This window comes from Solanum lycopersicum, chromosome 3, assembly GCF_036512215.1.
Source record: "Solanum lycopersicum chromosome 3, SLM_r2.1".
In the NCBI taxonomy this organism is placed as follows: Eukaryota; Viridiplantae; Streptophyta; class Magnoliopsida; order Solanales; family Solanaceae; genus Solanum; species Solanum lycopersicum.
This window is the reverse complement of record NC_090802.1, coordinates 65056001-65198507: the sequence shown is the minus strand read 5'-3', so window position 1 is coordinate 65198507 and position 142507 is coordinate 65056001. Positions and strand designations below refer to the sequence as shown.

At 33.8% G+C, this 142507-nt stretch overlaps 13 protein-coding genes, 2 long non-coding RNA genes and 2 other non-coding genes across 44 annotated transcripts in view; 9 read left to right on the top strand and 8 right to left on the bottom strand.

Moving 5' to 3' along the window:
* LOC101259036 (transcription initiation factor TFIID subunit 2) overlaps window positions 1-2953 on the top strand; it is a 15240-nt gene extending 12287 nt beyond the window's left edge. For all 4 annotated transcript variants that reach the window (XM_004235688.5, XM_010320286.4, XM_010320285.4 and 1 more), the window contains exons 21-25: window positions 1-57; window positions 162-252; window positions 328-493; window positions 639-822; window positions 1232-2953. The exon at window positions 1-57 is cut by the window's left edge and continues 2 nt beyond it. In XM_004235688.5, coding sequence (XP_004235736.1) covers window positions 1-57; window positions 162-252; window positions 328-493; window positions 639-822; window positions 1232-2807 — 2074 coding nt within the window. In that variant the 3' untranslated portion in view covers window positions 2808-2953. The remainder of the gene's footprint in view (window positions 58-161; window positions 253-327; window positions 494-638; window positions 823-1231) is intronic.
* Window positions 2954-16168: 13215 nt separating this feature from the next.
* On the bottom strand, window positions 16169-17463 carry BRC1a (TCP transcription factor BRC1a). Its single transcript, NM_001246873.2, has 2 exons — window positions 16463-17463; window positions 16169-16374 (listed from the first exon to the last, which is right to left on the bottom strand). Exons 1-2 carry the CDS (start codon window positions 17453-17455, stop codon window positions 16327-16329), a joined length of 1041 nt encoding a protein of 346 aa, NP_001233802.2. The 5' UTR covers window positions 17456-17463; the 3' UTR covers window positions 16169-16326.
* A 9840-nt stretch (window positions 17464-27303) lies between these two features.
* On the top strand, window positions 27304-41977 carry LOC101259324 (uncharacterized). Of its 2 annotated transcripts, none has more exons than XM_010320288.4 (14): window positions 27304-27783; window positions 28437-28527; window positions 28660-28744; window positions 28909-28993; window positions 29544-29613; window positions 31133-31202; window positions 32788-32830; window positions 32920-33166; window positions 33259-33464; window positions 33655-33729; window positions 40351-40420; window positions 40634-40714; window positions 41498-41577; window positions 41653-41977. In XM_010320288.4, the coding sequence occupies exons 1-14, from the start codon at window positions 27668-27670 to the stop codon at window positions 41729-41731; spliced, it is 1398 nt and encodes a 465-aa protein (XP_010318590.1). In that variant the 5' UTR covers window positions 27304-27667; the 3' UTR covers window positions 41732-41977. The 2 variants fall into 2 exon arrangements, with proteins under 2 accessions (XP_010318590.1, XP_004235737.1); XM_004235689.5 differs by having other exon boundaries at window positions 27315-27783; window positions 32785-32830.
* Window positions 41978-42613: 636 nt separating this feature from the next.
* LOC101259624 (uncharacterized) lies at window positions 42614-49076 on the top strand. Of its 13 annotated transcripts, none has more exons than XR_011220244.1 (6): window positions 42614-43330; window positions 43723-45460; window positions 45610-45802; window positions 46409-46620; window positions 47629-47937; window positions 48020-48254. XR_011220244.1 is itself a non-coding variant. In XM_069295642.1 (4 exons), the coding sequence occupies exons 2-4, from the start codon at window positions 43845-43847 to the stop codon at window positions 47794-47796; spliced, it is 1977 nt and encodes a 658-aa protein (XP_069151743.1). In that variant the 5' UTR covers window positions 42614-43330; window positions 43723-43844; the 3' UTR covers window positions 47797-48254. The 13 variants fall into 13 exon arrangements, 2 of the variants coding, with proteins under 2 accessions (XP_069151743.1, XP_025885979.1); XR_011220243.1 differs by having other exon boundaries at window positions 47626-47937; XR_011220248.1 differs by having other exon boundaries at window positions 42833-43330; window positions 43723-45470; window positions 47626-47937.
* A 1609-nt stretch (window positions 49077-50685) lies between these two features.
* Window positions 50686-52030, bottom strand: LOC138347374 (uncharacterized). The gene is made up of 2 exons (XR_011220249.1): window positions 51890-52030; window positions 50686-50890 (listed from the first exon to the last, which is right to left on the bottom strand). It is a non-coding gene; the product is annotated as an uncharacterized lncRNA (long non-coding RNA).
* On the top strand, window positions 50966-53156 carry LOC101260117 (transcription factor MYBS1). Its single transcript, XM_004235692.5, has 2 exons — window positions 50966-52313; window positions 52390-53156. Exons 1-2 carry the CDS (start codon window positions 51883-51885, stop codon window positions 52856-52858), a joined length of 900 nt encoding a protein of 299 aa, XP_004235740.1. The 5' UTR covers window positions 50966-51882; the 3' UTR covers window positions 52859-53156.
* A 1143-nt stretch (window positions 53157-54299) lies between these two features.
* LOC101260413 (histone deacetylase 15) lies at window positions 54300-67906 on the bottom strand. 4 transcript variants are annotated; one of them, XM_004235693.5, is made up of 18 exons: window positions 67617-67906; window positions 62515-62819; window positions 62244-62420; window positions 61983-62097; window positions 60985-61058; window positions 60710-60785; window positions 60454-60518; window positions 60009-60064; window positions 59715-59838; window positions 59507-59632; window positions 59323-59373; window positions 57875-57943; window positions 57592-57700; window positions 56507-56586; window positions 56322-56404; window positions 56179-56224; window positions 55201-55372; window positions 54300-54598 (listed from the first exon to the last, which is right to left on the bottom strand). In XM_004235693.5, the coding sequence occupies exons 2-18, from the start codon at window positions 62794-62796 to the stop codon at window positions 54471-54473; spliced, it is 1833 nt and encodes a 610-aa protein (XP_004235741.1). In that variant the 5' UTR covers window positions 62797-62819; window positions 67617-67906; the 3' UTR covers window positions 54300-54470. The 4 variants fall into 4 exon arrangements, with proteins under 4 accessions (XP_004235741.1, XP_010318595.1, XP_069151744.1 ...); XM_010320293.4 differs by having other exon boundaries at window positions 62515-62744; window positions 67617-67847; XM_069295643.1 differs by having other exon boundaries at window positions 62515-66778; window positions 67617-67842.
* On the top strand, window positions 54595-55075 carry LOC138347375 (uncharacterized). Its single transcript, XR_011220250.1, has 2 exons — window positions 54595-54811; window positions 54931-55075. It is a non-coding gene; the product is annotated as an uncharacterized lncRNA (long non-coding RNA).
* An 8252-nt stretch (window positions 67907-76158) lies between the features above and the next one.
* Window positions 76159-82954, bottom strand: LOC101261308 (triacylglycerol lipase 2). Its single transcript, XM_004235694.5, has 9 exons — window positions 82601-82954; window positions 81462-81635; window positions 80952-81357; window positions 79580-79860; window positions 78397-78465; window positions 78243-78299; window positions 77826-77878; window positions 77645-77720; window positions 76159-77492 (listed from the first exon to the last, which is right to left on the bottom strand). The coding sequence occupies exons 1-9, from the start codon at window positions 82639-82641 to the stop codon at window positions 76547-76549; spliced, it is 2103 nt and encodes a 700-aa protein (XP_004235742.1). The 5' UTR covers window positions 82642-82954; the 3' UTR covers window positions 76159-76546.
* A 1156-nt stretch (window positions 82955-84110) lies between these two features.
* On the bottom strand, window positions 84111-94422 carry LOC101261600 (carbon catabolite repressor protein 4 homolog 3). 2 transcript variants are annotated; one of them, XM_004235695.5, is made up of 13 exons: window positions 94043-94422; window positions 93804-93970; window positions 93640-93705; window positions 93468-93520; window positions 93303-93384; window positions 92675-92761; window positions 87394-87486; window positions 87260-87292; window positions 87023-87135; window positions 85883-85994; window positions 85711-85796; window positions 85534-85618; window positions 84111-84580 (listed from the first exon to the last, which is right to left on the bottom strand). In XM_004235695.5, the coding sequence occupies exons 1-13, from the start codon at window positions 94293-94295 to the stop codon at window positions 84479-84481; spliced, it is 1332 nt and encodes a 443-aa protein (XP_004235743.1). In that variant the 5' UTR covers window positions 94296-94422; the 3' UTR covers window positions 84111-84478. The 2 variants fall into 2 exon arrangements, with proteins under 2 accessions (XP_004235743.1, XP_010318600.1); XM_010320298.4 differs by having other exon boundaries at window positions 87023-87138; window positions 94043-94415.
* Window positions 94423-95513: 1091 nt separating this feature from the next.
* On the top strand, window positions 95514-99921 carry LOC101260326 (ATP-dependent Clp protease adapter protein CLPS1, chloroplastic). Its single transcript, XM_004235778.5, has 3 exons — window positions 95514-95753; window positions 97486-97633; window positions 99345-99921. Exons 1-3 carry the CDS (start codon window positions 95684-95686, stop codon window positions 99604-99606), a joined length of 480 nt encoding a protein of 159 aa, XP_004235826.1. The 5' UTR covers window positions 95514-95683; the 3' UTR covers window positions 99607-99921.
* Window positions 99922-103698: 3777 nt separating this feature from the next.
* LOC101249341 (protein ASPARTIC PROTEASE IN GUARD CELL 1) lies at window positions 103699-105813 on the top strand. Its single transcript, XM_004235740.5, has one exon. It carries the CDS (start codon window positions 103875-103877, stop codon window positions 105477-105479), a length of 1605 nt encoding a protein of 534 aa, XP_004235788.3. The 5' UTR covers window positions 103699-103874; the 3' UTR covers window positions 105480-105813.
* A 2819-nt stretch (window positions 105814-108632) lies between these two features.
* LOC101262097 (protein CASP-like) lies at window positions 108633-116102 on the bottom strand. 5 transcript variants are annotated; one of them, XM_069295640.1, is made up of 7 exons: window positions 115922-116102; window positions 114564-114704; window positions 114424-114482; window positions 113872-113950; window positions 110424-110511; window positions 110175-110273; window positions 108633-108763 (listed from the first exon to the last, which is right to left on the bottom strand). In XM_069295640.1, the coding sequence occupies exons 1-4, from the start codon at window positions 115994-115996 to the stop codon at window positions 113923-113925; spliced, it is 303 nt and encodes a 100-aa protein (XP_069151741.1). In that variant the 5' UTR covers window positions 115997-116102; the 3' UTR covers window positions 108633-108763; window positions 110175-110273; window positions 110424-110511; window positions 113872-113922. The 5 variants fall into 5 exon arrangements, 3 of the variants coding, with proteins under 3 accessions (XP_069151741.1, XP_069151740.1, XP_069151742.1); XR_740654.3 differs by lacking the exon at window positions 108633-108763 and having other exon boundaries at window positions 109951-110273; window positions 114381-114482; window positions 114564-114696; window positions 115922-116059; XM_069295639.1 differs by lacking the exon at window positions 108633-108763 and having other exon boundaries at window positions 109951-110273.
* TRNAD-GUC (transfer RNA aspartic acid (anticodon GUC)) lies at window positions 109240-109311 on the bottom strand. Its single transcript has one exon. It is a non-coding gene; the product is annotated as a tRNA-Asp (tRNA).
* Window positions 116103-118149: 2047 nt separating the features above from the next.
* On the top strand, window positions 118150-120156 carry LOC101265423 (uncharacterized). Its single transcript, XM_004236369.5, has 4 exons — window positions 118150-119221; window positions 119310-119381; window positions 119539-119751; window positions 119894-120156. Exons 1-4 carry the CDS (start codon window positions 118348-118350, stop codon window positions 119977-119979), a joined length of 1245 nt encoding a protein of 414 aa, XP_004236417.1. The 5' UTR covers window positions 118150-118347; the 3' UTR covers window positions 119980-120156.
* Window positions 120157-120977: 821 nt separating this feature from the next.
* Window positions 120978-140460, bottom strand: LOC101262196 (DENN domain and WD repeat-containing protein SCD1). Of its 4 annotated transcripts, none has more exons than XM_010320301.4 (31): window positions 140038-140460; window positions 139862-139955; window positions 139329-139530; window positions 138524-138665; window positions 138326-138426; window positions 137907-137970; window positions 137553-137666; window positions 136120-136340; window positions 135941-135995; window positions 135774-135857; window positions 134961-135156; window positions 134719-134848; window positions 134563-134626; window positions 134435-134479; window positions 134058-134133; window positions 133869-133942; window positions 133732-133782; window positions 133121-133278; window positions 132285-132332; window positions 129838-129895; window positions 129649-129732; window positions 128678-128939; window positions 128397-128596; window positions 127740-127804; window positions 127446-127569; window positions 125485-125666; window positions 124670-124741; window positions 124426-124586; window positions 124250-124291; window positions 122317-122525; window positions 120978-121263 (listed from the first exon to the last, which is right to left on the bottom strand). In XM_010320301.4, exons 1-31 carry the CDS (start codon window positions 140209-140211, stop codon window positions 121168-121170), a joined length of 3648 nt encoding a protein of 1215 aa, XP_010318603.1. In that variant the 5' UTR covers window positions 140212-140460; the 3' UTR covers window positions 120978-121167. The 4 variants fall into 4 exon arrangements, with proteins under 4 accessions (XP_010318603.1, XP_010318604.1, XP_025885978.1 ...); XM_010320302.4 differs by having other exon boundaries at window positions 128687-128939; XM_026030193.2 differs by having other exon boundaries at window positions 138524-138682; window positions 140038-140396.
* LOC112941241 (small nucleolar RNA snoR137) lies at window positions 131336-131444 on the top strand. The gene has a single exon (XR_003246338.1). It is a non-coding gene; the product is annotated as a small nucleolar RNA snoR137 (small nucleolar RNA).
* Window positions 140461-142507: the final 2047 nt, after the last annotated feature.

The window sequence follows — 142507 nt, the reverse complement described above, 5'->3', positions numbered from 1 at the left end:
CATTGTGTATTTATCATCCCTTCTCAAGCGAGTTGATCGGCTCTTGCAATTTGACAGGTGCATTATTTTCTGAATTATCATCCCTAAGTCAAGTAGCTTTTTTCACTGACTAAAGAAAAAGTAAATTAGCGTTTATTAATGATTTGAGAATGATGTTACAGGTTGATGCCAAGTTACAATGGTATTTTGACAATTAGCTGCATCCGGTCTTTGACCCAAATTGCTCTAAAGCTGTCAGAGTTTGTTCCTCTTGTAAGTAATTTCCCTTTCATCTGGTATCCCCTCTAGAAACTGGCATATGTAGATTATTATTATTGGTGGTTACAGGATCGTGTCATTGAGCTCATTAATCCATTCCGAACTTCGAAGACACTCTGGAAAGTTCGGGTTGAAGCAAGCAGATCACTTCTTGATCTTGAATTCCAGCGCAATGGGATTGATGCTGCATTGGCATTGTTTATTAGATATTTGGATGAAGAGCCAACTTTAAGAGGTTCTGCGCAGTTAATAATTTTGTCGGCCAGATCATTTATTTCTGTTGATGAAAAACAGCCTAGTAGTTCAGATTTACCACGTTGATTTCTGTTTATTTATTGGATAGAGGTGCGGCAAGTAAATAGTTTCTGTTTTGATCACAGGTCAAGTGAAGTTAGGTGTGCATGCCATGCGTTTATGCCAGATTAGAAATGAATCTGATTTTGACAGTGATGTGAAGGGTGAAACTCTTGTTGCTTTATTGCGCCTGCTTGAGAGCCCAATCTCGTTTAACAATGTTATTCTTCGTCATTACTTGTTCTGCATCTTACAAGTCCTCGCTCGAAGGTGCTTATTCTTGCATTACCTGTTAAATTTGATGGATTTCTGGTACTTCAATCTGTTCTGCTATCTGCTGGAAATGGCAAGGAAACACATTTACTTGCTCCCTTTGGTTTTATAGAATTCTAATTGAAGTGTCTTTATGTTCCTTCGGAAAATTGCTTAGTGTATGAAATCATTTTGCCAGTGTGATTTACCTTTTGCAAGGTAAGATTTACATATTACGACACATTTATCACACACACATTTTGCCAGTGTGATTTACAAACACATTAGAGCATTGTTGTGTTTACTTTTTCAGACCTATTGCACTTTGAAGTTTTTCCATCAGTCTGTTCTATTGGAACAGTAACTTTTCTGGTATGCAGTTGGGTAAGATTTTTATGGTTTAAAATTTTTACTTATCTTCTTTCAGAGCGCCGACACTGTATGGAGTGCCAAAAGATGAAACTTTGAGGATGGGGCATGCCGCATTTTGCAGCAATCTTAAGAATATTTTCGCTGATCTTGTCAAACAATCTAAGCCTCCTGAATTTCCTCTGGAGAACCTTGAAGATATTCTTGATGATTCAGCCATTGCAGATGCTCTTCCTGGCAATGAAAATGCAAAAGGTGCTACTATCTCAGTACCTGATAGTTTATTTGTATCAGAGGTCCAGAAAAACACGGAGGATGCTCTATTGAGTAATGAAATTATAAACACTGCTACTGGTTCTATACCTGATAGTTTGGTTGTTACAGAGGTCCAGAATGAGACAGATTTGCTGAATTATAGGCATGGAGTAATGCATCTGGTGGGTGACTTCCCACTGGCTAGCTCTGCAGATCCTTTTAGAGAAGAACCTGTCTTACCTGACAATGAGCAAACAAAGCCAATGGTGAGCCTGTTACATGAGACTGGAGGTATGTCCATGGGCCCCCCAACAACCGATAACCTTGGCAGCCGTGATCAAGGGCAGCCAGCAATCAATCTTGGACAAGATAATCCAGGAATTTCTGAACCTATCAGAGAACCTGATGCTGTTTCTGCAAGTCTTGAAAGAAAGAAGCCTGTTTTCAAGATTAAAGTGAGAAAAACTGTCACATCTTCTCGAGCTGAGGATAATGAAAATGTAACCGTGGACAAATCTCAAGATGGTTTTCGTGATGTTGACCGTGGGGCAAGTAGCTCAGTTTCTGTTGATGCACCTCAAAGAAATGTTGTTGAATTGTTGAGCAGTGGCGGTAACCAGTTCCCTGAGGATGTTAACTCTTGTCATGATGTTGGATCTCATGTTACTGCCAGCATTGGAAGTGCCAAAGTTGCAGTTGAAGTTGAAGAGCTAACAAAGGAGTTGCAGTGCACTGCTGAGTCGAGCAAAGTTTCTTTGGTGCCACAACTTGATGGTCACTTATTAGCGGATATCACAAGAGTTGATGATCCTGAGGCTGAACCACATAAATATGCAAGTTTGCATTCGCTGACTATGCCTAACCTTCCAGTTCACGGCAAAACGAAGGAAAAGAAGAAAGACAAAGGAAAGAAACGAAAGCTGGAGGGGCGCAAAGATGACCCAGAGTACTTGGAGCGGAAAAGGTTAAAGAAGGAGAAGAAACGGAAGGAGAAGGAGTTAGCAAAGATTTTGAAAGACGAGGCAAAGGCTTCCACATCCTTGGAGAGTCGGAGGAAGAATGAGCAGCGAGGCACCAAAGCAGAGACAATCAGGAATGATCATAAGCTAAGTTTAGTAGAGCAAGAAGATGGTAGAAAAGATGAAGCTGAACCCAGACAAGTGGTGAATGGTGCAGAGGCGAAGGCAACATCTTCAGGCTTGTCTGGTAGAAACGAGGATATCGGGGCTAAAGGAGCAAGCTTGCAATTGAAACCCGGGGGCTCTAGTGGGGTGATGTTAAATGTAGATAGAGGCGATACGAGTCTAAATGCTGCGCCACCTACTTCTTCACATAAGTTCAAAATCAGGATTAAAAACCGAACGCTTGGTAAATCATGATTTGTGTAGTAAATAAATTTCCTTGTCGAAATAGGTAATTTGTTTTCTATATGTACTATTCATGTGTAGATTTTGTATCATGCAAGAAATTTAGTCTTTAATTTGATTACATGTACTAATAAAAAGGTTTGCATTTTTTTCTCTAATGTCAAAGCTGTTGGGGTTGTGTATTTTGCATTATCATTTTTTTTTTAAGTGATTACTGATTGGGATCAGTAGGAGGGATAAAATAAATAATTAGAACCTGTGATTGTACAATTCAACTTTTTAACTATGATCAATTTTATATATTTGAATAAAAAACAGTAATGTTATGGTCAAGATCTGAGCATTTACAGTACAGATTAAAGCAGCCTACAATTTCATAAAGAGGATTGATTGCTGGGACTTGGGAGTATTAACTGAATCTACTTTTTCTCTTTTTCTTTTCTTACCAATAAGAGATGAAACGTATGGACGGTCAAATGATGAGGATTTCTTTCTCTTGTTGGCACGCCATTTTAATTTTGTACTTGTGTGCCGACTTAGCTCATAACAAGTAACAACATCAAGGTTTTCTATTTTAAGGTTTGGTTGATCGGTCGGATATGATTTGAAGAAATTTTATGTTTGATTGGATGTGTAATTTGATTTTTTTTTTAAATTCTATTTATTTATGTTAAAGAAAGACAAAAGTTTGACATCGATGGTTAATGAGATGGGTGGACTCTTTATAATGCTTGGACAATTCTCCTTCCTTTGAGCTAGCTTTGAGGTATGAGTTAGGCCTAAGACCTAAATTAATATGGTAAGCCCGTTTCACCCGATGTTGGGTCTCCATAATAAAAAAAAAAATTGCCCACGCACCATATGCTAAGCACCGGGCGATGTAAGTTAGGCCTAACACCTAATTTAACATTTATGTATAAACATAACGCCCACAATTTGTGAACTATCAAAACATTCAAAATTTAGTACAATCTTATCAAATGATCAAATTACAGTTTATTTATTCAATGTATTGCGTTAAATGTTACTAGTAATCATATGTCTGCATAATCCTTTTTATATATAAATGTTATTTGAACCATAATTTAGAATTTGAGATCCTTTTTTTAAAAAAAATAATATATTGGAATTTGAAAATTCCAAAAAGAAAAACTTGATACTGCGCTCTTAACTTCTATAGTCAAATGCCTATTTAAATTCAATAGCTTATCTCAGAGCGTCGTGTTGCATAACACATTATGATTTTGGAACATGGTCAGCCATGCGCAAAAGCTTACTCTACCGTCACTCCGTCAGTTTCGAATTATCGACCGTTTGATCGATGGAATAAGAATAACAAAATAGTCAACGTAAAAATAATATGATTTTATAAAACATGACAACTGATTTTTGAAAATAATTAGTTTTGAAATCATTTTATCCTACTATACATTAAAAATGATGCGATTAGTTATATCATGTATACATAAAACATAAAACATGATAACAAAATATAATATCCTTATCTGTCTAATCTCGCATATCGAAAACGTTTTCTTATTTTTTGTTATAAAGCTGTAGTATTAATACTGTATATCAATCTTATCCCCTAGAGGTACAACCTAAAAATAAATAGTAGTGATCATGATGTTATATAGGGTGATTGATTTATGCAATCTTTCTTTTAGGGATTTGTTGGAAATATTGTCCCGTCATATTGCGTGCCGCTATCGATTTTCATTGATGCTACAGTATACACTTTATTTATTTTTGAGTTTTGAGCCTTTATAAGAAGTTTCTTACTTTAGCTGTATTTCATTGGTACCACCAAAACGATAGGTACTTAATATACATTTCTTTTAATGGTCCTCTAGGACCATAATAGATACGTGTCGATTTTTCTACTCTTTAAAATCGGTCCTGATTTAAAGGTGTCATTCCTTTGTGTATCTGTTTCTAATAGAAGAATGAGTGATTTGTTCAATCTCTAAGGTATTATGGCCTCACTACTCGATTTTCGAGGGCTAACGGCTTAAGCAAAACTATAAGGTAGAGGTTTTTGAATTTGAAAATTGAAAGAAGAATATGGAATTTCATGATGCTAAACTAAATGTTTTCATTTTTTTTTCTTCTCAAAAATCATCATAATATGTAATAAGTGGTACGTAGCTTGTTGATGACATTTTGTTTTTATTTATCAGCTTGAAAATTTGTACAAGTTATGAAAGAAATGAAGATGGAACATTATTAGGGCAATATTTCAGGTCAGTTTCAATCACTTCTCATTCTTCTTCTAGAACTCTTTCTTTTAGCTAAAACTAGCATTTTTTTTTAATATTAAAACAAAGTTGTGCCTTGGGTGTTTTTGTATTATGAAGTGAAAATAACAAAAATAGTTGATATGAGATAAAATAATTCTTGTTTTTGTTTTTATGTTATTTAAAATAAAGTTAATATAATGGTTAGGTTTTTATATCTACAAAATGAGTTAAAAAAAAAGTGTAGAAATTACAAGGATTTTAGTTCTTTTTTTTTTATATATATAATAAAAAGGAGTGGAAATAACTAGGTTAGAATTTCTAGTTTTTTTTATTTATTTACAAGAGATCTTTGAATTTATAAACAATGAAAGACTTAGATAAAGAGGTGCAATTCAAAACATGTCTTTTTTTCTCATTTATTTGCACCTTCAAATTCCCAATATATATTACTATCTACTACTACTAAAAAAAAATTTTTTTTTTAAAGCATATTATAATGACTAGGCACCTGTGTGGGTCAACCGATCGATACTCATGTTAAAAAGATATGTAATTAGTTATAGAATAGTATATTTTTTGAATTAGGAATTAAATGAAAAAATAAAAAGATGCAATGATTAGGACATTTCTTAAATTGTTTTGTCGTTTTAGGATATTAAAAAGAGGAGTTCTTGCCTTTTTGGAACTCCAGGATTCATTCTCTGAAATAAAAACGAAACACAGAAAATTTTTTGTCTTCTTCACTTTAGATTTATACAGTGTAGTTTGTCTTTATATGTTATTATATAATTTGACGAGTGAAACAAATTTCATATATTATAGGAAATAGTTTCTTATTGAAATAGTGAAAATATTTTTAACAATACTATTTTATCTTTTTTTATTAATTCAGTCAAAATATCTATAATAAATTTCCTTTCTACTCGTTTATATGACTCACTTTTCTTTTTAGTCCATTTTAAAATATACATTTTTGTACTTTGTAATAGTTTTAAAATGTTTATTTTTACATTTCATAAAATAATGTATAGTCTGAGCAACATCTATGACATTTTTTAGATCACAAATTTGAAAAATCATTCTTTATTTTTTAAATTCTATGCTGCAAGCAGTGACGGAGTTTAAGATTTTTAATAAGTGAGTTCAAAATCTGAAGAACTAAACACATGAACAACTAATCGAAGTGGGTTCAACATCTACTGTATATACAAAAAAATATTTTTAACCTTATATAAATAGTACTCCCTCTGTCCCAATTTTTATGTGGCCTACATTCATTTTCAGTCAATCTAAAAAAGAATGACATATTTCTATATGAAGTAACAATTTGACGGTAAAATGTTTATTTTTTCCTTGATTGAATAATTTACAATCACAAAAATTCTATCGTTCATTTGGACCACAGGTTTTAACAGTTTTCCTTTTTTCTCTTAAATTTCTTGTCAAGTCAAACTACCTCACATAAAATGAGACGGAGGAAGTAATATTTTTCGCCGGGGATGAATTTGGTCGCAAGTCAAACTAATTGATATAAATTGAGACATAAAAAATACGAAATCTGTTAGAAGTGAAAATCGTGTGTTTTATTCAATTCTTCACTTTCTATCAAGCAAAAAAAAAAGTTTGTTGTTGCTACTAGAGGGAAAAGTGATGATGATAATGTAGATTGGTTAATCATTCTATAGAAGTTAGATCAGGCCAATATTTGGGCTTTTAAGAAGTTTGCTAAATGAAGTAAAAATATGTCCTTAAGCCTAATAGTCCAACTCAGAACAACAGGCCCCTGGCCCATTTATATTGTTCACTCCAGCTTTTTGGGGATATTCTCGTACTCCAAGCTAAATAAAATATTATTTGACCTTTGAACAATATTTTGTTGAATTTCAAAAAAAAAAAAAAAAAGAAAGAAAGACGATAGAAGTTCATGTTTTAAAAGAGTTAAAATTATTTTGTAGTTTAAGTTGGAAAAAAAATGATACGTGTATCTCACATAAATACGGATCAAATTAGGTGTAATTTATTTCATATACATTATATCTAAGTGTGATTTGCATGTATCTGAGATACACTGACTCTCTCGTTAGTCTTTCTCCTCATGTATGTGTATGTAAAAAAAATTTTGATATCAAAGTTACATGTATTGAGGGAGAAATATGAAGGAGTTGCGAGTTGAATCTGGTACAAAGTTATTAATTAGTGAGTCATCAAACTATAAAGTAGATTAGATATAAAGATTACGTTATGCGAAATGTAATCTTTATATCAAATTCAACCTGAACAATCCATCCAAAAATCGCTTTTAAGTTTTGATAAAATCAAATGTTAATTTATCTTAATTTATTTTGATCCGTTCAAATTTAATCCAAATCGCTCCAATCGCGACCAGAATAGCCCAAAGTGAAATGACCATGGAGGCATAGAGCAGTTAAGCAGTATCCAGCCCACAGTGACCCTTAAGGCCCATCAGTACGGTGATATCTCATGGGTAGATATGGCTTCTAAAGAATATCAATTCTAATGATTCTCACTCAACTCCTGTGCTACCTACTTTATACACATTTTAATATTCTTTATATGATTATTTGACGTCTAGGATTAAATAAAAATACTTTTGGTATATGATATTTGTGCATAATCAACATAGAAAAAAAGATTTTCGAAACAATACGAACATACAATGCACATGATTTTTTTTTTTTTTGCTTTTTGGAAAAAATTACTATATACTTTTGGGTTGGGCAAGGAAGAAGAGCAAGTGCTTGAGTTTGCTCCAAGTGAGGGTGCCATTTAGATGTTTCAAATATTTTTACGTGTTTATGAAACAATCTAATATCTAAGTAGTTCAATTGATTTGCTATTAGTTCGATTTTTTTAAAAAAAGGAAAATGTTGACAAAAATTACTTAACAATATTATTTCTTGCCAATTTCCAAGTATGTAGGAGATCAACTAATTCTTAAAAGCATGAAATTTGATACTCTCTATAGTATAGGAGTACTGTTTTGATGTAGAACAATGCAAGTGATTAAAACAATTAATAAACCGATAAATATGATATTTACAACTAATTAAATCAATAATTGCGAGACATATTTTGTATTCTCACATTTGGGTTTTAACAATGATTAAGTGATGTATATTTTCATAACACTGAAAAGAGGTGATTAGGCATGACATGACATACTTGTAACTTACTAAGTATATGACCCTAGATAGGAATATGTAGGTCGAGGATTATCATAGAAGGTTACTAAGTAGTTTAACGTTGTCTAAATTTCTTTGTCAGTAGTGTTAGTATTACTCTTCTATATATAATCTTACTTGTTGATTTTTATTATTATATGTTGTTCTTTTTGTCTTAAGTTATCTTTTTATTTACTATTGTTACTATTCTTTTCACCATTATTTTTATCATTACTTCTTCACTATTACTATTCCCTTTTAATACATGTTTTGAAATTCTTTACTTGAGTTAGAAATCCGTCATAAACAACTTTTTATCTTTATAAGATAGGTGTAAAATCTAAATACAAACTATCCTCTTCAAAGCGTTTATATTGTTGTTATATTCTCACAATAATTATCAGCTAAACAAAGTAACAATAGTTTCCTCTCTAATAGCTATACTATTAGAACAATAATGAGAAACAGATTATCATAAGATACCAATAATTAGTGATGGTACTTAGAACAATACTTAATTTTAGCATATATCAATGTTACTAAGAATTAAGTTAAAGCTGCCGATTGACAGGCTATATATGTTGTGGGCTAAAAGATGCCAACCGAATATTGACATCAATGTCTGCAATAGTACTAGAGTAATAAGTAGTAAAACAAAATGACACTTGAAAAACATGATAATCGTACGTACTCAAAATTTTAAAATTATGAGTTCTGAATTATTGAAAGATAAGTTTACTTTGTTCTGAATCAATTTGTACATATTAAGTGAATCTCTTTAAGATATGTAAGATGATTTTATCGAATTTGTATCTAAAACTCTAGTTTTATACGTCTTTGCTTGAAACAAAGAGATAATGAACAAGTGATGAAGACATCATCAACGTTAGGTATCTATAGTAACACATAAAAATATCTTGTATTGTTAATTTTTGCTTTTGAGAATGTTGACATCTCTATTGAAGGGGTATAAGGGGGTCCTTTAGAGGATTAGACAACATTTGACACAAGCTTTTTGTTCAATTATTTTGCTTGGCCCTATATAATGTGCGTTACACTAAAACCACATGAAGGGGAAGTAGAAAAAAAAGAGAATGTACTTGACATCTCTATTGAGAATAAAAGTCATGAAGTGATTGATCATTTAATTTGACCCATGCGTGACCTTTAGCCTTCTTATTATTGGTGGTGTGCATATAATTTGACCCTTGACAAGCTTCTACAATTTCCTTTGGTTTTATCTCAATTAGGTCAAGTGTGTGTTTGGTACAATAAAAACTTATTCTATTAAACGTATATTAAAGACTTGTAGCGTGAAAACTATTTTTCGAAATCAAGGCATGTTATAAACTAACTGGAATCAATAATCAAAAGGATAAATAAAAAAGCGCTTTAATTTGTCAGAATATTTTATTTACACATTTAAGCTAAACTTTACTTCAGTAAAACACACTAAACTAGAGCACTCAAATCTTGTTCGACTAAAGGCTTTAGATTTTTTTATACAGAGAGTGACCGATTAATTAAGAAGCACAACATGATAAATGAATGAATTTTTTCAATTTTAATTAAATATTTTAAATTCGAACCAATAAATTTCGATTTTGAATTTTATTAGATGAATTTTTTTCTTTTTAAGGGAACGCTTCACTTTTACTAGTCTTAGCCTATTAGGCGGTGGCCAAAGAATTCTAGCCACGTAATGATGTAAAAAAGGCATGACTAGCTGTTTGGTTTTGCAGCCGAGCCGGCCATTTTTATAGGTAGCCCTCCCCCCAGGCGCGGCGCTCTATCAGGTTAGGGTTCTTCAGGCGGCTTCAAATTAGCAGAACCAAAAAATGATAATTAATTAGATAAACTTATCTATCATCTGTTAAGCATCTGATACTTTCTTGTTTTTTTTTTTTCTTATCACATCAAGAAAAATACACCCAAATAAAAATTCTATAAGGCATATAATTTAGGTTCTTTTTTCCCCAATTACAGTTTCAGATGCTCTTCCTTTACCTTTTACACCAGTGTCCAATATCTGTATTGGAACGGGACAGGTTCAATTTTGAATTTTGAATCTCAATTATTCCATCACAACTCGGATCTAAAATGCTTTAGGCATTTATTCCATTTTCACCTTTCACCGTCGAATCTGAGCCCTAATTTTATCTTTGTTCTAGGGTTAGAAGAAAAAAATATCAGAGGAGTTCATGGTACAAAGAGGGTGCAGGTAGAGCACGTGTATATACAGAAACCCTAGTGGGGAAGAAGACACAGAAGCAATATGATAGGTCAAAAAACCCTAAATTTGTGCTGTAGGTGCCTGCAGCTAAGCTAATTCCACCTTATAGGATGGGGGACCAAATATGGTGTGCCCGGGCCACCATAAGGTTCAAAATTTTGTGGCCGTGGGTCGAATAGTACACTGAGAAACATATACTCCTCTTCTTTCCCACAATTCATTAATTTTGACTGCTCTGTAGTCTCTGTACTATCCACTCCGGTCTCGAAGAGGCGGATTTAGAATTTAGATATAGCTAAAAGTATATGAACGTTAGTTGAAGATGCCTGTTTTATTAAATACCCATTTAACTGATGTATACCATCATAAAAATGTAAATAGAATGGCATAATGGGATGAAGCTTACTTAGTGGACGCGTGGTTTGAACATTACTTTGCGTACGTTAGGTTGTCTGTTTGAAATCTATTAACACAACTCGGGTTGCACGCCCTTTAAGGGATGCTTTTTGTTGAAGTTAATTGGTGCATGTGTTTTCAGGTGAACTTATCTTTAAATGCGATACTATCATACTTCTTAATTTTAGGATTTTTTTTTCTAAATTAAAAATTAAACTTAACAATATATAAGTTAAAAAAAAAATTCTAAAGTATTAAGAAATTGCAATCTTCACTAAACTCTTTTAAAGTTTGGTGAATTATATTGGATTTTTATTTTTTTTAAAAATTGATAGTAATTTCCAACTCCAGCTAATTAAACCAAGTAATTGAATTCTCGAATTCACATCATGTCTGTAAAGTTCTTCCAAGTCAAATATTACTGCTATTACTAGTATTTACTCTAACCATATTTGGGTTGCTAGAAAGTAGAAATGCATTCAAAATTCAGAATAATGTGAAATTAGAATATCAAAATAAAAATACGTTTAAAATTAAACTTATTACATTTAATGTAACTTAAAATTTCCTACGGAAAGAGCAAGACGAAATGCATAAGCAGAGAAGGGCCTGCAATAGTAACATATATCATTATTTATAAAAATAAGTTTTACACGTGATATTTCACATCGATAATATTAATTAATGAACGGTTGTGTCTGAGACTCAGTTTTTTGGTCACTTGGACTCAGCCTGGAATATTCTTTCCAAGTTTCATGTGTGGATTGTAGAACACTCATCATATGTTTGGATTGGTGGAAATTATATAATGTATACAAAAACATGTCTCTTTCTATTTTTCTTTCTTTCCATTCTATTTTTTTAATTAAAAAAATTTACTTAATTTGACAACTTTTAAATAATGATGATGGACATAAATCACTTGGTTTATATATATGCGATCATTTAAGTAAATTGATACTCATGCTGTCTTAAAATAAGCGTTTGTTTAAAAAATAATTTTGTTCCGAAATAAGTTTTATCAAATTAGTTGTATCTTTTTTCAACTATTTAAAATTTCATATCCTTAAAATGTTCAACTTTCAAAACAAATATTTATTAAATATGATGAATAGTTTTATAAACTACACATTACAGTTTTTAAATTTTTAATGAACATGAGCACTCCTCAAGATCCAAATGCTAATTAATGCTTTATATATTTGTTGTACATGCTTTATATAGATTAATTATTATGTATATAGAGAGATGTATATAGTATAATTGTAATTAGGTTAGATCAAGCATTTTCTTATATATAATTAAAATCAAACCTGAGTTGTAGTTTATGTAGTGTCTAGTAACTTTTTTTTTCTTTTTCATTCCGTTTTTAATAATCGATACTTATATGGAAACTCAACTTCGTATAGGATTGATTCGGAAATTGCATTTTTTATCCGGAATTTTTTCATATCTAAGGCTTAAAACTGAAACCTTTATTTAATAAAAGAGTAATTAATCTTATCCGCCGCATCACACTCCTAATTGGGTGATATGTCTATTGTACTTGCATTAGTAAGCCAAAACCTTGCAAGTTTAACAAAGATGCAAGAAAGATGTGACAAATTAAGATCCTAATTAATTCTCTTCAGGTCTAATAATTAATTATATGCATATATTTGAGGAGAAATTTAGGAATTAAAAATGTTGGTCACAAAAAACAAAAGATAAATCATTTGGGAATGTCACCTATGAGGATATGTTTCATTTCTTGTTCCCCACTTTTTGCTTCTCCTTTTTTTGGTTCATTTAACCTATCCATTACCTTTCTCCTTTTATTTCGTAGTAACTCTCTTCATTTAACCTTTTATTCTCATTAAGCAATCATTTTCAGTACTATATATATGTCACTACCTATATTTCTTGGTCCTCAAGACCACCCATATAGTTATCCTCATCTACTAATAACCTTTTGTGAGTGCTATATTAGCCGGATGTGGTGTGGGGTTTGACATGACCCCTATGGATCTATTCGAAAGTCCATGCACGAAGGAGGAGGACATAAACCTTAGCCTCAAAGGATATTCATGTAAATCGATTTAAATTATCATATTAAATAAATTGGTCCAATTTGATGCCTTTAATAACCTTATGTGAGTGCTATGCACGGAGGAGGACATAAACCTTAGCCTCCAGGGCTACATGTCCAATATTTCATGTTAGTCGATTTAAACTATGATATTAAGAAAATTGGAGAAATTACACCAATAGTATACATCATATATCAATGAACGCAAGAATAAAATGGGTTTTTAGCGATAATTAACTAGACATTAACAAAGTAATATCAATTAATTGTCCCAATGTCACAATACTGTCTCAAGAAACATTGACAAAAAGTGTTAATTGCCTCTGAAAAAACATATTTGACGACAATTAAGCTATTACCTTTAATTAATTATGGCTCGTATTCATTCTAATGCATGGGAGATCAATAACCTTCATTCATCTAATGAACCAAAAACTAATTAATGTCATCCACTAGCTAGGTCGTGAAGATTTGATTTTGAGAAAATCTTTCTTGAAAGTAAATCATAATTATTGAAGTAGTCGGCATATCTTAATAATTTGTCTTGTACCTGATATTTAAATTACGTTTTGAAATAGTGGAAAAGTTACTATTACGACATTAATTGGTGTGTGACTGATCAGATCAGATGTGACTTATTATTAGTAAAGATCAAATACTATGAATGTAACCTAGTAAATTCATCCCTCAATATTACAACATTATCCTCTTCTCTGACTTTTGTGACTAAACCTTAATTTTGCAGAAATGAAAAGTTTTGTCAATCAGAGGTTGTTTGGTGGGAAAGGATATAAATAAATAGTCTTAAAAGATTTTTAAAAAATATTTCAGGGATAAAATTTTGATGCGTTGTTTGGTTGCCATGTTTGAGATATAACTTATCCCACCATTTATATCATAGTGTGACGGTATAAGTTATCACATATACATGGTGGATAAGTTATCCCATGATGATAAATCCTGGATAACTTGTTCCCAACCAACCAAAAGATCTTTGAAAGTATTGAAGGCTGTTTCACATCGGATGAAAAAGGGACTCTCTTGGGCAACCGAGGTTGAGTTAGTCATAGTATTAAAGCAGGACCCATCTCAGTTCTTATTTGGGAAGTGGAGTGTTGAAGAGTCACATGCATGTGATCGGATGAAAATGGGATGGGTGCAGGGTCTCTTTATACTGTCTCGGACAATCTCCCTCTAATAACGAGCTAACTTTTAGGGTTGAAATAGGTCGGAGATTGATTTCTTTTATCAAAGAACACAGAATTAATGCACAAGTTAAACAAGAGAATCTCTTGGCACAACTAGGATCATAGTAATGATTCTGGAAATGATACCATTATATTTATGACCATTCATCTCAAACTACTTTGATAGACCTAATAAATTTGTCTTTTCATCCACTTAGGTTAATGGAATGATATAATCAATTAGTAGAGAAACTAATTAATAAGTGCTATAATAGTTAGCAGTATCATTTTATTCCTTTTGATTTGCCATACAAAGGCAAGAAACAAAGAATAACTAATGAAGGATTATAAGGTCACTGGTGATGACTGATGATTTAAAATTCCTTCACTAACATACATCAGAGGTTAATATAGAGAATTATTTGATTGATTTCATGAAAGCAACATCTTTAAGGCCTCTATTTTCTACGCCAATTACGTAAATATAAACTATAGACTTCGTTAAATCTGTATGGTTATTCTCAGTACATCAAACAATAACGTGGTATGACTCAGTTCCAAATAAGTTGAGATAGACCATATGAACCCTTACTATATATGTGTGTCTGCTTCATTTAAGCTCCTGATCTGATCAATTCAATGTTATAAAACCTAGTTTACTGGCGGTAGAAGTTTTCTTCACTCTTACTAACATATACATATCTAACAAGTCTAGTAGACTCAAATTCAAGTACACTAACATGACTATAACTTAATTCCTAACTATTTGGTATCGCCTATATATAGCGATCTATCTCTCCTCTTATCTTTCTTTCACTTCCATGGATTCAAAGAGATTGTAGGTCGTTCAATACTAGTACCTTCAATATGATTTTAGTTCTACCTCGTCCCCTTTAACACTCACACTTTCAGGCTCATCTCAAGCGATCTTCTCATTTTATCTTATGTGTACTAGCTAGCTACTTGCACCTTCTATCACTTTTTAATTTTGTCTAATCTTCTATGACAATACATCCATCATAGAACTCATATTGATCTATGATGCTAATTTTATGGATATGTTTGACTTTAGAGGCCAATCATTAACTCCTATATATAAAATTTTGTTGATTTTTAATGCTATTGTATGTAGAGCTTGACTTTCATCACTTTGGTAAGATACCACTTCTATCACATAACACACCAATAGCAATTCTCTTGTTTTGTTTCAATCATCCTAACTATTTTGATTTTATGTGTCATATTTTTATCTATTAAATCATTCTCCTTGAACATTATGCCTGGTTATCTGAATCATTCGTAGTTCAATATTACCATTGTCACTGTTAGGTTGAGTAGTTTCTTGGTCCTAAGTTGATATACTTCTAGCAACTATATTCCATCTAATCTCACCTCAAGCTTATTTTTCCCTATGTTTCCGCTAATTAATACATGCGTTTTTCTCAATCATATTAAGATTTAATGAAGAAGTTAAAATTTTGGATTGTACAATATTACTATAAGATTTTCGAATCTTAATTTTTACTACTAATTTGTTCTATATATGTGTGGCATCTATCTTATCATGCAAATAATAGTTTTGGAATCCTTTTGAAACTTCATCAGAATATATATATGAGTGGACAGTTACCCAAACATTATCTACAGAAGAATTTTGACTTTAAGATATTAAGTTAATTATACGTATAATATATATGAGATGTATAGAGCCAATAACATATAAAAAAAACATTAACAATATCTTTGTTTTTTTTTTCTTAGTTAGGCATATATATTTTGGTATTGTATTTCATAAAAAGTATAGGTTATACGAGGGGATCGAACCTCACCTCCAACAAATTAAAGATAATTGTGTGATCTAGGACTTTTGTAAGAAGTCTTTTCACTTTATGATGATAATATTTTATTTTGATATAAAGTCAATTTTATGACTAAATGGTAAACTGTCAAAGAATAGAACTTCTTATCAATTAGTGATTAATGTTCCCGTCTTTAATGATTAATTATTAATGGACATACTAGTTATTTTTAGGTGTTTTTTCTTTTTCTTTTTATTGAGAATGACTTGAAAGATAAAGATGAGCTTATTTATAAGAAAAATACAAGTTGTTTTTTCATGGAATACACACAATAATAAAATAGACAAATTCATTTTACATTACCAACATGACCAAATAGCCTTCTTGTGAAGTTGCACTAAATCAACAAGAACTTCTTTGCCCTAATTAAGCTTCCCATAACTTCCCAGAATACTGGAAGTTCGCAAATTGATGCTGCAACACAAAAATATAAATAAATACTTGGCGATCGGGTTAATAATAATAATAGAAAAAATAATTTATTAATTAAATTAGTACATACCTCTTGAGAAATTTCAGTATTGATTTGGTGATAGTTGAACATAAATGGGCTCCAATTGCTAGTATCCACCAAATTAAAGTTATCAACAACATTCATATTATTATTATTATTATAGCCTTGAATACCTGATTGATGATCTTCAAATGTAGTATTCCAAGATCTTAATGATCTTGTTAAATCCTCATCAGCCATAGATTGATCACCATTATTATTATTATTCGTGTTATCATTTAGGCTTTTCTTTATTATTGTTCTTTCCCTTGCCCTTGCTCTTGCTTCTTTCCTTGATTCCTTTGCAACAACTGGATGAATTATTGCCCTACGAATCGACTTAACTTTTTTCTTCTGTTGCTTCTGAGTTTCTGCTGTATTAGTTGCAGCTGATTCGTCGATAACTTCACATGATTCGGCGGAAGGAGATGATACAGTAGCAATATTAGGATTTTCACTACCGCTGCATTTGTCTTTGTTAATTTTCTGAACCAGATCGTTCACCGCTGATTTTGACTTTGTGAGTAGCCATTCTACAGTTTTGCTGGCTTTATCGAACCCAAGCAAGTCTTGCAAATTGAAGAATTTGCGAGCAATTTCAAGTGATAGTCTCATTCTTCGGTCTCTTGGGCCATGTGCCGTGTTGATTTTGCTGTGTCTATCTTTCTTCGAAGGTCCTACACCAGCACTACCACTCGTAGTTCTCTTGTTGTTTTTTCTACGAATAGTACTAGTACTGCTACTACTCTTCTCATCCTTCTTGTTATTATTGCAGCTTTTTATGATTGATTGATCTTCTTCTATTTTATCTAGTTTGTCCGAATCAGCAGCTTCTTCTGCAGGAATATTGGTATTCTGATCGTAACTAGGTTGGATGAATTGAAAATCATGGAAATATTGGATGAATTCGGGTTCATATTGCATAGAAGGAGATGGAATATTAATGTGAAAGAAAGATGAAGAGCTGGAAATATTGGGGCTGTAATTGCTCGAAGGGTACATCTTTAAAAAAAAAAAAAAGAAACTGGTTGATAAGGACAACCTAGCACACTTGTATTGAAGTTGAAATAACCACAAACATCAGCTTCTTCAGTTTGACACTTTTAATAATCTAGCTACCTAGCTGCATCAACAAAAAGTAGGAAAAAAGAAAAGGTTATAAATTAATTAAAACTTTTTTTGAGAGAGACTCTTCATAATTCTCTTGGATATATAAATTTTGAATACAAAGATAGCACATAGAGAAAGTGGGAAAGGATATGTGGTTATTTTTAATTTTTTTTCAATATAATGATGATAATATAGCTTTTTGGTTGAGAAAGACAGGTGATTAAAAATATGTGGCTTTACATGTATGTTGCTTGGTGTGTGCTTAATTATGATAATAATAATAATAGCTAGGTATAGGTGTATATTAGTGGCTATTTTTGTGTTCGTGCAAGTATTAGCACTATATATTTAAGCTAGTTAGCTGGAATATATTAGCTAATGGGAGAGACATTCATGGTGGTGTATGTTCTTGTTGACAAAGAAAGAAAGATGAAGATAAAGAAAAGTCATGTTATGTTATTACCTGCAAAGGGACAAAGAGAGGTGTAATTGTACTTCCATCTTTTCAAAGGACCCCTATCTGCTATAAAGATAAAGAAGGCTTCGCTTGCACCAAAGGGTTGGTGTGAGTCGATGGTTACTGAAGTGGATAATTAGGAATCATGAGGTTTCACGTTTAAATTTTATTAGAAAAAAATTAAAAGAAGTACTACTGTATTTAGTAATTTCTATTCATTTATGAATATGACACATGTTATTAATAAGAGATGATAAATATTCTATGAAATTAGTCAAAATATGTTTAAATTGATGTAAACACCACGAATCTTTAAAAAAAAAAAAGACTTCTCTAGCTAGCTCATGTGGGAGTTTAAAGTATGAAAGGGAATTTGAGAAAAAAAGAGTGGAGGGGACACTATAGTACTTGTTGTATAGTTACACTGATTTTATATTGGCATAATTATATATATATATTTCATTGAACTTCGATTTAGCTTGATATTTATATCTCTTAATTTTGAATTTGCATAAATAAATATTTAAATTTATATAAAATTAAACAAGTAACACATATATATCATACCAGATATAATATATGTAGGACACAACATTGTTAGATAGACTTTTTAAATTTTATATAAATTTAAATATCTATTTCTGCATAATCAAATTTAAAAGATATATTAAAGCTAAGTTAAAAAAGGGCATGTTTATGTTGTGATTTTTTTTTATAGAAATGAATGTATATTATAGCTAAAGTCTTCTCTAATGGTGCCCCTTAGTTTCAAGTTCACGTGATAGCAACTGACACATACTTTGACAAAAAAAATACCCTTCAATCTCCTCTTTCCTAGCTCCATCATCCACCATCTCTTTCACCTTCATCTTCTCCAAAAAAAAAAAAAAAGGAGAAAAAGAAAGGCCCTTAAGTGATCCCTAACAACTTGAAGTAAATATTGGGGTTGAGTGATAGTTAATTTGTAATTTTGTTAATATGTATTATTTGAGTCGAGGTTTTTTTTAGATACAATCTTTATTTTTACGAGGCAGGATAAATTCTACGTACATTTTACTTTTCTTAGACGCATTATAAAAATTTTTACTGAATATGTTATTAAAGTTTTGGTGAATTCTTCCTGCTTCCCACAGTTGAGGTGAAAGGGGTTCAGACTATCAATAGAGTAACATCCCTTTCTGCTTTACCCTTTCTCCCTTCTCCTCTAATGTGGAAAAAAAAACCAAAACTAAAATATACAAGAGAGTAATTATTTGCTTGTTAGCTTTTGCCTTTAGTCTCAACTCAAAAGAAGAAAAATTATTGTCCTTTTAATTTCTCTTTTTTTTTGTTTGGGGAGAGTTTAATTTCCCTCTTTTAAGCTTTTAAGCTTGGAATTTATAGAGTGTGTTCGATAGGAAAAAAAATAATTTATTTTTTAAAATATATTTTCCAATTATTCCATTTTTAGTGACTCCATATTTTCTCACTTTCTTTTATAAATGAAAAAAATCACTTCTTTACTAAAAAAAAAAAAAGAAACAAGTTAGAAAAGTAACGTTGTAAGTTTATTATTTCTTTCCAACACTACCACCCCCGAACCATCACTTCTCCCTCGTCTCGTCCACATAGCAAACACTAAAAAATAAAAATAAGTAAAAAATTCACTTATTGTCCAATAAAACTCACCCTATATCTCACACCGAAGGACTATTTTCTTGTATTTAGGTGTTTGCTCGATTCACAAAGCATCTCTTTTAAAAAAATTGCGTTAATTATACTATATACATTTGGCCAATTCTAAAGTCGACAAGTAAAAGTAATTCAAACTAACAAAGCATATTACTACCTCAGATTTTTGAGGTAATATATTACAACAGTAAGAGTTTGCGTTGTGTGAGCAGAAGCTACGATGGCCTCTTCCTCACGAGTAGTCAGTCAGTCTATAGAAAATGTTTTTAAGGCAAAAGCAACTTTTGACCAGAATGCTCAGAACTACATGTCACTTTCACTAAAAAGAAAAACCTATCTCTTCCATAATTAAAAAAAAAAAACCACCATAACCCCTCTTTCTAATTACCCCACTTTTTTTTTTCCCCATCAGAATGACTTTGTACCAAGTTATAGATAGTGATATTTTGGTGTTGAATAATTAGAGCCAAATATCATATTAGTATTAGTGTAGCACACACTCATTAGAAAAAAGAAAAAAATTCTACTTGTACTTCCTGCTCATGATGTTTACAATAGACTTCCCTTATAAACCCTACCCATTCAGCCATTATTGTCCATCTACTTTTAGTTTTTATTTTATTTTCTATAAATATTTTGAATGCAAATTTGATTAATTTGGATGTCTTATTAATTAAAGAGTAAGTAAAGCATTAATTCTAATTAACTATACTAGGTGTACTGGAGTAATTCCCAATCATCATACTGTATACCTTGGTGGTAATTATGCTTTGTACTTGTTATCGATGTTCGCAAGACCTCTTCTAAATGCTTAAATCGCACATCGCTAATTAATGAAATAAGTTGAATCCTTATATAACTGGTTTGAGTTAGATTTGAGATTTAATTTTACATGTAATTAGAATAGAACTCATTTCACTTTATTTATTAAAAAATGACAAAAGTCGTACATAAATCTTGTGCTATCACTTTTTACAATTTTATGAAGCAAGTTCAATAAAACATTTTCTATCAGACAATTTTCATTCACGAAATTCAAACTCGATCAGGTATATATAATCACTTTTATCATATTCTTTTAATAGTAATTCTCTTCTTAAGCAAGTTCAATAAAACATTTTCTATCAAACAATTTTCATTCACAAAATTCGAACTCGATCAGGTATATATTAATCACTTTTATCATATTCTTTTTATAGTAATTCTCTTCTCTTTTTTTTTTGCTTATGATGTTTACTAGACCTCCCTTAAAACCCTAGCCATTAATTGAGTCCACTAGTCCATCTTCTTTCCTTTTTCACTTCATTTTTAGCCATCTAACTTCCTTCTTCAATGTTAAGTAAAGCCACTAATAACTTAACTTTTCCTTTCCATATATACATGCCGCCGCCTTTGCAAATACTTGCACATTATATTGCATATATCCTTCAATTTCAAGTCCTAAAAAGTATAGTGGTGGTGGGGAATATTAATTATTAATATATATATGTGGGTTGACCTATTTAAGAATTTTAGACTCTCTGGCATTATTATTATTTGGAGAACCACAATAAATGGTCTACCTGAAGGGGTTGTCCTGGAAGTTGCTTTCACAAGTCTAGATAACTATGAACATAAAAGGGATGATGTATAATGTACCATTTATGGTTGGGTGACAATGAGAGCTTATATTGCCCTATAATTCAAGTGCTTTCATTATTTGCTTTGATAAACTAGGAAAAGGAGTGGGGAGAAGGTCTTATTCTTTCATCTAACTACTAGGCGGATCCACATGGAGTCCGCCAGGTCTCCAGCATCTATTACCTTCATCTCGGAATATATATATATCTATAAAAAAATCTAAAGGTATTTGTACTTTCAGAGCACCCTTAAAATACTAGTTACTACTATATATCACTCCTTTTTGTAGCATATGATACTTAAATTAATTTAAATTTGCATTACGTTAGATCTATTCAAGGGAGAAACGCTTGTATATAAACATTAGCTTTTACACATACTTTGCACAAATATTAAAAAATCCATCAAAGTACTTATAGATATTTGATTGTAAGTTCAATTATTATGATATATTAACTGATTGAGGATGCCATAAGAAGTTATAAACTTCAAATCGAGGTCCCCCCCCCCCCCCTCCAACTCCTACCAGAGGTTCTCATGGCTCAACCCGGAGATCTTTTAGAGGGAATTGAATGAATTTTATCCATCCCCAACTCAAGGGAGGAGCTAGAAGGTCTCTATTAAGAAATAAAGATTTTTCGCTATGCAAATCAATGAAAATTTTATGTAATCATCAGCTCACTGAAAAAATATATGGCGAGAGACGTATTCTCGTTGAAATACCTAACAGTTCCATATGAAAATATTACTATTTTTTCTCACCAATTCAATCAAAATATCTATAAAAATAATCAATACACATTTTTAAATAAGAAACTTGAATGGTAAAATAATGACTTTATAGTAGTGGGTCATCTACGAGTTTGACCGAAGAGTGCAACCTCTGTATTTGTATTACTATTCACTAAAACATGCACAAAACTTAAATCAATATGTTATTACTTGATATTCCAATCATAAAACTTCAAATTCTGATTCGTTATACTAGCCCTTAGATTTTATTAGTACCATAATTGAAAATTCTTTTACCTACTGTTCCTTAATTTGTCTTACCTCTTACAGGCTGGATACAGTGCACCTTTGCACTGTGAAATTATAGCAGATGAACCATTTGCTATTCCTAGTAAAAAATCTGTAACGGGATAGGTTTTCAGGACAATGATTTCTTACTTTGTCTCCTCATATAAATAGTCACTTCTTTTTTTTTTTCCTTCAAAGCTAATATTGGTACCTCATTTTCACAAAAATTAAGTTTCTTTATTTATATGTATATGTTTTTGTACTTGTTTTACAGTGCAACTACCCAGTGTCCATGATACTTTCCACGCGCATGCTAATGCTATCTTGTCGTCTTGACTTCAATTTCAATCGCAAATAACGACCAAAAAGTTTGTCTGAGGGTTTATTGAACGTAATTTACCTCTAAAAAAAATAAACTTATTTATCCATTATTTATACCTTATTGACGGAATAACTTATCCCAAAATAATTTTGAAATAACTTTTTCCTAGTCAAACGACGAGCTCTAATTAGCCACATTAGTTTTCTTACTATTAGGAGCAATTTCTCCTCGCTGCTTTTAAGGTTTTGAGTTTTTCATTAATATTACCTCTATTCCTTTTTACTTGTTCACTTTTTTCTTTTATAATTGTCTTTAATTATTTGTTCATTTTGATAAATCGAGAAAGAACAATTTTTTTTATCCATTATATTCTCAATTAAGTGACTAATTACTTTGAAAAATATAAAACTTTTCATCCACTTCATAATTAATATGGATAAAATGGTAAACTCACTACATCATTAATTATTTTCTTAATATGTTTGTCAATTCAAAAGTGGACAAGTAAAAAGAGACTGAGGGAGTAATATATATCGTAGCCCTTTGTTATGACAAAAAAGATCTTTTTGACCAGAATGATATTTTACCTTTTTGAATGTTTTTAATTTTAATATTGTTTAATTAATAAATGAAAAAAATCAAATATATTTTAAAATAAAAAAATAATTATCAATTTTTTAATTTTTTAATCAAATTCTTACTAAATTTTCTGATCATCTAGTCTCATTTCCTCCCTTACCCAGCCGCCTCTCTCTCTTCACTATTTAATGTTCCACTTCTATAACATAACATATCCAAGTGTCCTTTTCAATGGCTAAGGAAAAAATGTCAATCAAACTTATCGTTAAGTTGGATTTACTGAAACGATTAATTCACGAGAATATCAACTAACATGAATATCAATATATTTATCATTGATAATTGGTTGTTAAAAAATATTTTTCCTCACCAAATTAAATCAGTAGTAACATTTTTCTTTTGTTTTGTTGTGCTATGGTACGATTGAACTGAAGAAAAAGGACCACTTTGCACAAAAAGATTACAAATACAGCTATGGTAGTGATAATTTTGCAGCATAATGGACAAACTCAAGTATAATCATTGTTACCTTAGCTTTTCCCTTTATAATTTTTTTCCCTTTCTTCTTCTTTTGCTTTTGTTTGGACGTCTAAATTGCAACGATATGTTTTGACCAAAAAGATGTTCTGATGACTTGAAAGCTTTTAAAACGACATTAACTATTGGGGGATAACTTTTACTTTCAAAAAATGGTTAATATCTATATACAATTTATATAAATTGATTTGTCTTGTGCCCTTAATTTTTTTTTTAATCTAATTTTGCAAGACATGTAAGTTTAGACAAGTCTTTCCTTGTCTAGCACAAATCTGGTAAGAATTACATTATCTAACCTAAATTTTGTTATATTAGGTATATAAGGCATACCTTAGTGATTTTTGAACTTCATTTATGTCTTTGCTGGTACAAGAGTCGGTTTAGATTGATTTAAAAAAAATTAAAGTCAATAACAAAAAATAAAAAGTAGGGGAGAGATCTACTTTTAGTTATAACTTTTTTTAAGTCATTTTAAACTATTTTAAATCTTGTCAAACACTTTCAAACATTAAAAATACGATTAATCACGGAAATTCCACCTTTTAGTTTACTTGTTACCATTATCCCCTATAAGTTTTACAAATTTTCAAAAATTCTCATTTTCACGCATCACATTAGTGTATCTCACGCATCACATAAGTGTATCATGTATAAAATGTACCTCGCGCATTAGATTAGTGTATCTCGCGCATCAAATTAGTATATAATGTATAAAATATACATCAAATTAATGTATCATGTATAAAATATAATGTATCTTACTAATGATTATGTATCTCGCGCATTAGATTAATGAATCATCGCTTATATTACTGTATCCGTTTTGAGGAATTTTTATAATTATAATCTTTTAAGGAATAAATTGAAATTTTTCCTTAGTATGTAAATTCTTCGTAGGAATAGGTGGCCCAACTTATTATGCCACAAGGAAAATGAAAGTAATTATTTCACATATTTCCATCAATTCTCTTTTGGGCCTATCTATTGGCCCATTACACTCAACATGGGCCGTATTAATAGACTGGACTAACATTGCAGACCTGGCACTAATTGCTATTGTTAGACATGGAGGTGTCATTTGCAATGGTTAATTTTTGTTAAAGTAAGTAAATAGACTACAAAATTTTCAATATTCTTTAAAAAGTGTTATTCGACAGAAAACATTTGTGTTACACCAAACATATCCACCTCAATCACTTTTCACCTGATAATAATATCTAATTAGCATTATCTGCGAGATATTAGTCTTCTTTTTATTATTTTTATCTATAATTTTTTTATGAATTTCTTTTCTAAAGAATAAACGTGTCACTATAGTATTTAATATTTTTCAAAGGATTGAGATATTTAGGCTCAAATCAAGTAGAACATTTCTCTAAATTCCTCCCACAAAAAAAAAATCTAGATTTTAAATTCTTGATGGAGACAGAAAAAATATTATATCTGAGGTGGATATATTTTTGTATACACACTTGGAAATAGGATATAGACATCCTACTACATGCCCAGCAATATATTGTAGCATTTAGTTGGGATCCCCACCATCACTTCTCAGCCACTAGGAATTTTTAAAAATAAATAAATTGCATTTTATTTCATATTATATATTATATATTAAATCAATAAAGACTAATACAAACCAAAGTTATTGTAGGTATAAAAATAAAGTAATTTTGATGCATAAGATATACCATGTTCATTATATATTTGAAGGAGTGTGATAAAAATAACCTTCTATAGTATATGTATTGGTGATTATTTTAATGATCCAAAATATGTAATTTATAGGTTACGGATAAGTGTGGGCATGATATTGTATAAATCGATTGTCATATTAAAATTTAAATTTTTTATATTGTATCTTGGTATGGATATTATGTATTTGGTATGACTTTTAGTTATTTATTTTTTATATTAGATATGATATTTGGTATTTATAAATTAAATATCAAAATATTGTATACCATACTAAGATGTAGGCACTAACGTTACATAGTGATATATAGTTAGAGCCTACATGGTAGTTAATGATTTTTGTGGTGTAAAATTAGATAGAGCTATGCATAATTTTAGATAATGTTATTTAAATTTGCATTTATGACTACTCGATTGTGTCACTAAAATGTTCTTTTTGTGAAATTATTTAACAAAAGTAGTTGTTGATCTAAAATGATTGAGGGCCTGTTTAGATTGACTTTTGGCTTATGAAAAGTCATAAGTTATGATTTCTAATTTATGTCTTTTGACTTATTTTTGTTATTCTGACTTTAAAATAAGTGCTTATAAACACTTTTTAGCTTCACCCAAATACTTTAAAATTGTTTAATAACTACAGTTGGCTTATAAGCACCCAAATTAAGTCAATCCAAATAGACATTGAGACTTTTGCTTTTGATCAATTGCTCATATTTATGTTGATCATCGTATTGATCTTCACGGAATACTTGGTAAAGGACAATTATTTGTTAAATAAATTGTATTGAGAGTCATAAATATATACAAGTTGAAATAAAATAAATTATGATTGCCGAATATCATATCGTAAAATATTGAAATTAAAATTAAATATATCAAATCATACCGAGTTAACTTGATATGATAATGACATAAGTATTACTTTTAGTATAAAATATCGAAATCACAAAATCAATTTTTTTAAATACCGTATTATACTCGCCCCTAGTTACAAAAACAATCTTACTGTTGTTATATGAGACTCATTATGATATGGTGTTTTAAGTGATTTGGATTGTTCAGTAAGTTCTAAATTTCAATACTACCAAAAACGGTTGCTAGAACAGTGCCCAAATACGTCACCTTGCTGGAATTGTTAATAAAAAGGATTCCTTTTTGTCTTATTTTATTTTATTATTTTATTTAAAAAAAATTATATTTCTTATTCGACATACGAAGAAAAAAAATAAAATAAAAATAACGAAGCCTACTAATTAATTACCCGCACAAGGAATAAATGCATCCTCTAACATTTGGTCTTACAAGTAGTCAAATTTAATCAAAATTTTACTTATTATGAAAAAAAGTATTTTGATTCAAATAATTTTTTAAGGAGTAATTTTGGAAAACAAAAGCAAATGTTTGACAAATATAGTATTTTACAGAATTACTTATTGATATTAAAGAAATATGTGTGTTTGGTCAATATTCACTTTGCAATTAGTATTATTTAAAAGGAAAATGTTCAAATTTGACCATAGGCTATTGAAGGCACTGTTGAGAATAATAATAATAAAATTATTTGTTATAAAAAAACAAAAAATAAAACCAATTGTATTTTCTTTTTGTGATAATCACATATTTTTTTTTCTTCCCAACAATAAAATAATATCCCCAACTATTCTTCCTTTTTCACATGCAAATAAATAAGAAAATAATTTTACTTATTTACCTATTAATATAAAATAATTATTTTTAATTACATGATCAATTACTACAAGTAAATATTTCCCTCCAAACTTGATCAAACTTTATTTAAAGAAGAAATTATTATAAAAGAAAATAATTGATTGATGGACTGAATTACCAGTAAGGATAAGGTTTTGTCTTGTACTGAATTCTTTGAAATATAAATTAATTTTTTTTTTTTTGATTCGACTGACGAGATTATCAATGCTATGACGTTATTTTAATGGCGTCCGACAAATAATTCTTCGCCTTTCCATTTGTCTTCCTCTTCCCGCAACTGCCATTTCTCTCTCTCACTTCTAATACTTCTCAATTCCACCTCTTCCTTCGAAAACCTAATTATATTCTCTTCAGATTCACTCAAAATCCTTCAATTCCCAAGTTTCAAGTTCATATACAGCTTGATTTTTACTCGAAGTGGTTTCAATTTCAGAGCAGTAGCTGTTATCAGTAGTGTGAGGACGGAAAAACAACAATGAGCTGGAGGAGTGTCGGAAAGTCTTTTCAGGCGCTTTCAGCGCACCTTTTGCTTTTGTGTTTCACCGTTTTGCTTGTTGTCAAGCTCGATCACTATTCTGATTTCTCCTGGTGGTGAGTTTTTTGTTTCCCCCAATTTTTTTTTTTGAGTTTAATTGATGAATTCTGAATAATGAATATGTTTGTTTTTTGTTGAATGTTAGCATTAGTAGTTTATTTCCTTGGATGCTGATGTTGATAGTTTAAACTATGAGTAATCTTGTCTAGGAAACTTATTTATTCATGGGTCGGTTAGGGGTGACAAAACTAGGAATGACAAGGGTCTGTATATGGTAGTAAATAAGCTTGAGTTTGGTTTATATGAGTGGTCAATATGAACACCCTTCTCATTGTTTGTTGGTTGATTTTAACCTGATTAACCCCAAGGTTCATTGTTCCTTGAAATCGGGTTATGCAATCTATGGTGTAGGGGCAGTGAATTTTGCTAAGAGTGTTTGTGGTTTAATAAATATGTATAAAAAGTAATATTTAACCAACATACACATTATAATTTTTGAGCAAAGGGTGTGTAACTGATCACGCGTGAGCTTATGTAGCTAAACTACTGAGTAGGGGACAAAGATAACTGATGCCTGTTTATAACCCTCCATTAGAGACAGAAAGATCTGTTTTTATAGACAAAGGAACTACTAGTATAGTGCCCTTCTGTCCTTTCACCATGTTTAGATTTAGAAGTTTTTCACCATGACTTTGACTTGGATATGCAGGGTTGTATTCTCCCCTGTGTGGGTGTTTCATGCAGTTGTTGCCCGAGGAAGATTCTCTCTGCCTGCTCCATCGATTCCCTATGATCGCCATGTATGACTTTATGCATTAACTTCTTTAAAATTTTGATAAGAAAAAGAAAGTCTGTCCAAACAAAATTACTGATCAAATTTCACTTCTGCTTTTATATTCCATCTATTGTGGGTGTTGCCTCCATGTGGATAGTGGGCTCCATGTCATGCTGTTGTTGCGACACCTTTGCTTGTTGCATTTGAACTACTTCTCTGTATATATCTTGAGAGCATATATGGTAAGAAAGAAAAACTCCACAGTCCTTTTTTATATGATTCCTCAAGTTTTCTGTTTCTCGGTTTTATGTTACTAAGTACTAATTCATGGTGCGTCTTGGTTCCTATTAATTTGTTAACCAGAATTGTCCTTTACTTACTCTTCTTTTCTTGTGTTTTTCTGCAGTCTACCATTCAGCGGCTGTGAATTTGAAATTTGTCTTTCTTCCCTTGTTAGCATTTGAAATAACTATTCTCGTTGACAATTTCAGGTACTGCTGACATGTTTTTTGTGATTTTGACTAATTTGTTTGATTGCTTTACAATGAGAAAACAATCTAGTGGTTCTTGTAGTGCTAGAATTCTTAAAAGAATCTCCAAAATGCCGTTCCTCTTAGGACCTAGTTTTGTTTATAGCTTTTCATTGATATATTTGTGTGTACAGATAAGCATTCATTTCTAAAGGTATTTTAGAAAATCATACCATAAAGGCTTCAAAAGTGAACTATTTGCCCTCTGATAGGGTTAGTGTTAACATTGCTTGGGCCTCCAAGTAGAACTATGTCATTTGTTCAACATATTGGTCACTTCGAATATTTCTTGCCTTTTAGTCCCTTTCTGCAATATTAGCTGTTAAATTTTTGTGCATGACCTGCTGTATGGGAAGTAATGAAAATAAGGATAACTAATAATGGAATGGAAATTGTAATACACTCGCTTATATTTACTTATAAAACAATCATGGGATTTGGATTATACATTCACCTTTCGTCTATATCCGTGTCTTACTGATGGATAAATAACTTTTAACATTTGGGGCAGAATGTGTAAGGCATTATTACCTGGAGATGAAGAAAGCTCGAATGATGAGTTATTATGGGAAACACTTCCGGTAAGTTCATTTATTTGTCCTTGGTGATATAGTAATAGTATAGTTTAGGTTCTCATTGCGGAATTCGTACTTATCTGATTTTCAATTTCTTGATTTTGTGAATTTATCTTATAATTTGATTTGTTCTAGTGTAGGATATGTATCCTGGTCGACCTATAGTTGAAATCATTTGAGATGTGTCTGTACTCTTAGGCATAGTAATCCAACCTATGTTTTAATACCTTTAGTATCAATTTTGAAGCATATAGAACTAAGATCTCTATAACGTGAAGTCTCGTGAGATTAGAAGTGTTTTTCTGTGAAAAACTTATCTAGCTAAGATCTAACAAATTGGATAACTGACCTGTAACTGCATTGTTATTTTCCCTGCTTGTTGACGCCTAAAAGTGTTAGGGGTTTCTATCAACTATGAGAGTGCACTATTCATCACTTAGTTACAAGGATCAGAAATGAAGAAACTAAGATAGTGGAGTTTTAATTTAATAAATACCGGAATAACTTACCTTTGATCTGTTTCTCTGATCCAATAATGATCATATAACTTATAGAAGTTAAATAAGAAGGCGGTTAATAGTTATGCCTTCTATGAAATCTATTATCTTATAAAAAATAAGGCGTTCAATAGTTATCGACACTTAATAAGCGATCGGAAGATTTGTATACCTTAGTTTGTTAATTCTTCACAAAAAGTGGCGTACTATCCTCTTCTGTTCATTGCAAAAAAGACTTGACTTCTTTCTTTTGAAGCAGAATATTCCCTCCTGTAGTTCAAACTATAAACTAATTCTGTTCTTTTTTTCTTGGTTGAACTGGAATTAATACTTTTCTACATTGTTTCAAAGTTTATTCATTAGCTACTCTACTTTTTCATATATCAAACTTTCCCTTCTACAGTCTACCCCAATGATTACATGAGAAGACTTAGATGTGAGTTGTTTAGAAAATGTCCAGGAACATGGGGGACCATTTCTTAAATCTTCCGTCTTTATTTTTCTTGATCCAAAAAAATAAAAAAATAAGAACAATCGTATTCTCATAAAAAAAGTATCTTTCGAAGATAAAAAAAAAGTACAGTATTAATCCTTTTGACCATTTAACCATATTTAAATATGCAATTTTTAGAAAAGTGGGTTCCATTTTGGAATAATAAAAAAGAAAGTCACTATAGTACTCTTTTCTTGAGACCGAGAGTGTTTGTTCTCCAATTTAATACAATGATTTGTTCAAAGAGCTTACCTGTGAGCTAGTTAAACTTGGTCATGCCTTCTGAGTTGGAGGACTGTTATCAATGACTGCATATTGTAATTGATCAGGGTGTGATTGAATGATTTTATGGTGTGTCATTGCAAAGTTTTATGGTTTGAAACAAGTAACTTAGTATTAATTATCAAAAAGAAAAATAAAAAGATACGTATTGGAAAATAATTTGGTTATGGCTATTAAACCGCTGTTCTTGTTTTTTAATAATGTGGAGAATATAGAAGATGGCTTTACTAAATGACGATCTTATGCTTGCTAGCATTTTTGGGTTGCAATCTCCATGGTCTTCTTTGTTGCTGCCACATTGTTCACCCTTCTCAAGTTCTGTGGTATGTACCTCTGACTCTCTGTGGATTTTATTTATTCATTTTTGTTGGTTTGAAGGGTACAGCCCAAAGTATTTCCACTTCATGTTCTTTCCTTGACCTAGAGATCATCTATTCTTTGTACGATGGGATTCCTGCAAGTTTTATGCATTCATTTTGACAAAGAGTGGATGAATTATGTGTGTGTACCTTGAGTTATAGGATTACATTTTAACATGTCCTTAGTTATGTTTAGAGGGAAAGTAGTCATGTTTAGAGGGAAAGCAGGGGCTTGCAAAATAAACAAGTTGTATTTTTTATGGTTTATTGCCAGTTTTTCTAGAAGCCCATGTCAATTCCTCATTTACTCTGTTTAATTATAAAGTAAATGTCATCAGAAAAATAGAGTAAATGAAGAAACTGAAAGAAACCCAAATACAGGCCAAGGTCACTCTGAAAGTGACGTTACAAAAGAAACTGAATGAAGCACCCATAATTTTTTAGCAGAATGGTACAAAGTCTTCTCAATGTTTAGTTGCTGAATTATCAAGACATCTTAAACACTTCTTTTAAGGAGAAGCCTGAAGTAAGGTAAATATTTGAGGTCCACTTTTAATCATTAGGGAGACATTATAATTTTCAGAGTTGTTACTATTGAACCCAATGTTCTTTCCATAAATGATATTTGCGCTGACAGACCAATTATCAAGATGCGTCAATCATTCTTGCTCCATTGCCTAGGCCTTCACGGGTTTAGATTTCCGAGAAGCATAACTGGAGTACCTACTTTTTAAGTGTATGACATAATTAAGGATGCCAGGGAATCTTAAGTTGTCCAAGAGTTCTGTTGGATACAACAAATCTTCATCATCAGTGTCACGATTGCTTTACATACATTGCCTGAGATAAAATATGTTCTTCCTTCATCTGGTATTGTTTTCATAATTGTATCATTCAACTCATGCACCATTTCATTTTATGGCATTAGTATTGCTCTTTCTTTCAAATATGCTGGGTCATTGTATGGATAAACTGCCTCGACAAATGATCCGATTGGATCGTTGAATGATTTGATGCATATATCAGTAGGCAATTTAACAAACTTCCTGTAACATTAAGCGAAGTGAAATCCTTTGTTACATATTGCTGATTTAGATGCTCGTTTTAGTTCATGATATTCATTTAATTATGGCCAGTTATGGTCTTGAATCCACCAGATATTTCCTGCATCATTTAAAAATTAGAACATATACCTTACTGATATCTGGATACTGAATAGAAGAAACATCCTCTAGGAAAAGCAAAACATTAATAATGATCAGCATTTTAGAACGGCATGTTTTTTATGCGATAACTTTTAGGTCTGACAGGATGTGCCCTAAAGAGGTCTCTGTATATTCGCCGTCTATGACCATTTCATTGGTCGATGAAATATTAAAATGGAATAGAGAACTGGAAGACCCTATTATTCGTGTTCCTTCAAGGGCAGTTTTATATTAAGCCTAAATGTTATCCAACATTTTGACTGTTTTGTTTATAGTATGCAAGTCTTTTGCTACCTGTCCCTGTCTCTAATACCTATGCTAACACTATTTCTTTTTTTTAGTAGATTTCAACGCTCTGGGCTGGTGGGATTTGTTTGTAAATTTTGGGTAACTCCTGTTTGTGATGCTCTTAGTCATCCTCCTTCTGATTGGTGGCTTCAGCTAGAACTAACAAAGATCAACATCTGTTTTGGCAGTGTTGCTGAGTGCTTTGCATTTCTTGTTTGTACTAAGTGGTCAAACCCAGCAATTCATAGAAGTTCTGATGCACTTGGGGCTAGTTCTTCATCTGCTACTATCAGACGTCTTAACTGGAATAGTGGCTTAGTGGTTTCCTCAGAGGAAGAACCCCAGAGTAGAATATGTGGGCTGCAAGACCTCGGTGGTCACATAATGAAAATTCCAATTATACTTTTCCAAGTCCTCCTCTGCATGCGCCTGGAGGTAAGTTACTCTATGATATAATTATGGCCCTGCTACTGGACAGAGGAGATGCTTCCGATGTGTTTCTAACAATTCATGCTTCTGAATTTTAGGGAACACCTGCTGCTGCAAAACACATTTCTCTTCCAGTTATATTCTTACCCATATTCCTATTGCAAGGAGCTGGCATCTTGTTTGCGACATTAAGATTTGTTGAGAAAACTGTTCTTTTATTGCGAAGTGGAGCTGCTGTAGGACAATACCATGTGATTTCTTCAAGAGTACGTGACTGCTTTGCATTTATGCATCATGGCTCCAGGTAAAATCACAAGGAACTAACAAGAGATACATAAATTATTAAAGGTTTTGTTTCGGTAAAACATGATATACAAAATGAAGGACCATAAAATTGTGCGATAACTCGATGACTCTTAACTGTTACATAAATAGTGATTCTTGAAACTGCAATTAAGTAATGGTTGGTATGTGTTGGTGTTTTCAATAAGCAGGCTACTTGGTTGGTGGTCCATTGATGAATCAAGTCGAGAGGAACAAGCTCGACTATACCATGATGGATTTCCTGGGTAAGAATGGTTTTTTCTTCTCCTCTGTCTGAGTTCTTTGCATTGTATTTCATTCCTATGAAGAAAGGATAATGTAAATTTAAATGTAAATGCACCAACCTCGCTGGAGATGGAAACATGAAAAGAACATTGATGAGTGCATAATGGTTTTCTTTGATCCATTACTTTCACATTGTTCACTAATTCAATAAAAGGTTTCAATTGATTTATCAATCTAGACAACACAAAGCATCATTAAAGACTAAATATGAAGCAACAGAAAAAGTTGACTTAAGAATACAAAAACTCCACAGCCTTCTTTTTTATGGTCTAAAACTTCTGATAAATGGATGACAACTGCAGACTGTGGAGTAGCAACAATTAACTTAATAACAAAAATAATAAGTGACCATATTAAAGGACTCGATAGCTGGTAAAATTTCTTCCCCAACACAATTCCAAATTCAAGAATTAATTCTGTTCCTCACCTCCCTGATAATTATGAGCTCAAGAACTCTTCTCCTCTTCCGGCTCTGGGAAACATTTAAGATAAAACTTGAGTAGCTCGGCCTAAACAATATTTCTAGTATCTTTGTCCAATTGTAGCTTGATTGCCAGCTACTACTCCAAGTCTCCAACCAGTGTTTATCTAACGGTATTTCTGAGTTGGGGTGCATTCTCTTATAAATTAATATTCTTTGTTTCTCTCTTTTATCCAATGCTTGTGATTCTTTACGGAGATCTTCAAATGCCTCAAAGACATTTGATTTGCCCACATCGGCATGATCGCGCTGGCAATCCTTTAGTTTCAATTCAAGGAATTTATCAATTAGTTTTTCTGTATGTGTGGTGTGGAGCCATAGGACCACAATTTCCACTTTGTGAAAAGAGTATAACACAACTTCTGCTCAAGTAGGAGTTGAAATCTCATTCGCTTTCTTGAACAAGTTTTTTTCCTTCTCGCGGAAGTAATAGTGTGTGCATCCTTTGACTCAAATAAACTTCATTTCAATCTTTTGCCTACCCCTCCTAATAATCCTCTTTTCCATCACTAAATCATATAATTAAGGAAGAAAATAAGATGTTTTAGCTGATTAAGTTGAGCAATTTTGAGAGGAACTTCTGTGGAGTTTATAGTAGATGCCGCAAGTCTATTTGTCATGTGTATTGTCATGCTAAATTGATGTTTTCATATGTGAGTCTATTTGCCCCCAGTATTGTCACGTTTATTTTATTTTTCATATTATGTGAATCTAGTAGGAGATTGCCATGAATCCCAACAAAATTGTCTTATTATTTATTTCGCTGCAATTGCGAAGTAATAAAGGCAAATTGAATCTAAGGGCTCATTTGGACATGCCATATGAACTCATTATTTGAAATTAAATCATTTAGAATTAAAGTTTTGTTTGGACATGCAATTTGAATTTTTTTAATTGTATTTTTCTTTTAAACATGAAAACCTCACAAGCTGTGAAACTATCAATATTTTTCCGATTCTTGTACAATCTTACCAAATGAGCAAATCATAGCTCATAAACAAGATGCCGAAATATATGCTAAGGCGCCGCATTGATAAATCACTTATTTTCATGATCTTTTTATAAATAATTGTTTGTGATTACAAGGTTCCAAACACACACAATCTTACAAATATCCATTAGTCAACAATAGTAGTATCATTCTTTAATATAATCTTTTCATATGGCATGTACAATTTCTGATAGGTCATATATTTACAAAATCTGAACTTATGAGTCAAGTTTGACATTTAAAATTTTTTAAAATCATGATTTGGAGTCCCAACTCACTTTTTCGGAGAATTTGGGATTTGATCCCAAATTGCATGTCCAATTGTTGATGTGAAATCATGATTTCATATCGCATGTCCAAACGCAAGCTAAAGCAAATGAAAAATAACAATGATTTTAATTTATTACATATGTAAAATATTAATAGGAAAGGGGATCCTTGGAGCTCCAATAAAGTTGTTTCAATGTGACTTATATGTCTCGGGTTTGAGCCATAAAAGCATCCATTAATGCTTGCATTAGGGTAGGTTGTCTACATCACACCCCTTGTGATGAGTTTATTTGTCACGGATATTATCATGTTTATTTTTATTGTTTCCATATTATGTATACAAAATTACCAATGAGTCCCGACAAAAATTATCTTCATATTTATTCCATTGCTATTGCAAAAGTCGAACTGAATTCAAATACAAATTAAAATAACAATGCTCTTATTGCTTATTAATATAATGTTAATCCGGAAGAGGAATTTTGAAGCACTGATTAAGCTGTCTTTGTGTGACTTATAAGTCTCATGTTTGAGTTGTGGAAACAACCACTAATGCTTGTTATTAGGGTAGGTTATCTAAGTTACACCCCTTGTTGGTTTGACCCTTCCCCGAACCCTGCTAATACGGGATGCTTGTGCAACATACCATTAATTCTATGCTATGGATGAAAAGAGAACATGCCAAAGAGCTAGCGTTATTTTTCATTTACATGTCCCAATGCGATTCAAGAAAAATGTCTCTACATTACCATCTCAATAGAACCTTATAAGATGATTTTTGTCTAATTAGTTACAGTTATGTTTACTTTTTAACCTTTATGTTCTTAATCGAAGTTGTTGAACGAATTACTTCCCTTTTGTGGCGTCATCTTCATCACTTTCAATGTTATTTTCAAGTTTTTCTTCAAGTCATATTGACTATTGTATACCGAGTAACGTTTAATTCACTAGTGCATACGTTACAACTCACATAATATTGTGCTTCCTAAAATACACTTTAGACCTATAATTAAATTATTCCATAAAAATATACATATGCCTTTTATATATTCCATCTGAAATACACAAGGTATGATTTCATACTTGAGTCATTTCAATTCTAATTCTTAGATTACCCTTCGGGTGGCCCTGTGGTTTTAGGCTTGGGACTTCCATGTTGGAGGTCTCAAGTTTGAAATCCCTTGCCAGCGAAAGCAAGAGGCTATCCTTCTGGGTCGAGCTCGTCGCATCGGGCTTGCCTTATGTGGGTTACCTCTCCCATGTGGTTTGCGAGCTATTGCATAGGAGCGGGGGTTTTACCCTTTGCGCACCCAAAGGGTAGCGGTTGCGGGTTTCTTTGTCATAAAAAAAATTACAAAAAATTCTTATATTGGAAACGCCTGATGGCTTAACTAATTTTTAGTTCTTATTCTCTAATCTTTGATAAACACTGATAAGATCAGTCCTAACTTTCAATTGCATCATTAAGGATTACTGCGATGATTTTAAAATTATCAAAACTTGAGCCAAGGGTCTATCAGCTACGTCCTCTCTATCTTTACAACGTAGGGGTAAGATTGCATACACATCTCCCTCCCTGGATCCCACTTCTGGAATTACACCGTGCATATTGTTGTTGTTAAAGAAAGGGTAAATTTGTTTTTTTACTATAACAACCTATTAATGTAGCGAACAATTTCTATACATGTGGTAAACAAAACTGTAAAACATATACAAGAAATATGGTTCTCGATAAAATAATAACATATCATTTATGCTGATGAGAAACTCATGGTGCTCTAAAATCCTTCAAAGTTGTCTTGTCCTTTCCTTCCAAAGTCGCCAATAAAAGCGAAATAACTACCTCATAAGTGCTGCATGTTCCTTTTCTTCCCAGCTGAACATTACATCATTTGCGTAGGTGGTTTTGACCACTTACCAATAAATTTAGTGTTATCTCCTCCATACTTACTATGCAACAAGTTCCAACTAATCTAGATGTTTCTTCTGAGAGTTTGTCTCACGACCCATTCTCTAAACAAAGCCTTGACCGGCATTCGGTGCCTTACTTCACCGAGCGGACTGGCTTGACTTTTCTAGCCTGTACCTTCATACCACATACCCTACATGTATAAAAACAAATGACTCAAGTCTTTGTTAGAAACTTCAATACAAAAAATTCCTAAAATCATAGAAATAACGTTTGAAATCTATAAATAGTGAAATGTAGTTGAAGTAATCCCAAGTAACATGATCAACGATAATCCAACTAAAAACACCTCTACTGGAGTACTAAGAGGAATGCACAGGACACAGATTTCCTGGCTAATCCCCAAAACAAATGTTAGAGAAATGAATGAAATGTCCAACTGAAAGAAAAGAAATCCAAGGTCAAGGACGGAGCTCACCAAATCCACTTTTGGATTAAAGCAACCTAGCTCGTAGTCTGCTCATCTATGAAACTTACGTCTATATTGACATAGGTCAATGTAGGTTCCACAAAGAGAACGTCAGTACACCAGTAGCGGTACTCAATGAGTCTCAACATTCCCCTCACTAAAGTCAGCGAGACCTTGAATAAAAACATATGGTAAGGTTTTTAAGGAACTTCTTCCTAATCAATCAAAATTCAATTAAGGAAATACAAAAGATGGGGTAGTGATTTGTACATAACTTTGTATGACTTTGCTCTTCTATTTTGTATTTCCTTCCTTTCCTTTTCTATTTATTTATCATTGCTTCCCTTGAATTCCGTGTTCTATAATGACGAAACCTCCTATTTTATTGATCTTCGAAATATTAAGATTCGGGCATTTCAGGCGGTTCTCCGTTTATCAGTGGAACTCTATTAAAGCTAAAAAAGAAATCAAGTTTGCTTATCCCTTCATTGTTTCCTTCTTCACTCTTGTGAAAGATACTATATGATGAATTATGGTTTGCTTCCTCTATCCCTTCATTTTAATTTTTTTCCTTCTAAATAAACCGTCTTCTTTGAGTTGAAATTTGAAAGAATAAACCAGCTTCATGGATTAGCTAAATAGGGTTCCAGGATGGGTGTTTAAATAGGGATCCAGGATGGGTGTTCAATTGGTTTCTATATGAAATGTTGGCCAATGGTAAAAGAGATTTATGGAGGCCACAATTATTTCCATTCTACTTTCTGGGGTTTTTGAAGAAGCTTCAATGCTACCATATTTTGCATTAACACGAAAAAAGGGAAAAAGTGGAACTATGAGTTAAAGAATTCTGGCTTTCAACTAGTTAGATTGCTAAGCTGTTATAACAGAAAAATCGAGAACGGTGATAGACAAATTGGCAGCAGACTAACGAATGGCCTTTATAAACAACAGTGTAATCCTACATGTGGAGTCTGGGGAGGGCAAGATATATGCGCACCTTACCTCTAACCTTTGTGGGGGTAGAGAGGCTATTTCCAATAAACCCTCTGCTCAAAAAGAGAAGTTATTCGGAGAAAGGTAGCAAGAGAAAAGATAATAATAACATTCCCAGTATAGTAATAAGGAGGAGAGGATATGAGGTTAGTCCCTGCCTCTCCCACTGAACAGGTGGTTACACTCGTTTATCCACTAACCTTGTACCCTAATCTTTGTCCTCCATAGCTTTCTATCTAGGGTTCTGTCTACAGTAAGCTGAAGAAGTGTCATTTCCTGTCTAATCACCTTAATCACCTCCCCCGGTTCTTTTTTGGTATACCTCAACCTCTCCTAACTCCTGCTGCAATCAACCTCTCACATCTTCTAACTGCCGTGTACCTCCTGTTCACATGCCCAAACCATCTGAACCTCACTTTTCTCATCTTGTCTGCCACAGATGCCGCACCGAGCCAGTTAAAAAGCACACACTTCTGCGCTTTTAGTGAGAAGAGTCGCGACACAGCCCTTGCACTTTTCTACCCTTAAGTGAGGCATGAGTGAAGAAGGACACACTTTTGCGATTGAAGCGAGAAGTGAGACAGCCAGAAAAGCAAGCTTTATTCATCTGCTCAAGCAAAATTAAATTGCTGCGACTAGTTTTTTCCTTTAAAAAAATACTTCCGCTACTTTTCCTTTCTTTTAGTTCATCTCCTGCAAGCCTGCAAATTCTCTTCCTATGTTTTTTCTGTTGCTACTCAACTAAACTGCTGGGGTTGGACTACTCTGTTTTCTCTTCTTCTTATCTATGTTCTTCTCATGTTTGTATTCTCTGTTATGCCTGTTTTTTCTCTGATTTGTAATTTTTTTCTTTGTTATTCTCTGTTTTGCTTGATTCTCACTCCCACATCCATCTCATACGTCACGTCACTGAACTTGCACGCTAGGTACTATGTTTTAGTCCTGCTACAACTGACCTATATAAGGAGGAAGAAAAAATATGAATCCAGTGATGATTGCAAATGGATGCCTTGTCGCAGGAAGAGAAAAATAAAATGCGTTAATCGTTTAGTTCGGTTTTGTTTCAGTATTTTTTTCCTTTAAATACCATAACCAAACCAAATATTGTTTGTTTCTCAAATTTAAGACCACATCAACCAAAAATATAAAACACTGCCTATTTATTCGTGGTGAATCTGTTTTTCGTTCTGTCTGATTTTTAATTTTTTTTTTATTGAACACTCTTAATCATTGAATTGCTGTTCATTCAGTTTTTGTAGTTCAGCAATGTTATCCAGAGCTTACGGTAGTAGTAACAACCCTTGCTTTATTTTTTCATGAGCAATTGCTAGATTGTGTATCTCATCCTTTCATCATCACCAACCTATTCTTGAAAATTTGGGGGTGAACGTGGCCAAATGAAGACTGCTATTACTTCTGTGGATTATGAGATTTTATTTCATTATTGTAACTACTTATTGTTTTGCAGGTATAGTACTTTTTGTGGTTATCCACCTGAAATAGTCAAGAAATTGCCCAAGAAGGATCTTGCTGAGGAGGTAAGCTTATCGTACATTTTTACCATAGTGCTTTTCATTATACATGCCACAAAAAATTATTATCGTATTCATACCGTTATTGGTTGATAAGTTGCTTTCTAATCATGTAATGCATTAAGCTCTTGACATTAACTTTTTTGCCACAGTTTTGTGGATCTATATATCTCTTTCTGCTCATTTTGTATATCTTTAATTATGTCTTTTGATTGATAGGTTTGGAGACTTCAAGCAGCTCTGGGTGAGCAAGCAGAAATCACTAAACTGAGCCAGCAGGAATATGAAAGACTTCAAAATGTAAACTTCTTAATTTCACTTAGGCTTTCTCAGCTCTGTGATGCAGGAGATAAGATCTTTTATCTGTTTCCAGTATATTGCATGACTGTTGCATGGACTACTCTTTTTCGAAAAGATACTTACGCTGTCTAGTTAATTATTACTATTACCCACTTGTGGGATTACACAGGGTATGTAGTTGTTGTCGTTGGCTGTGATATCTACTTGTGGTAGGGTTAAGGTATGCATACACCCAGCACTCCCCAAGCACGACTTGCGGGAATATACTGGCATGTTGTTATACTGTCTGTTTCATTTTTTTCTGCCCTTTGCATGAAATGCTACTTGTTAGCAGGCATATCGAAATCCTTAAGTTGTGAGCAGCTACCACACTCAGTCCCGAGCTAGTTGGTGTGATGCATAAGTTTTACTTGAAAAAGAACCATAATCCTTGAGCTCTGTACGTCATCAACATTTTTCAATTCATCTTTGACAGTTCATTTCCAGGAGCTCGTGTCTGATCGAAAGATCTCAGAGAAAATATTACATTCATGTCTGCTAATCTAAATGAATATATATAAATTGATGTAATACCATGATTTAGTTAACTGGTCTAGTTTGAGATACGATTGTGCTTGTGTGATTTCATACCATCTAATTTTTTTGATAACTCGAACTCTTTCACTGGATTTGTCGTTGTTGAACTGTGTCAGTTTCTTCTGTAAAAATTGTTACATTTGTTTGTGTGAGGAGATTCTTGTATAGTTCATGACATTAACTGAAATCAATTTTGATGCTGTTCAGGAAAAAGTTCTATGCAGGATTTGCTTTGAAAGAGAGATTAGTACAGTGCTACTCCCTTGCAGGCATCGCGTCCTTTGCAGGTATTTTGCTCTACCATTATGGGACCTAGCACATTAACTACTTGCCAATGTTCATTCTTATCTCATGTGGTGTAGTTCCTGCTGTGAGAAATGCGACAATTGCCCCATCTGCCGTGTCTGTATCAACGAGCGCTTGCCTGTATATGATGTCTAAGTTAAATCCATCAAGCTCTTCTGCCTTGTTAAATGTCAAATATGATACTCGGAAATGTAGTTTACCAAATTTTGGGGACTTAGACTGCACTAACGTAATTAGGTAGGACAAATTTTCAGATTGCAGTTGCTCTTCCAGTAACTGTCATCTTTTATAAATATGTGTCCTTTCTACTGAAGTAAGTTGTATATTACTATATATATATATATGTATATCTATCTACTTTTCTCGTTTTCTTTTAAAGAATAGTTCTCTAGTACTTTATTTTCCAGACGTTTTTGTGTTATCAGAAAATGTGGAGTAAAGTGAGATTCAATTTTGAAGTTGTGATGAAAACTGAAAACTATGTCAAAGACTAGTTACTTTAGGAAGGAACTTTTTCCAAATCTGACTACTAAAAATCGACTTATTATAGAAATGAATGATAACAATCAAGCTTTTGCCAAAATTAGAGGCTCAATAGGATAAGAAGCAGTAACAAAAAGATGCCCAAAAGATACTTCAGAAGTTTTAGATAATTTGTGTGCAACCCATGTATGCATATAAACTTCTTGCTGGAAACAGACATTCTAGCACATTTCACCGTACTCTTCAAAAATATTTATACATGTGTGTCATATTCTTTAAACATAATGTATTTTTTTGAAAAATTCTATCAACATACAAAAGTAAAGAATCGCGCAACTTAGAACATAAATATGTAAAACAACAGAAATGCGCAAATCTTTATTACATGTGCGAGGGGAAACGAAGAAGGAAATGCTACGATGATCAAATTTTAATTGTGTGGATAAAAAGTTTACCAAGTAAACTAGTCCTCAATTATTGAAAAAATAACTAGTCCTCAATAGTTTATAGTGCTCCAATTAAGTCAAAGTTAGTTCTTTTTTTTTTTTTTCTAAAAAATATGTTAATGGTCACCAAAATAATATTAATAATAAATCTCAAAATGTTTCGAAATATTCTAAAATTGAAAAGATTTGTCATATAAATTCAAGTAAGAAAGTAAAATATTACACTTTTTTTGGCCAAAACAAATGTACAGTTTTTGTAGTAATAACATGCAAATTTGATTTGCACGAAACTTTTTTTGTGAAGGTTATCAGAAAATTTTAAGAAAAAAACTAGGGTTCCAAAAATAAACAATTCTGTATGAATTCTATCTCGTTTTTATATTCACAAGTCTTTCTATTTTCTCCCTAATAATAAAGCAGGTAAAAAGGTGTTCTTTTTTGGGTCGGGAAAATCCAAACATGATTAAACATCCTATTCCTTCATCTCCATTTTCTGCTTAGGTCGATTTGATAGAGAACTCTGTCCTCTAATATATAACCCAATTCGAAAATTTACATTATTTGTGCAAAAAGACTTGTCTTTTTCCCAGCTGTGAACCCTCTTGTTCTTCACCTAATTGGTTGCCTTGTTGTATCATTCGACCCAATTGTTCTTTTTTTTTTTTCGTTTTGCCCTTTTGGTGATATATACCAAACACATTGGATCGAGACCCACCTTTTTTTTTAAAAAAAAAAATTACTAAAGATTTCATTTTTTCGATCCATCAACAGTGTTCGCGGGCAGATGTATCTTTGTTGAATTCAGGTGACTGTCTGATGCATATTATATAATCCTTTTTTTTTTGCGATTGACTCTTTAATTTGAGACGCTTATGGGTATGTTGTTCTGTTTTGATTCCATGCTTATTGGATTGAAATATTGTAATTAGATTCTTGGTTTTTCTACCTCTTTTTTAAACCCAATTAACCCAAGCTTTTGTAAATTGGAGTACTTGTTTGCTGAACTTCTACGTGAGTGAAAATCTTCGTTGTCTTGATACTTATGGTCCTAGTAGTCCTGCTTCTGTTGTTACATTTCCGACTTTTTGTGTCAAGTACATATTCCCTGGTGTTGTTTATTTAGTTTTGCTCCATTTATCCAACTGAACACTCTACAGTTTCCTGTCTTACTTATGAGTTAATTCTTTCATTTCACAGGTTCAATTAGTTGTACAAGTTGCTGTATTTCCTCTTGGATGAACGAAAAGCCAAATGTTTGTGTGTGTATGTTGGAAATAGGAGTTCTTTGAGTGATGTTGTAGTTTTTGCAGTAACCGGAAATGAGCAGATCTGCATCATTTTTGGTGAGATCAGAAGCTGATTTAAATGTAGATGAAAAATCTCTACAGCAATGGGTTGTTGGCTTCTGTATTATTAGGTTTGATCTTGAGCAGGGACAGCTTATTGAAGAATGTTATCCAGCGGGCTGTCTAACTCATAATGAGGAGCTTGAAGTTGCCTTTAGCTCATTTCCGGATTCGGTTTCTCAGAATCATAACCGCTCAAGCATCCATGACTGTATCTTTTTCTTCCGTGTCCGAAGGCAGGGGAATCCTCAAGTGGCACATCTGCCTTCATCCGAGATAGTGGAAGTAAATAATACACAAGCATCCCAAATGACAGCCAGTGATAAGGTGCTTAAACAAAGGAGTAAAATTCAAACAGGGGTGAACTCAAGATATTTGTACGGGTTTGTGTTTAATAGACAGAGACACGATGAAAGGCTAAAACGGGGTGGTGAGCAAAAATCCGTGGTAATTCTTTCTCACAACCCATTCTCTAGTGTTTTTCGACCTTTGCTGCAGATCATGGGCCCATTGTACTTTGACATTGGGAAGAAAGCCCTCAATTTCATTGCTTCTTATGTATCAATGTGGCCTGTTCCTGTACCTGGTCAGTTAATGGAGCTTCCAATTGGAAATGCTACTCTTAAAGTGAACTTGCCACCTGCCCATTGTATGCCTTTGGATTGTGGAGTACTTTTTGAGGAGTTGGCTTCTCCAATAGCCCCATTTCTTCCTTCCAGTCAATCAGTTCCACAAGGTCTTTTCCATGATGCAGATCTTTTTGGGACATTTAGGGGGCTTTTAATGCAGCTTTGGAAGTTATGGGAATTGTTACTTATTGGAGAACCCATTCTTATCATAGCGCCAACACCACCTCAGTGCTGTGAAGCTGTTGCTGGTCTGGTTAGTCTGGTCGCTCCGCTTCTGTGTAGCATTGATTTCAGGCCTTATTTTACTATTCATGATCCCGATTTTGCTCATTTAAACTCCCTTCAAGAAGGTGCTGCTTTTCCTCCAATGATTTTGGGTGTGACAAACCTCTTTTTCTTGAAATCCCTTCGAAGAATTCCACACGTCTTATCAGTTGGAAATCCTGTCATGAATGCAGCTCGACTTCCATTTTCTGCTAGAGCTTCAACCGGTAGAATTCCGGCTGGACCTGAAGGACTTAGTCTTCCCAGTCTTTCCTTGAATAGGTTTACACCATCAAATTTTTTGAATGCTATGAAGTTGAGGAGAGATGGTCCACTCTGCCTGATGACTGAGCACAAAGAAGCCTTTTGGAGCAGTTATGCTCCAATTACAAAACCAGACACTTCAATCTTGAATAGGCTAATTGATGCAGGTATGTCACCCAGGGTAGAGGAATCAATGTCAGTTGTTAATAACGACATACTTCGTCGGCACTTCTTAGAGCTGACAACCAACTTCTTGGCCCCATTCGGCCCGTATTATAGACCAACAACACCTTCTGAAGGATCTTCCCCGTATGTTGATCCTCCTCCGCTACCCACATTTAATGCCGAGGACTTCCTCACTAGCTTGTCAGCAAGGGGTCCTGGGAAGTTTCTGTTGAAGAGGATGAAATCCAACTGGCTGGACCTTTACAGGTAAAGAATGGTCAGTTTTTTTTCTTGTGTACTCTTCTTTGAATTTTTTATATGTTCTCTCTTCCATGTTTACCAGCAAACTTTTTTATACATGTAATTAACGGATTATTGCCTGACTAAAAATGAAATGATAACTTGTACTTGTACAGACGGTTTCTGAAAGGGCACAACTTTTTGCCGTGGTTTCAACGAAAGCGTGCTGTTGCTGAACAAGAACAGTATAGGCTGTGGAGGCAAGCTAGAATGAGGGCTGACATACAACATTTTATATCTAAAATGTCTGAGTTGGAGATAGTTGATACTTTCAATGCAATTGAAAGGCATCTTCTTGGAGAGTTACAGGCATGTGCTTTCCTAAACTTTTAGTGACAATTCCATTTTCTTCTCTTTGTGTATTCTGACTTTTGAGTAGTTCTTCACCTATGAGGAATGTACACAAAAATATTGAAATGCTCATACTGAATTAGAAAATGAAACTAAGAAATTTGCTCATGAGTTAATAAATGTGATTGTGAGATAGTATTTGATCATTCTATCTTAAGTGACTGAAATATGTACTTATCATCCCTCCCAGAAAAAGAAAAAAATATAATGAATATATCTAATTTCTATGGAGAGGCAGAGATTCTTTATTTATCGGAGGCGGTAGAAAAAAGCGACTCATGTAATCTTGCTTTCACTTGTGTTGAAATTTTTGTGTATGAACAGTTGACAAGACATCTAGCTGGGACTGAAGGCTTTGCTACCACTGTTCTCTGACTTGTTTTTTTGCTGAATGATATTAGGCTGAATTATCAGTTTCTGTACGAGTAAATTTAGAGATTTTATTCATGTTAAGATTTAATCATATGCATCTGTGAGAGCTTTCAGTTGTAAATAGTAGGCGGAGAAATAAGGGTTTTATCTATGATGGACGTAGTTGAGATTGCCTTTATTTGATTTATGCAGATGAAACTCATTTACATGGCAAAGAGCAACATGTCGATAGAAAATCCCATAATGAAACCGGTCACTGAACTAGGAGGAGAAACAACTCAGCTGTAAATACCAGCGTGTGACCTTGCCATTTCTTAAGGCTACTATATTATTTGATTGCCGGTGCAGAATATATTCAAACATGACTTAAATCCCGTCATAGCATCTTTCCATTATCTCATCTTGTAAGTGTGCATTTGGTTGATTAGTCTAAGGAAACAAATTTCGAAGCATTCAGACAGGGAAGGCCACATAACTCCAGTGAACAATTTATCATGGTAGGCAACCCTATGTTGCTTGATGAAATAAGGAGGGGTTTGACAAGGTGGAGTAGTAAGGTTGTTTCCTTTTATTCAGTAGGAGAGAAAAGAGGAGGAAAACTAAATGTGAAGGGGTTGGATACCTTTTCATGACACCATTTCAACTCCTCCAAAATGTGATCTAAAGGAGGAAGTACCTCAGTTCCTTGCAACCACACCAACAACCAGAAAAGCCTTCAATACTTTCCTTGTGAAATTAAACCATGCTTTACATCTGTGCTGTATTTCCTTGCCACGTTCCTTTTTTTCTTTGGCAGATCTCCAATGATAGATTCACAATTACCATCTTTTGCATATCCTCGACAAGTATCAATTCTATTGAGAGAGAAATGATGTCTTTTTGTAACATTATCTCATAAATGTATCAACCCTGTTGAGCAGAGAATGGTATTGTCGATTATAGTCGTAACATGTTAAGAACTTTGGAAAATACTCACATGTTATCCATCGTTTTTGGATTCATAGTAGCTCTTCTTAAATGAAGAGAAGGGTGACTATCATCCATTGTTCATACTCACATGTTCCCCATTATTTTTGGATTCATATTCGCTGAAGATGGCTTTTGTCCAGTTCAATTTTTGCAACTTGAACTGCAAACTACATTTTTTATTGGCTTTGATCTATTTTAATGGGTTAGCAATGTGGCAGAGTTAATTATACTAAAAAATGCAACTGAATAATCTATAGGTTAAGGACTTGATCAATATTATATAGATTTTGAGCATGGGATCTTTTTACTGTTTTTCAAATTTGAAGTGATCTAGTTTTCTGCTCCACATATCCTTCACGGGGCTAGTTATTATCACTCTCTTCTATGTTACTTAGTAACTGTGAATGACTATTGTTCTTGGTGGCAATGTTCTGCTGCAGCAGTCCACCACTCTTGAAGAAGGTTCTGATGTCACTAGCAGCAAACTAAGGGAGGATCTTCAGGCAGTGTTTCATGTCCTCCCAAAGGACATGCAACAGCTTATGCTAATGAATCCTGAGAGGGCAGCACTTGTACGAGATGATGAGCTTCCCTCTATATCAACCAGATGACAAGAGCTTATGAGCCTAAGATTTAATCAGACAGCTGAGTTGAGAGTTCTATCGTGTCACCAGAAGATGTAGAATCAGTCATGTCCTCTTCTTCGCTGTAAATTCTTGCAGGAGCTGAACTTCTCAATGATCTGCTGCAAGGTCAGTTAAATCTTGCCTCAGATTTCCATTTTGCATTCATGAGATAAGTTGATTGCAAACATGATACTAATCTTTCCTCCAGATTACTTTGGCAAAGAACTATTATCTGTTGAAGCTGTTCCGGTGTACTGAGATCACATTCTTCTTCTGAATTGGTATTTGAATTTTTCCAGAGATTCTTATATGGTGTTTCGGAATGGATAGATGTCTGTTTAACTTACTATTGAAAGGGAAAACAATTTCCAGATATAAGAGAAACAAGTTATGAGCCTTTGTGTTGTAAAACTCCAGCTTTTTTCTATTTTATTCTTTCTCAATGATGGTGTCCCTCTTTGGTTTCTGTTTCCTCTCAAGGACATCAATGTCATATGACGCATGATTAGACAAGTCATGCTGTAAATGGAATATCAGTGTTTGCATTTCGTTAAAACACGGGATGTAGAACCCGTATAAAACATGTCAAAGGATGCTTTTACTTGGCTAAATTTGCTGCACATCTCCCTCCCCTTATCCTTTCATTTGGTTTCCTTTAAAATTGCAGCTTAGTTGATTTTCCTGTTAAAGCTCAACCATCTTTCTGCAGTTTCAAAGCTGCAATTTGCGGATTGTTATATTCTGTAGCTTTGGACAATCCAAAATTAGTCGCTCCCATGTCAGATCCTTAAAAGAAGTACTACTTTTGGAGGATCCACTGCGCATCTATTGGCATTTTTTTGAAGAGTTTAACTAACTTGGATTATATACTGGTTCTAAGGGTCGCTGATTCAGTTTTACTATTGACCTTGTGCTCAGTTAGGGATTAGCAGTCACAGTTATCTTGGCCAGTACAAATATGGCATGTCAGATATGAAAAAAAACATAAGACATCACTGTTGCTGTGAACCTTTTAGGATTCAAAGGGTTCAAGAAGATCAAGATTTTTCTAAACCTTATCCATTAAAAAATAATTGGTGGATGATAGTTATTGAATGAATATATGATACGTCAATCCTTTTAATATCCATGTAAGTGTGAAATCAAGAGTTCCATGTGATTTCATGTGTAAAAAGACTGCTGGTAATGCCGTCCTTGTGACTTGTTTATAAATATCAAGGAGACAACTTAAATTATCAAAGAAAGTGAAATTATGGCTTGACAAAGACCCTTTGTTGTTCCAATAACACTAATGACTATAAGTAGATTTTATCCCTATTTTAAAGGGTTAAATAGATGTTTTTTAATTCATTATAGACAGGCAATGAAAATTCGAAAAAGATTATACTACAATACAACGATCGACTTGCTACCGGATATGTCTTGAAGAGACGCTAAAATGGACTTTGTCATCTATCTATCATTTTTCATTTATTCTTTTATATAAGAATTTAACATCTTTTCTAACTAATTTACCTTTATCATTCTGGCCCTGTATCCTTGAGATAAATATAAAATATGACAGTTTCTAATTTAATATTTTATGCCATAATTTAATGGATGATAAGATGGATGGACAGTTATATAAACATTAGATAAGATTTTTTTAAAAAAAGTTACATCAGTTATGAGGGGCTTGCAGCAAATATATTAAGAACGAAATGAGAAAAAGATTTAATTTGATCATATGTTGTGCAACTTCAATATATATATATATCTGTTCATATAGTACGTAACTATTTCGAGAAGTGTTACAAAAATAAGAGATGAGATAGATGTAAAATTGTGAATAACAATATCTTAAACTAAATACGCACCAAAAGCAAAGAATTTTTTATCCGTTAATTATAAGTTTTGAATCTGGTTAGTGCGTTGATGTTGAACACATTGTTAGTACTTTGGTCTTATTTTAATATATTATTATAATTAACATATGAATCTATAATCAACTGATACAAAAGTGATGCGTAACTGTAATAACTATTATTATTATTATAAGTTTACAAGATAACAACCAGACATATTTTCCGTATGAAAATGATGGAAGTGTGACATAGACTTGAGGCTAATATATACAATCATTCAAGACTCCATTGCATATTGAAATATCATAGTTCAAATTATTTCCTTTTATGAAAATGAAACTCTGCATATTTATTTTGTAATATCCAAATTCCAGACATAAAATTTTCTTTTTCTTATCATAGAAAGAGAAAAAAGACATAAACTAGACAACTCATTGGCGCAACTCCTTTTTTATTTTATTTAATTCAAACTTTTTTTGATTGTTTATGTTTGTTTACTCACATCTTCTTATTGACAAGATGGACATAGTTTTACATGAATTAGAGAAGGAGAAAAAGCCACGTAGGTACATGAATAAGAGGTTGAAAGACAAAAAGTGACAAATTCTGGGAAAAATCATTACTCAAAATTCTTTCCCCACACCCTTGTGCTACTGTCTGAGCAACACTTTCTCAAACAGAATTACTAATCCAGGTCTTTTTATAAATTATTGTTTGATTAATGAAATAAGAAATAATAATTCTTAAAATTAAATACAAATTATTATTTTAATTTACATTCAATCCATCCTTCTTTCTGGTGGAATACATAAATCAATAGAGTTCAAACGTTAGAACCTTTAACTATGGACATAATTAAAGTATCATATGAATTTTCTTTTTGTCATCGCAAATTTAAATTTTATTATATTGAAAGTCTTATATTATTAATAAAAAAATTATCACTCATGTTTTGAATTGTGGATCAACTACTCTTGAAGATGATTTAATATTAGAATAATGACTATATATAAAAAATTAATTTCTATACGATCGTTGATTTCGGAGAAAGAACACAAGAATTGGATCTGTTTAACCAAAAGTTAAAGCAAATTGGCACGTGATTATCATTTTATCATACATTCTTGATCAGTACATAATTAGATCTTTGATTACTTGCAAAGTTGCAATTAATGTTTTAAATAATTTGACTCCAATCCTGCTTCTTCCCACCCACCATTATTAACCTAATATTACTGAAACAATAGGTCAAAAGATTACAAAATAAAGAATTAAATAATATTAAAGTCAATAACAATATTATTATCTCTAGTATATCCTAATCCTATACTCATTTCATTAAGAACGAGTTCTATTATAATTAATTATTTCCGAATCATTATTTTCTTCTCAATGTACTAAAACTTTTAAACAACTACTTCTTAAATAAATTATTTTACAATTTTATCTTAATCAAATATTGAATAAATTCATTCTAAAATTAATCACGATTTGCCCCTTCTAAGTCCTTAGTACTATTCCTAGAATCACGAGGGCAAACAGTGCGTGGCCCAAATTTGCTACAAGATTTTGTATGGAACCTCTTATTGCCATTCACCCATTCAATCATTGCTACTAATAAGATGCCACTTTTTTTTTTTTTTTTTCATTTTAATGATGAAATAGATACCCTTTTTTTAAACTTTTATGTTTCTTTATTTTTATTATTCCACCCTTTTAATCATTGTATATTCCATAGTTTCCATTCTATTAACTAGTAAAGATTTTACCGCTGGATTAAAAGTTGGTAAATTTTCTACACTACCTTCCCATATTTTCCTCTTTCCCCTTTTCTGTTTGTTCTTTTGCCCACCTTTTTGTCAGCTTTATACGTATAGAGTCTTTGTAAACTTTGATCAATATTTTATCATAAGAATTTTAATTTTAATAATAGAATCTCTACGGACTCTTTTAAGTAAGTGAAAAATAATTATTTGTAGAAATAGAATTGGGTTTTCACTTTTTGTAATTTAGTTTGCATGACTTTGTATGAAGGTGACAAATCAGCCCATCACTTCAACCTCAAAGTGGTCCTTCACCATTAATACATTTGATACCCCTCCCCACTTTCTTTTTCTTCCCTACTAGAGTTATTATTATTTTCTTGCTTTCTTTCTTTCAAACTGAAGATTAGATGCAATTTTCCCCAAATTGAACTAAAAAATTGAAACAAGAAAGAGATTTAGAAATGTCACCTTCAGATTCATCATCATCTTCAGTAGTGTGGAGCAGAGAAGAAGAAAAAGCTTTTGAGAATGCCATTGCACAGCACTGGGTTGAAGATTCTGAACAGCAATGGGAGCAGTTTGCTTCTATGGTCCCCACAAAGACCATTGATGAGCTTAAGGAACATTACCAGCTACTTTTGGAAGATGTTGCAGCCATTGAAGCAGGACAAGTTCCAATACCCAATTACAAAGGAGAAGAAGCTTCGTCCTCTTCAACGAAAGAAGTAAATCTAGGATATCCTGGGTCAGTGGATGGGCGGCGGTCCAATTGTGGTTATGCAAATGGATTTTCAGGTACGAACCATGACCCGATTGGGCATGGTGGAAAAGGAAATTCTAGGTCTGAACAAGAGAGACGAAAAGGAATACCGTGGACTGAAGAAGAACATAGGTAAAAATTTTAAGGCGAAAACAGTTTAAAATCTAATGGTAATGAAACCTAATTTTGACTAATTTTGAATTTACAGGTTGTTTTTGCTAGGTTTAGACAAATTTGGGAAAGGAGATTGGAGAAGTATTTCAAGGAATTTTGTGATATCTCGAACACCAACACAAGTAGCTAGTCATGCCCAGAAATACTTTATTCGTTTGAATTCCATGAATAGAGATAGAAGAAGGTCAAGTATTCACGACATTACAAGTATCAATAATGGAGGAGACGTTTCAACTCATCAAGCTCCAATCACAGGCCAACAGGTGAATCCTAATCCATCGAATCCAGCTGCACTTGGACCCTCAGTCAAGCACAGAACCCAACCCAATATGCATAGTATGGGCATGTACGGTGCTCCGATGGGTCACCCCGTCGCTGCACCGCCAAGCCACCTCGCCTCAGCCGTCGGAACACCGGTTATGCTTCCTCATGGACACCATCCTCCTTATGTACTTCCACTTGCATATCCTATACCACCGCCGCCACCCCCCATGCACCAGTAAATGAATGGTGCACATATAACTGCATTTTCTTCTTTCTAAATTTCAATAGAGTTAGTATATCATAAATGCTTTTGAGCTTTCTCTTGGAAACTGAATTTTCAAAGGCTCATGGCTTGTTTTTAAGTATCAAAATTCTCTCAATTAATTTCTTTCTTATTGAGAAATTTGTAAATATTAGAGTTTAGTATGTTTGGATGTTTTAAGGGATGCTCAATTGCTCATCAATTCTTTTACATAAGTAAGATAATAAACTTAGGTGTTGAAAATTCCATAAATGCAATTATACTATTTTGTAAAAGGGTGATGATAAATGATTACTTCTTATTTTTTTATATTATTAAAAAAGTTATATTTTAAATAGATTATAAAAATATCAAGAACATAACAGTTAGAAAAGTGCTTAGAAGCCTTAAAAATTATAGTTATGCTTGAATATTTTATTGATTTATAAATCAAACTATTTATGAGTTAGTTTAACTAGCTTATAAAAAGTTAGCCTAAAGCCAAAGGGATTTTTTTGGTTTATCTTTCCAGTTTCAAGAACCGGGAAGAATAGAGAGAGTGTCCTAAACGCAAAATCCACCAATAGGGAACAGTGGCACATGATTGTGGGGAAAAAAACAAATGAATGTTATGTGGAAAAAAAGAAGAGAGAGGAACCTTCTCTTGAAAATATATAATACATTTTATTTTTTTGGATTGTTATAATACTGCAAATCAATTTTTAAGTGTTACTTTTTTTTAAAAAAAAAATCCCAGATACTATTTGTTAAAATTTAGATTTTATTTCCCTAAAACTATAAAATTTTTAAGTATTACTGAACCTAAATCCAAAACTCTAAACCCGCTCAAAGGAGGCTGAGTCTTACGAGCCTTGTAAGACTCGTGAGTATTTGAGCCTTATTCCAGAAAACCTAATTTTAAACCGCTAGAAAAAGTTACCCCTTTGACATCATAATTAATTGAGTTGTTTTTTTGAAATTTTCAAAAAAATTGTTGCCTTTTTAATTTTGGACTCCAGTTTATAACCTATTGAACGGCGACGTTTAGCATGCGAGGGTTGCCTTTTAGATCAGGGAAAGGGGTAATGGTCTTGAAGATATTTGTCACCTTTAGTTCAACTATAAAACTCGACATTCTATTTTATTTCTACATTTCAATTCCACCAACAGCAATGGCAACGACTCTAATTGTTGACAGTTACATGAATGGACACAAGAAGGCAAGTTCTTTCATTCTATACCACTAAATGCTGCCTCAGTTTTGTATTTTGCTATTTCACTGTCTTATTTTCTTACAATTCCATTACTTTTATTTCAAACAGCGGGTATACTATCACTCTCAGATACAGATACAGTATTTGTTCATCCTACCATTACCTTACCCACTTATGAGATTGTTGTTATTTTTATTAAACCATAATAACTCGTACGCACGTTGATGGATTAGAAATAGAACACTGCAAGATAACTACCATCCGAGAACGTCCAGGGAGAGATTTAGTTAGAGGTACAATGACTAAACAAAACAAGAAAAAAAGGAACAGTAGGGCAGGCTTACAAAACAACAACAGTCTAGACCTAATGCCTTTAGCTTACAACAAGGATCAACATCAACAAGAAAAATTACAAGAGGACTTTGCACGCAGCTGCTTGGACAGTACGCGATACAACAGCCTCTTTCGTCCCAATCTCCACCATATTGGTAAACCAGTCCTGCGTCTTTTTTTACTCTGTTCTCCTGCATTACCAGCAAGGATATAGTTCAATACACTAGAAGTCCAATCCTCCACAGCACCAATGCAGAATTTTGTGTCTAAAGGATTTCTTTATAAAAAGTTGACTGTCCTCGAATTCATTATTGTCCGAGCATCAAAAATTCATCAGCTAACATGCATAAAGCAAGAGAGCTGAAGCTGGTCTACTGGACCATATTTTTACTGCCCAAGTGCAGGTAACTCAATATGGTGTTGAATTTGATCTTTTATCATCATCAAAGTTCAAAATATTTTTGATGTTACATGGTCAGTCAGCTTCATAGTTTGATGAAATTTTACCTCACTTTGCTTGCAGGGTGACAATAGTGTACAAGATGTCAGCTTCATTTCAGCTAGTATATCACTTTTTTACTTAAGGTCTTAGAATCATTGTATATTTCTCAAAAGTCGGCTGAAACTTTTGACTAGTTGCACACTTGCATAGTTAAATAGTTAACACGGATTGACAGGACCAATTTGAGAAAATCCATAAGGTTAAAAGAGAGAACTAACCATATCATCAAAACTAGAGGCAGAAAGATAAAATAGGGACTATTACTCCCCAAAGAAAATTCAAGAAACTCACTTGTGTCCTGAAAAGCATAGGATCCCCACTGCGAATGCAATTTAGTGAAGTTTGCCTCCAGTGTAGGCCAGAAGTTCATCTGAATCTTTAGAACATCCAAAACACTTCGCAGTCCAGCTTTGGAAGGTACAGCTTTGTCTATGTCAATCACTGGACTTTCACCAAGCAAGACCTAAAAAGAAAGGACAACATCATACATTATTAGAGAAAACAATCAAACTTCTGCATACCCCGGCAGTTTGAAGGATAAAACTGTGGAACAAAAAATGTTCAGGAGTTTCCACTTCACCACGATTGAAATAGTTCTAGTCATTATAATAACTTTACAGGTTATCTGCTACCGAAACGAACTGAAAAAGATACTAAGTGGATCGTCCCCCTGGTAGAGAAGAGTAAAACTTTTATCTTTGACAAATGCTTGAAAATTCATCAATTGCTCCAAGAAGGTGTGAATATGCACAGCAAAGACTTTGAGAACTAAAAAAAGTTTGCCCTACATTACTCGGCCAGGATTTCAAATATGCTTTTTGATGCAGAGAGCAATTTATTAGGAAAAACAAAACAAGAAAAAGGTCAAAGCAACTCAAAAAGATGACCATTAATATCAAGACACTAGTGCTGACCAAGAACCTATACCCATTGCAATAGGCATGCATCAGTGGCAGCAGTTGAAAGATTCATCACACTGGACTTAGTAGTGATAGTTATGATAGAAGCGAGGTAGGTCTAGGGGAACAACATCTGGCTTGGTTGTTTTACTTAAATCTGTAATCCCTCATGTACTTGAAACTGGAGGTTTACATACTGATAAAAACACTCTCCTGATACTGCCAGTTCTTTTGCCTTGTTTCCAACTCTAAGTTTTGAAGGGACGCACTGAAAGTTCTTTTTTTTCTTCCAACATTAAGTATTTTACATGCCCTTTTCATCAGTATATCCTAGTCCACCATCCACTGCCTCTGCATAAACTAGAGTTACCTTAATCACTGCTGTAGCTGATGATGAAATTGAGCGAAGATTGTAGCTGCAAAACATAGTCATTCAAACACAAGCAAACATATAAACCACCAGTTCCCTTTGATTTAAGAGCCAAGACAAAAGAGCAAAGAGAAGATACAGACCCGCCTTCCAAAATAACAAGCAATTTTCCACCTGACAATGCACTCAACATCTGAGTCATTGATGCATAACCAGCAGGAGTTACCTGCAAAGACGATCCAAAAGGTAACACAAAATAGCATAGGCAACATATAAGAGGAAGAAATGAGTACATTATTAAACTAGTCGACACTAGAAAAATCCTTACGTCACAGCAGCCAAGGGGGTCACCCCTAGCAGCATCAAATCCTGCTGAAATGATAGTAAAGTCTGGATTGAAATCCAAAGCTGCAACAACATGGAAAGAGAGAAGTTAATGAAGTCACTCTCTTGTTTTTTCCTATTTTCTAAAGAGAACTAGATAAGTTCATAAGAACAATAAATCAAGGAGACGTAAGAATAACCAACCACTAAGAAACAAGCTTTACCTGCATAATGCAAATAGTGTTGTTGAACAATATAAGAAAAGAATTTGATGAACAAACAGAAGGTCAAGAATTTGATAAATAATTTTACTGCTCACCGAGATGGCATTTAATAGGAAGGTTGCATACAACACGTATATTGCTAAGCGACCAACAATCTAACCACCAATGCAGCATAGTATCTACTCTCTTACACCAAAAGTACAATAATAAAAGTGAGGTTTGCATCACATGATTGGGTCTTTCCAGACCTTCAAAAGTTCTTATTTTATCTGAGAAAATGCATAGTGTTGCCATTTTCATGTAATATTCCTCACAAATCTAGTTTATTCATCCTCCTGCCTAAGTGAGCTTAATCACATTTCTGGTCTCAAACCCAAGCAAGGGAGAGTATTTCAGTTCGTTGACAACCAAACTAAACCTAGTAAATTAGCAATGCTCCTCACACCATAAATACACTGATAAAATCTCACCAAGGCACATATTACATTCATATCCAATTGTGATGAAAATGTGCATGGGTTCCATTAATCAATAAGTTCCAATATTTTATTTTGAAACAAGGTAAGGTAAAGGCATTCTGCACAAGTTCATTTGTCTTTGTTGGTGTCCATTTTCTCCAAGGACTTAGCTTTTGGCATCCCAGTCATAAACTGTTGAAAAAGGAGCAGAACATGCCTAATTGCTCTGCAATCAGGGAGATTTTACTTTGGCATATGCAAGAGATATATATAATCACAGCTAAGATCTCCACTTAATCACTGCTTCCAAGTATCTTCACTTTATTTTTGGGCAAGTTTATTCATTGTTTCATTTTAGTAAAGCTCTGTTTCTTTTAAATTTCTTCATAGAGAAATAGAATACCTACCTATGGGAAGCACGACTTGCTCAAATGCAAAAATGTAGTCATTGTCACTCACTCCCCCACGGCTCCAAGGAATATTCACACAGTATCCTTCTGCACCCATAGAACCAACCTGTGGAAAAGGAAAATAAACTATGGCATCCAAATGCATCTCAAATGAATGTACTTAAAAGCAAAACTCCTAAAAATCGTGATTTTGTGGATGCCCTTTTCATAAAGAGACAAAAATGAATTAAATCTGAGTCTAACCAAACCACCAGAGAAGGTGAGTATAATGAATAAGTACCTCATCTGCAGCTCCTGTACCAGGGTAGAATCTTCCACCCTCATGTCTATGCAATGATATATACAAAACCTGCTCAGTAATAGAACCACAACATTTAGTTTTAAAGAACTTCTCCCAACCAAACAACAAAAATGCTGTGTTCGAGAAATTTGTTATAACACACTCCGTGGTACACATATCAACGTAATGTGATAAACAATCTCATTTTAGGATGTGTCAAAATGTTTGGAAATACAATTCTTCAGAGTAAATTCACATTAACTTTTATAATTCAAATACAAACCATGATATAGATTGTTTCACTAATCATTAAACGTTGCAGGATTTTCAATACTTCAATTAACCCTTTCCCTAAAAAAAATGCGACAACAATGTACCCAATAAAATCCCACAGGTGGGCACTGGGGAGGATAGAGCGTACACGGACCTTATCTCTACCTCGTGGAAGTAGAGAATTTGTTTCTGAAAGACCCTTGGGAATACTGCTAATCTTGCATGAAACGAGTAACAGGTACAATGTGTAAAATTTCATCCATGTGTAAAATTTCACCCAAGCCTATCTAGCAAGCAAGACAACACTCCACTTCCACCTAATCGTCAATTCTAATCCGCAACCTCCAAATCTTCCTAGCTGTACTGCTCCACCAGTCAGACTCACATGGTGAATGACTTCTGTAATAGACCGCCCAGGCATGAGTCCGAACTGGTTCTTAGAAATAAACACACTCCTACCCTCATCTCCACCACTTCCACCCAAACTCTCATAGTGTGGCTTAACAGTATGAACCCGCTCGGCCTGTTCACTTCCAAAATTCCATCGGGATCTCGTCTTGACCCAGTCTCTCCTAGCCTACTCATCCTATAAATAGCACCTTTAACCTCCTCAACCTTTATGCATCAACAATACTCATACTACCACCGAATCTCCGAGTGCTTTAAGCACCTAGCACAATGTCTCTGTCCCCGTCTTCATTCAAAAGTTTATGGATCTGTCAACCAATACATTGTCTTCCTAGTCTTAGACGCACTTCATTTGGGCTAGGTCTCGAGCACTCATCTCTCCCACCTTAGGTAGTCTATACAAATTCTTATCCCCGCCTTTGTCGTCGTCTTTTGCTTTTGTTAAGAATATAAAGATAAATTTATTAGCCTATTTTTCTAATCAAAATATGTACATAACTAGGACAAAGACGGTATCAAAGGAAAGTAAGGGGATATCCCGTAGAGTTTGTTTAACTCCATAGCTATATACTGCAACATAAACATATACTAAATCAGCAATAAACATGACATGGTACAAAAGGCAAGACCAGGAGTTCCCCTTTCTCTTTTTTTTCTTTTCTTTCATAATTATGAGACCAGGATTTCCCTTATAATATGAAGATCCATCTCAGTGTTCTGCAGAAAGATTGATCATAACACAACACTTAGTTTAGCAATTCATTTACCGATTTGCTTCTCTCAAATATTTCTTGTGTGCCATTCCCATGATGCACATCCTACAAGGCGTGAGAAAAGAAATCATAAATTAGGTCACAACTTTTGCATTTCACGTGTATCGCATGTGTTAAATATCCCAGGATAACAGAAATATCAAGCAATCGAGGATAAACATAGAGCGCCGGTAAATACCCAATCAACTATTAACACCTTCTTTGCACCAGCCGCCTGAGCTGCTGATGCAGCAATTGCTGCATTGTTGTGGAGACAGAAGCCCATGGCCTGTTTCACACCAGCATGGTGGCCAGGAGGACGAACCTAACTCACCATTTACAAAGAAAATATCAGGGTGGTTTTTCCTTCTTATATGGAGAATGCATAATCAAATGTGAATTCTTACCAGAGCAAAACCATTTTTGACGCATCCAGAGTAAATTGCTGAAGCAAGGTCAGCACATAAACCTGCTGCAAGCCTGGCAGCACATGCTGAATATTCATTTGCATAGGTATCAGGTGTGAAATAACTGCCATTTTAAAAAGCTCTTGATCAAGATAAATACTGAAGGTTTTTCTATTACAGGTGGGTAGTCCCAGTTCAATAATGTCCTTAAACAAAAACAAAAACCAATAAGAATGAAAAGCAAATGATGCCTGATTGAAAAAAATGGAAAGTAAATAATCAATATTCTCAAACCTGGCATGCATACGCTTGGTGTTATCAACGGCTTCAATATTTTCCTCTGAGTGTATCTAAAGGTCCAAATATATAAGAATTAATACATAAGAAACTAAAAAAAAATAAAAATCTAGAAGTAAAGAATATCACCTCCTCTGTCTTTTTGTATATAATACTAGTAAAAATACTATTTTTTGTCGGTTAGAGGTAGATAGGGTGCACTTAACCAACCTTTATAATTGAAAAAAAAAAAGAAAGAAGAGAAGATAAACAGCTAGTCACCTCTGAATAGCAGTATCTAGAAAATTTGAGAAAATATGCGTGCAAAAGTCTAGCATCTTCTCTGATTGCATTACCAAGGGGTCTCAGAGAAGACACTAGCACAGAATTTCAAGTAATGTTGTATACAGCACATAGCAGACCCAATTATCCACAACACAACTGAAACTTGACAGCAACTCACCATCTGGAGTTCTTCCCTAGTAATCTCTCTTGCAGGAATGGGATGGCACTTCCCTGGGAATATACCTTATCATGTCAAAGAAAAGCGAAAGATTAGACAATCATTTTTCAACGAACTGGACATCATAGATTTTAGGCATTATAAACCACTTGAATCTTCTAAAACTTCACACGAAGTGTGGATGCCCCATATGACAATACTAGGCTACCACTGCAATGTTCTCTAAGGCCCGGAGATAAGGAGAATTGAAGAAAACCTGCTGTTGCAAGGCTAGCTGCAATGGTTCGAAGACGGTCTGGTCTCTCAGGATGTGGATGAGACTTCAATACGACCTTTTCAATCAAAAGAGAACCCATAAATAATATCTCCATCAATAACAGGAAATTGGTATTCAATAACTAATATCCAAAACAAAATGCAAGAACAATTCAATTCTTTTAAAAAATTTATTCATTGTTACGACTAGACAAGGCACAAGGACAATCAATAAAAGACTAACACACAAGATAATAAATTGAAGAAATACCATACTTCTGTGTGAAGCAACATCCTCTCGTCAAACCCTACAGCAGTGGAGGATGATAAAGAACTTTGCTTGCATGAATCTACAGTAGAAGAAAAATCAATATACTATTTATGCCAAAACAAACGAAAAAGAGAAAGGTCATATACTATATAGCACAACAAACAAATAAACATAGTAAAAACTGGCAATAGACCTGCATCATTGGAAAAGAAGAAAGAATGTGTTTTATGAGTAAGAGTAATTAGAAGTAGTAAGTCTGCTCACATTATTAAGGAGTTTACTTCCAATAAATCACCTACGGCTGTTCATCCACCAAACATTTGTGAGACTCAAAATTATCAGATATAATAAATAAAATGTCATTTGTTTACGTTGTGCTAAGATTTTTACTCCTTACCTTCACATATTCCCCTCAATTGACTATCAACGAACCTTGGCTTTGGCTTCCATGTGACTAGATATTTTTTCAAATTTAGATACATATCTGCTTTGAGTCAACGAATATACATATTACATAGCTTTTGTTTGGTAAATAAGAACTTCTGCCAGTGCAACAGGAGTAATTACTGGGTCATCATTTTTGAAAATACTGTAGTTATACATGGGTGAACCAACTACATTATTCTAGAGGTATTTCGAAACAGTGACTCCTGGCTATGAGATTATGATATAAGCTAACTCATAGATTTTGAACTTCTATTCTACATTTCCAAATATTTGACTTTTTCTTGCAGCCATGGGTAATCTGAAAAGGGGGTAAACCAAATGGAAGCAACAAACAGCGTTACAATATTGGGCAGGATCAATTCACGGTCATTCACAGCTATATTCCCTGTGACTATCCTATGTGCTATGAAAGTTGCAAATTCTTTCGTATGGGCATATTTTGTATATCGGGATAGAACTTCAAATATACACAATACCGTTCATTGCACGAGAAATTCATTTATTAATCAATCAAAAGCGCAAATATAATGTTCTGTAATGTAAAATTACTACCAACCTTCAGAATCTTCAGTTACAGGCAATTCATCTTGGTTGATATCTTCTACAGGCAGATATGGAGATGCAAAAAATCCATGCCTGAGTATCCCAGATTCTCTGTGTTCTCCGCATACCTGCATAGGCAGTATTCTATTAATAAACCATGGAATGTATAATTTCAACAGTAAGTGAAAACTTCTGAATTAATTTAGCTTTAAAAACAGGAGACTGGAAGGCTGAACGACCACAAAGAGAACAGCCAAAAAGATAAACAACTTACTTCACAATTGCCAACATCCTCGACATTGATCATTGAACAATTGACACAGAACCACTTCAGAACTTCTATTTGCTTTTCTGATGGTTCCCAGTCACTGTCATCATCATCCTCGTCAAAATTATACCGAGCATTATACATATCCTCCAAGGTCATATCACTTTCGTGCTTAGCACTTTTCTGAAGTTGACAACAAAGTTCTAATAAGAAATCATCAGATGCACACCTTCAAAATCAGTGAAATATACAAAATGAGCTAATAGCAGCTCCTCACAGTTATAGCAGCTGGATCAGCATTCAAACCAGAGATCCCATCTGAGTCTCTAGTACCAAGTTGTGACACCTCCCCAGATTGTCCATCATTATGACAAGTATAATCACAAACAACCGCGGAGCCAACCCCGTCTAATCTTCCATTTAAATCTTGACATAGAGCAACTCCCGATTGATTTGGAAGATTGGTTTCAGTCTTTCCACCAGTTAAATTGCTCATTTTAGATGATTCTGAGATCTCATTGCCTTCAGAATTAGTAACACATTTTTGCACTAAGATCATTTCTCCACAATGATCACAATCATCTATAACAAATATCAAATACTAATTAGCAGCCATAAAGTTTGGACAAAAACTTCTAATTTTACAAACTGCAAAGGCCAAAGCAGCCCTCTTTTTCTATTACACTTTAGTGTGTCCTTCCCTAAAACACTAATGCGACGCTTCTATAAATACCACTGTTACCTTTCTAAAAAAAGTGTTTAACACGTTTGTTTAATTCCAAAAGCTAGATGTTAGGGATGTGTTGGAAGTCATTAATTTAAGTATTTAATTATTTATTTAGTAGCTTTCTTTATTATTCTCAAATAGGGTTTATATTTCATAGTTTTATAAGGATTAGGTTAAGTCATAGTTATTAGTTTGGAATACGATTTAGGTCTCCTACTTTTATAAGAATTAGATTTCCTGATGTAATAAGACTCCTATTTAAAGGGACTTTTGATGAATAAATCAGGAAGTCATAATTCAACAAAAATCAAGAGATCAGAGTTCTCTCTTCTAATGAATTCTAAGGTTTCAGCGTCCCTTTATTGAGCTGATTTATATATCGCCCTGTGAATCAATCCTTCCATAAAGATTCATAACACTAGATCTATGTATAAGGATTAAAATTGTAATAGGTTCAAAACCATACAAATATCTGAAAGAGAGAGAACTGAGATAAACACTTCTTTTTCTTGATAAGTCATATCCAAAGCAAGTATGTTGCATATGGACTTAGTTAAAGCTGTAGAGATTGAAGTACTGTTTGAATTTTTGGTTACTTATTGATCATTAAGATTGAGTGGATAGACATGTGTCATTGTATGAGTAATAGAGTGCGTAAGATGAATGAAAAAATACCAAAGCCTTTTAAGTTATTTACATATATAATATTAATTCAAATTGGGAGCCTTGAATAAACGGTAAAATTGTCTCTGAGTGACCTATAAGTCACGGGTTCAAGTCATGGAAGCAACCACGAGGGTAGGTTGTCTACAACACACCTCATGGACTAAGACCCTTCCTCGGACCTTGCTAACCCGGGATGTTTTATGAACAAATAGTCCTCTTTTTGTATAATGCTAATTTGTGCCATGAGAGAAAGGGAACATGCAAAATAGCAAGTTCTATTTTAAATTTACACGTACATTCTCTTAATGTGATTCAAGAAAAAATCTCGTTAACTCCAACCAAATAAAACCTCTAATTGGTTACATTAATTGTAAATCTTTAACCTTGGCACAATTGGCAACATTTAAATCAAACTTGAGTAGCTCGATTTAAGAAACACTTATTGTTATTTTTAAAATTCTGTCCAACCAGAACTTATTTGTCAACAACTGCTACAACGTGTGTTTATCTAGCAGTATTTCTGAGTGAGAGTTCGTGATCTTATACCTTAGTATTCACCTTTTTACTTTATTGTCCAATGCTTCTAATTCTTTTAAAGAGGTCTTCAAATGCCTCAAAGACATTGATTTGCCCACGTGACCCTAATCACGTCGACTATCATCTAGTTTAAATTGAAGAAATTATCAGTTATTTTACCTATACTGGTGGAACCATAGTAATATGGTATTCCATTTGGTGAAAAGGGAAAAACGCCAGCATCTGTTTCGGTCGGAGTTAAAGCTCATTTACTTTCTTGAACAAGCTTATTTTCCTTTTCGAGAAAGTACCAATGTGAGTTTCAATCAACTTCATTTCAATTTTTCATCTAACCTACTCATCCTCCTTTCCATCGTAAAAGAATATAAATAAAGAAAAATATGTTATGGCAAAATGCTATATATGTTGTGGCAAAATCTCATAAGCAATTTTGAGATGAACCCATGTGTAATTTATAGTTTATCGCGCTCATTTGATGTTTTTATATTAAGTAAATGAGGTAACCATGAATCCAAACCAAAGTTATCTCATGTTTATTGCATCGCAATTGCAGAGTAATACAATTAAGTGGAATCTAAAAACAAATTAAAATAGTAGTTTGATTATTTGACATATACAATGTTTTCTTTTTACGAAGAAAAATAAGACAAAAATAATGTTTTTGAAATAGGTAACTTTGTATTATGCCACAAAACAATAATGGTTTGTACTGAAACCATGCATACAAAATGTCTTTTTTCACTTTTTTCAGTCTATATTGGAGAATAATTGATTACAGGAAAAACATTGCAGTTTAATTTGACCTTTGAAAACTATTCTCAGTGCTCTCAGAACACCTAAATTCCCTTCTTTCCAAATAGTCCATCGGGGGAAATTCTCCATCTGCATCTGTCATTTGCATTCACCCCTTCTTCTTCCCAACTTTTTAAAGCCTCTAATAATACCTACCTAGGCATGGTCCAGGAGATGCCTTTGAGGTTTAAAAAAATCCTCCATAATTGTAGGGTATACTTGTAGTTTACAAACAAATGTTCATTATCTCCAATGTCTCCCCACAAAGAAAACCATCTAGAGCATAGGGTTATCCCTCTTTTCAACAAGTTGTCTTGAGTGAAAGCGGCTTCTTTGGCCAACAACTATATGAATCAAGCAATTTTTTATAAGTTAACATGCTTCATATTAGTTTTCATGGCCAATTGTGTGTTAGTGGGTTTGTCTAATCAACCTATAGGTTGAGTTAACTTTAAATTCATCTCTACTATGCCCTTCACTGTAAAGTATCTTCCATTGTTTGTAGCCAATAGAAAGCTTCGACAATGTTGAAATTTTTGCCATTCTTATTATTCCCCAGTCATTAAATCGTCTTCTGAAATTAAAGCTCCAACCCTGATTTATCCATAACTCTGCTATGGTATTTTATTGTCCCGGAACTATATTGTGTTGTATATGTCAATAACAATACTTCTAGATTTCCCTTTTCATGCCATTCATTTTTCCAAAATCTTGTCTTGCTTCCATCTATAACACTGATCTTTGTATTACTCTTAACTTCATCACACATGCCTCTTATTGATACAAACAAATCCATAAGGTGTAGTCACTTCTTTAGTCAACCACACATCTTCAATTCTTCACCTTCATATTTTCCACTTATTACCCTTTTCCATAGCATCTGATTAGCATTGGAAAATTCCACATCTACTTCATTCTGAGAGCGTTACTCTACACTTTCATGTACTCTATCCTCATACCACCTGCCTCCTTGCAGGTTATCAATGCTTGTTAATTCACCAAATGGAAGCCTTTTTATTTACATATATAATGTGAATAAAATACTACTAATGAAAAGCAAACAAACCAAATAGTTTGTTTTACTTTCTAGTTATGCACACGCACATTCTCTCCTAATATATTGATAATTGCGTATGTTTTCTCCTAATGTGATTGAAGGGAAAAAAAATATTACACCTCTAATTAGTTACATGTATTGCTACTCTTTAACATGATAGCTTTATTGAAGTTGTTGAACTAATTACTTTCCTTTTTTGACATCTTTTAACATTTTCAGTGTTACGTTCAAATTTCCTTTTAAGTAATATCAGCAATTGAATGCCCAGTAACACTAAATTTACATAATACATACATTAAACTCACATAATATTTGTGCTCCCTAACAACCAAACTATATGGTATTCACATTGGACCTATAGGTAGATCATTCCAACAAAAATAGGAATAATTTCATAAACCACCCTCCAGGTTAGATTTCATAACACCACCCAACCTTATGGTTTACAATATTATGCTCACCTCCTTTTTTGGACAATCACTTTAGACCATGCTAATATATTTAAATTTCTAACGGCAAGTTCTAAGTTCCAAAAAAGACATATTTGTAGTTTACGCTCACCTCCTAAATACTAAAATATGACCAATTTGTCGTTTTCTATATTTTATTAATGAACTAATAACTGAATTTCTATAGAACAAAAAAGAAAACTAATATGAAGCTCATAATTCTTGTTCCGCAACTTTTTTTTTCACAAACTCCAAAAAGCTCTTGTCGTTCAACTTCTCCCTCCTTTGTATAAGATACAACTCCATGTTTTTCCTATATGAATATATCCTTCACTCATAACCCATCAAAATAAGTAGCACAACCAAGAAGTAAAAGAAGACGAACACATAAACAAAAATCAACAACATGAAGCAACTGAGAAAGAATAGATTGGTGCACATAAAAGTCACAACTAATGGAATATTTTAATCAACAATACCATTCAGCAATTGAGACTTTTCTAGTTGTTTCAATTTGCAACAAACATCAGCATTGACTAATGCTAAAGAGTTGAAAGGACATCAATGGATTTCTTTGGTTTCAAACTAGAAAAGATAGAAAGACACTACTAATCACTAATTTTATGTAGTTGAACTTCCCGTTAGAAATTTAAATAACTTAGAATAACTTTCTCTAGTTGACAAGCATAAAATTTAGAATTATGGCACTGACTTCAGCCAAGATGCAAACTGAAGTTGTTCAGAGAAAAAATTTGCATATGAAGGATATGGACAGGCTGGGTATTAGCTCTCTTTATGTTCTATAGTAATTTATTTGTAACTCGACAGAGTGTAAGAAAGGAAAAGTTGGTAATATTGGGAAATTATCCCTAAAAATGCATAGGCCTTCTGTAAATTACATCCAAAATGATTTAACCCCTGTTCCAACTCAATACGAATCTTTAGATACACAACACCAGGCTTAACCAATTTTTGGTTTAATAACAAACAATTCTACGATTTTAGATTTTACTAATTAAGTAGAACCGGAAAATGAAGCATCTCCCAAGTTAGCCACAGTGCAATGTAGTTGCAGCAAGGGGAGAAATACTAACTATAAGGTCAAAATAAATGCACCATTAACGGTAACAGCTACGATGAATATAAAATACCTGTTGTAATCAGACCAAAGGCGTTGGCACGAACTTGGAATGTTTCTGCACAAAACGAAGAAATTTCTTGTGATTTGGAGCTGTAGAACTGCAAGTTTAAGTCTCGTCTCAGCGTTTCTATGACGGAGAACGAGAGAGGGTTTGTTCGGCGAGGAAGATGAACAGTTTACTTATGACGTAATAAATGGGAAGGCTATTTTTCTAGGGCTTTTTCCGTTTTTCTTTTATTTCAAGAAAAGGACACGGTCAGCTCATTGTTTAAATGTGAAAAAAAAAAGTATAGTAAATACACTTCGCCTCGCGAACTTCATAAGAGGTTATATTTTTTTTTATTTTTGATTTATGAAAATACAATTTGTAACACTTTATAAATTATTGTAAATAACTAAACTTTTTTTATTTCAATTTATGTGATATATATATAAAATTTAGAAAGTCAATTAAATCTTTTTTTAATAACATATTTTATATTTAATGGTTCAATATGTGTTACTTCTTTCTATTCCTTTATAGTAAATCTTTTTAATTTTAAAAATTATTTATGTTGTTACTTATAGTTAAATTATATAATATTGCGTTGTAATTTAAAATTTTAGTTATTTGAAATGTCTTGTTATTAATTCAAATTATACACATATCGGTGATGACGTGTGTGCTTCTGGAACTTGTACAATTATATGTATGTATAAGAAATTCAAAAATGTGATAAAATTATTAAGGGAAATGATTAAAAATGTCTTTAAACTATGTGAAAGAAACAAAAATGTCTTCCATTTATAATTTCACATAATTTAAAGACATTTTTTATCCTAATTCCAATTATCAAATTACATATTTAAGCATGCAGGGTGATAGGGGTCTTATCAACTCCTCTATTTTTTTTAGTATGATATATCTTTTTCAATGATTACCTAATATTAAACCATATTACGTGCATAGACACATGTATATTAGACCAAAAAAAGAATTTTCATGTTTTACCCAAATTTTCGTAGTCTCTCAAGTCTAATTGCTAAGTGGTTGGATTTTTTTCACTTCATTATGTATAGCACATATTCTATTCTTTTTACATTGAAATATTATTTGCATCTAATATACACAAGGGCATAGAATATAACTCCTGCACGAGTCATGAAACGAAGAGGACCGATTTGGATCTAAAAGAATCAAATACTTAATAGGTTAAAAAAAAATTCAAGGTGTTAAGATCCTTGCTTGATATAGATGGTAAATAATAAGAAAAAAATAATTTTAGCAAGTAATGAAACACTAGCATAGTTTCAAATATGTAATTGACAATTTCACCATAGGTAGGTTGTGTTTCATTTGTAAAAACACGATATTGAAAAAAAATATCAAACTAAAAAGGTCGCACTTCTCATCTACTATTGAAAATCTATTTATGTATATTCTTGGCGTTACAAAACTAGCTTGAATATGTGTTTCCTCTTTAACCCCATCCATTTTAACTAAAATGACATATCAACTCATCACACCAACTTTTATTCATGAACGATCCAAAGTCACCAAAACCCAATTCCAAGGACTTTTTCGGTTTTCATGGAAAATACTTTCTTCAAAAACAAGTGAATTTCTTACTTAGTTCTCAAGAACGAAGGCACCAATTTGTATCGGTTCCACTTTGAGAATTCAAAAGAACAAGATGCTGAATACCTTTTCTTCAGAGGAAATAAATTAAGCTGTCAATCTCAGGATACTTTTCAGTCTAGATATAGAGGATATAAACTTCTAGAAATGAGGTACATCATGTATGTAAACTAATTAGAAGGGGAGAGTAAGTGGTTTGTAGACGCCCAAACTGCATAATCAAAGCGTCAGTGGTGGAAATCTGCACCATTTATACTTCCATTTCTCGATAAGATGCTTGTCCTCACAGTTTTTATAATAACAAACACATCGGTAGGTACACTTTAACAACCATGTTTTTTTGCTCTCAGATGGCATCACACAACAACAAGGGGAGTCTGCACATAGCACAGAGACAACAGTCATCCATCTATATCAATGAATTGCATTCTAAAGCAAGATCTTCCATAATAATTCATGAATCCAGGCGATTATATAGATTTGTAATTGGCAAGGAAAAACCAAATAGAGCACATCGGAGAATCACATTGTCTTTTGCTACCAATAAGCTTCCCCGTAGACATCTATAGCTACACGATAAAGAGAATTTTGTCTAGTATTTGGTAATATCCGCTCTTAAAATCTGATGAGCTGTGAACAAGATTTGACATCAAATATCCTACTACTAGAGTTCCGATCACCTAAACAAGCTTAGTTTACCCGACAAGTGTAAACACAGTGGGAACTGAACAATCATGTAATATTCAACATCATTCTTAGGTGGATACTACATGTTATTTTCAATTCTTCTGCAAGTATTTTCCCTAAACACTCTTTTAAGTAAATGCCTCTAAAAATATATCTCGAGTTTCGATAATGGTAAAATTTAAAATGAGTTTTTAAAAAGAAATATTTATACACAAGAAAAGAAAGACCCTCGATTTTTTTTTGGAAAAGGTATTAGTTCCATTTCACTAGGCAGTGCCTTTTCCCCCCTACACCATGCCTTTAATTATGCCCCTTTTAAATGGGATAGAAGATTGATAAAGTGAGAGAGTTTCAATGGCAACACAGCAGGGAAAAAAGACTTTTAGTTTAGACAAATAGAGCACAATCATTGAAAGGAAGGAAGAGGAAAGTCTTCTTAAGACTTACTAGAGAGATCTCATTGTAGCTCAAGAAAGAATTAGAATGAACGGCGCAAGGAGAGTAGTTCTTACTTCGAACTTTGGCCTTTTAACACAGAATGTGGTGGTGATGTTAGAAAGCTAACCGACTCTGTAACGACCCATTAGGTTGTTTTGAGTACTAGAGCTTCTTATTTCCTAAATGACTTCCGATATATTCTAAATGGGTATTTTGGACTATTCGTAACTATATTTTAGTTGGTGGTTAAAGAAAATAGCATAGAAATTAGTAGTGGACTGCTTTCACCAATTCTATAATTAATCATGTATAATAATTAGGGTGGTAAATAATCTGTACAAAAGAAAAAGAAAAGAGTGAAAAAGAGAAACTTAGCGACCGGGAGAGGAAAAGATCGAGAATCCAGCAAATCAATATGCCCCTAAATCTTTGTTTTATGTATATGGGTTGGATAATATTAATATATTAGATAGGATAGAAGGGATTGCCAATGTGAATTTAAGTTTGTTTGGTTGACTAAGGGTTGGCCTCAACATTCTCCATCTATAGATTCAGGACTAGAAATAATGATATTAAGTGATAGGGCTGATCACTAGAGTTTAGAACCAAAAAGTTTATATAACACTGATGCAAGTGCAATGGACTCAGCAGCAGAGGAAAAACAATCATAACGAATTGGACAAACAAAGGTATTGAAAATTGCATGAATAAAGTATGTAGTGTAAACTGATGAAAAAATTAAGAAGCAAGGTGCAAGTGTACAATACAAGAAGGAAAACCTTCTCCCTCTAAAATTATTGTTGGATCATAAGTACAGTAGTCTTGTTCTTGCTATTGATTAATCACTTCAGTTCTGAGGAAAGACCTCTTGGCCAAAATTTCAAAATGCAGCAGGACTTTAGCAAATAACTATTGGAACACTGAAATGTGTCTCTAAATAGGAGCTGCGATTTTCTGCAGATTTTGGAGACATTGATATGGAACTGTTGCAAGCAGGGAAGGAGCCAGCTCGCATGAAGGGGAATCCTAATTCCTATTAATAAATAATATATGTATAATTTTTGTGTATACATAGAATGTTTGATTTTCGTGACATAACGGAAGCTTCTAGTGTAGGGATAAGGTGGTTTAAAACCTGTTATCTAGGGAACATGAATAATTACTAATATATAACTTAATCTTACCATTTTTTTTAAAAAAAAATTACTTATGTATAAACTTAAATTAGTTTTAAATTTTCATACACCCAACTTAAATTTTGGGGCAACTAAAGAAGGGTGATAACACTGTGAAAGGATGCAATAAACTGGGATGTTCTGTGAATGGTATGCTTGATCTTGATGAGTGACCCTGGAAACATGTTTGGAAAACTTGAAACCTCATACAGTCAGTTGTTTTACCTGGACTGCTAAAAGGTGTCTGCCTGACCCACGATAATCTCAGAAAGAGACGCATCATTCTTTCCAACAGATGCTATGTATACGAAAAACCAATGAAACTGTGAATCACCTCCTTTTGCACTGCCCATTGACAGCTGATGTTTGGCACTTCTTCTTTTCAATGTTTGTCTCAAATGAGTTATGCCTTTCCCTGATAAAGATGCCTTTGAAAACTTAATATCATGAAGAGTTGACATATCCATGAAAAGAATGAAGAATATGATCCCAGCAGCTATCTTTTGGTGTATTTGAGAAGAATGAAACGACAGATGTTTTGATGGGAACTCAACCCCCAACAGTTCTTTGAAGGCTATTTGCTTAGTTAGCTTATTTAGTTTGCATTACCACTTCCCTGTAAGCAATGTTGATAGCTTTATGGTTTTCGTTAGCTCCTTGATTCTTATATAGAAGAGTTCCAAGACAGCTTTCGTTTGAATATTTCCACAGGTTTTTGCTTATTACTATAGCTTCAGTCTTCACATAGCTATGTTCTGAAGCTACTAAATTTTTTTTTCTCGATTACAACCTTGCCTCTGCTTGATGCCTTTCTAATGGTCAATTTACTCAATGAAGCGAGTGCTTTGCTTTAGGTTTCATGGCTTAAGTGACGCAAGCCTTGTCACTTTGTTCCACTTCGCACTTCCCTGAAAACTCCATTAGGCATTAACCAAACCAACTTGTACAGATTGGACATATCATATTCTATAGGAATTGTCACTCCAAAAGAAAACACAGAGAAATTGTTTACTTGGATAAATATGAGTCTACACCTCATCTCCTGCCTTCTTTGGTCTTTTGCACAGTAGGGTATGGTGGAGGTCACTAGGCGCTTGAGCAACCATTTTTTTTTTTACCCATATACCATATTTTTATGTAGAAAACTAGAAATAATATATTACAATATTGATTAACCTGATCTAAGAAAGTAATTTCAGATTAAAGGCAATTAAGCATCCATGACTCAAAATTCATAATTCATAATTCACAATTGTCTAACTTAACAATATATTACATTTTAGCATGAACAAGTCCTAAATAAGACCCTCGTGTTCTATGACCCCCCAGTCAGATATCTACTAAACCCATTGTACTTCAGAGCATAAACATAAATTATTATCAACAAGACATAAGCTTCACAGAGAACGTCAGCCTGAATTCCTGGACTGCAATTTCATACCGAATTATTCAGTGTTATTGGAGTGTCCAGTCTGGATTCGAATTTTCAAATTATAATCCACAAGATACATAAGAAACTGAACATCTCAAACCTTATCCAATCTATAAACTACAGTAAGTAAAGAGATTAGCAGGTCGGTGTTCAAAAGTACCTATCTCGCAAGATGATCTCCTGACAACTCAGTGGGGGTATGCGTCTCCATACTTTGCTTCATTTTGAGCTCCTCCTCATACTTCTTCAATCTCTCGTTCCACATTTCCTTCAATCACATAACAGTAATTTATACAGATGATCGCTCTTTGGCGTAAGCAATTTAATTTATAATAAGAAAAAGAAGATTCGCAAAACCTTGTACTGAAGTTCAGCGCGATGCATAAGATAGAATCCAAAAATGCCTCCAAAAATAGTTCCTGATATAATTCTAACATATCCCCATCTCGGCGATTTCATTGCTCTCTCTTCCTTCTATTCTCCGTCTCCGGCTCCGATTTTCCCACTTTCTACCCTGAAATCCGAAAACTGAGATTATTGACTCACATGTTGTTCTTCGAAAGTTGGCCAGAACTCACTGCTATGATGGGCTTTTCCAACTGGGCCGAATAGACAAGTTTGTGCAAGGATAATCCATATTTTGAGGGTGGTATTTAAGTTTTGTCCTTTAAATTGATTATTTGTAATTTAATTAAATTTCTTATATTAAAGTATTATTAGTTATGACCTAACTTTGCAAGGTTGAAATTTAGAATTTTTTTACCTCGTTCTTTATGAGTTATGTAGTATTTAATTTGCATTTATTTTATATAAGTTTAGAGTACTTTGTACCTTGTCCAATATAAATTTTGAAAATATTTATCTTATTTGATAAAAGTACACTATGATAAGTTATGCCTCTAAAATATAATTTTATGAGTTATGTAGTATTTAATTTGCATTTATTTTATATAAGTTTAGAGTACTTTGTACCTTGTCCAACATAAATTTTGAAAATATTTATCCTATTTGATAAAAGTACACTATGATAAGTTATGCCTCTAAAATATAATTTTGTGGTTTTGAAACTAAACTTACATATCGATAAATATAATTATGTAAAACTAAGTTATGTCGTAACTTTAGATTTTGATGTGTTAAGGCATAATGTTCTAAAATTGAACTTATGTGTTGCGAATTTTTTTTTGTGATTTTTTTCTTCCTAAGACATAATTCGAGTCTTCTGCTATTTTTTTTAGCTAGCGTTTGGCCATAGATTTCCAAATATTCTTGGCAAATATTATTTGAGTGAAAATTTGGGTGAAATTTCACCATGTGTTTGGCCATAAAATTTGGGAAATATATTTCACTTTTTTTAAAAAATATGATTTATATACACAAGTTTTAAAAACTATCAAAACTAACTAAAAGTTTGTATTACAAGTCAATTGAATGTTAGTTACAACAATAACAAATAATGTCCATGACACTAAAACAATGTGGTAATTTGGAGTGAGTGCAACAAGAATATTCCATACATCGTGAAGTAGATAAAGTACATGATTTTGTTACCTAAAGCCAATTTTTAATAATTTTCATCAACAATCATATCATTATTATTCACTAAATATTTCATCACTATTTTGGTGTTCACGTAAAAAATAATGTAATACAACGCAAGCAACTACTAGAGAGGGTGTTTTTGTAAAAGATAAAAGATTGGGATAAAATTTTAATTTTTAAAATATCCCAAATAATGATATTTGGCCCAAATACTAGAAAAAACTAGTATTTGGAAATTTGGGATATTTGCCAAAAATATTTACCAAATAATGACAAATTGTATGGACAAACATTATTTGCCAAATTTTTCCCAAATATTATTTGGAAAATTTATGGCCAAACGGGCCCTTAATGTCAAGTGTCTTGGACCAATTATTTTTTATTGCTTAATATGTTGAATAATAAAAAAATAAAGATGATTTCATTCAAAAAAATTAAAAAGGGTCACTTTAGCAAATAGCCACTAAAAATAACTTAATTAGGTTTTATAGTTATAGTTTACTAATTACAATTAAGTTACATATGTACAAAAAAATCTGATTTGGCGATTACCCTCACATTCTAGTTGAAGAGGGGGATTCAAGATTTAAACTTCATGATTCAACCTTTAAATCTTACTACTGAACCAATTACACTTCTAGTTGTTGTATATGAATTCACGTTGTGTCGTAAATATTAAACAAAATTCAAACTGTCAAGTTTATGCTTTATCTGTCAATGAATCACACTACTGAACCCATTACACTTCTACTTTATATGGATTCACGTTATGTCGAAATCGTCAAGTTCATGTTTTATATGTCAGTCTGTCTAATCTAGTTATATTGCACGGATTCTACAAAAGTCATGTCTCACTCGTATTGACACGACACTAATGTGGGTGTGGAATCCCCACTGGATTTGGTCAACTTAACATTGGGTACTTTCAGTATGTTCGATAACCAAGAAGTATATATATATTGGATATTTGATTTGATTTTTGGATTTTTGTCATACATATATATAGTAATATATATAGTTGTATAAACTATTCAAGTATGAGAATGTATAATGATAGCCATGCGATTTGGAACTTTACCAAAGCAATGGAAGAAGCAAAAGCAAGTTATTGGATAATGTAGATATCAATGATTTGCAGCATCGCGAGAAAAACCGAGAGGGAGAAAAAAAATCATCATATAGATGAAAAGGATTTTAAAAAACAATGAAGTAGCAAACAAACAGCTATTTTATACAGAATCAACTGTTCGTTAGGAGAAGTCTGATGTAATTTTGCTGCATAGCAAGGGCAATGGAAGGGAAGCATTGACAGCCTACCGCAAGAGCTTGAAGAATGCTACAACGAAAACCACGGTACAGAAGGGGCAACCAAAAGGATCTACTGTAGACTTGAGTCTCTTTTAATAAATTGTGCAACTATTATTGCAGGAGTGTAACTGAACTGCTGAAACAGATTAGACTCCAATCTCTTTTCGGAGACGGAAACCAGATATTAGCTCACTGCTTTGCAGATGGTCTGGAAACACATTTGGCAGGCACTGGGGTTCTAGTGAAACAGAACCATGATGTCCAGCCAAGAGCACTTCATTTATACAAAGGGAAAGCCAGAGAAGGGGGCCTGCCGGAAACCCTTGCCCCAGGTTTATATGACACTAGTCAATAAAAGAACATCAGCAGCTGATATTTTCAAGGCATATCATTTGTATCTTGCATCATGCCCATTCATACAAATTTCATAGTTCTCAAATCCTACAAAGTACTAATTTACACACTAAACACCATGTGTAGTACTCATTCCAAAACAATGGTACACCTTTACAAGTTACAACATACATACAGAATATACACAAAACCACATCCAACACACTAGGACACAACATCCAACCCAATTCTATTTCCTTGAGTAGGCTTTGGTAATGTCAATAAGGGGCCGCATAAGTGTCCTATCCTGATTCAGCATTCACTATATTTTTCTGTATAAGTGACATACATGGATTACAAGAAACACCCAAGATATAGACAGGTACGGCTCTTGTTAGTGCTACACTTTAACGGCTGCTGCTGGTTTGCCCCTCTTTTCTCCTGTTCTTCAATGATTTCTGGCCAGGTTGCTGCTTCATAGAAGCATCTACTAAAATTAATCGAGACATAACATAGGCCAATAGTTCTTCATGGTGGGAAAATGTAAAATCCAAATGAGCATACTCAAACTCATTATATGACACCTCCACACCTGCATCCTTCATCAGCTTATAATGCTTCCTTACCATGGACGGCCTGATGACCTTGTCCTTACGCCCAGCAACAAGATCAACCGGAATATCAATAAGGGAATAGAACTCCCCCAAATCTAAAGGATGAGGGGAACCATAAGCTTTCATGTTCGCAGCTGCACTCCCATAGTCAAACATCATAAACTTCCGAGTGTTCTTGATCTGTGCCAAATGAAGGGCCACACGGAATGAAACAGCTGGCATATCATTCATATTGTAGTGTGGCAACCCTAAGGCTCCAACCCAATTGGAGCTGTCTCCACCAACCAAATAACTTATGAGAGTTTGCACAAGGCCTCCAACTGCTGGTAAGTTATGGAAGTCTCGGGCCAACTTGTTAAACAACATGCGGAAAAACCGAGTGGGAATATAGAAAGCTGACACAAAAGGGGCAAGTAGAGGAGACAATACCAGGAATAAGCATTCCATCATGGTGAATACAGGATTGGAATCATGATGAAACCCAGCCGGTGATAATAAGATTAATCTGGAAAGCCTATGGGGCTTTACCTCAATTCGACGTGTTAGAATGTACATTAAAATAGCAGCTCCACCCAAACTATGACAAATTGCACAAAGTTTGTAAGGCTGATCATTGCCACTCTCTTCCTCCACAACTTTTTGGCTATTTTTCAATTCAGTAACTTTTGTTTGGTGGATCTTCTCTATCATTGCAGGTATATCCTGTGTCCCATGCTCATTTATGGAGTACTTCCAGTACCTGCATGAAGATGCCATACTTGGGAGCTGAAGTAACTTGATAGAAATTCAGCAATCGACAAAAACATAAAATATGAAGATTATTTTCCTTTCGAAAAAGAGGTCAAATGACAATTCAGACACAATAGGAGCTGCATGAAGTGATGCACTAACCGACGTGAGGATATATTCTTGTCAACGTGCTCTCTCGACACCAATCCCCGGAAATTTCCTAGGAAAACATCATACCCTGTAATCAAGAAACAGAAGAATCAATACTACAGAATTATCTCAGGGTAGTTTACAGTATATGCACACCCTATAAATTATAGACCAAAATGTACAGAGAACAAACCTTGATCATAGGCTGCAAATGCTGGGGAACCAACAACTCCGTTTGATACCCACCTGTAAATCATATAATCAAGGAATAAATAATGATGCAGTGGACAACTAGAAACTGATCACCGCAGCAACTCTTAATAACACAATTGAAAATTGGACTGATCTTGACAATATTTAAGCAAAGAAAGGAGAAATAAGAACTAAGAACGGCAGAGAACCAATATTACATACTTCCAGAGTCCTTCTATCTGATCAACTGTCATTTCAACTAGAATATTATAGAAGTATAATAACTCATACGCTTAGAAGATCTCAAAGACAACTTGAGATTTATGCCAAAGACAGTCGGTGTTAACCCAAGTAAGTTGAGTACTATGCATAAGAAGGGAAAATGATTTTGAAGAGTTAGAAGACGTGCGAAGCTCACCCCATGGATGAATCAAAAATCCCATGTTGTAGATAAACAACTTTTCGAGCATCACGTCTGCAAAATCAAGTTAGAAACATCAAGGAACATCTATACGACATCCACCTCAAAACTGTAGACATAAAGATAGTGCGATGATAAAAAGAACCCAAACCTTGGAATTCTCTCCAAAAGGAGAATATATCCATCATCAGTAACCACACGAAGAGCTTCATATGGGTATCTACAATGGAAAAAGACACAAGTTGAGACTGGAATGCAGAACTTTATTTGAAAACTAATGCACACTAGTTATGCATACAAAGAGTTTAATACACACTTCACCCTTATGTATTGGTGAGGTTGCCTGAAAATGAACCAGTTTTACTACGGCTTCTGACCAACCAAGTTTTAACAGTCTATAGAGGATAGTGTGTACCCAAACAACACTGACAAGACTAAAATATAACTGGAACTCCACAATTTTTATAATTCTGTTTACACTTCTAATTTCAAAATATTTCCAAAATAATTCTTGTCAAAAAAGCAGTATGTCCAACCAGTTTAGTCTGATCATAATAACTTACATGTTACTTAGCATTTTCAGGAAATAAACATTCACTAGGTTCACTAGATTAGTGACTAAAGAAACTAATCCAACATTATGTTTATCCTATCCAACACCTAAAAGACCTCTAACGAATTGGAAGTGTATATTTTAAATCTAAACATAAGAAAAATCCACAGATTAATAAGAAAAACTTAACAAATCTTGTTAAAGAGGATTGGAAACATACACTCTAAGTTGTTCGGACTCTTCACTTTTGGTGCCGCACCCATGTCGACACGACATGGGTGTGGGTGTGGATGTGGGATCCGTGTTCGATTTGGTCAAATGGATTTTGGGTACTTTGACCAAAATCGATGGGAAAGTTTGGACAATTTTAATGATTCCTATAATCAATACAAAAGCTAAGGTGAAATTAAAGGAAATGGAATACCTTTTATATAGAAATTTCTATGTCACTCTTTTTCCTTTAATCTCCTTCCAAGATTCTCCTCAAGTTTTCCACATAATATTCATAGACTCATAATCTAGGTTTTATACCTCCTTTTTTAGATATTTTAATTATTCTAAGGCGAATCCTTGCACCCGTATCCATACATAGATCCATATGCCCGAATCTTAAAAGTTAGATCACGAAGGATCTGACCTCTAGATCCCACCCGTATCGGACACCCGTCCCGAGTTTGAGCAACTTAGCGCCCAATCCCTTGCACAGCGTATGCAAGATTTTTTAAAAGAAAACAATGTGTGCAAAATGTTAATTACATAGGATGCAAGCAGAAACCCTTACCCAAGCTCTGTAATGACATCTTGACATGTCCGAGCATCTGTATTTAGGGAATGAAAGCCCGTTTTCTGTTCTCTTGGAGTAGGATCACTCTCTGAAAGGGTGTCCACAGGAACAGAGACACCTGAACCGACAGTGGGAACGTCCACACGACCACTGTAGTCAGAAGAAAACCACTTCACCACTTTCTTCAAGGTGTCTATTGGTGAAAGAAGACAGTGTGCAGCCTTGTGGAAAAATTCAAAAACAGCCTCTATGGTGATCTCAATTGCTAGATGGAGATCCTACATGTAAAAAATTTAGACCAAGTCATTTCCATAAAAAGTTGCAATCAAGGAGAAAACAAACAATAGTATAGCATATAAGGGATAAGGTGATCTCTAAAAGACACCATTTTATATTCCCTTTTCTCCTTTCTATTATTCTTCACTTCGGTATTGTTCTTGAGAAGGTAGTACCAGAGGAGTAGGGTGTTGGTGATAAAGCCCATCAGGAGTTAGTTCAGATGCTTGGTTACTTCTGTTTGACATAAGAACCAACAGAACTACTCAAGTTCAACTTTTTCCAAAGCCGACCAGAGTGCCAGATGGCTCCAGCTAAAGCAGACTCAGGAAAAGATGGGTGTCAACAGCTTTCCCTCCTTAATGAAGAGGCTGCTTCCTTGTTTCAAATCCTAGTCACTCATAGAAACATGGAGCACTTCTCTGTCGCCCCAAGGCTAGCCTTCTCAGGTCCAACATTTTCCATGACATTAAAATGGTAAACAGGAAAACTTCAAAGCTAATTAAAGTTGTAGTTCTTCACACCCTTTCTCCACTCAATTTCATGGATCATTTTCCTTAACCTGCTCCTTGATGTACTACTTAAGGAGAGGAGCCAACCACCTCCGCTATCACAACCCCACTTATCATTGATAAAGTTCTTACCCTTCCATCAAGGACAGAGTCTGGTTGTTTTTTCTTTTCCAATTCAATCTAGATTGGTTCTTTGCTCCCTCGTTACAGTTCTTTCTCCCAAGTATTTTCTCCTTTAATTTTGTAATACAGTAACTGTTTTCAGATACAAAATACATTCCTCTGAATCTAAGGAAACCCAGAAAAGGGGAGGCTAACTATCTTGCTCATTCATAGTGTCTCCTCAGGATTTGCCTAGGAAATTGTAGATGAAACAAAGTGACGCTAGCAGCTAAGCAGAGTCAACATCATATGAATGCTGGGATGTTGGAATATTTTTGAGTCAACATCATATAAAATAAAGTGAAGTCTTCTATCTTTCAATTTGCTTCCATTTCTAAATCAACTGGTTTCGCCTGTCCGTAAATGGAAGAGAAGAAAAAATAAATGGACTAAGATTAACGCTACATGAAAAGTCAAACCTCGACAACGCCACGTCTTCTGTCAGTGGTAGACTGGATAACTTGGTCCCTAAGTGTCTGTAATCTCTTCCTAGCTTGTACATGGGAAGACTGAAAATTCTCAGATGTCCGAGAGGCTCTACGGCCCCTACTCAAAGCATATATAAACAAAGGTAGGCCCAACATAAATTTAATAGGGAATAGGAGCCATGAGATGATGTATCTGAACCAATGTATCCAATGCCTGTTCCGCCTTGAAAGACTGCGGGCTCTAGAAACCCGAGAACTTTGTGACAGTGGAGATGGAGGACAACTGGTTTCATCAGTATATTGTTCTTCTTCTTCTGATGAATAATCTACACTTGAGGAGGAGGAATCAGAATCAAAAGAATGTTCATGGATGAACTGGTTAAAAGATGAGGCGCCACTGTGATCACCAAGAAGGTAAACGTTAATACATTTGCATTATTAAAAAAACATTGATTCAAAAGTCAAAAGAGAGAAACATGAAAAAAAAATTAGAAAGCTCACTTCTCCATCCACTGTGGAAGCCGAGGTCCACGAAAGGTTGGACGAAGTTCCCAGCCATGTATGCCTTCAAGAATAGTAGATTTCCCCGGCAATAGTGTCAATAATAGTGCTGACACTCCATTAATCAATCTCACAACATTATTCAGCGACTCATAGGTCAATGTCTTAACTGACCTGAGTAAATGAAGACGACAAACAGAAACACTGAATGATGCATCAATAACAAAACTTGCTAAAGCTGAGACAAAAATCTACAGCCAGAAAGCAGCGTGAGAGTAACCCTAGGATTTCAAGCTGAATAAATATTACAACGTAGGAATGAGATGATTCAGCTGAGTATGAGCTAGTTTATGACTATAACTTCAGAGCTTATTCCAATCCATCCGCCCAAGTAATAGTGCTGACTTCTAAAGCAGTGGCAGTGGGTTATCTAATATCCTTATGAAAAGTTCCGTCTATTATATTTCCATAAAAATAAAAAAGGACAAAGAAAGGAAGGAAATCATATAGATATTGAGCTTATAATGTTGCCTGCACTCAACCAATGCCCTTTAGGCAATCAGTACAATTAAAAAGGGAACTTCTGCAATATTTCATGTTTATCCTACTGTATGGATAGTGGAGATTATAGCTAAATGTATCCAAAAAAACAATTGTTCTATAAGTTTGACTACCATAAATGGCATCAAGAGTAAAATATAAAGAAGCTTGAGGTTCACAAAATAAGATGTGGTACGTATTGCTCTACTTCTTATTTTCTTAAGCTCTGGCTGATCAACTAAACCCAAGATAGAAACTTACACACAAATTTACATTTTTTTCCCACCAAAACTTAAGCATTTAACAGCTGAGCAAGATGTACACTCATACGTCAATAAATATAACATTTGTGCACCTGAACTACGACAATCATGGCGAATTTCAACCTCTGGAACAACAATTCTCCAAAAAAAACTTAATGCGAGAAAGCAAAAGATCACAATCAGATAAGCCTCAATCAAATATCAATAAATCTTCCACACATTCCGCCTGCCCTCCATTTCATTCCAATCAGAACCACTATACGCCTGAATCGCATACATGCATGTACATTATGTGCATATCATACACATAACAAAGACGAGAAATGAAGAACTTACTCTTTGGTAACAGCAAGGGTATGGTCAACGAGCCGTTGCATCGGTTTGCGACAACGTAGATTAGATTTGGTAACAACAACAACAACAAATAATGGAAACCGATATATCTCCGGGAAGAAAAAATTATTCAATTGAAATAACTGTAAAACAAAATTTCCAAAATTCTCCGGCGAGATAGAGAGAGAAAATGGATCCGTGTCCGGCGAAGTAGGAGTCGGTAAAGATATAACACGCCCGATTCTTGCCGTCCAGAATAAGTGTCTGTAAAAAAGGTTCCCAAATTGCAACTTGGCTTTCTATAATTGGCTATAATTTTATTTTTTTTTGGCTATAATTATTTCAATCCTTGCAAGTGACGTGTCAATGACTACACGTTTGTGTTTATATATCCATTCGACTCTAGAGTCAAGATACGCTTAGATTTAACTATTTCATCATATTGCAAATACAGTCCCTGAATTAGTGCTAAATGACAAGGAAATGTCTAATTTACTCATTTTTTGGGGAGTAACATGAATGCTCAAACTAGCATTGATGATAAAAAGTATTCGATCACTCCGACGAATCTCACTTATTCAGATAGACATAAAAAATATTTGTTGGAAAATATTTATGATATTTTTAATGATGCCCCGAGAAATAAATAGGTATAAAAATTAAAATTATCATAATAAAATTAAATATTCGTGAAATAATGGAGAAACAAAAAATTAAATATGAAGATCTCTCTTATGAATAGGAAAGGTATTTTTCTTCTATTGGTGAAACACAAATTACATGTTTGACAAAAGTTTTGAGAAAATTTTTATCTCATTATTTCAAATCATAAGATGAAATTTCAATTTTTTTTTATAAAAATTGATTATAAAAACTTTATATATGATTTCACATTTTTCAAATACAAAAATTAACCCACATTTTGTAAAAAAAATCCACCATTTTATATCCTCCAACCCTTTATTTAATATGCAAACAAAAGATATTGTTAACATTATTCTCTTATAATGCTTTAAACCATTTTTATTGAATATAACTATTATTCTTACCCACATAAATGTTATTTGTTTACACTAAATATCTCATTTCCATCACATGTCTCTTTGATAATTTTTTTACCAAATGCTATTTTTGTTGGTAGATAAATATTACTCATATTCAATTTTACTTTTTTATTGAACCAAAATTCAATCCATGACTGTTACATAATTTCTTTATCTAGAATTCCTTTGTGACATGTACTATGTGAGTTTTATGAGCAAAATATATTTGGCTTAAAATTTCAACTTTATCTTATATGACTTTCAATTTCATTTCACATGACCAAACGATTTGAGAGGAACAGAATTTTATATGGACAAAGACGTTGGAACTAAATGAAATTTGTTGCCCACCCAGCTAACTAGATGCAAATTGCAAACCCAGGAAGAAGTACTTCTCATCCTGTTAGCCAAGTCTTGATAACATCTCATTAGGAAGAGAAAATTTTGAGATCATAACGTTGCAAACTTGGTTTTGTGAAAATTTTGAGATCATAACGCTGCAAACTTGGTTTTGTGTTGACATTATTACATATATGTTCCTAGTGCAATGCAGAGTTGCAAACAAAAACTTGAGACGATATTAAAGGTACAGATTTGTTCAACGATTACATATTCATATGTCCGAACAATGAGTTCCCATCATCTACGCTACAACAATCATTTGTAGGTAGTATAATTCTAGTCAACAGCGGATAGAACATTGCATTTGCTTAGTAATCACAAACTATACTGTCATGTTTTACTCTCAACTTAATTCATGCAACTCTGTTTGACATATGCAATATCCAGTTTGTTTCCCATGTTGTCTTGAACCTGCATGCCATGATGAGGAGTTTGTTTAACAGATGTCACCTTTAACTGATAGACGGTCTTCAGTTGCTCCAATAACTTCCAAGAATGCAAACTCAGAAACCAAAGCCAAGTGATCACTACCCAATTTCTGCGGTCCAGAAATTCAGATCAAAATTAGCTTTAGAGAAGAACTCAACACACAAAACATCTCAAGGAATATATCAAACGTAATGAGATCTAGGAGTGCTCTTATCCGGCTTACGAAATAAACCTTTACTGGTTCACCACAAAGAAAAGATGTTGTGACAATGGTTCTTGATGGCTGAATCTATCCCAAATGTGCAATCAAGCATTAGGTCATTTACTGAGTTAATATCTCAGATGGTCACTCAACTTCAACTTTCAATAGTTCTTTTAGAAAATCACTCAACTTAGAGTAGTTTACTTGGAAAGTCACTCAACTTTGTGTTATAACTCAAAAATCACTCAATTACAAGTTTTTCATTAAGAAAGTCACTCAACTATGATATTTTACGTAGAAAGTCACTCAACTAATTTAAATGTTTTAAAAATTAAATTTTGCTAAAATACTATTTTTGTTTTAAACTTATTTAAAAATTAATAAGACACTCTTAATTATTTTACTAAATATTTTAAATATATAATCTTTTGAACTATTTTTTTTTAAAAAAAAATAAGATTGCTACAGTTTTTTTTTTTTTGGATTCTTAACTTCTTGATTCCAACCTTTTATAAAAAATAAATAAATAAATAAATAATTAGAGTTGGTCAATAAGATAATTAAAATAGATGTTTTATTTTAATAAAATTTAATGAAAAAAATATTTGAGTCGATTGAGTGACTAAATAAATGAAATATTAATAGTTGAGTGAAATACCAATAGTTAGTGACTTTCTAAGTGAACAATTCTAAGTTGAGTGACTTTCTAAGTGAAGTATCAAAGTTAAGTGACTATATGAGATATATTACCTCCTCATTTACTAGATGTTTTAACAACCTTATTAATGTATTTGCTTCTTTTGCATAATCTAAGACGTTCTTATTAACAACATCAAGTTACTATGTCAGAAGAACAATACCTTGTAGGGAAGACCACCTGTTTTCTTCAAGACATTAATTGGTAAAGTATCTAAAACTTTTGTGGGTGCAAGACCATCAGAATACCTGCATGTGGAAGATTTTACTTTAGTGCTTACTCCCTTCAATCAAGTTAGAAGAAAAATATGAGTAGCAGTTGTAATCAACATCATTAGTACCACAAATAGTCAACAGTTCCCAGAAACTTCGAGTGGAAAGATGTGGCTAATGGTTCACCACTGTTATCCCTTGTTGTTAGAGGTCCCTAAGAAGAAGGAAGAGGTAGCGTCTGCATAAGAGGAATATACAAAGAAATAAACAAAAACTGTAGATAGGAAGGACAAGCCTTACCTTCACCATCGCATAAGAACTATTTAGCTTCAAAGGGTGCATAGCTATGTGGGATTTAAGGGCACCAATCGCAACATTTATCTCCTCATCGCTCCATCGAGAATTAAAAAATCTGAAGTCAATTGCATGCACACAACAGAATTCTTCATCAGAATCATATGATAATACAAATAATTTAGTTTTCTCACAAGTAAACCAATTGATATCAGAAATCTCAAACATAAATGGATCAAGAATCAAACACACATGACAATGTAGGAAGGGCATTAATAGCTGAACCCAAATAAAATCAGCAACAACCAACATAAACAGTTGGAAGAGTTATACGTCTTTTATGATTATTAAATATTTAAGCCTTATGTAAATGGTTAATTTCATATCTCCATTTTTGTTATATTCTATCAATGTGACGAAGTCTTATCCCCATAAACAAACTTGGTGATATAGTGAAGTTGACCAAAACATAGGTAACACGCCCATAATTTTAAGGGTTGGGCTCAAAATAATTTGAATTGGGTTCAATCTCAACCCGTTCAAGCTTAACCCATTTGAAGAGAATTCTCAATTGAGCTCAATTCAATCTCCAATTTCAATCCGTTTTAAAACTTTTTCTTAAGACATGTTCCTATATCGGAGGTATGAATTATTGTCTATTTAACATCTTTTAGGATTTATCTATCCATTTGTTACTTTTTTAAACAAATAATTCTTGAGGGGAAATTCAAATTGTGATTATAAAAGTCAAATATCAATATGTTAAATTATTGAGATCAATCGGGTCAAATTGGGCGGGTCAAGACCCAACCCGTTTTTTTAGCCCATTTGAGCCCAATCCATTTGAGTCCAAAGTAAAATTGGGCTGGTCAAGACCCAGCCCGATTTCTATTCAACCCATTTTAATATTTCCAATTTCAACCAACCCGCCCATTTGACACCCCTACATTATAGAGAAGTTGAAAACTGAGAATGAGGATATAGAGAAGATTGTCATGTTAAAAAACACCACATTGTTTTCTCACAAAAAAAAACTGAAGCAACTTATGACCCCCCTTAGGTTTTATGAACACTCTAGCTATCTGATTTATAGGAGCACATAGACCTTCAAAAGATATAATAAGTACTGGAAGATCCTTGCTTCACCTGTCCATTAAAACAAACAAAATCCCCTTTTCTCTTCTCAGACCAAGAACTTGAGAGGGATGGCATAGTCTCTGACCAGATAACTCTTTTCGGTTATGTAGCATTAGATTGAGCTGCTATATCAAAAACAAAACCTTTGAGAAGCAAACAATTCAACGAAAAAGCATGCTGATCATATTACTTAAGAAGTACTTTAATATTGCATAAAGGATACAAAATTGGGATCTGGCATATTACCTCGGATGATGACAAGAATTTGTAGATTGGACTCTGTCACAAGGGATAAACAAAGAGGCATCGTTTCAGCAAGTAATTTTTAAAAATAGAAGTCAATAACATACTTCGTAAAGATATATTTCAGCTATTCACACCTGGGGAGTACTATTATAATCACCTGCAAGCACAATAGGTACATGGTCCCACTTTTCTGAAAGTATGTGTGCCCTTGATGCAAGAAAACGAATCTGAAAGGAAGAATTTAAGTGATAAGTTACCACATGGTGACAAACTGGAGCAAATAGCAATCCTTGGTACCACACGTCAATCTGCTGACAGTTGGGAATTTAAATAGTTTATGTCTAAAGTTAAGCATGCCATCAGAAGAGGAAAAACACACATTTTGTAGCAAGAACTAGATTTTTCTCACCACAATGTTGCACACTTATTTCACATGGAACATGAACAAAGATTGAGAGATCTCTTTCTATACGGGAGTTTGTTCAGATGTCAAGTGGTATGCTGATGAAACATGATTTGAAGTTCAAGTATAAACAGTTGTCCCTAGTACGACGCATTACTTTCTGCCTCATACACTCCATAAAGGATGTCAAAAACCGTGAAAGAGTTGATGTTTAACAGAAGAAGCAGGAGAAGGAAGATAAAACAAAGTGTTTGAAATGTGTCCCATTTGCATTAATGTCAGGACAGATTAAAGAAAACGATGCAATTGAAAGTAAGGACTAATCTAAACAACAATTGAGCAAGCTGGGAGAAATAAGAACTAAGAATTGGTCGAGCCAACCGGCGTTGCCAATCTAAGGATAAGTATTAAAATAGATCAAGTGTTAAATCATACCTTGTGTATTTCAGATGGAATAGATAAAAGTCATATGTAGTCTTTATGGAATAATTATATTATAGGTCTAAAGTGTATTAGAGAACACAATATTATGTGAGTTGTTACGTATGCACTATGAATTTAATGTTATTGGGCATAAAATTGTCGATATTATTTAAAAAAAATCTTGAAAATAACAATGAAAGAGATAAAGGCTTGCAAGTAATTAGTTCAACAACTTCAATCAAGCTTGAAAAATAACAATACAAGTAACTAATTAGAAATTAGAGGTATAACATCATCTTAGGGGGATTTTTCTCTGAAATCACATTAGGAGAATGCCCTCACCGAAGGGGTGTCAGGTAGCCAGCCTATCCTAATGAAAGCAATAGTGATTGTTTTCAAGGTTCAAACTTGTGGTCTCTAGGTCACACGAGGAAAACTTTACTAGTGATTAAAGGCTCTCCTTCCAAGTTCCAAATTAAAACATTATATATGTAAATAAATTAAACCATTTTTATTTTTCATTGATCTTTAGATTTTTTTTTAATGAGAATTTTTTTAAAAAAAAAATCTAAAGATAAATGAAAAATATCAATGATTTAATTTATTTACATATATTTAACAAAAATATATCTTTAGATTCAATTCAACATTATAACTTTGCAATTGCAGTGGAAAAAACTAAGAGAGCAACTTTTGCTGGGAATCATGGTAATCACGTAATAGATTCACATTAAATGAAAAGACTAAATAAGCATGACAAAACATTTGTCAAATAGACTCATAATATGAAAACAACAAAATAAACATGAAAATACACATGACAAATCGACTCAAAATATGAAAACAATAAATAAAATAGCAAACTATTTTAATTTACATTTAGATTGAATTTACTTTGTGATTGCAGTGGAATAAAAAAGAAAACTTTTTTTGGGAGTCATGGTAATAACGTAATAAATTCACATAATATGAAAACACTTAATAAACGTAGCAATACACGTGACAAATAGTCATAGTATGATAACAACATGTGACAAAACTAGACTTCTAATATGAAAACATTAAATAGACATTACAATACTCGTGACAATTACACTCACCCACCTACTATAAATTACCCAAATGTTCCTCATAACATTGATCAGACTTGTTCAACAAAACATCTTATTTTCTTCTTTGTATTAGTTTCGTTTAGAAATGGAAAATGGGGCCAAAAGAGGTAAGCAAAAGATTGAAATGAAGTTGATTGAATTGAGAACGCACGTGTTGTAAGCTTCTCAAAAAGAAAAATACATTATTCTAGCAAGCAAATAAGCTTGCAACTATGTCCGGAGCGGATGTTGGTGTTCTACTTTTTTCACCAAGTGGAAAACCATGCTCCAATGACTCCACAAGTATTGAAGAAATAATTGATAAATATTTCAAAGTGAAACTAGAGGAAAGCCAACGTGTTTATGCCAAGGGCAAATCAAATGGTTTTGAGGTGTTGGAAGATTTCCATAAAGAATTAGAAGCACTAGAGGAGAAAGAGAAAAAACGTAAAGTAATGTATAAGATTATGCACCCTGGCTTAGAAATACTTCAAGATAAACACATGGTGGAGCAAATGGCAATGAAGTTGCGGATGAAGAAAGTTCTAGAAGAAACAAAAAGTGTTATCCTAACCGAGCATCTCAAGATTGATTTAAATGTTGCTCCTGAGCCAGAAGAGGATGAGCGTTCAGAAACTCGTAATTATCATGAAGTTGGTAGCTGAAGTTCTTGAATTTAGAGCTATGCTTGGAGAAGACTTTACCAGGGATCGAGTCTTCTAAATTTTGACTTTTTTTATTAAGTCACTTGTTGTTTCTCTTAAATCATCTATTTATATGAGATTTTAAACCACAAAATAAAAGTTTATGGAGTTCTTATGTCATTAATTTATTTTTTATAATTGTTTCATTTGTAGTCTTTAATGATGCTTCCTGTTGTCTAGATTGGTAAATCAATTGAAATATTTTATTGAACTAGTGAACAAAGTGAAAGTGATGGATCAAAGAAAAGCCTCATACACTCATTGATTTTCTTTTATGTTCCATATCCAGCAATGTTAGTGCATTTACATTTTACATCAAGGCTTGCTAATGAGATGGTGAAATCTTAATAATATGTGTTTATCAAATACCTATTGACTTTATTAGCTATTTAGGGTTCAAAGAGAAATTGAGTCTGATTTTTCAGCCCAATCCAAGTATTTAAGGGAATAAATTACATTATTACTTTTCTCGGGAGCACAAATAAATGGGTTCCTTTCTTGTATGTTACAAAATAAATTTCACTCAGTTACATTACCCTTAGAGAATACTTCCCAGGTCCACTTATTTCTTTTCTAGCTCCAATTTTGTGCAACCTCAATTACTAAATTAGCAATGTAGGTATTTACTTATTGAAGTCAAAACTATTGCCTCAAAATAATTTATTTGCACTTAATGAAGTATTTAATCTTAATCAATCAAATTTGAGTCATTTAAGTCTGTTTGTTTTCCAGATCTGAATCTTAATCATTCAGGACTTTGTTTTTCTTATTTTACAACCACTTAATGGGTATATGTCTGTATGATTAGGATTTATAACCAAGTCTTAATATCATTAAGACGTCTATTTAAAAATTTCACTGCTACTCTATCTACCTTCACCCACAACCATCATTTTAGCCACAACTACCACAATCATCTATCACCACCACCTACCATCCACAACAACCATCCTTTGCATAACCACAACCACCATTATTGCGAATCACCATTAGGCATTATTTGCAATCACCACTAGCAACCACTATTACATTCATTATTCACTATCAATAATTACCATATTAGTTAACATAAATACTGATAACCACCATCATAATTTATCATCACCATTAGATATTAAGATTATTCACCATCAATTATCAACCACCACCATCGACACCTATAGTTAATCACTATTGCCAACCTATATATTTATTATGACAAGGGAAACTCGTAGCCGCTGTTCTTTGAGTGTGAATAAGATAAAAACCCCACTCCTATACAATAGCTCACAAACCACACATGAGAGGTCACCCGCACTAGCAAGCCTGATGTGACAAGCTTGACCCAGAAGGCAAACCCCTTGCTTTCGTTGGCAAGGTGTTTCGAACTTAAGACCTCTAACAAGAAAGTCCCAAGCATAAACCACTACTACCAACCATTATATCATACCACAATCACAATCATCGGTCAACGCATCCCAAATAAATTCACAGTCATCATCGTTAGTCATCACTACCACTCATATAAATGTTCTAAAATATTTGATTAATATAATATTAGATCAATTAAGTATTTTATTTAAACTCTATATTTATTATTTTAAAGCAAAGACAAATTTTATTCAAATCTTACCACAACCTCTTAATATTCACATGTGTATTCATACTTAGACCTATAAATCTTAATGCACATTTCAATTTTAGATGTGTATTTAGATTTAGAGGTCTTAATCTTAATGAAAACAAATGAGGCCTAAGTGATTATGTATAACACTCTCTAAATTATAAATGACCACATAACAATCTTTAAATTATAACAATCGAGTGCAAATGTATTTTGCATTTACTAAACCATGCATTGGAAACACACAATTTAGGCTTAAAACACAACAACAAATTGTGGTACGAAGATTTGTTGTTAAGAGATGAGCTTTCAAGCATTATCAAGGTTTCTTGTCAAAGTGAGGTGATAATCCAACAAATTAGGGGGAAACGAGGGTGAGATACTTTCTAAAATTTGAGGTTTTAAGAGAGATTTCCAAGATTGGGAAGTGATGGATTTTCAATGATTGTTAGCTTTTCTCCATCAGCATTGTGAGCCAGTTGGAAGATCCGATTCTATGAGATGGAAGTTAGTGAACAAAGGCGTTTTTTCTGTCCTTTTAGTTTTACGAGAAACGTTTGATGAGGGCAGTAATGTTTCCTCTAAAGTCAATTTGGACTCCTAAGGTGCCAAGGAAGGTGTGTTTTTTCTCATGGTTAGCTGTTAGAGGGGTGATTAAGACAGACGATAACCTATGGAAAAGAAAGGTTATTTTTATTCAACTAGCGTTACTAATGCAAGAAGGCGGAAAAAGAGGTAGATGAGCTTTTACTACAGCTGACTGTAAGACTATTGTGGCATATGTTAAGTTGGTTTAGTATGTCTTGGGTGATGCCGAAGTCTTTCAAGGATCTGTTGTTTAGCTGGAAAGCTGGAAAAAGCAGGAGGAAGAAGGGCATGGAAATTATTCCTCTGGCTTTGATGTGGATCACTTGGAGAGAGTGAAATGTGAGGGCTTTTTAAGGTGTAGAATTGAGTTTTGGGCAGTTGAGCAGTAGTCTCTGGTCCCTCATTTACTTTTGTTGCACCCATGTAGTTCCAGGATGTTAAGAGGATCGGGTGTCTTTTGTAGAGAACCATATCTTTTGCAGGTTCTTTACTTTTTGTATCCTACTTCTCTACAGCCAATTCTCGGCCTTTGATTTATGAACTGATATTGTTTACCTGATAGATAATAAAAAATAAAAAACACTCAAGAAAACAGGATCTTACTTGACCAAGCTTAACATCTCCGCGGTTTGGATTATATAACACATGAATGTTCCCAACTACGAGCCTCCTTGACTTGGCTTCACGCATCTGTCTGTACCAGACAAAGTTAGAAATACAAAATTGAATGGGATATGACTAAATAAGAATGTAACTGTGATTGTCTAGACAAATCACCCTGAATATCAGAAGAAACCTTCAGTTCAGAATAAATAGAGACATGCTTTCTGATATCGACTTAATCAAATGCTACCTGCACATGTTTTTATTGGTACAGAACTTGACCTACTAGAAGTGATCTGCATATTTATGCAAGAAGGAAATCATGAATAGAGGTCATTTAAGCCATTGGCCATCATATACGCATGCTCTGAAGAACTTGAAACTTGATGAGCTTTAGATTAATTATTGTGTACTAGTTAAATGCTCATATTTAGGTCGTTGGCCAGTTTCTCTCATGTTTTCCAGTTTAGTTTGGTTCTCTTTTTTTAGCCTCATATCTCCTTTTACATATTTGTACCCACCAGCTTAAAATCCAAATTTCAAGCATTCTTTCATCACTCACTGATCCCATTAGGCTAGATGAGATTACAGAACATAAGAAAAGAAGTTTGCATTTCACAACTACTACCTCAAAAACAGAGAGTTGAGCAACATTATCCCGAAGCCCATGCTGCCTAAATTCAACGCTTTCACCCTCTAACAACTGAAACCTGGCATGAGCAAGTACCCATTTCAGTCCAAACAAGTATCAAGATACTAACTGGAAGGTACAACTTTAACTCCTTGCTCTTACTTATCAGCCTTCCAAAACATAGCACAACCATCAACAGAACCACCAGTGCGCCTCTACATGATTAAGTAACACATTTAAATATTTTTCTAAGAGCAAGAAGTATAATGAATAATAATACTACACTTTTCCCTTTTCTTTTTTTAACTGGTGGGAAGCCATGGTGGTAATAGACCTTATAGGAGCCGAGATATCCAGCTTTCTCCAAAATGTTTAGTAGATCATTGTACTTGTCCACCTCCTACTCATATCACATTAATAAATTTATTCAATTAGTTTCATCGCCAAAGCATAGACATAGATAAAGTACCAGTAACCAAAAGGGAAATTGTTGATTACTTGTAGGCAAATTATATCAGGATTCAATCCAAGGAGTTCTTCACAAATAACTCTTCTACGGTGATCCCAATCTAAGTAAGCTGGGGGAACATTTCTGTATAGATCTCCGTGATTCGAAACATTCCTATCTCCCAAAATGTTGTAAGAAGCAACTGTAAACCTTTCTTCTGCACCAATATTCCATAATCTAATTCAAATTTCAGCGTTACCCCAAAAAAAAAACAAATTGAGGGACTGACCATGATGTTTGCCACCGGGAAGAGCATCCCCTTGCACCCAATGCCGGACGATTTCATGTTCTTGACTGATACCTCCGCGACTTCCCGATTTGTACCACCGCCGGCTGTAGGAAGCCGTCGGCGAAGAGGTGTTGTTACGATGGAAGCTCATATAGCACATGTTGAATATAGGCCGAAAGTTGAGGGTGGCAGCGTTCATAATGAGCCTGGGAGTGGTCAGCCACGAGGAACCGGCTCTACAGCAGCAGCCCATTGCATGAGTAGCAGAGTAAATGTCAGTATGAATCCACCGATATGCGCCACAGTGACGAATGGTCGAAAGGAGACCACGGGATAGACAAAGGAGACTTGTTTTCCTTTCTATAATTAAATAATTTGAAGATCCATTTATAGCTATAAGTTTAAGGTTTAATTAATTTGAAGCTACATATTATAATATGAAATATCAAGATTATTAAGAGTCGCATAGATAAGGAGATTCGTTTTCTTTAGGGGAAATTTATAATACAAAACGTCAAAATTATTATGAGATCACACATAAAATAAAATAATTATTTTTTGATGAAATTTCAAACATTAGTTATAATATACTTAATTAATTTGAAGCTATATTCTATAATAGGGAGCAACACATGAGGAATAGTCGTTACAAAATTACCCATACATTAGGAGGATTGTTTTCTTTTGAAAAAGAAAATCAAAAATCAGCTATACTTTACTTAATTAATTTGAAGCTACATAGTAGAAACAAGAAGAGAGATGACCAGTGGAAGAAACAAGAAAAACATAATTAATTTGTATATTTGAGTAATCACATCAAATAAAGAAAAAATGTAGATGAAAAGTAACAAAAACCATAAAAACTTGACTTCTCCATATGAGTTTTCATTAAAAAAAATATTTTACCATTTTTTACTCAAAACATCCTTTGATTAGAAAAAAAAAACTCACTTATGATAAATTTGAGGAATCAAAACTAATCAAATATATTTTTTTAAGGAATTATTTTAAGCTTACACAAATATAAATTATTTCTGTCAATTATATATCTAAAGCATTAAATTAAAAAGATCAAAATATTTATAACCATATATACTCAATATAATCTCAAAAATGAAATATGATAAATAAAGAGTGTAGACATACATTATCAGAGGCTATAATTATTTTAAAAATATGTTCAATTCAAGTGTATTAAATTAATATAATTATAAAAAATAATAACATAAAAACACATTAAAAAAATACTACAACTAAATAATATAATAGCCAAAATACAATAAACCACACTTTAATAATTATTAAAATAAGAAACAACACTATGTTCAAACGTGAAAATATTCTTAGAGGGCATTGACTTAATTTAATTTAATTAAGATAAAGAAAAAAAAGTAGATTTCACAAAAACTGACACGTGTCTAATTTCCAATTGTGTGAAGGACTTGAATCTTGATCAACAGTTTATAGTACCAACCACTCATTTAATTTTCTCCTATTTAGCAGTTTTAGCACTGCATATAAATTTTCAGGTGAAAAATAAAAGAGAACAAATTTGTGATAGACTATAAAATCAGAGATCAGTGGTAGTAGTAGTTTTGTGCGTGTGTGGAGGTGAGAGAGATATAGAGAGAGAGAGGAGTTATGGTCATGGAGACTGCCATTTGTGGCCGAGTTGCTCTTTCTCCCCATCAAATCTTCCAACCTAAACCTGGTAAACCCATCTTCCTCTCTCTATTCCTCTGTATTATATAAGTTAATTGATTGATTATTGAATCTTTATTGTTGTTTCACCAAGAATTGCTTGTTCTTTTGAGAGGTTGTGGCTATTTAATTGGAATAGTTTGCTTTCTTGAATGTTTCTATTTGAAATTTATGGATAATTCTTGCTTGCCTGAGATGGGGTTAGTTAATTCTTGGGTTTAATTTCTCTTATGTGCATTTAGAGTGAAAAACAGAGAAAAAGTTACAGTCTTTGAACTGGATTTGAAAACCCTGATGTCTAGTGGTTACCCCAAAGAAATAGCGACCAGACACACAATACAGGAAAAAGAGTATCAATTGGGGGCTCTCTGTGTGTGGGGTGGGGTGGGGGGGAGGGGTTGGTGTTGAGATAAGGTTCTTTATGCTATTCTTCTTCCTGAAACACTTGAGGGTCTATCAGAAACAAACTCTCCACCTCCACATTAGCAAGGTAGGGGTAAGGCTGCATAACACCACCCTACCTCTAGACCCTACTTGTGGATTACACTGGATATGTTGTTATTCTTCCTGTAACATTTATATATATAGAGAGAGAGAGGAGTTATGGTCGTGGAGACTGCCATTTGTGGCCGAGTTGCTCTTTCTTCCCATTAAATCTTCCAACCAAAACCTGGTAAACACAGCTTTCTCTCTATTGGATATGTTAATTGTTAATCTTTATTGTTGTTTCATCAAGAAATGCCTGTTCTTTTGAGAGTTTGTGGCTATTTAATTGGAATAGTTTGCTTTCTTGAATGTTTTTATGTGAAATTTATGTGTTCTTCTTGTTTGCCTGAGATGGGGTTTGTGAATTCTTGGCTTTCAATTTCTCTTATGTGCATTTAGAGTGAAAAACAGAGAAAAAGTTACAGTCTTTGAACTGGATTTGGAAACCCTGTTGTCTAGTGATTAACCCAAAGTAATAGCGACCAGACACACAATACACTAAAAAGAGTGTCAATTGGAGGTTGTGTGTGTGTGTTGCGGTGGGTGGGGGGCTGTAGAGACAAGGCTCTTTACGCTATTCTTCTGTTTGAAGCATTCAAGGGTTTGTCGGAAACAACCTCTATACCTTCACAAGATAGGAGTATGGCATCATACATGCCACCCCTACTTAGACTCCACTTGTGGAATTGCACCGCATATGTTGTTGCTGTTCTTGAAACATTCACAATAACTTAAAGTAAAGAGTAAAATTGAACTTTGAACTTTTACTGGGGCTGAAATGGCGATGTTTTCTACACTGAAAGGGACCGAAATTTGTGAGAGAACTATGAGAGTCCAAGTTGAAGAGATCTGCATCTTTGGCTGGTCGACCAAGTCACGTTACCTAGTAATTAGTATTCTTATAAACTGTTGATCATTCTTCCATCGAGAACTAGTTAAGTTCCGAAGTTGATCCAAGAGAGATGTATTGGTTTCGAGATATCATATAACATTAATTGAAACGCGTGTATGTAATTTTGAATCTGAGCCTGTCCATGCACTTAGTAGTAGATAAAAACATCTCTTATATGGTCACTTAGAAGTCGGACGACTCTTCAGTAACCCAGGGTGATTACCCTGTATCTAATGTATATATAACTAGAATATGTGTACATAAGTTGGAGAATTCATGAATTGCCTCTGTATTCTTCATGAATTTTGACTCACATATGTTTATAACTTGATATAAGATTGAATTGTCGGCTTATGTGATACAGGAGACAAGAAACCTCGCCAAAAACAATGGACAAATCGGAATGCTTTAATGGCAATGTCTATAGCAGGAGCTGGCAAAGGTGGTGGGTTGTTGGAGAAGCCTGTCATAGAGAAAACAACTCCTGGGCGTGAATCTGAGTTTGACTTGAGGTATGGATTCCTGAAATGTGAAGTATGTGCTGTTTCAACTAACTCAGGTTCTAAAGGCTTTACTGTTCTTTCACGAGTCTGAAACTTTTTGATTCTGCTCTTGCACGTTTACGTGTCTCCGCCAAGTGACATCTCAACTACTTCCAAAATTAAGAGTACTTTGTCTATTCCTTTCTGTTTCTTATCTGTGAAAAGTAAAGTTGATTGGAATCATCCTCATACATAGACAACGTAATAAATTGGCGGATCATAATAATAACATATTATCTACCTCTGAGGTAGAGATATGGTTTGCATATTATCTACCCTCCCCAAACCCCACTTTGGGGACTACACTGGGTATTTTGTTGTTGACGTTGTTGTTGTCATAAGAATAATATGGAGTTAAGACATAGAATTGAAGTTTAAGTAATACCAAGTCCAATCATGTCAACGTCAGATCATTGCCTTCTCTTTGTGGCCCTTCTCTAAAGAGAAAAGGAAGAGAATTTATTCTTTCTTCTTTATGTGAGGTTGTTAAAAGGAAGCACCCAATATCATATATACGACCACACAGAATTTTTCATTCTTCAGTTGCTATATTTCTTGTTTGGTGGACCTGTTACTGTTCCCTTTCCTGGACTACATTTTCCGTAGTGATAGAAAAGTAGAAACTACCCTGAAATGCTCTCTACTGGTCAGTAGTTATTTGTCAATTGAATGAGGTCATTCCATCCTGTCTTTCCAAATCCAGAATAAGTCTTAATGCTTCATTCTCCTACACTGTACATTGTCATTGCAAACTGGCTTACTGTCAAACTCCAACCACTTGGGCCGTCCAGATTCCAGCCTCATCTCTACTAAACTATTTAATCACTTGTTCTTTTACCTTACAAGAGACAACCCCTAATAAATCCCAAGTCCCAATTTCCACTGGGAGAAAACCACAGGTCAGGTGAAACCAGTCATGACTCCAATCAACAGAATCCTTATGTTTTCAAATGGAGAAATGAATTTCCAACTCCCTCCGCTAAATTCCATGGTGTACCACCTGCTACCTCCCACCAACGTAGGTACCGGATAACGCTGTCCACAAAGGCTTGGACTGATTGTAAGAAATCACCTATTTTTTTCCGTTGCCAGTGCAATTTGATCCTGAGACCTTGTGGTTATCAACTCACTTCATTGGCCACTAGACCACATCCATGAGTACATATTTCTTGATTGTTGTTTAGGTGATGTTTAAGTACTTTGTACGACACTACTAAGGTGGAAAATGAGAAATGACAGAGGAGAACAAAAATTGGCAGTAATTAAAGGGTATAGGTGGATAGCAGGAACAGAGCAAGGGTTTTCAAATAATGTTGATTCCTGTAAAGATTGAGGAAAAGGGCAATCTATCTAGGATCATAAACCTGACGTATTTTCTTTAGGGAGCACCCTAGAATTTTCTTTAGTCGAGATATATCTCACCCTAAACTTAGTCATGCATTAGTTAGGCAATAGTTGAATATTGATCAGGCCCCCAAAGTAGACCAGAAAGTTTCCTTTTGATGATCTGTCTATCAAGAAAACTGCCTGTGGATATCTGCAAATATTCCTTTACCTTCTGGGTTACTGTTGAAAATGATACAAGTTGTGAGGTTGAAATGCATCAATTAATAAACTTTCTATAAAGAACAAATGCAATGACTAATACTCTACTGTCACAACTGGTGTCTTCCTTTTCCAGAAAATCAAGGAAAATGTCCCCACCCTATCGCGTGATGCTGCACAATGACAATTTCAACAAGAGGGAATATGTTGTTCAAGTACTCATGAAGGTTATACCAGGGATGACGGTCGACAATGCTGTTAATATCATGCAAGAGGCACATCACAATGGTCTGGCAGTGGTGATAATCTGTGCTCAAGCTGATGCAGAAGAACATTGCACACAGCTAAGAGGCAATGGTTTGCTGAGCTCCATCGAGCCTGCCAGTGGAGGTTGTTAAAGAGAATGAACCTGATGGGTGAATTCTTCAGAAGCAGCACCCTACCCCCCCCCCCCAACCCCCCCTGCATAGATATTGTACATAAATGTTGAGAATGGCGAAGTACCTCATTACCTCTAGTCTGTTGAGCTCGAAGTCGAACATGTTACAGTAAACAATGTCAGCACCATAGACCGCTGAGTTTGTCATACTAGAAATGTATCAATCAGTCAACTATGCCTCAATTTCCAAGTAGTAGGGTCAATCCCAAATATGAATCGACTATTTCCATTATGTTCTATCCAAGTCAAATAATTTGCCTTTTATGGCAAATGAGAGGTTCTGTGCCATAACTATTGATGGTCCTTATTATCCCTTAGAATTAACAATGTGTTATCTTTGACCCACTGGGAGACACACGCACTACCACAGGGGTCGAAGGTATCACATTGCCAAGTCAAATGGGTAACTAAGACAAGTGATAGTTTAGATATGACTCGATGATCTGAACCAAAGTTTCAGACGGATCAGAAGGAATTATGCCTTTCATTGTTCAAGCAAGTCAAACTTTTTTTTTGCACATGCCTATATTTCTTATTTACCTCGAGATCATATAGATAAATCAACTAATATCTTTAGCTAAATTTATTTACAGAAACCTTCATGTTCACTATATATCGAGTTGTACATGATTCAACATGTTACATGAGTATGCAATCAATCGCTAATGAAAATCTCATGTGTGATAGTACATAATATGTGTTGTTAATCAATTAACAATAGGAGTATTGCTCATTGGAAAGTGATTGGTCGAGTTCTTGGATTTCTTTTAATGAGACTAATGATTTGAGTCCTCAATACTCAAAATTTTCAGCAATTTTTGGCCATAAATATGCAACCATTTTTTTTTGGTAGCTTTGGAAAAGAAATTGGCAAAAAATGCAAAATCTGAAAAAAAATTAAAGAAGAAGAAACAACTTGTTTTGGGCTGAAATATTGTACTCCCTCCGTTTCATATTAATTTAATTGTTGAAATATTTTTTATTTTTTAAATTAATATAATTGTTCAATTTTCAAGACTATTTTAAAATGTTTCCAATTTTACCATTTATTAGTTACTATTGGGATTAGTTATTATTTAATGTTTAGTTATATTAATCATATTTTTTATTATAATTAATAAGGATAAAAATAAAAAGTTAAAGACTAATTTATATCTTAATTTTCTTCTTTTTTTAAAAAAATATGAAACACCTTAACAATTCAATTAATATGAAATTGAGAAAATAATTGTTTAGTTCTTTCAAAATCATAAAAAAAAATTATATTTTATTTAAGAAGCTCATCTATTTAGTATTTATGACTCAAACTAAATCTATCTACCCTTTCCCTCGTTAAACACACTCTTGAAACGGACTATAGGCGTAGTACGTAAATTAATTAATTAACACAGCTTGCAATGATAGGTATTTTCTTGATTTGGATTATAAAATATTTATCTGTTCAATAATAATTGTTCACTACACTAAAAAATAAAAATAGTTATCCATAATACTTGTTTAATTTAAAAAATTAAGAAATAATTTATTTTTTCTCTCTATTTTATCCTTGCAATTAAATACTATTATTCATCATCTAACACATTTTTCAAAGCATTAAAGTTAATAAATTTAGGATTATATAGTAATATTATCCCTATTATTATAATATTACTTTTTCTCTCTATTTTATCCTTGCAATTAAATACTATCATTTATCATCCAACACATTTTTCAAAGCATTAAAGTTAATAAATTTAGGATTATATAGTAATATTATCCCTATTATTTATTGTATCTTAAGGGGTGTATTAAATCAAATAGTAGACAACTATTGTTGGACAGAAGGAGTATATAACTTACTTAGATTCTATATATTTGGAGGCTAATTTTATCCTATTTCAAAAGTTTCCGCAGTTACAAAAGCTTAACTTTTAATAACTCTCGGATGCATTCCTTGATTGTTCGATACATTGCAAATGATACATTACTTAACGAGAGAGATGTATCTAAGAGGGAATAAGAACGTATTCAAGATAAAAAAGAGATTTAGAATTTGTATAATTCTTTTAAATGATAGAAAATTTTTAAAAAATTATAATATCTTAAATTATATATTTATTTAATTTTTCATTAAAAGAGTTGTTGAGTAGGGTGGTTAAATAAATGTCCTTGATGTTGTTACGGTAGAAAAACACTAACCGTAAATATTTATACCCATACGCTGATCGTTTATATTATATGTCTATTTATAAAACTAAAAATAAAATATACTAAACTTGTACACTTGCTCATTAATATTTTGTAAATTAAGCCACCTAAAAATATTAAACTCTAATTATGTCTAAAGTAATGTCGAGCATTAAATATTGGGAAGTTCAAGTATTTATTGCTTGAACTACCCACGGTAACCATGTAGTAATTAATTTTACTACAATTATGGATGGTGTATAGCCTTGTAATTAATTTGACAACTACATTTGCAAGTGGAAAGAAATGAAAAAAATAAATCCAACACCAAACACTCACCTCAAAATTTAATTTGAAGAGGAAACAGGTAAGAAAAACTTTTTTATTGAAGTCAACAAACAGCCTATGTGAGATTTTTAAGATTGAGTTACAAAGAGAGCCCATGTTCCATGTAAAAACTCTAATTTATTTAATATATATATAAGATGTGAGGAATATTATACGTAATATATATTCTTTTTAATTTTTCAATGGTGTTTGATTTATTTTCTTCACGAATATTGATATTTAGAATGGTTGAATTTAAACTTGTTCGAATTAATGAGTGACATCATTTATTCAAGAGGCAAAAAGTTTTATTTTTTTGGATTAGAACATATGTGTGGATGAACTTAGAAATGGGTCATCGTGCATCTTGCACCTACAGAAAATCATTTTCTTTTTACTTATATGATTGTTTTATTAAAGGTTTAACTATAAAATTTATCTTTTGTAACTCTTTTACGTACGATAATATAAGATTATATTAGTTTTGAATCCTTTTTTAATTTGTAAAAGAAGAGAAAATAAAAATGAGATGGAAAGACTTGATTTGAGTCAAAGAATTGTTTTCTCTCAATTACTCTCTTTCGCGTAACTATTTCATTCATATCAATTTATATGACATCTTTGATTCAATACAAAGTTTTCGTCGTTCGAATATATGTCAACGTCATTTCATTTAACACAAACACAAAATTTAAGAAAAAAAACTTATGAAATTATTAATCTAAAATAAATCTTAAACATTTATATGACTACAATTGTCATAAAGAAAAAATTAACTTTATTTTTAACTCTAAAAAAATAATATCCTTTTGAAACAAAATTTTTCAAAAGTATCACATAAATTGATTGATCGAGCCATCAAACAAGTGAGGACAATAGTTGCATGTTCACCTTTATCTTTCAAGTAATCTCCTTGTGCGGATGATTTGGCCGATAATTTGACAGAAAACTACGTATGAAAGTCGACTACAAAATTGATATGTTTGTCAAAATTTCAAAAGATTTTCTTTATGAACACTTATCTTTTAAGTTTCAGAAACTGTTTGATTTGACTATTATTGGACCACAATTAGCAAATAATTGCCAAAGAATAGGAAAAGAGGGAGATAAAGTGTGGTAGTAGTAGAAACTAGAAAGGAAAAGATTATTAAGGACAAAAATGATGCACACTAGAAAGAAGAGAGGAAAAAGCAATAATCAATTAATGGTGACAATATCTTCTCTTATTTTATTGTAGTAGTGATAATAGAACAAATAGAGATATAGCCTACCAACAAGATTGTGGTGACTATAGTTAAAACATTTCTCTATTTCCTTCTAATCAAAGTAATTTGAATTTAGACATAACAAAATTCTTTTTTAAAAAATACGACATGATTTAAAGGATGGTCATCTGCGCGAATAATTCAAAATCAAGCGTTCCTAAATGCAGTTTGAGTCAATCTATCGAATAGAGTTTGTCTAGTATAATTTACATCTCTTGTGTAGTTTACATGTTATTGTATTGTGGGGTTAATGCTCACCGAAAAGGCAAAAGTTATGACAAAAGTTATAGCAACAGTAAGTTATTCTAAAATTTTCATGAACAACATAAAATTAGTCGATACCTTTGTAGTTTAGACTAATACCAAATTACGTGGAGAATTAAATATAAATATCAAACACGAAACGACCGAGTCGAAAATAGAAAAACAGATAGGGAGAGCAGGTATCAAGCTTCTTTCTCTGTTTTAAATGCTTTTGTATGGATTCAACAAGTCTGACGTGAGCCCCCTCCCTTCCTTTTATTTCCCCTCATCTTTAGGCTTTTCCCTTCTCTACATATATTCACTTCTTCACTTTCTTTTCATTCATTCTTCAAATTTTCATTTTAAAAAAATGGCTCAATTTTGCTTATTTCTTCTTTTAATCTCTCTTGTTTCTGTCCCCTGTGTTCTCTCTCGTTCTTTGTCATCTTCTTCACATCCTCACACCCAAATCTTCGATGTTGCAGCATCCATTGAGAAAACTGTTCAAGTTCTTACTCCTGCTACACAAAGTTTTCAACAAGAAGCAATTAAGAGTGCCCATTTTAATTCTTCTTCAATATCTGTATCAATTTATCCTCGTTCAGCTCTTGTTAAGCCCCGCCATAAAGATTATGCAGCTCTCACTCTTTCTCGACTTGAACGTGATTCGGCTCGAGTTTCTTCACTCACCATGAAGCTCCACCTCGCGTTAAACAACTTTAATCACTCGGATCTCAAGCCGGTGGAGACCATGGTGCAGCCTGAGGACCTACAGACTCCTATTACCTCTGGAGCTAGACAGGGGAGCGGTGAGTACTTTACTCGGCTCGGCTTGGGTCAACCGGTTAAGCAGTATTATATGGTGCTTGACACTGGCAGTGACATCACTTGGGTTCAATGTGAGCCGTGCTCTGATTGTTATCAGCAATCGGATCCAATTTTTAGCCCGTCGAGTTCTTCTACATACAGTCGGCTCTCTTGCGACGCAGCTCAGTGCTCGGCTCTTGAGGTTTCGGCTTGTGCTAGTAGTCAGTCGTGTCTCTACCAGGTCTCTTATGGAGACGGCTCGTTCACTGTTGGAGAGTTTGCAACTGAAACGGTGTCGTTTGGTGACTCTGGTTCGTTCTCTGAAGTTGCTATAGGTTGTGGCCATGATAACGAAGGGCTATTCGTCGGTGCCGCTGGCTTGATTGCTTTAGGCGGCGGCTCTTTATCTCTACCAACTCAAATCAAAGCGTCGTCGTTTTCCTACTGTTTCGTAGACCGTGACTCTGCTTCATCCTCAACGCTGGATTTTAATTCAGCCCGACCCGGTGACTCCGTAATCGCACCGTTGCTCCGTAACTCGAGAAGGAGCACTTTCTTCTACGTCGGACTCACCGGAATCAGTGTCGGTGGGCAGATGCTGTCGATTCCGGCGTCGGTGTTTCAGGTGGACAGAAGTGGTAGCGGCGGGATAATTGTGGATTCCGGAACAGCGGTGACTCGGTTAAAGAACACTGCTTACAACACTCTACGTGACTCGTTCAGGAAGTACACTCAGCATTTACCTTCCGCCGGGCAATTCGCACTGTTCGATACTTGCTACGACTTGTCGTCGATGAAAAGAGCGAGTGTTCCAACGCTGTCGTTCCATTTCTCCGGCGGTAAAGCATTGCCATTGCACCCGAAAAATTACCTAATCCCGGTGGATTCGTCGGGAAAATTCTGCTTGGCTTTTGCTCCGACGGATGGGTCGCTGTCAATTATTGGAAACATACAGCAGCAAGGGACACGTGTCAGTTATGACCTGGCCAACAATCTTGTTGGATTTAGCCCCGACAAATGTTGAGTAAGAAATAGTAACACACTCTGCATCTCCATTCTCCAGTAACTGCTTTTACCAATATTAATTATTATTGTAAAAATATTAAAAGCAGTATACTTTGTTGGAAGAGAAAAAAAAAATAAAAGAAGCAAATGAAGGGTAGGTGATGGATAATGAATTTATATTAATTATGGATGGTAGGGTTGTTTTTTTTTAAAATTATGAATGTAATGGGTGTAGTTTTTTAATTACTCACAGGAAATTTGAAAGGCGAGAGATTGAAAAGTAGTTGGAAATTAAATGATTGTACTACTGTAATTATTAATTAATAATACTCCTGTATAAGGTTGGAAAGGAAGATGAGAATGGTTGAATATGAATTTAACTCTAGAAAGTGCTATTGACTGGTGAGCCTCATAAATACCATACCCAACTTCTACTACCAACTTTAAATGGAGTCATCTATTGTTACACATTATGAATAGTAAGTACTATACATTTGAAAGGATTTTTTATTTTAAGATTCGAAATTTTTTATTAAAGGAGAAAGCAATAATTTTTTTGAATATGGACAAGATGAGACCACTTGGGTGAGCATTTTGGAGGCATGTTGGAATAAAATATTTCTTTTTAGATTGTGCATGAAATTCTGGGGAAGTGCATCAGCATTTTACGTCAGAGTCAAATTAAAAACAAGCTAAGTTTTGTGATCAGTCATGAGGTGGTCTCTTCCCAGTTCCCGTTGCAGTCTGTCTGGCTTTTGACTTGTTTTTTTCTGACTAAATGGGGGGAAAGAGTGACGAAACATTGATACAGGCCATGAGCTCTTAGCGTTACACAACAAACCCAATACCAGCCTTTTCAACTATTGTTGGTCCATATGTCACATGATGCTCAAAACTACCTTTTATCCTATAGCTTTGTGCTTGCACGGTAAATCAGTGACAAATTTCGAATTTTAAAGTGTATTAACTTTTTAAAATGTGTTTGTATTACTTTTCTATTTAATAATTATTTATTTGTTTCAAATTTTTCACATATATGCTTAAAATTATAAGATTAAAGAATATTTAAATATATCCTATATATCTTTAATTTAAAGTTATAAATATTCAAAAATATTACACTCTCCGTTTAAAAAAAAAAAGACATTTTTTTCTTTTTAGTCTGTTTCAAAAAGAATGATCTTTTTCTTTTTTTTGATAACATTTTGAAAATCAGCTTTTCACGCGGCATGATTGAGGCCACAAGATCAAACGACAATTTTATTCAGTTAACCCAATTTTAATTTAGGACCACAAAATGCAAAATTCTTCTTTATACTCTTAAATTCCGTGTCACGTCAAACCAAGTAATTCTTTAGCTTTTGAACAGAAACTTGAAACATATGGCCGAAGCTATCATCTATACATAGTATTTGCCCTTTTTGACCACTCGGATACTCTTTCCTACTGTTCGAGTAATATTACAAGCACTGCAAGTTTTGAGTAATTCACTTCAACTACTATATTATGGATAGGTTCACAATTTTAAATTGGTGTATAAATGAAAAAAGAAAAGAAATAATAATAATAACCAAGGCAGATGGTCAGATTCTGTTACCAGCGAGTTTAGTGACTAAGAAATTGTTTTTTTTTAAACACAAGATCACTAATTAAGTCATTAATAAAATGACAAATTGGTCTAATTGAAGTTGAAGGGAGGTGGCTTAAGGGAGTTCACATGCTTGAGATTATTATAAAAAAAATATATATATAGGATAAATACAAAGAAGAATCTCCATTGGAGGAGACAACGTGTGGATATTGTCACTTACGAAGTAGGCCATACATGCCTTTAGTAGTGGGATCAGATACTATAAATGACTTGGACTCGGTCGGTAACCTTTTAATTTTGATGTCTTAATCTGCTTTAGCTTTATATACCCATGTTCAATCACAACTTGACATGTATCTCCAACATTAGTTGGCACAGATTAGGACATGAAAGGGTCTAGTCGAGCGAAGATGATCAGTTAAACGTTTTTCGTTGAAAGGATTAAATTTGATACAGAAAAACATATATAACTGATTAAAAATTACTTTTCATAACTGATTAAATATTTTTAGCAAAATTTCTGACACCTTGCATGGGAATCAATCCTAGGATGATACTTGTAGTTCCCAAAACAAGCCTCAGGGCTCACACAATATATGCATAGGTTTTATGTGTGACAAAATAAAGTTGCTCGTGAGTGGACCGTATATATTAACTCAGTCCACCATAATTTTGCTCAAAGTTTCTTAAAAGATAATTATAAATAACTGTAAGTGAAATTAATCACTAGAAAAAAAAAATGAAGACAACTTAATACACACCATTGAATAAATGATATTTGCATTGTACGTGTATATTAGTTAAAGTGATTTTCGAATTAAGTGCAAAAAGAGGGACATCCTATAAGAATCCACTGCGCTCATGTTCTTTGGCTCACAGAGCTAATAGTCACTTACCATTCTTTGGCTGCTTGTGGTTTATCAGTTAATCATATTAGTTGGTACAATTTCCTTTTCCATTTCTTTATCAAAACGTTCAATTCCCAAATTATTCGTATGGTTAGAAATAGAGTCTTCATAGTTGGATAAATCAGGAGATGATACATCATAATTAAAGTTCAACTGAATCTAGTTCAGTAAAGGTAACATCAGACATGTCATTAGATCGTAAAGGGTAAGACTGGGGATTCATAACAATGATGCAACTCCGGAACAACGAGATGATAAGCATATTAGTGACAAGTCAAGATAAGCGTTAACAACAATAACAGTACATTCTGAAAGAATCTAAAGTTCATCCCAATTAAATCGTGTTGCACAAAAGACGTTACTTGGGATTAGACTCTATATTTATTCCTTTCCCCTTACTTGTGGCACATATGATTTTCATCACACATGCGATAATACGCTCACCCATTCAACCTGTTGGAAGCACCAGATTCCAACAGGTTGCCATTCCCAATTTCCCATCATTCTCTTACTTTGTTTTTTTGAGTAGTCCGAATAATTTAACAATTCAGTGCATGCACCAATTTATATTTATTTGCAATTATTTAAGTACTTTGTGATAAAAATTTAGACACACATATTAAAAGGAAACTACAAAATTAAATAACGAAAATGATGCAAATCAGAATAATGAGGAAGATCAGTACCAGAATCACAAAAAGGAAAATACCTTTTCCGAAGAACACAGTGAAAACGACACTGCTCCATTGACATATCTTTGGCAACATTTTAAAAAGTTCTGCGGAAGTGCTGCTCATCTAACTCCTGCAATATGATGGTACAATTAGGGTTTTAGTAAGGGAGGAGAAGAGGCGAACCAAAGGACCGTGGCTAGAAAATGCTAATACTACAGTCATCGAGCTTTCGATATATGGCCGGAATCGGAATTTAGTATCCGACGGAAGTTTGATATGATGGTGCAATTAGGGTTTTAGTAAGGGAAGAGAAGAGGCGGACCAAAGGACGGTAGCTAAAAAATGCACATACTACAGTCATCGAGCTTTAGATGTGTGGCCGGAATCGGAATTTAGTACCCGACGGAAGTTTGATCTGAATGCAGTTGCGCATTAAAAAAATGAACGCCGCTGCCGGGGATCGAACCCGGGTCACCCTCGTGACAAGCGGGAATACTTACCACTATACTACAACAACTTTATTGTGATGAAAGAGTAAAATATGTTAATTCCCATTTCTGCTTGATGAATCGGGAAAACCAGAGTCGCCGGCAGGGCAAAAACGAACGCCGTTGCCGGGGATCGAACCCGGGTCACCCGCGTGACAGGCGGGAATACTTACCACTATACTACAACGACATTAATACTATTAGAAGCTTAGCATTTTATATATTGAGATAAAGATTCTTCAACATACTTCAAAAAGTTAAGGCTCTATAGCATAGCGAGGTGCAGATGAACGTACTTGTACGGTAGTGCCTCACGATTTTTAGTTTTTTACTGCCTACTTAAGTGCCATAGGTTCCTATGCTGGGGTATAGTTATTTCAGTGGAAACAAAAGATTATCGGTTATTCAATTTAAGGCACATGAACAATAACAATTTCAAAGATAAATTTGAAAATATATGAGCTGCATAATTAAAAGAACATTTATAATGAGCTAGTATATAACTAGTGTGATTAACTGATTGTGATACCTAGTTGAAATATTGAAATCCAAACTTAACATGCAAAAATAAAAATCTCTGGTGAGATTTGCCATAAGACAGTAAAAGAAAATGATAATGAGCTACATAAAACTAATTGATTTTACGTTGTGTTGAGGTATATCGATTCGTTTAATAAATTGACGTTTTATTTTACAATGTGAAATGCAAATCTAAATGACACAAGCCCTTCGTAGAAGAATGCAATTAAACACAAGTCAAGTGACTTCCGCATAGCAAACATATATACTCGATCACTTATTACAATAACATACACAATGTAATGGAGTGTACACAAAAAAGTTGTATCTGATAGATATCTTTGGCTTAAAAATCAAGTATGTGAAGCAAATAAAGTAGCATATATTCCAACAATGAAATCACCAAATTGAAAAGAGACCAGAAATAAAAAAATAACATTATCAAGTCACTTATAAGGTATGTACACTTAATCTCATGTATTTGTAACTTCTTCACACTATCAGTATATCTAACTTGTATCCTTTACTTCATACCAGATTTCATCGCATGGTCCTTCCATTCATTGTCGCGCTGTAACTGGACATGCACAAGAGTACCACGAGGAAAGAGAACGCAGGAAAACAGGAAGACACCTGCAGAACCAGGATCTCATTGAATTTTATGCGAACTGAATTATACAATTAAAGTAACCTTCTTCAACCCATACACATTATATAGAGCTCCTATCTGCTCCCCGGTGATTGCAATGATTGCGGTGGAGCAGTTGATGAAATGAGAAGTACCTCAGGTAGTGTTTCAGTTTTGCTCATGATGCTCAAAGAAGCCAGAAATTGCTGAAGCAGGGTTTAAAGCAGCAACAACTGCTGTAGCCTGTAAATCAAGCATTATGGCTGAGAAAAATTGTGATAGTTTGCAGTTGAAACAAGAAGAGAGGTACTGAGATATTTATCGATAACCAAGCTCCATAGAGTATAGACACATAACAACATCCAGTCTTTCATGGAAGAACTAAACATTTTAATATCAAATTATAATTTTTTAAGGTGAAGTACCGATTAATGGTGAAGTGATATTGGTTTATAGTAAAACAAAAAGTCAAGTGGCTGATATTTTACCATGTAATTTCATGTTAAGATTTGAGCTTCTCAGAGAAAAGCTAGGAGTTGACATCCTAGTCTAGGAGGAGTGTTTATTATGTCTCAGGACCTGATTGTGTGCTAACAATTTCTAGAAGTGCTGAAACTCACTCAACAATTGTGGCTAAAATCGTGAGAGTTAATAACAAAATCGGATAACCGAATATTTGATTTTTAGGGATTTTTTTTATGTTAATTGTGAGTTTGTTTTCTGATTAAGAAAAATAGAGTTTAGACTGCTGTAATTTATATGCCATTTTGTAAGGTTTTAGCTGTATTCTATCAAATAAATTCATATTACAGACATTCCAACATCTCACAGAGCTAGCCTTGATGTAAAATGTAAATGCACCAACCTTGCTGGAGATGGAAAAATAGAAGAATATCAATAAATGTATGATCTACAGAAAAAGTCAATTGATTTACCAATCTAGACAACACAGAGCATCGTTATAGACTAAAGATGAAACAAACGAAAACAAACTGACTTTATAACATAAGAACTCCATAACCTTCTATTTTTATGGTCTAAAACCTCAACACTTTTGATTTACCAATCTAGACAACATAGAGCATCAATATAGACTAAACATGAAACAAACGAAAACAAACTGACTTTATAACATAAGAACTCCATAACCTTCTATTTTTATGGTCTAAAACCTTAATGGATGACTAAAGACTAACAACATGTGACTTAATAAAAAAAAACAATAACTGAATATATCAGAAGACTCGACCGCTGGTAAACTCTTCTCCAAGCATAATTACAATGTCAAGAACTCCAATTACCAACTACATGATAATTATGAGTTCAAGAACTCTCATCTTCTTCTGGCTCAGGGGCAACATTTAAATCAAACTTTAGATGCTCAACCAGAATAGCAGCTTGTGTTTCTTTTTTAATTTTCTCTACCCTCAACTTCAATGCCAACTTCTGCTCCTCCATGTGTTTATCTGGAGGTGCTTCTGAGCCAGAGTGCATAATCTTATACATTAGTTTTCGATTTTTTTCTTTCTCGTTCCATGCTTGTAATTCTTTATGGAGAGCTCCCAATACCTCAAAGCCGTTCATTTTTCCCTCAGCATGATCACGTTGGTGATCCTCTAGTTTCACTTTGAGATATTGATCGATGATTTCTTCTATACTTGTGGAACCATGGGAATATGGTTTTCCACTTGGTGAAAAGAGCATAACACCTACATCTGCTCCGGTCTGAGCAGCAAACTTATCTACATCTTGGAACAAAGTTCTTTTTCTTTTTGAGAAACTCACTGTGCGTGCTTTCTCGGATTCAATCAACTTCATTTCAATCTTTTGCTTACCTTTTTTGGTCTCATTTTCCATTGCAAAAGAAAATGATTGAAGAAGAAGATACAATGTTTTGGCTGAGCAATTTTGTGAGGGAAGCTTGTCTAATTTATAGTAGATTGCCAGGGGTATTGTCACGCTAACTACATGTTCTCATATTATGAGAATATTGTTATCACGTGTGTTGCCATTTTATTTATTGTTTTCACATTGTGACACTATTTGTCACATTTATTCAGTGTTTTCAATTATGCCATTCTATTACGTGATTACTATTATTCTCAACAAAAGATGCCTTTTTATTTGTTCCGCAATTGCAAAGTAACAACATTGAATTGAATTTAAAGATAAATGAAAACCAAATTGTAATTTTTATATAATGTTTTCATATTATGAATCTATTTGTCACGTATATTGCCGTGTTTATTTATAGTATTCATATTATGAGTATATTTCACGTGTTTTGTCACAGTTATTTAGTGTATTCATATTAATACCTTTAAGTTATTTACATTATAATGTTAATTCAAAATGGGAGCCTTGAATCAACGGTAAAATTGTCTTTATGTGACCTATAGGTTACATGTTCGAGTCATAGAAGCAACCACTAATACTTGCATTAGGGTAGATTGTTTACATCACACGCCTTGCCTGCAAGTTGCGACCCTTCTCTGGACCTGATAAAGCGGGATGTTTTGTGCTTTGGACAATCCTTCTGTTGTATAATGCTTATTCTATACTATGAAATAAAAGGAAACATGTGAAATAACTATTTTTACTTTTTATTTTTAAGTACATTTTCTCCTGATGCGATTCAAGAAAAAAACCTCGACAACTCCAGCTCAATGAAACCTTATAAGTTGATTTTACCCCTCTAATTAGTTACATTTATTGTTACTTTTTTATTAATCGTGATTACTTTAACTGAATTTATTGAACTAACTACTTCCCTTATTTGAGATCATCTTTATCACTTTCATTGTAATTTTCAAGATTTTCTTTAAGTAATATCAACATTCTTTAAGCAATATCAACAATTGTGTGCCGGTAACACTAAATTCATAGTGCACACATTACAACTAGGGGTGTCAAATGGGCGGGTTGGGTTGAAATTGGAGATATTAAAATGGGTTAAGATAGAAATCGGGTTGGGTCTTGACCCGCCCAAGTTTACTTTGGGCTAAAATGCGGTTGGATTTAAATGGGCTAAAAAACAGTTTGGGTCTTGATCTACCCAATTTGACCCGATTAATCTCAATAATTTTAACATACTGATATTTAACTTTCATAATCACATTCGAATTTCCGCTCAAGATTTTTTTGAAAAAAGTAATAAATTGATAGATAAATCCTAAAATATGTTAAATAGATAATAATTCATATCTTTACTATAGGAACATATTAATAGATAAATCCTAAAATATGTTTAATTCTATTTGGTTAATTAAGCACATCCCACATTAGAAGATGAGATGAAGGTGCAATCTCCAAGGTGTCAAGATAGAGGTTTAGAGCTTCGAACTAAAATTACTGATACACCTTCCCAATATCATAGCTTTAATGATAAACTCTCTTTGAGTCTAGGTCAGGATTAGAAGTTATAGCCCTTAACTAACACAATTATTATTTGTTTCCCCTACATAAAAGATGTAACCCAGCGTATGTCAAACAAAGGAACAAGAGTTTGCAATCCAATCTTCTGGATATAAGTGAGAGAGTTTAACTTAATGTCATCACTCAACAAACTACTCATAGAATTTTGTCTGAAGAGAGAAGGCTTACTTGTTACCAAGAAGAAAACATCCACTCCTGAAGTAATCTTGTCTCTCAAACCTAGTTCCTTGTATCTTTGGTCCCTTTCCTATTATAGACAAAACAATTTGATAAGATGAGGACCAAGAACCTCCAATAGCATGAGTAAAATGGGTATGAAGCATGTACAGATTGAGAAATGGAAACAAGGGAAATACAGAAAATTGAAGGAAGCTATTGCACTGACTAGACAATGTAAAATTGTAATATGGGGAAATACAAAGCCGAGAACACATAGAAACAATTTAGAAAATGGAATCATAAATGTTTCTGCAATTTTTATGTATGGAACGTTAAAAATAGCACATGCTTTATGCTACTCTTATGAATTTAAATAGTTTGGAAGCTAATTCATAGGCCTCAAAAGAATGGACTTGGCAGATGGAGGCAAGTGGAACAACTAAGTTTTACTAACACCAACCTAACCCTGCCATCATGGAAAAGAAATTCAATTAAGATATGACAGAAAAATTGGGAACCTTCTTCGAGAAAGCTGCAAATGGATTTATATCCTCTTCTTACATCTTCTTGTATTTGGACTCCTCATCTGAGCTGAAACCACTTCCTAGGTCTTCTGCATACTGAGAATGAGAAAACAACATTTCAGAAGAAAAAGAAATTGAAGCAGACTGTGAAATCAACAATAAAATCATACAGGTCACCTTCTTTGATCCTCTTGAAATCACTCTCTCAGAATTATAATCTTGAACATAACAGATCTTTCCATAAAGTTTGATATCTGCTTTTGTTTTCTTAAGGTCTGAGGTCAACGCCCCTATCTTCTCGTTCAGACGTCTAATTTCCTAGAAAGATCAAGGTTTAATAACAACGATTCTGAGGTTTTATAGAAGGTAAGTAGGAAAACAGAAGTAGAGATCATTTCAGAAATAAAGGTAAAAAAGAGTGCAACACTCTTTCAGTCTCCTGCAAGCGAGCCACGAAACGGTCTCTTTAATATACGTCAATTTATTGAAAGCTCATATTCATAATATCGGAATATTATAGCGTTTTAGAACTTCAAATATATGAATCAGAAGCATTGAACTTTTGCAAATCTAATCTTAAACATTAATAGATAACTCGATAACCTTATCCTTATATGATGTTATCTATGATCCCCATCCAGTACTCTTCTCTCTCCACATCCATCCCTTGAACAGATGTCATTCATTTTTATCAATTGATCTTGTGTTTCATATGGTTTTAGATTAGTTTCTCATCACTTGTTCCTCCAACTCACAGAGTCGATCGCCAAGGTCTCTTCAAGACCACTGGAGTTATGCAATCTTTTGGGGTAACCATAAGCGTTGTCCAAAAAGGCAGTCTAACTGTTCGGTGACTAGTTCCTCAAAGGAGTCAGTTAGAGGAACAAGAGATGTAGTAAGTAGTAAGAGTTCACAATTTAAAACTTTTATCAGAACCCATATTGATCAACATCATATTCCATAGTGCTCTGACGTGTGTTACTTGAACCAATGGTCTTTCAAAAACAACCTCTTCACCTCCCGAGGTAGGGATTAGATATGCCTACATCCAACCCTCCCTACACCCGGCTTTGTTGTTGATGATGGTGAATATCATTATACACAAAATAATCATATGAAAAATTTAATTATTGAGCTACAGACAAAAGTATGTAAAGAACTAAGTCACAGAAATCAGAAAGAAGCATACAATGCAAAATGAACATTTTTCTCTATTAAATTCACTTCATCACCAGCAATTCAAATCCAACTAAAACCCGAGCTAATTTCCCTTCTCTCATTCTATCTCTCTGTTCCAACATTTTACAGAAAAATGCGAAGCAACTTGACTAAGCAGTAGCTAAAAACCCGATTATTGCATCACATAAACTGCCGATTATTAGAACAGAAACGCGAAACTGCTTTTGCCTTGTGTTAAAGTGAACTAATCCCAAAATTAACACAAAAAATTTGACAAAATTTAACAGCAAAACCTACCACGGGGCCGGAAATATGCATCATAAAGTGAATAAACAGATAATTGCGGCAACACATACCTCTCCAGTAGCTAGCGACAGCAGCAAGAGGAGTAGAAGAAAAACGAAGTTTTCTCCTTCTTCCTGAAGATCCATTGTTCACCTAAGCCTATCAATAATCAAAATTTGCTAGGTAACAATCCGATGCGATGATATAAAGAAAGTTGAACGATATTATTATTATTTTATATAATAACCTCCCGTCGCAAAAATCTTCGCTACAGTATGAATATGACCCTTGAGTTAGGCCCGTTTGGATTTGACTTAATAAAAGCAGCTTTAAAAAGTATTTTTGAAAGTGCTGAAACTTATTTTTAAAATAAGCAGTTATGCGTTTGGATAAAAGCGTTGAAGTTGTTATGCCAAACGTGAAAAGGGAAAAATAGAAGAAAGAGATGTTAGGGTTATATGGATAATTTGGATATTGTATAAAAATATTAAGGGGAAAAACGTAAAAATATGGTCAACTTAAAACAGCTTATAAGCTAAAAAAAAAAAAATACCCCTACCCCAGCTTTTAACTTTTGGCTTAAAATAAGTTTTTTTTAACTTAAAATAAGTTGTTTTGAGTATTGCCAAACAGTTAAATAAGTCAAAAACCAGCTTTTAAGTCAGTTTAACCAGCTTTTAAGCTGAGCCAAACAGACTCTTAGTGGATAACTATATTCTTAACTTTAAATTTATATAAATTTACATTTAAATTTATATAAATTGAATAAATTAACATATTTATTTTACATGGCATCTTATGAATAATTTATATTTTACGTGGCGTCTTACGTGTATCATGTCATTTAAGATATGTATATTTATTTATTTAATTTTATATAAATTTAAGTATAATTATTTACATCCAAAATTAAAAGTTATAATTATCAGTTTATTTTACATGGCATCTTATGAATAATTTTTACTTTATCCCTATTTAGTTTCTGAAAAGTTTCTTTGGCATAAACACTACTTTAGAATTTATGATTTATTTAATTTATAAGATGATATTTAATTAGATAGACAATTGTTTGTATATTGTACTTGATGAATTGTGCGTTATCTGAATTAATTAACTTATTTTAGTTAGCAAGTATAAATGTGATTTTTAGTCGTAAATGATAAATGTGAATGATAAAATAATATTTTTAAGTTGTTTAGCGTAATTTATTAATCGCCGTTTGTATTTGTAATTCGCAGAAAGCAAAGAAAGTTTGATAGAAAGAAATTGATATGGCTCATCTGCAAGTTGAGAAAAAATCGAAAAAACTAATGAGCATTTTACAAATTACAGAATTTCAGAAATTGCTTATGTATTGTACTTGTTACATTTTTACTTTATCCCTATTGTGTCGTTAGAAAATCAATCTCGTATTCATCATATCGTTGATAGGCGATAGCGTCAAGAAAAAATATGGGATTTCACCGATATACTATTGGATTGAAAGTAAATATTAGGTAAAACTGTTCAATTTCAAATAATATAAAACATAAATATATCTTTTTCACTATTCGAAATTCCCAAATGTAAATGCAATACGCAAAATCAATACCTTATCAACTTTCTAGTTTCCGGAGATTGGTGATATAATTATACTTGAATCTTAATTACATCTTATCGTGTTTGAAATAATCATAAATATTACCAAAATAATGTGATGCTCTTGATTAGAGATCTCGAATTTAGATACGATCCTGGGTCTTACCACTTATACGACGAGTCCCAATATTTGGTACTCAAGATTCTTTAATAGTGCAAGTCTTTTACATATTGTATTCAATGTCCAAAGATGATCATTGGAATTGTACAATCAGTATATTGAAAGTTATATAAGTAAAAGTCGTCCCTCACTGCTTCACAAGTGTACAAATATTTTAGGCTTTTAGTTGACTTTGAAGAAAGATGCTCACATTGCTTTGTGGACTAAGTCTTTGGTTTAGAGTTGTCATCATCACGATACTACTAAATTTCCATAATAACTGCAATCACTTATTGGTATTGTGTAAATCAGGTCAAAGTTGTCATTGTTTGATGATAGCATATCTTGTTCACATCTCTACGTTTTTCTCATTGTATTGAATGATAATTTTCACGTTAATGCACCGACTAGCTATATGCGAAGTAGAATCAGGATTTGGAGTTTATAATTAAACCCGCACATGATATTGTAGCTTCGCCCCTGGCTATTAAGAAGGAAACTTGAGTGTTCACATATTATTAGGAACTTAATAAATAGAGGCTGCTTAAAGTAATAATATTCCCATTATCTCTATAGTTGACATCAATCAACTATGCAGGAACGTGGAATCAACATGTCCCTCAACAGCCAAATTTACCAAAATTAAACAATGAGCCTAGTGGGAGTTTAGGAGCCAAATTTCCATAATTATTATTTCATGTCTATTAATAGTCTTGTATCAACTCAGATCCTTTTATTCAACAAAGAGAGGGAAGAGAGATGGGGCGTATAGGTGCGAAACCCATTCATCAGTTTCAAGTTCAAAACCAAAATGATCAGCACCCGCTACAGCCTCGTCAAGATTACGCTTCTCAAGTGGAAAGTTTTGACTATTATCAAGCCCCTGAAACCATTGATGAAATACCTCCACCATCCATTGAGTCTTTCCATGAAGATCTTTATCCAGAAGAAAGTCAAGATGAACCATCACAAGAACTGACAATGCAAAGTGAATCACACGAAAATCATGAAGACTCGGTACAACAACAACAATATGTACAGGCAGTGACCACACAGGTTTCTCAGCAAAATGGAAAGACTCAGAGACCAAGGAAGCAGCCTAAGCCCAAATCAGGGACTCTAAGGTCACCGATACACCCTAGCCAACACAACAGCTTTCCCATTCATGACCCTCAACCTCAAGCAGAAGCCTTTTCTACGCCTCAGTCTCAACCCCAGCCACATCCCTTCCCACCTGCTCAAGATTACAACGAGCCGCACACCTTTCCTCCTATGCAAGAAGAAGCCTTCCCTCCTGCTCAGGACAGTTATGAACCACATAGCTTTCCTCCAACTCCTAATAAAGTACATGCTTTTCCACCACCTCAAGTTGATCCCCAATTATATTCTAGACCACATGCATTTGTGCCTCAGAATCATAACGTGCCAGTTTTTGCTAGCTCTCAGCCTCAAGCAGGTACTAATTTTCCACAGCACAGTTTAGCGCAAGGTTCACAGATAGGAATGGGTATGGGACAATACCAACAAGGGATGCAACCAGCACCTCCCATGATGGGCATCCCCTTCAAGCCCATTCTTCCAACTGAATCTTGGAAGACTGGATTGTTTGATTGCATGGAAGACCCCACAAATGGTAAGCAATTATTTAATCTCATGCACTCAAGCACGCGCACACAAAGGATAAGTTTCAATGTGATTTACTAACTAGTGCAAACTTTCAGCTCTCATCACAGCATGCTTCCCCTGCCTGACATTCGGACAGATTGCGGAGATTGTAGACTCTGGACAAACTCGTAAGTGATACATAGATAAGAAAAAACAAAAATGGAAATTCTTACACTTCATAGCAGTTGGGGTTCCTTTGTGAATTTTCTCTACTTACATAATTATCTTCTATTAACTATGGATACTCTCTCCCCTCGTCTCTCTTTTTTTTTGTCTATACTATAGCTTGTACCACTAGCGGCTTAATCTATGGGGCGATTCTTATGTTCATTGGAATGCCTTGCATAATGTCATGCACCTATCGTACAAAGTTGAGGAGCCAGTACGGGCTAATGGAATCACCGGCACCTGACTGGGTAATCCACTGCTTTTGTGAATGCTGTGCTCTCTGTCAAGAATATCGAGAGCTTCACCACAGAGGACTTGACCCTTCCATTGGTAATTCTACTTACAACCTTATTTTATTTTTATAATCACAAGTATTAAGTTGCTAGGTCAATTGTATCTATAAATTATGAACCAGACCTCCGTTTTATGGGTGTCATATTTGTAAACTACATGGAATGTTCTTCATTGACAGGATGGCAAGGAAATCAGGCACAGAAACAGAACATGCAGTTACAACAAGCTATGGTCCCTCCAGTTCACCAAGCCATGATGGGCTGATTAATTTGTAGAAACTAAAGTATTTATATTGTGCTTCTCTAAATTTTGTTCTGGTCTATATGTATGTTTCTGTGTTCCTTTGCGATTTGTAATTCCCCAAATGGGAAAGAGAAATAATGCTAAATTTTAAAATGTTTCTGGGATTTTCATAATGAAGAACTATCTTTTAATGCAAAAGGAACTTTCATAGCTCATCATATGGCACCATTAATTCCCTTACTGGAGTTAGATGATAGTAGCAAGGCTAAGTACTTCAATTAGGTTCACTTTCCACTTACGTTATAGCTTAAATGATACTACTCTACTTGTGAGAACAATTTTGATCTCTTTCCTGATATAAAATCGTCTTGGGGCAACTATAGAAACAATGTTTATTTACAGGAATTCACTGCAACTCAAAACCAAGTGGGTGATACACCCACCGACCAGTGTGGATGGAAAATGGAAATATATTATTCTTCACAGTTGCTGTTACATCAATTTCCATACCTATGACCAAAAGTTACCAACTCAGGACCCAGGGCAGTGGCCTCCATCTCACTGCGAACACTTATAATGCTGGATCATACTGGTTTACCCTAATACTTCGCGTCTAAGATGAAGGGGGCTAAACCAACTTGCCAAAGTCAGGGATTTTAAGAGTTCACACTGGAGCTTTCCACCTTAGAGAGAAGTATGCTGAAGTGTATCTACATTATAAAGCAGGCATACACAACATCTTACTATAGCAGGTTGCTTGCTACTTCACTAATAACAACAAATTACTTCTAGCCAGTTCAGCCCCACACAATACACATCTGGATAACATACTTGTGTATTATGTTGCTCATAATAAGTTTGATAATTTTTATTCATATTGTCTTCACGATTTGTATGTGGTGTGGAGTATGTAATATGTCTGCATATGCATATGTTCAAGATAGTTGCCATAAAAAATCACAGAGATAGTTGCTATAAAATCTTGTAAGGCTGCCCCAATAAATTTATCGAGCTAAATATTTTGAAAGAAAAGAACTTTATAACTCAGACAAATGTTCAAGAATTTTCACGAGCTTAAAAGTCCAATCTATTTTGAGTACAAATTATACAAGATACATGTACAATGCATGTACGTAGTGACTAGTGCAACCAAATAGAGCAAACTTATACACATAATCCCTAAGAAAATGCAGGAGTCACCCTTAAAACCTAGATGTTTATAGTAGCATCCCACAGTCTAAGCAACCCATTGCGTCCACCACTACAAATCCTTTTCCTTTCAAGATCAGAAGCCACACATCGTACCTGAAGATAAAAGATGATGGCATATAAAGTTAAAGAGCAAATGATACAGTATTTAACACTACAGCTGATCTATTCCAAGGCAGCAGGGCATGGCAAGAAAAAAGAATTTAGAAAAGAAAATACTAAAACAGGAAAATTGACATAGTGGAGACCTGAAGAGAAGTGTTTTCCGGTGATCACAAGGACCACCGGAGTTTGCTCCACTAATTCAAATGTAAACCTCGAAACTAGTGCCTACTGCAGTGTTATCAAAGGCTAAAAGCCCAAAAAAGTTGTAAGGTCCGTGGAGGCTTTAAGTGCAAAGCGCAAATAAAGCATGAACTTTAATGAAAAAAGGCGCAAAGGGAGAAAAGAATACAAATATATATTTTAGTCCAAGTCTAATAATTATACAAATATATGACCAAAGAAATTGAAAAAGAATTATGATAAAGTGAAATATCAATTAGTTAGTTTCACTTCTTTATAAGAGGCTCATTGGCAAGGAAATGTTTGCCTTAGAACCTTGATTGACAACATGAAGCGCACATAAAGTGAGGCGAAGCGCTTAACACGTTTTGAGCCTCGCTTCAGGGCTTAAGCGCGCTTATAGCGCGTCTTTGATAACACTGCTGCCTAGGCGCATTTTAAAAATTATTATTGCTAGTTCCTTGATTCATTAGATGCTTTTTCTATTAGTATCACTCAAAAAAGGTTTAGGACTGGTACAGCCAAAAAAGAAAAAGACAATGGTCAAAAATACACTTGAACTATCACTTCTTCACACCCCAACTATGATCTATTCTCTTTTCCTACTTGAATTATCACCATCATCTATGTATTAAAACTTATCTAGTTGAGTAGATGGTGATAGTTCAAGTAGGAAACAAGAACAACTCATAGTTGGCCTAGTCAGCTTCAACTGTATTTTAATACAAAGATGGTGATAGTTTAGGTAGGAAAAGAAAACGGATAGTTGGGGTGTGAAACTTGCAAAAAAGTGATAGTTCAGATGTGTTATTTTACCATTATCTCAACAACAAACAATCTATCTCCCAAAAAAAAAATGCATACCATTGCTGCTGTTTTCTGAGGAGTTCTGTAGAGCTGCCATCCCGCCATTTTTGAACCAGCACTAGAGAAGCCACCTAGCCTCTCTTGAGGACGGTGAAAGAGAGACATTGAATTATCAGCAGCCCCTATTCCTAACCAGTGTTCCCCAGCATCAATGGACAATATTGAGGCAGTATGGATAGTGACATTCTTTATACACCTTATGCCGCCTACACATAAAAAGAACAGCTTTAGTTATTCAATCAACCAGTTCATCGTCCATACATCTCTATGGAAGAGAAGATAGTTAACTAATGTCAACATTCGTCTACCAACATCCCAAACATCGAATGTCCAGCAAAGCTAGAAGCACGCTGTATATAAGAATATTGTGTGAATGTGTTGCTTAATACTCCTATATACTAAATTTTAATAGCACAGTTGACAATCATATTGACAATGTCAGCCAGTAAAAGAGTAAAACCCCATCCATGGTCAGAGATGCAATCTAAGATCAGATTGCTCAAATGGATACGGAAAGTCTTATGTACTAACCATGACAGTTCACAATCAGTACAATTCAATGTGAAAACTCTGAATTCTCGGCCTGGTAAGGGTACATTAAATATCAGACTTCTGGCATTACAAGGCTACATTATATTGATGATAGACTTTTGATATGATGGTGTTAAAACGACATACCCTGTGTAATCCCACAAGTGAGGTCTGGAGAGGGTTGAGTGAAAGAAAAACTTCATCATGCTAACAAAAATATTTAAAATACAGGTTCTAAACTTGTGATTATGTTTGATGCTTCCCAACTTTAGAATGTCACAAAAAGTTTGAACAATTCCATAAATCAAATTGAACATAGAGGGTTCCAGTTTCTTTAATGATTAAAAAGAGAAAAAGAAAAGATAAGTTGGGTCCAATGTTATCAAAATCGAAAATCACAAAAAAAAAAAAAATTCTAAGGTCCGCTAGGGCTTTAAGCGCACATAACACATGGGCTTTAACGAGAAAAAAAAGGTTCAAATGGAAAGATACAAAAATATATGCTTAGTCCAAGACTAATACTAAAAAGCATTAATAACATAGGACAAAGAGATTGAAAAAAAATTACGACAAGAGAAATATTCATTGTTTAGCGTCGCCTTGTTAAGAGATGCTTATTGGATAAAATATGTCTTAGGACCTTAATGATAATGACAGTGAAGCGCATTAAGTGGGGCAAAATGCTCAACATGTCTTGCACCTCGCTTCAGGGTTAAGCGAGCCTTTGACAAGGCGAGTTGTACTATTATTGATATTACAGGTAGAAATCTCACCTTAAATAGAGAGATGTCATTAATAACTTACAACATATTAGTATCTAAATTCTAATACAACAACAACAAACCCAGTGAAATCCCGGAGGTGGGGTCTAGAGAGGGTAGAGTGTAAGTAGACCTTAACCCTACCTACCTACCCCATGGAGGTAGAGAGGCTATTTCCAAAAGACCCTTGGCTCAAGTAACACATATCAAAGCAGTTTAGAGGAAAAAAAGACAGAAGTAAAGAAGACCTAGCAAATAATAGCAAAAACATACAAAAATCGACGGACAAGAAACTACAAGACTAATGCTGATAAAAGAATAGTATCTAATACAGATAAACGAAGAACCAGCTTAAGTGTAACTCAAAAAGGCATAATGAGCTATCTGTCTGAACAATTTGATTTGCCAAATGCCATTAGAGAGTCAAGGATTCGGATGTTTTTAATTAGTATTTAGGAAGAAGGGAATCAGCTTCATTATGATGATAATAAAACTATAATAGATGGATTCACATGCAATTCAATGTTTTCCCTGTTACATTAACTGCATATTGCTAGCTAATTCTCCATTAAGTCAGGGACAGACTGGGTTACTCAGAGGAATTAAACAACCAATTTTCAGGAAAGACTTATGCTTACCATCATCATTTTCCCAGAACCGCAGAAGACCATCGCTTGAACCTGAGAGCATTTGTTTCATGCTTTAGAACGTACTATTCAAGATTTTGATCAACAAAACTGATGAAAAATAATAATACCCTGAGAAACAATAAAAGGTAACTCGGAAACCGAATACTTCATTATTTACTGGTAACCTGTTATTATCCCTTTGTCCGCTGAGGAATACTCCACGCATAGAATTGGACCAGCATGGCAAGCTAGCACTGCATCACATTGTCCTCTAGAAACAGACCAGATTCGTGCCGTCCAATCATCACTACCTGTTATCACCGTGTCTCCCACCATTCTAATTGATCTGTTTGAAATTACAAGTTCCATTAATTATCATAGAAGCACAGCATAAAAGGAAAAAGATAATAACTCTGAACCTTATCTGACCTTATCCATTTGGTATGTCCCATAAGCTTGTGCATTTGCCTCCCAGCACGAACATCCCAAATGTTTGCAACCCTTCAAATGGAAATATAAAGAAGTCAGGCTTGTGCCAGTATACTAACAAAAGATATTCATTAACGATTAAGAGCATGTTTGGATTGGCTTTTGGTTTTTTTTAACATTTTAGCTTAACATCAAGTGCTTATAAGCATTCCTTAAAAATTACCCAGACACTGCAAAAAAATGCTTAAAAGCTATTTTAGCTTAAAAGCACTTAAAATAAGGCAATTAAAACATGCTCTAAGTTATTCAAGGATTATAATGTGCTGCATAATATTGTATGGATTTCCATGTGGTGAATAATAATGCATAGGTGTTGCACAGTAAACAATAGTAATGCATAGATTATTATGTAGGAAAAGCCTACTTTAGGGACATCTTTGTTTTTAGATACTCTTATCCAGGTAAATCGAATACACATATGCCTATTCCACATTCTATCTCATATAAAAGTAATACAGAGAGTCCAGCATAAGTTATAAAGTATTAGTAATACTCCATTTGATTTTCAATTTGAACTCCTGAAACAAAACATTATGGTAGTCACGTAGAGATCACAATAGTAATACAGAGTTCTGTACCAGAAACTAATCTCCGTGTAACTACTGCAGAATTTTTGTAAGTAGATTAATTTTCCTTTTCCCTCAAAATTAACGACCCCTAATCATAATATTTTAAGTTGTAAAAACCAGGTTTACATGACATCTCAGATGAACACAATAAACAGGTTGTTTAAAATGCTGATAGAAGTGACATACGCATCTCTGCCTGCAGCAGCTAAGACTCCTGTTGAGTCATCATACTCCATGCAAAGAACAGCACCAGAGCAACGGCCTACCGTAGCAACACAAGTATCTGTTCTTACATCCCACATCTTTACTGTCCCATCATGGGCAGCAGTAAGGACACGTTCACCTGAAAGCATGCGCACATAGCTGACCTACAAGAAGAGAGTATGATTTGGTATAATGATGAGAATCACCAGAAGGGTTACATTAATGTACATCTACACATCGTACACGTAATTAAGGTAACTGGACATCTTAATAAGCTGCTTAAGAAGAATTAAAGTAAGAAGTAAGAACTACTGTCATTAGAAAAATGATAAAAATCAAGACCCATAGAATTATGCAAGAATTATAGAGATACCAAACAACTTAGGCTCCAGATTAGTCTATATTCCACTTCAACACCATTTCAGTTCATTAGCAACACAGATGATTGAGGTAACTGGACATCTTGATAAGCTGCTTAAAGGCATCTCCAACCCAAACACCAAATTTGGTATCAACACTATTTTTTGTGAAATCAACTCCAACCCACTGCACCAAATTTTACACCAAAAAAGAATATTTTTCTCTCTCTTCATTATTATATTATTATTTCTTATTTATTTGTATTGTCTTATTCATAAAACAAAATTCTTTCTAAAACATTCACCATATAGAATTCATACTATTTCCTTTTATAATTGTTTAATATAAAATTATTTTGTACCATAATTTTTTAAATAATATAAATGCTAGCAAATATTGTACATCATACATAATAATAAATAATACAAATAAAAGTGAAATCATTAATGAAATACAATTAAATAAACATTACATAATTAAAAAAATTATTTTAAAAATTCTACATAATATTCAACTTTCAAGATCACTACAGTGCTCCCATAAATGCTCTATTAATGCATTACGTAGTTCAAAATAAGCTTCTTTGTCATTTATTTTTTATGTCAAGCTAGAAATTATTGAAATTGATAATTTTCATCTATTGTCATTTCTAAGGTCGGATTTGGATCTTCTGACGCATCTTGATTAGTGTATTAAGATCAAACTCATCCTCAATTATCATGGTGTCCATTATAATACATGAAGTTAATATATCATGTAGCACTTTTTTTCTTCAAAAACGTGACAGTCATGAAGTTTATTATTTTCGGTTATTTTTAAGTACATTGTATTATTTGGTTAAAAATTTATATGTGTGCATTTTTAATTTTTGTGAATGTTAATTTTTAGTTATATTCAATTATAATTTATAGTAGAATTAACATAAATTTAATTTTTTTAAAAAAGCCATGCATAGAAAAATTAATTTATAAAAAAGCTAAATTTCATATCTAAAATTAATATTATAAAAATATTACATAAAAATAATTAAATATACAAGAGATTTAATTAAAACATACCATTTATATAATGTTTGATAAAAAGTTTGTATAATGAAATAATATTAAAATATTAAAAAAATGAATCGGTGTGATGAATAGTGTTACACCAGATTTGGTGTAAAAATTGGTGTGGGTTGGAGCTAAACGCCAAAATTTAGGATTTGGTGTAAAAATTGGTGTTGGGTTGGAGATGGTCTAAGAAGAAATAAAGTAAGAAGTATTGTCATTATAAGAATGATAAAATCAACCCATAGAATTATGCAAGAATTATAGAGATACCAAACAACTTAGGTTCCTGATTAGTCTATATTCCACTTCAACACCATTTCAGTTCATTAGCAACATTGGTACAAGATCGTACAAGTTCAGTTTGAGATTTTACTTTTCCTTTATGTTAAATTACACCACATTTGCACTTGTTCACTGCTTTGAAGTCCATAAATGAAAATACTTGCCAAAAGGCAAGCAAAAAAAGAATCATTCTCTATTTGGATATCAAACAAAAGGATTGAGCACATTCAACATGAAGAGATTGAATGGAACCTGTGCATTGTGGCCCTTCAATTCTTCAAGTAGTTGTGTTGTTTGTTTATCCCATACAAGAATAGAATGATCATCGGATCCTGATACCACCTTCCCTCGGTCAGAACTAATTGCCCTAACAGTCCTGTAAAGAAGACAGATGAAAAAATTAAAGAAACTAAAAAAAGGAGAAGCTCAAGAAACTCTTACATTCAACTTCAAGTGGTGGAAAATGAAAGAGATAACCAAAACTTATATGTAAGTTGAAAGCAAAGCTAAACACCAGCAATGAGAAGAAAGTACATATAATCTTACCTTGTGTGACCATTCAGAGTAGCCCTAAGTTCAGCACCACGAAGGCTAGGATCCCAGATCTTCACCTGCATAATTTTTGCCAGAGCAATAACTAAAATGGCAAAATAAGATCACAAACACTTGAATTTACTACTGCTGCTCTCTATCTCTACAAGATAATCATGTCATACACAATAGGTAACTCATTTAAGCATTACATGGTTGACTCTTGTTTCTCTTTTATTTTAGTTTTGAATGTCTTTATGAGAACATTAAATGCATGTAATTTACAATAGGAGGGTATATTACTAATTGGTTTGATAATAGAATGCATATTATACACACATACACAAATAAATGTGTGTCTGAGTTCACTGTGCATGTGATTGGAAGCTATGGCATAAGGAAAGATGGAAATCACTATTCATCTCATTATGGCTCAATATCGAACTAGTTGGAGTCAGTTCCATGTGCCATCTGTATCTGTTCTGCTCTATGGGGTCCATATCAATCCAATATTCAATACAGACACATTAAGAATTTTTTAAAACTAGAAATACATTATCTCACAACTAAAATAAAGAAATTATTGGGTCTTACAGCATAAGGAAAATTGGACCATGACAAAGGTAATAATTATAAACAAACATTCAGACTCAATAATTCATATATCTGTACCGTGCAGTCTGTGCTTCCACTAATAAAGAAACCAGCATCCTCTCGGTCACCAACTAAATCCCAAACCTCTCTTTTCGTCACACAGTGTATAGCGGTAACTGCACCACTATGACCCCTTAATGTACGGATGCTGGTCTGCATTTTCTTTTGTCCAGCTGCTGATAGATCTTGTTTTCGAGGCGTCCCGTTCTCGCTTGAAGCTGAAGTTAATAGAATAGCGAATCTCAGTATGCAACACAGGGAAGAAACATAGTGTGCAAAATAGAAGGAATACTACATGCCTAGAGTACCACTATCAGAAGACCATTTGCCAACACGACCAAAAGACTTGGCTCTTATTGACGTATCTCTGCTGAACATGCTCTGGACCCAGCTTCTTCCGATACCAGATGCCTCAGCAGGTTGTTGAGCATCATCAGATGCATCCTGTGCTCGCGGGGAAAGTAATCCCAAGGTAGATGCAGACTGTAACTTAACTGAGTGGATTCCCCAGTAACCAACAAACATATGCCGGACATGGGATAAATATCCACGGAGTTTTATCTGACAATAAATTAGAAAATTAACAGATTAGGTAAGAAAGTTTAGCAACACTGAAGTCCATTATTCAATCTTTTAAGACCCTTTCTTTTTCTTTTCCTCGAAAACTTGTTCTAAACATGGTGTCAAGTACTTTGAGCAAAAAACATGCTTAAAGCATGCAAATACTACCAACTTTTACTAATATGGAGAACAAGGCTGAAGAAACGGACAATTGAATAACAATATAGTCCAGAAGCGCAGAAGGTAGAGTGCCAAAAATTAAACAGAGCAGCAGCTAAAACATTCTTCAATGATTCTCATAACGCACTAAAAAATAACATTACAATCTGTGTGACAACAAGTGATTATTAGTAAGTTTTAACTATGACAAATAAGCTATAGGTTAAAATCAAATGAAAAGACCAAAAAATATGTCAGCCCAGTCATAGAATTCCTGCATTACGGATCCAGGGTAAAAAGGAGCTAACTAGCCTGGCTAATGTTGGTTTTTTTTTGGGTTTTTTTTGGAACCAGTAATGTTGTATTCCTCAGCATATTGAGTTAGATTTACACAACTATAGCAAGAAACAGATAGAAACGCCCTAGGAAACATTCCATTTTTACAAGTAATAATAAGCTAACATTAACATGGCAAACCTACAGAAACACCTCCACGTCAAAAAGAAGAGAGGCGGATTAGGGACATGAGAGAAAGTCTAATATAACTCACAATGTGCTTGTACCCAATGTTGTTTTTCCCAGCTATTGTTTCAATCATGTACCATGCATCAGTATCATGAAGTCCAAGGCCAGCCTTCAAAAAAACAAGGGAAGAGAATCAATATTCAGAAGAGAAAATATCATCCCAAAAGCAATTGGGTGGAACAACTTTCTACTTCACAATGAGGATAAGATGTACCATGTGAGTAGCCAGAACAATGAGCTGGGTTGTCACCAAAGTTGCATAATTGGTTGACCTGACAGAAAGAGAACATAGATTTGAAATATCATGCATACTTTCTCCTTCATTTTTTCCCTTTTGGGTCAAATCTAAGTATAATTGAAAATGGCAGCACAAAAGACGCCTAGAAACTTGTTAAGGAAGGTGACGCCAAGATCACGGGACTGCACTGTTTCTGGGGGAGTAGTGCATAAACAAGGGTTAATCTCTTAAGTATTATATCACTCAAACATAGGGTTGAAGATGTCTCTCAGCTTAGTAGCTTCTTAACAATTTTGTTGGATACATGAAAAGCAATGATAGATAACTTGAGTACTTGACAAACTACAATGAGAATGTAGACCAGCAAAAAAGCAAACATAGCAGATATCTAAGCTTTGAATGGTTTTAATGCACATGCAATGCATGTTTCAACAAGAACCACAAATATTTCAAATGCATTTCTCCACTGACACGCAGGGAGAATTTATACCCAAGCATCCTTTCCAACTTAAAGGGGCTAAAGACGAGGAGATCAATTTCTCCTTTCTTGTTCCTATGAATTATGAAAGGGCTTACAGAATGCTCAACTTTGTTATAACTGAGGATTGGATCAAGAGTTCCACAATTAACTGTGGGCAAGAAAATAATTAGGTAATTTCACACCTTCTAATGACACTTTTCCTGTGAACTTGAGGAAAGACAAGATATACGAGACTAATCCTTGGTGGTTTTGAAGGTGTATCAAGAATTCATGAAAATTGGGCCAAGAGCCTTAGGGCACGTTTGGACAAAAAAAAATGTTAAGAACCTGTTTAATGACACATGTTGTCAATTTTTTTCATTCCAAATACCTTTTAACATTTTTACAAGTAAAATACATGTCGAAACACAGCTTCAACTTCCGAATAGCCATTTCAGCTTTACTTCAAATACTACCTTTTTTCAAATATCATTCAATTCATGTCCAAACTATGTTGCATGAACTCTTCAAAAATGTTGATGGGTATGCGCTGGATCCTTCAAAAGTAGTTCATTTTAGGAGAACCCAAGTATCCAACACGGGTGCAAAATCATTTTTGGAGAGTTCGAGCAACATAGCATTAACCGCCTCTAACTCCAGTCAACTCTGTCTATGATCTGCGGAAGCTAGCTACTATCCCATGGCATCAAAAAAATGTATCAACAATATATGTGGGCTTAACCTTGAAGACAAAGCATAACTCTGAAGCTATTTGGGAGGGAGTAATAGAGAGATGTGAAAAGACTCAACTGGAAGCTGCAAGTTGTATATTAAGAGTCCTGCTTGATTCTTACAAAGATTGATTTTCTTTTGAATTCAATGACAACTTAAATTATTTCCTTATTCACTACGCCTTGCAAGGTGGAAAGGAAAAGGATCAACATTTATTTTCCAAAACTTTTTAAATTCCGTTTTCTTGCTATTGCTGATGAGTGTTGCTAATATTAAAAAGGTGTTGCTTCTTATGGTGAACTCTCTTTATAAGTGAGCAATGTTCATGTTTCTGGAGCATAAATGAACTGTCAGCACTAAACAGTCTTTAAACCTGTCTCCTGATACATTCTCTTGTGGATATCTGCTACCATGTCCTTTTTGATATCCATACTGCAAATTATATTCTTGGTCTCTTGCAAGTTACTATATGGTAATTTAACAGAAGTAATGTAATTGGCATGTCTTATTTTTGGATCTTGTTTGAAGATGTTCAAGTTGTTTTCATCAGCATGATGATCTTATTTGGTCATCTTAGTCTATTGCCAATGATTGAAAAAAAAAAGTATACTGCCTAGGTGACAACTGATTCTATTTGGAGAGATATAAACTAATGCATGATATGGAGAATGAATGTGAATCGACCCCCCACCCAGTTACTGTAACCCTGCACAAATCAGACTATTTTTTAGTGCTGATTTTTACATCATTAATACTCAACATTGCAATTGAGAGGACATTGCTAGTATATGTAAAATAATTGACTCTCCCTTGCCTTATTATATCTCAGACAACTTTTTATAAAATAATGTATGTCGGACAACAACTTTTTATAAAATAATGTCTGTCGGACAACTTCTTCCTATATTGTATTGTCACGCCGACTAATTCTTCATACAAACCTCTTACCTTGGAATCTCTTGGAATTTCTTTCATGTAGGAGAGACGGTATTTACAGTGTCTACAACATATATGCTGCAGTTCAGCTAATGACACTAAGTATTTCGTAATCCACATGTCGCATCCTAGCTTCAGTAATTCATTTAGAGAAATTATTATCAATCCAAATAACCGTCATTGAAAAGGAAAACAAGGCAAGACTTGTTAAATGCTAATATGCCAAAACGAAGCATACAGATAATGATGGGTGTAATATAAACTTGTATGGAGCATAGATGAATAAATCGCTTACTTGCTAGAATAACGGTCCAGTAGACAATCAAAGTATCCTTCCCAGAAACTGCAAAATGAAGGTGGAGATGTCAGTCGGAAACCTCATACAGACTCCTCAAACTTTGATAGACTATCAAAGAAAAAGGAAAAAAGACAAAGGTTTGAAAAAAGTTATGAACCTCAGTCTTAGTTCCTATATATTACCAACACACAATTCAAAAAGACACCCTTGTAATTGAGGCATAGTGATTACAAGGTAAAAGGACAAAGTTAATCCTTTAAAGTTCAACCATTGTGATACGCTAATTGTTCAAAGTTCCAGTAGTAAGTTTGGAGAAACTTGTGGAAGCTCTTTTATAATTTAATCAATAAAAGCTAGTTAGGATTGAAATAAAATTTATGCTGAACAACAATTTCAAAAATAAATAAATTATGCTGAATATTCAAAAATATATGAAGGAGATAGCACCTGGATATTCGAAGACCATAGGGGTAAAAATTCCAGAAAGAATACTTTGATGGGTCACATATTTTTTTATAACCAAGAAATACCAAGGGCCAACGGTGTAAAGTTTGAAACTGGACAGATAGTGGGCCCGCCCTCTACCCTTATCCACTATAAAACTAGGCTTTTATTTACAACAAGGTTCGAAACCCACACATCACATGTCGTACTCTTACCACTAGATGAAAGCCTTGGGGACTTTGATTGGTCATATATGGACATATATGATCTTATTATTACCTTGATTGTACTGTGTAATTTAACATGACACCAGAAAAGAAGACATCAACTAGTGACATATTTTATGAAACATCAACTTATGATGTATTATTTAGTTGACAGAAACATACCGTAGCTCCTCCCAGATAGAAAGAGAACGAAGATGTCGTTGAACATAGTCAGAGACATTGTTTATATCCTTCTTGTACATTTCTGCAGAGACTTCCAGGGCATCTCTGACAGTTGCCATGTCATTCCTAGACATAGCAAGATTAATTGTTGTTTTCAGCTGCAGTTGTATGAAAAAGTATATGTTAGACAAGTTGAGTCCATGAATGCTCCTGTTGGGCTCTTGGCAAACTAGCTGAAAGAGGGAATACTCAGGATAGATTGTGATATTTCTAGTGACAGGTGAGGGAGTAAAACAACAACGTAATACCTAGTGTAGTCCCACAAAGTGGTGACTGGGGATAGTAGAGAGTACGCAGACCTTACACATACCTTAGAGGTAGAGAGGTTGTTTCTGATTAACCCTCGGCTCAACAATAAAACAGTCCAAAGCCATTTGAAAGAAGTAACAAAAGTGAAAGCATACTGAATAGTAAAAGTATCACTTAAAAGTAAAAGTGCTAGTTAAGGAGTCTTGCATGAAGTTGTAAATCAAATAAAAATGTCATCTCAGAGGGGAAAACTGAAGAAAATTGTCAACAGTATCACTTAAAAGTGGGAAGTGTCACTTTACCAGTTCTTTGACTGCAATAAACTGCTCCTCTGACAATTGACAGTTCAAACCCTATGAATATGTGGAGCAAAGGGTGGAAGTCAGTGCACAAAGCATGTCAAATGATTAGATAACAGTGCTGATTTGAAGCTACGTACTGAATGAATGTGCTCTCTTATACATTCAACGAAACCACTACCACCAATTCCTTCAGCATCTGACTCAATAAGTGCTGATAAAAAACACAAATATTCAACCAATTAGCCTGTTCTTCATTTGCTAGGACAGTAGACTATACCAGCATAAACCATAAAAAAGCCAGTAATTCTGGGATATATGAAAAATACCGAGGATGGTTCCATATTCAAAGGAGGAAAGAGGATCATCAGTTTGTCCCAAATTCACAAGGCGTACCCACAATCCCTGTTTTAAGGAAAAGCAATTGCAGATATGGAATTAAAGATCTATATGAGAAGTCTTTTTTCTTTCATCAAAAAAGTAAGAGGCATCCACGAGGCCACAGAAGTGCAGGTACATATACAGAGCAGACAAAAGAAACCTAAGTCGGAATCAAAAAAAACTTTGGCAAGAAAGCTAAATATTATAGTCAATTTAATACTTTACAAGGGCTCTTTTATAAGCTCATAATTTCCCGTGTAAAGTTGGTGGAGAAAGAATATATAGAAGGAAGCATCTGATATAAAAAGGGTAACAAATACTTCACCTGAAGCTTAACTTTTATGTCCAAAACCATACGTTCCCTCTCTGCCTGTAAGGAAGGAAAAAAAAACTGGGTTGAGAGAGACAAAATAGTGAATCACAGACATCACAAGCAAAATATAGAGAACATACAGCTCGCTCTCTGGGGCTTAGACTTTCGGCCTTTGAATCATTTCCAGCAAGTACTGAAAGTGAACTAATGAAATGGAGGAAAAATTAATTTTCATTTTAGAGAAGCAAAATGATGTTAACATCCAGAGAAATCCCGCATAATAACATAGGACATACCTAGTAGTATGCCTCCCAGAATATTCAAGTGCTCCACTTGCTGCTGCTAGAATCTGCTTCCTCTTTTCCTCCTGCTCTTCCGTTCTGACATTTGCAGGAAACCTGTCATAACAGTATTTGGCACCTGATCCTAATTTTTATTTTGGAGCAAAGGGGGGGTTTACATCAGTGTTGTATCCATCCCAACAATCATATGTTCATCAAACATGATTTAGACACATCACAATAATAAGAAAAGATACCTGAAATCCCCACACCCGGATCAGATATAGTTATGATCTCTGGCTCTGCCATAAGTGAAGGAAGAACTGAAAGAGGATTTTGACCCCTGCCAATTGCATCTTGTAACTTATCGAGGAGATTATTATTGTTTTCTTCAGAACCAAGACCTCTCTCCAAATAATCCAAGAAACCCTGGGATTCTAAAAACTGACTTATCTGTTGGCAAAGTACAAAGAAAATAAATACACAAGTTTGGTGACACCAGAAGCAATAACCATACAGAAAAAGCACATGAAAGTATAGGTGTATATGTGTACCTATGAAATATACATATATATTAGAAATAAAGCAGGTGGATGAGGTGAAATTTTTTTCATTACAGGTTGAGCTTTAACAGACCTCGTCGCATTCATCCTATACTAATATCACACCAATAGGCTTACAAAACAAAAGAAGTTGAACATGAATGTCAGAATCTCCTTACTTCTCAGTCCTAAGCTATGTCCTCCCTATCTTATCAAGATATTAGCCTTCAATGCTGTGATGAAATTCTAATGCAAAATCAGTCTTATTTGTTTGTCCATTACAAAAATAAACTGAATCCCATCAAATATTTAACAAAAACACACCCTGTATAGATTAAGCAAATATTATATATGTAACATATAGGATCAACAAATGCATATTATCATCAAATAATCCATCCTAAATTCCTGCATGCCCTTTTTGACGTGTTGAACCTGTATATCTTATAAAGGACCAAATATTTATACTACAAGCAAGTTAAATCAATTTGTATGTCTACAAACACAAGATGGGTACTTCGACATCACCATTGAATCTGGTGGCTGGTTTGTTGACCGAGAGCGCTTCTTCAGGAAAGCCTGAGAGTTGAAGACCTGTGTTGCGGTATTTTCCTGATATAAAGTGATGAAAAATCTTATTTTTCAGTTGCACTTTCACCTGATACGCCAATTAGTTAGAAGTATAAGCTTCTTACTATGAAATTGCGGTAGCCACCAAGTATTGATGCAAAGAACTTTAAGAATGTAAATCTGCAAAAGGAACAAAAACCAGTAATATGTCATTTTATTTGAAACCTTAACTTACAACTTCAAGTATCCTCCTTGAGACAACAAAAGTAACCACAAATATTGTAAAATGACACATAAGAATCACCTAATTTGAATGTCGTGTTCTTCTCCCCATGGTCTGTTGCCACCTCGTTGGAACTGATCGGAGACATTTGCTCGAGTAGACTTCATTTGGTCTATTCCAACAACATTTGGATACAACAACTTCATAATGTCACCACGCAGGGTACTATATTCTGGCTCTGGTATGGGAGGAATGTCCTCTGTTGTAGTGATGCGATTATGCTCAAGATCCACTATAACTACCTAAAACATCAAAGAAATAACAAATCAAAAAAGTGGGATAAATAGTAAATTAAGTCAAAGCACACTAAAGCTAAGTTCCAAGATACAGCATGATACTGAAGAGGACTCTAATTCACTACTTTTTGGTAAGTACTAAGTACACAGCTTTTTTTGATGACCCGGAAACCTGTATAGGGCCACAACCGCAGCTTTCAGAACTCAGTTGATGAACCCTTCCCTCTACCCTTCACCACTTAAATACCAGGCTTAGCATGACGCAAGTCTCAAACCTGTGATCTAAGTCATAAGTCCCTCAACCTTTGCCAGTTGAACCTTAAATCCAGGCTTAACAAGCTTTTCCGATTGATATATATATGAGCTCCATCAATTTCTCCTTCTCACTCCTTGTCTTTATACCTTAGAGAACAACGGAGTCAGGCAGTTTAGCGTCAGTAGTTTAATAAGCGAACTGGAGGTTTTGACCACTATTGTGTGAAGTGGTGGTTCTGGTAAATGGAAGTATCCTATGCATGAAAAACCTAATCGAAGGATAAGTGAATTAAAGAGATTGTTAAAAGAATGTCATTTAGAATTTACCAAGCAACGATTCCTTAACCTATAAAGCTTGGATCTGCTTCGACCCTGACTCATACTGGCTCAAGCTTGGCATATCTGAGACCGTGCAAAACTTTACCAAAGTCACTCCAGCCTGGGAACTAGCTGGATTCAGACTACACAACTAAGCTACCAACAATTTCCCTGATAATGTCTCTCATATTCATATGTAATAAAGTCTTATCAAACTACCATTTCTATCCAAGCTGTCGTCGATTGAGAGAAGCAAAAATAAATCAGGATTTGTCCAGAAAACAAAGCAAGGCTATGTATAGTATGACCGATCACCATCGATAAAGAAGAATTCTTTAGAGATTTCTATGACATCTTTAAAATCTCACAAGATACTTTCTCTTTTGCTTAAAAATAAAAAGGAAACATGGAAGAACAGTGCCATCTTTATATGAAACTAAGTATAGGTAGAACTTTCTTGGTGCTGGTCTGCCAATAAAATTACTTTACTATCAAAAATAGGTAGCCCATGAAGCTCCATGATTAATCAACACTGAAGACGACTGTTTATTCTCAAAATGATAACTCAAGTTATTTCAGTATCAAATGAAAAGGTTAAAGAGAGTTAAGTGTCTATATTAGATTATAAGCATTAAGTGAACTTACACCATCCATCGTAAGCCCGTAAGTATCCACGCCAGAGTGAAGGCCCATCATGTATGGCGTAGGAGCATCAATATAGTCTACTCCACTGAAAAACAGCAATGGAATGTAGACATGCTTCAGCACAACAAACGTCAGAAAATCAGATGACTGTCCGTGGAAACCTCAAAACATAATAAAGTCCCCATAGGATAGGGCTTTACGTAAATATACATACAAACGTGCAGACATACATAAATATACATTCATAAATTCATATATACATGCATATAATATAATTTGAGAAAATGCACAGGATAGAAATTGGAATAGCAAGCCATAAATCCCAAAAATATTTCATAAATCAGTAAAACACACCTGCCACCGAAACGGATAAATTAAATGGCATATGGCTTCTGATACAAGTGTTAACAGAGAATACCTACAAAATCAGTAAGTTGAAATTAGGAAACATGAATCCCACAACAGTATAGAATCAGCTACACAAGGACAGTACATTGGAGCTCTTCGTAAATATGGTTTTGGTACAACCTATGTACTGATTACTTCATTATGAAATATATACAGTTACCACCTTTTTTCTCTGCTTAGGGGTTTTTCAGTTCTTTCTTCTGAGTCTTGCAAATACTAGTAAGCAATTAACCTTGATCACACATCATTTAAAATTTAAGGTATGCACAAGAAACAGGAGATGATACAAACAGTGATACATATAAATCGAAGAAATTAAACAAATTTACTTATGGTTCCCCAGGAGTGAGAGCAATAGGATATACATGTTCGATCGAAGCAAAATCCTTCTCTCGAGTAGAACAGCTGTAAATAATTGGATAACATTGTCCACATCCAAACACTGAAGCAAAGGCTGAAATGATATCTGTCATCAAGTAAAATATAGTCAATCCTGAAGCAACCATCCAGTGAGACACCCTAACAGGAAAAACTCTCAAGAAGACAAATGCTAGTAAGCTTACATCGGCATGAGGAAGGCCCTCCTTTGGTGGAACTTCAACAGAGAGAAGGCTGTTCTCAATAGCAAATAGCACCCTATCTTTTCCAGGTGTTGGCAAAGGTACATTGGAGACTGAATATGCTATAACATCCCACAGTGGCTTGCTGAAATTTTTGCAGAGCTGACAACATTAATGCGAAAGATGATAAATATAGAAAAAGGGACAAAAAAAAAAACTTTTTGTTGCAATCCATATATTTTCTGTAGTCAAGTAAGAATAAGAAGTTTTATAATTATTCTTCTATAACATTTTTTGTGCACATGCAAGAAAAGGAAAAATGTAACCCTTGCTTCACAACTGGGTAGGGAAAAATATAAGCCAGTAAAGTAGGAGAAGAAGGGGAGAAAAAAGGTGGACCCTAGAAAAGGATGTTTCACACTCTCTCCACTTAACTTCCTCTTGTGAAACCAAAGAAGGTAGAGAGCCTTCTCAAATCAACTTCTCTCTTTCCTTCCCCTTGTTGACAACAATAATAACAACATAATCCCACAAGTGAGGTTTTGAGAGAATAGGATGTATGCCGGCATTAACCCCTCCTTTGTGGGGTAAAGAGGTTGTTTCTGATATACACTTGTGAGCAATGCAGGATTGTCAGAAAAATAAACTAATAAAATAGCAATATTTTTTTCATTAATAAGAAACGGGTTGCAGACTCTCTGGGAGATCTAAATACAAAGTATGAACTTTTATCATAAAAAATTGATGTGCAATATATGTGTCAACAGTCCATAGTTGTAACATAAACAGCGAAGCTCTAAATCCATACCTGCTTCCAGAGGAGGAAAAACAAAGCACAAAAATTTCCTCAAGGGCATCTCGAAGGATTTGAAAACTGGGAGAGCGTGAGACAAGACAGATGCACTTGTCAGCATATGAATTTACAGGAATGCAGTAAGCTTCGGCAATATCCTCACAAACAGGATCCCGAAATGCGATGCAGCTGACGTAAATCTTTGACCCATCACCCTCTATAGCCATTAACACTAATCACAACCCAATAAAAAAAAAAAAAGCGGAAAGACTAAACTGACAACAGCAGAAGGCACAGATAAAAGATTAATTTTTTTTCTAATAAAATGACCTTAAAACAACAGTTTAATTAAATCCTTCTTCGTTATTAAATGAAGATATAATGTTTTATCACAAGACCAGCAATAGAGCTACAGCCTGTACAGAGTAAAGTTCAAACGTCCAGACAACTTTAACCCAGCCTAGCATAAGTATGTTGAAGGGATTTGTACACAATCAATGGCATTCCAGAAAACAAGGGAAGATATTATGTGAAAGCTACTAGCATACCAGTCAAAACAATAGGATAACTCCTGGGGAGAGTTGATGGATCATTTGAATCAAAACCTGACCCGTAGAATTCCACACCAGCTGGTAGAACACACTGCAAATCAGAACCGCAAAAAATGATTTGTAGTGCAAAAGACATATAATCATTTAAATTATGATTGGAAAAGAGTGCTTACAGTAGGAAGTTGAGGAGGAGGGGGAGGATAGAGAGTATGATTGGAAGGAGGGTACTGATCAAGAAGCGCTGGCATATACATAACCCCTGCGCCATGGTACCCTCTGTTACCATCCAAGGTCCGTATCTCTGTCCCAATACCACATACTACGAAGTACTCGAAGATCCTAGCCATTGACAGATCCCAACTTCAGATTATACGTTAACTCCGATCTGAATCATTGCATTCATATGAATTGAAGTTGAACAAGAAAATTCTCGCTGTTGTTGGGCCTGACCCTCGTCCCCCGAGACCGAATTCAACTCGAATTTTGGGTCAAGACTACAGACTAGCAACTAATAGCTTTCCGAGCCAAAGCCAGCCCTATACAGATTTTCCGACTTTCTAAAGTAAGTATATTTGCGGAGAAAAATATTTTTTAATTTCTTTATATTCGTTTTGTTTAAATATTTTTAAAATAAATTTATTTTTCTCTACTTGAAGGAAAATTGTATCGCTAACAAAAATTAGAGAAAAGGGTCAAAGATGCTCCTCAACTTTGCTTTATTGGTTAATTTTGTCCTTACAATTAAAGAAACGTTATTTATAACCTCACCGTTAGCAAACTTGTCATATATATCCTTATTTAGAAGGAAATTCCCAAATCAATTCAATTTCAATTAAAATTACCCAATTATCTCTTACCTACATATTGAAAACTATAAATTAACTAAAAATATATTAGCAAAGTACATTATAAATAATATTTTTTAGCTATAAATAAAATAAATTATATATATGTATATATACAAATTTTACAAATCCAATTTAAAATAAAATATATAAAATTGAAAATCATAAACTAACTAAAAATATATATATCACCAAAGTAGATAATATGTAAATAATATTTTTTATCTATAAATAAAATAAATTATGTATATGTATATATAAATATATGTCGGTTTGGTTTGGGTTTGGTTTGACTCTTTTTTTTTCTAATACCAAACCAAACCAAGAGTGGTCGGTTTTTTTTTTCAATCGTCAAATCAATCAAACCAAAGCACTAGTCGGGTTCTTTTATTTGATTTGATTTGTCAATTTAATTTGACTTAATGATTCGATTTGTGCACCCCTAATGGCAAGATATGAATATCGTGATTCTTCAAATGAAACAAAGATATCTCAAAGTACTCTTGCAAACAATCATTCAAATTATCCACTGTAGTTACTTATTATCCCCCATTTTTTTAGGGCAACTTTCACATATAGTAAACATAAAATCATATTTGTATGTTATAACAAAGTTACATAATTGCACTCCATAGCAAACACACACACACACACACATATATATATGAAGAATTCGATATACATATACAATTGAAGCAAATTGTATAAAATGAAGTGCATAAAACGAGGAAGAGAAAGAGATGGGTAGAGAATTATATAAAACGAAGTGTAAAAAACGAATTGTATAATTATAAATGTATAGAACGATTATAAACAATTTGAATTTGTATGAAATGAGAAAGAGAGAAAGGCAAAAGAGACTCGGACAGGGAATATACAATTGAATCGAATTGTATAAAATGAGAAAGAAAAAAATTATGTATAATTTGAATTTGTATAAAACGAGAAAGAGAGAAAGGCAAAAGAAACTGGACAGAGGAATACTTTTATTGTATAATTATAAGTGTATAGAAATAAAATATATGTATTTGCATGTGTATATACATTTTTCTCCTGCTTTATACAAATAGAATTGCGTTTATGCATTTCGTTTCTATTTGTGTAAGCGAGAAAGACGAGGGTGGCGAGCGAGATTAGGGAGAGTGGCGAGCGAGATCTGGGAGAGGGGAACAAAAATATATGTATTTATACAATTTTCTCTCGCTTTATACAAATATAAACAAATTTTATACACTTGTGTTTGTATTAAAGTGAGAGGAAACGAGCGAGATATGGAGCGAGAGAGGAGAGTGGCGAGCGAGAGTTTGAGGGAGAGAGGTGATTGACAAACAGTTTGCTACAGGACACAATTAAATCAAAGGATAGTTATAGCAATTAATTCAATTTATTAATTTGCCATTATACACAATTTTTTCCTTTTTTATGTTCTTTAATTTTCACTTTGATAATAAAATCAAATTAGTTACCAAAAAAATATTGTAGTCATTTCTCTGGAGTTTTTTATATAAAAAGGGTGATATAGTAAAATTATAATTTTATGTATGGCTCTTTAGGAAGTGTTTTTTGACAAATAAAAATTGAATGAGAGATTTTCTGCTTTTTATTCATTTTCTTCTTTGTAATTTCACTTGGAAACTTGTATGATTTATATTTTAAAAATATTATTGTGTTTTGAATTATATGTGAGATAAAGAATCACAAAGTATTCGAAAAAGATCAAATGTAAAGAGCTAATGTAATTAACTTATTTTATCAAGGTCAATGCATCAAAATTCATAAAGCAGCTACACATATTTGG

Coding starts and splice junctions, on each gene's coding strand:
- LOC101260117 (XM_004235692.5), top strand. CDS start 51,883: ATGTCACCTTCAGATTCATCATCATCTTCAGTAGTGTGGAGCAGAGAA. Junction 52,314..52,389: donor TGGACTGAAGAAGAACATAG/GTAAAAATTTTA, acceptor TTGAATTTACAG/GTTGTTTTTGCTAGGTTTAG.
- LOC101260413 (XM_004235693.5), bottom strand. CDS start 62,796: ATGATCTTAGTGCAAAAATGTGTTACTAATTCTGAAGGCAATGAGATC. Junction 61,059..61,982: donor TGTAACTGAAGATTCTGAAG/GTTGGTAGTAAT, acceptor CTTCTACTGTAG/ATTCATGCAAGCAAAGTTCT. Junction 54,599..55,200: donor CTATGCTTTTCAGGACACAA/GTGAGTTTCTTG, acceptor CTGGTAATGCAG/GAGAACAGAGTAAAAAAAGA.
- LOC101259324 (XM_004235689.5), top strand. CDS start 27,668: ATGAGCTGGAGGAGTGTCGGAAAGTCTTTTCAGGCGCTTTCAGCGCAC. Junction 28,745..28,908: donor ATATCTTGAGAGCATATATG/GTAAGAAAGAAA, acceptor GTTTTTCTGCAG/TCTACCATTCAGCGGCTGTG. Junction 31,203..32,784: donor CACCCTTCTCAAGTTCTGTG/GTATGTACCTCT, acceptor TCTTTTTTTTAG/TAGATTTCAACGCTCTGGGC.
- LOC101262097 (XM_069295640.1), bottom strand. CDS start 115,996: ATGGATCTTCAGGAAGAAGGAGAAAACTTCGTTTTTCTTCTACTCCTC. Junction 114,705..115,921: donor TGTCGCTAGCTACTGGAGAG/GTATGTGTTGCC, acceptor TGATCTTTCTAG/GAAATTAGACGTCTGAACGA. Junction 113,951..114,423: donor GAGTCCAAATACAAGAAGAT/GTAAGAAGAGGA, acceptor TGTCTATAATAG/GAAAGGGACCAAAGATACAA.
- LOC101261308 (XM_004235694.5), bottom strand. CDS start 82,641: ATGCAACGGCTCGTTGACCATACCCTTGCTGTTACCAAAGA. Junction 77,879..78,242: donor ATTTTTGATTCATCCATGGG/GTGAGCTTCGCA, acceptor TATGATTTACAG/GTGGGTATCAAACGGAGTTG. Junction 77,493..77,644: donor AAGAATATATCCTCACGTCG/GTTAGTGCATCA, acceptor ATCTTCATGCAG/GTACTGGAAGTACTCCATAA.
- LOC101260326 (XM_004235778.5), top strand. CDS start 95,684: ATGGTCATGGAGACTGCCATTTGTGGCCGAGTTGCTCTTTCTCCCCAT. Junction 95,754..97,485: donor AATCTTCCAACCTAAACCTG/GTAAACCCATCT, acceptor TATGTGATACAG/GAGACAAGAAACCTCGCCAA. Junction 97,634..99,344: donor GAATCTGAGTTTGACTTGAG/GTATGGATTCCT, acceptor TTCCTTTTCCAG/AAAATCAAGGAAAATGTCCC.
- LOC101262196 (XM_010320301.4), bottom strand. CDS start 140,211: ATGGCTAGGATCTTCGAGTACTTCGTAGTATGTGGTATTGGGACAGAG. Junction 134,849..134,960: donor TCCGGGTGTGGGGATTTCAG/GTATCTTTTCTT, acceptor AATAAAAATTAG/GATCAGGTGCCAAATACTGT. Junction 121,264..122,316: donor CTCAGAAAACAGCAGCAATG/GTATGCATTTTT, acceptor TTTTATCTTCAG/GTACGATGTGTGGCTTCTGA.
- BRC1a (NM_001246873.2), bottom strand. CDS start 17,455: ATGTACCCTTCGAGCAATTACAGCCCCAATATTTCCAGCTCTTCATCT. Junction 16,375..16,462: donor ATACTGAAATTTCTCAAGAG/GTATGTACTAAT, acceptor TTTGTGTTGCAG/CATCAATTTGCGAACTTCCA.
- LOC101265423 (XM_004236369.5), top strand. CDS start 118,348: ATGGGGCGTATAGGTGCGAAACCCATTCATCAGTTTCAAGTTCAAAAC. Junction 119,222..119,309: donor CATGGAAGACCCCACAAATG/GTAAGCAATTAT, acceptor GCAAACTTTCAG/CTCTCATCACAGCATGCTTC. Junction 119,382..119,538: donor TGTAGACTCTGGACAAACTC/GTAAGTGATACA, acceptor TCTATACTATAG/CTTGTACCACTAGCGGCTTA.
- LOC101259624 (XM_026030194.2), top strand. CDS start 43,845: ATGAGCAGATCTGCATCATTTTTGGTGAGATCAGAAGCTGATTTAAAT. Junction 45,461..45,609: donor AACTGGCTGGACCTTTACAG/GTAAAGAATGGT, acceptor GTACTTGTACAG/ACGGTTTCTGAAAGGGCACA. Junction 45,803..47,625: donor ATCTTCTTGGAGAGTTACAG/GCATGTGCTTTC, acceptor GTTCTGCTGCAG/CAGTCCACCACTCTTGAAGA.
- LOC101249341 (XM_004235740.5), top strand. CDS start 103,875: ATGCTTTTGTATGGATTCAACAAGTCTGACGTGAGCCCCCTCCCTTCC.
- LOC101261600 (XM_010320298.4), bottom strand. CDS start 94,295: ATGGGCTGCTGCTGTAGAGCCGGTTCCTCGTGGCTGACCACTCCCAGG. Junction 93,521..93,639: donor GATATCTCGGCTCCTATAAG/GTCTATTACCAC, acceptor TTAATCATGTAG/AGGCGCACTGGTGGTTCTGT. Junction 93,385..93,467: donor ATGTTTTGGAAGGCTGATAA/GTAAGAGCAAGG, acceptor TGCTCATGCCAG/GTTTCAGTTGTTAGAGGGTG.